This window comes from Erythrolamprus reginae, chromosome 8 (assembly GCF_031021105.1).
Source record: "Erythrolamprus reginae isolate rEryReg1 chromosome 8, rEryReg1.hap1, whole genome shotgun sequence".
Taxonomy (NCBI): Eukaryota; Metazoa; Chordata; class Lepidosauria; order Squamata; family Dipsadidae; genus Erythrolamprus; species Erythrolamprus reginae.
In genome coordinates, this window is record NC_091957.1 from 5,782,046 (window position 1) to 5,915,877 (window position 133,832).

The 133,832-nt window shown below is 42.0% G+C and overlaps 2 protein-coding genes and 1 long non-coding RNA gene across 7 annotated transcripts in view; 2 read left to right on the plus strand and 1 right to left on the minus strand.

The window, feature by feature from the left end:
- Positions 1-1,354: 1,354 nt before the first annotated feature.
- CNTRL (centriolin) lies at positions 1,355-72,462 on the minus strand. Of its 4 annotated transcripts, none has more exons than XM_070758567.1 (44): positions 72,281-72,462; positions 69,765-69,975; positions 68,324-68,448; positions 68,026-68,156; positions 67,375-67,516; positions 65,204-65,390; positions 64,118-64,311; positions 63,482-63,601; positions 61,495-61,717; positions 60,000-60,109; positions 58,412-58,606; positions 52,835-52,988; positions 51,869-52,089; positions 49,869-50,045; positions 48,564-48,686; positions 47,528-47,670; positions 45,735-45,942; positions 44,579-44,758; positions 42,760-42,939; positions 40,946-41,062; positions 38,461-38,599; positions 38,154-38,296; positions 34,541-34,718; positions 32,034-32,329; positions 30,256-30,461; positions 28,536-28,728; positions 27,235-27,365; positions 25,639-25,779; positions 24,497-24,623; positions 22,958-23,122; positions 21,507-21,666; positions 20,164-20,279; positions 18,218-18,435; positions 16,452-16,609; positions 15,732-15,805; positions 14,797-14,985; positions 13,366-13,591; positions 12,233-12,438; positions 10,422-10,562; positions 8,572-8,847; positions 7,252-7,314; positions 5,282-5,467; positions 3,543-3,634; positions 1,355-1,652 (listed from the first exon to the last, which is right to left on the minus strand). In XM_070758567.1, exons 2-43 carry the CDS (start codon positions 69,940-69,942, stop codon positions 3,557-3,559), a joined length of 6,918 nt encoding a protein of 2,305 aa, XP_070614668.1. In that variant the 5' UTR covers positions 69,943-69,975; positions 72,281-72,462; the 3' UTR covers positions 1,355-1,652; positions 3,543-3,556. The 4 variants fall into 4 exon arrangements, with proteins under 4 accessions (XP_070614668.1, XP_070614667.1, XP_070614669.1 ...); XM_070758566.1 differs by lacking the exon at positions 72,281-72,462 and adding an exon at positions 72,020-72,105; XM_070758568.1 differs by lacking the exons at positions 58,412-58,606; positions 60,000-60,109; positions 61,495-61,717; ... (6 more) ...; positions 69,765-69,975; positions 72,281-72,462 and adding an exon at positions 55,458-55,882.
- A 26,981-nt stretch (positions 72,463-99,443) lies between these two features.
- Positions 99,444-102,358, plus strand: LOC139170709 (uncharacterized). Its single transcript, XR_011559657.1, has 3 exons — positions 99,444-99,911; positions 100,109-101,300; positions 101,502-102,358. It is a non-coding gene; the product is annotated as an uncharacterized lncRNA (long non-coding RNA).
- Positions 102,359-113,032: 10,674 nt separating this feature from the next.
- Positions 113,033-133,832, plus strand: part of C5 (complement C5) — a 63,914-nt gene continuing 43,114 nt past the window's right edge. Inside the window, exons 1-15 of one of the 2 annotated variants that reach the window (XM_070758572.1) lie at positions 113,033-113,161; positions 114,698-114,890; positions 116,120-116,288; positions 118,257-118,327; positions 119,728-119,819; positions 120,404-120,486; positions 122,103-122,193; positions 123,652-123,757; positions 124,401-124,527; positions 125,479-125,594; positions 126,984-127,184; positions 129,201-129,404; positions 130,724-130,933; positions 132,551-132,700; positions 133,725-133,832. The exon at positions 133,725-133,832 is cut by the window's right edge and continues 22 nt beyond it. In XM_070758572.1, the coding sequence (XP_070614673.1) occupies positions 113,097-113,161; positions 114,698-114,890; positions 116,120-116,288; positions 118,257-118,327; positions 119,728-119,819; positions 120,404-120,486; positions 122,103-122,193; positions 123,652-123,757; positions 124,401-124,527; positions 125,479-125,594; positions 126,984-127,184; positions 129,201-129,404; positions 130,724-130,933; positions 132,551-132,700; positions 133,725-133,832 (1,986 nt within the window). In that variant the 5' untranslated portion in view covers positions 113,033-113,096. The remainder of the gene's footprint in view (positions 113,162-114,697; positions 114,891-116,119; positions 116,289-118,256; positions 118,328-119,727; positions 119,820-120,403; positions 120,487-122,102; positions 122,194-123,651; positions 123,758-124,400; positions 124,528-125,478; positions 125,595-126,983; positions 127,185-129,200; positions 129,405-130,723; positions 130,934-132,550; positions 132,701-133,724) is intronic. The other variant, XR_011559684.1, reaches the window with a different exon arrangement.

The following is a 133,832-nucleotide window of genomic DNA, read 5'->3' on the forward strand; positions in this document are numbered from 1 at the left end:
TTTGGGGGGCTGCTAGGAAGCCCTCCATGCCGGCGGCAAACAGCCGCCCCGCCCCCAATCTTCGGCTCCTCGCTAGCGCTGTGGGAGTAAAAACACCATCTGCACATGCGCAGATGGTGTTTTTACTCCCGCAGCGCTACTTCGCGAAAACCCGCTCGTTGCGGGGGGTCCTGGAACGGAACCCTCGCAACGAGCGGGGGTCTACTGAATGAATAAATAAATAAATTTCCAGTTGCCTTTTGGAAAAACACCTTTGGGACAACAATGGCTTTGGGATGAATCTCCACAGACTTTGAATTCTTCTATGGTGTGTCATAAAGGCAGGGAATCTGCAGGAATGTTTCTTACATTCAGAATTCGCTCTGATTTCCCTCGCTAAAGAAAGACAACATGATTTAGGATAAAGAGGTTCTCCTGCCACATACTTCCCAGAGACCTGTAAGAGCACACAGAGTTGGCCTCCTCCAGGTCCCGTCAACCAAGCAAAGCAGGTTGGCAGGGCCATGGGGGAGGGCCTTCTCTGTTGTTGCCCCGGCTCTATGGAACCAACTCCCCACCCGCATGTCCGTATTGCTCCCACCCTATTGGCTTTTCATAAGGTCAATAAGACCTGGCTTTGCCGGCAGGCCTGGGGAACGTGAATTTAACAACTATCACGGCCATACTGTATGAATGTTATGTTTGCATGTTGATGGGTTAGTTATTACGGTTTTTAATTAATATTTTATAGCTTAAATTTTATATTTGACTTCTTAGTGTTTTTGAGTCCTTCGGGATGGGGCGGCATAAAAGATTAGATAGATAGATAGATAGATAGATAGATAGATAGATAGATAGATAGATAGATAGATAGATAGATAGATGATAGATAGATAGATAGATAGATAGATAGATAGATAGATAGATAGATAGATAGATCTTTTCAAGAACCATTTTCCACTTACAAATCTGAACCTCCGAAACTGTAACAGGAAAAGGCGGGGAGAAGCCTCTGTGGGGCCTCTCTAGGAATTTCCTGGGAGGAAACGGCCTCCACCCTCCCTGTGGTTTCCCCAATCGCATACATTATTTGCTTTTACATTGATTTCTATGGGAAAAATTGCTGCTTCTTATAAACTTTTCTATTTAAGAACTTGGTCACAGCACGAATTAAGTTCGCAAGTAGAGGTACCACTGTACACTGATGTTATCAACTGTTTGTGCTCTTAGGCAGCTCTCCTACACCCTAAAATTCTATGTTTTAAATGATTTTTTTTTTGCTGTCAGAATAAAGGAGGGAGATTTTTGAGATATTTCAGTATCGGTGCAATCCTCGTAACGGCCATAGAGCACAAACTCTCGAAAAGCCGAACCCTTTTGTACAAAAAAAATTTATTCACAAAATATTTTATCCCATAAAAAGCCGTTTCTGCTATAAACGGTGCTCTAAAAAGAAGCGTAAAAGAGCAAAAGACACACACACCTCTTCTTCCACTCCAAAGGAGTACAAAGCCTTAATGTTGCTTTCGGTATGACAGAATTCTGCTTATAGAGATGCGGAAAACCTGAGGACAGGTGAGGTGGCTCGAAGACCGTCGACTTGTAAATAAATGAGGTAGTCTTCGTGACTTTCACGTCCAATTGGCACAGCCCCGTTTATGCATAGTATTTTCCTATAACAACGACAAAAAAGGTTTAAGTACCAAGCAACAAGTTATATGTCTCCCCTTTATGTAATTCCTCGTGACAACTTGTTTCATTTTATTCCTGAAACATTTGTGCTAGGGAACAAATGTTTTAAATAGGAAAGTGAACACAAGAACAAGGGAGCACAATTTGAGGTTAGTTGGGGGAAAGATCAGAAGCAATGTGAAAGACCTAAATTTATTTTGGCCTTCTGAAATTTGGGCAGGAGAGGTATAAAGGACCTCAGAGGAGGAGAAGGGAGTGGAAATTAGAATAATTCTGGGCCATCAAATAGGAACTGAAAAAGAGTTTGAAAGGGGCCTTGGAGGTCTTCTAGTCCAACCCCCTGCTTAGGCAGGAAACCCTACACTATTTCCGACAAATGGTTATCCAATCTGTTTTTAAAAACTGCCAGTATTGGAGTATTTACAACTTCTGGAGGCAAGCCGCTCGAAAAAGAAAACCCTACGAAAATAGACTAACAATCCTAGGTCTAGAAAGCTTAGAACTACGGCGCCTAAAATACGATTTAAGTACAGTGATCCCTCGATTATCGCGGGGGTTACGTTCCAAGACCTCCCGCGATAATCGATTTTCCGCGGTATAGTGGTGCGGAAGTAAAAACACCATCTGCGCATGCGCGCCCTTTTTTCCATGGCCGCGCATGCGCAGATGGTGGAGCCGGGGAGCGATGAAAGTGCGGAAGCCGAGAAAGATTGCTTTGAATGTCGGCTGTCCCCGCCCCCCCAGCACCCGCCTGCCCGCCGTTCACCCGCCCGCTCGCTCGCCGCTCGCCCGTTCACCCGCCCGCTTGCTCACCGCTCACCCGTTCACCCGCCCGGCCGCTCGAGAGCCGCTCGCCCGTTCACCTGCCCGCCCGGCCACTCGAGAGCCGCTCGAGAGCAAGAGGGGGAGAGATAGAGAAAGAGAGAGAAGGAAAGAAAGAGATGAGAGAGGGAGGAAGAGAGTGTGAGAGAGGAAGAAGCAAGATAGAGAAAGAGAGAGAGAAAGAAAAATGAGAAAGGAAGGAAGAGAGTGAGAGAGAGGAAGAGAGAGAAGAGTGGAAGGAAGAGAGAGAGAAATGATATAAAAAAGGGGAGAAAAAAAGAGAAATGAGAAAATGATTGAAGCAGAGAATGACAGGAAAGAAAGAGAAAGAGACAGAGAAGTGACTCTTGGTGATGACGTATGACGTCATCGGGTGGGAAAAACCGTGGTATAGCAAAAAAACCGTGGAGTATTTTTTAATTAATATTTTTTGAAAAACCGTGGTAAAATCGAGACCGCGAAAATCGAGGGATCACTGTATTGCCCACAAAATCATATGCTGCAACGTCCTACCGGTCAATGACTACTTCAGCTTCAACCACAACAATACAAGAGCACGCAACCGATTCAAACTTAATATTAACCGCTCCAAACTTGACTGTAAAAAATATGACTTTAACAATCGAGTTGTCGAAGCGTGGAACTCATTACCGGACTCAATAGTGTCAACCCCTAACCCCCAACATTTCTCCCTTAGACTCTCCACGATTGACCTCTCCAGGTTTCTAAGAGGTCAGTAAGGGGCGCACATAAGTGCACTAGTGTGCCTTTTGTCCCTATCCAATTGTCTTTCCTTTATCTCATATATCATATGTATTTTCTTCCTTTCATATATCTTCTCTATTTTTACATATTATCTTTATATATATTACTTCATGTCTATTCTCTTCCATATTATTGTGTATTGGACGAATGAATGAATAAATAAAATAAACAAGCTGTTCCATTGGTTAATGGTTCTAACTGTCAGGAAATTTCTCCTTAGTTCTTCCAATCGGTCAACTGATGTTTAAAACTATCCACAGCTTGGTGTGTCTTGCACCTCTCACCTGCTTTGTTGAAGCTACGTCTTGTACTGATAAATCAATTGAGATTGGCCTGACGTCTCTGCAGTCGTCCAAGGTGAAGGGGCTGTGGTGGACTGGGGGGAAAAAAACAACCCAAAACTTTAAACATGAAAAACTAAAAATCGTACTGGCATGATTTTTGGATTTTATGTAAGTCTCAAGGAAGCTGAAGCGCTCTTTAGGTAGAAAATGCTTTAAATTGATTTCAAATGCTTTCATATGCACGTTTTTCCTTTAAAGCAACGTTAATTAAATTTTCCAAAGAGAATATATTCACCGCTTGTAAATTAACCCAGCACACACACACACACCAAACAACCTTTTGGGCATCAGGGACTGTTTCTTCTGTGGACCCAGAGGGGGCCTGGTTTCACCTGATAGCATTTAGCAATTACATTTAGTGCTTTTACAGCCCTCTCCAAGCGGTTGACAGACTCAGCCTCTTGCCCCAAACAATCTGGGTCCTCATTTCACCCACCTTGGAAGGATGGAAGGCTGAGTCAAACTTCAGCCGGTGGTAAGATTTGAACTGCTGAACCACAGCTAGCAGTTAGCTGAAGTAGCCTGCAGTGCTACACTCTAACCCCTGCACCACCTAGGATGCCTGCATCCCACCATGGATGGAGACTGGAATACCGCTGTATTAAATCTATTGTTTAAGGGGGAGGGGGGAAATAGGGATGCTTTAGAAAAAAGGCCTTGGGACATGTCATGAGAAACACTGATCGTGGCTGAACAGGATAAACATTTATGCTACTATTAAAGTCTCCTTCCTCATATGTCCCACTGGCTGGTCAGATCCCTTGGGGTCAGCCTTGTCCAGGTCCTGTCAGCCAAGCAATGTCACCAAATGTCACCTGGTGGGGCTTAGGGAAGGGCCTTCTCTATGGCGGCTCTGGTCCTTTGCAATCAACTCCCACTGGAGATTCGCAGCACCCCCACTCTCCTGGCTTTTTGAAAGGTTTTTAAAGGTTTTAAAATTGCATGTTTGCCGATACTCTGCTCTGACTGATGGTATGATTGTGTTAGAATGTATCAGGTTGATTGATTTTTAAACATAGAAACATAGAAGATTGACGGCAGAAAAAGACCTCGTGGTCCATCTAGTCTGCCCTTATACAGTACTATTTCCTGTATTTTATCTTAGGATGGATCTATGTTTATCCAAGGCAGGTTTAAATTCAGTTACTGTGGATTTACCAATCACGTCTGCTGGAAGCTTGTTACAAGCCTCTACTACTCTTTCAGTCAGATAATATTTTCTCATGTTGCTTCTGATCTTTCCCCCAACTAACCTCAGATTGTGCCCCCTTGTTCTTGCGTTCACTTTCCTGTTAAAAACACTTCCCTCCTGAACTTTACTTAACCCTTGAACATATTTAAATTTTGCGATCATGTCCCCCTCTTTCCCTTCTGTCCTCCAGACTATACAGATGGAGTTCATATAAACATATATCTATTGTAAGATAAAATACAGGAAATAGTATAAGGGCAGACTAGATGGACCATGAGGTCTTTTTCTGCCGTCAGTCTTCTATGTTTCTAAGTTTGCATCTTGTATTGATTTTATTAAGTAAGTCGCCCTGAGTCCCCTGGACAAGGGTGGCCTAGTAAGTAGGTAGGTAGATAGGTAGGTAAGTAAGTAAGTAGGTAAGTAGGTAAGTAAATATCTCTGGATGCAAACGCTAGTGAAGAAAACCACACGGCAGGGCCAAACGTACCTGGTTCTTGGCCTCCGTGTAACCCGAAGAGCTCAATGACGGAAACAAAGAATCCGTAGAACTGCTGCTAACCAGCTCGTCCAGGGCATCGACTTGTCTCCGCAGGCTGTGCAGGGTTCCTTCGGTCTGTTGCTTCCCTTTGATTAATGCCTCCACTTGCTTTGACATGCATTGCCGGAGTTGAGCCTGGGATGGAGATAATGGTCCAGGTGAAATCGTCAGCTGGGAAGATCGGGGCTGCTTGGGACGGAGGTCCGCCGTAGCAGGATCTCTGCCGATCACTCTGGATTAACCCAGACGGGGACCTCTTTAAATTTAAAGCCAGGACTTTATTCTCCAGGACTTTATTCTTACGACCACAAGGGAGCCCAAAATTTCTGTGGTTAAATGAGTTTTGGCCACAGCTGTTAATATTTACTTTATTCCACATTGGAATTCGTCAGTATAAAGCCCCGGCATGCAAAATGCATTCCAAACTTACAAGCAGGACTACAGAGTCATAATTCTTTCTAAATTAACAATATGTCTACTTCAAACATCTCCTTATCTCTGGGTCAGGTTCACGCTACTTAAAACACAGTTTTATCATTTTTTAAAAAAATATTTATTAGATTTGTATGCCGCCCCTCTCCAGAGATTCGGAGCGGCTCATACAATATAAAGACTCACTTCTCCGGAGAAACAGCAAAAGCATCCATTTTGTTCATTTCAGTTTGCAGAAAGCATCCGTCTTTTCCGGTCAATCCCGGATGTGAGGTAATTAATTAATTTACACACTTGGAATAGCATTTCAAAACCTCTTTCCCCCAAGTTCTTCCCTTCTCTTCTCTGATCTTCTAAATTTGGCACTTAATCAAGGACTCTCCTCTACACCCCCATTATCTGAAGAATTATTACTATGCATATTATCGTCCAATGATATTTACTATTATTATTACTATTACTATTAAATTTACTATTACTATTACTATTACTATTAAATTCTCATCACCACTATCCTCCTCCACATCTCTTAAATCAGGGTAATTGATAGCTTCTACATCTTCGTCCTCCTCTGAATCTGACATTTCCAAAGACTGACAGGGAACATTCACAACAATAAGCGAGAAACCCAATTGTTACGTGAATCAAGCTTCCCTATTGACTTGGCTTGTGAGAAGATGCAGCCGTAATAAATATGAGTCCATTGCCAAGTGTCCAAATTTTTAGCACGTGGCCCTGGGGAATGCTGCAATGGTTGAGAGTGTGGAAAAAAAGATTACAAGTCGCTTTTTTCAGTGCCGCTGTAACTTCTAACAGTCACTAAATGAACTGTCACAAGTCAAGGACTGTCTGTATTAGACCATTTGTTCCCCATCCTAAGCAAATACAGTGATACCTTGTCTTATGAACTTAATTGGTTCCGAGACGAGGTTTGTAAGGTGAAAAGTTTGTAAGATGAAAGAATGTTTCCCATAGGAATCAATGGAAAAGAGATTAATGCGTACAAGCCCAAAACTCACCCCTTTTGCCAGCCGAAGCACCCGTTTTTGCACTGCTGGGATTCCCCTGAGGCTCCCCTCCATGAGAAACCCCACCTCCAGACTTCCGGGTTTTTGTGATGCTGCGATTTCGCTGAGGCTCCCCTCGCTGGGAAACCCCACCTCCGGACTTCCGTTGCCAGCAAAGCGCCCATTTTTGCATTGCTGGGATTCCCCTGCAGCATCGCAAAAACACGGATGTCCAGAGGTGGGGTTTCCCATGGAGTGGAGCCTCAGGGGAATCCCAGCAGCGCAAAAATGTGGCACTTCGCTGACAACAGAAGTCCGGAGGCGGGGCATCCCATTGGTGGCGGCTTGGGTTTGTAAGGTGAAAATAGCTTGGAAGAAGAGGCAAAAAAATCTTAAACCCCGGGTTTGTATCTCGAAAAGTTTGTATGACGAGGGGTTTGTAAGACAAGGTATCACTGTACTTCTGAATCGTGTCATTACCTTGAGGCGATCTTCCTGGTGCTGCAGTTTTTCCCGGCGTACCTTTCCACGCCACTGTTCATCCTTAAGAGAGAGAAAATTGGTGAAGAGAAGAATCTCCTTGGCAAGTAACTTGAGGGAAAAGGGAAGGTAACCTCTTGACATCCCTTCACACTCATTCATGGGAGAATGCAAAACTCAACGTTAACTATTGCACATGCAGTAAAAGTAGTGATATGGGATGGTGGTATTTACCTGACATGTCTCTTCTCTGGGTGGTGGAACAAAACAGAAACATACCTTCCACCCAAATAACAACAATAACATGTATTAAAAGGAGGTAACAGTAGTCAATTAAATTTAACATTTAACATATAGGATCCACCCTGGCTGGGCACTGGAAGAAAAAAAATCAGCAATAAATTATCCTCCCCTTTAACAAGCCGCTTTCTTTCTTTCTTTCTTTCTTTCTTTCTTTCTTTCTTTCTTTCTTTCTCCCTCTCTCTAAGAAAAAGCAGTCAACAGGTTGAACTAAACATTACACTACTCTTCAAATCCCTCTGTTAACCACATTACTATACATTGCTCAAAAAAATAAAGGGAACACTTAAACAACACAATATAATTCCAACTCTGTTAACCACATTATTATACATAGCTCAAAAGAATAAAGGGAACATTTAAGCAACACAATATAATTCCAAGTCAATCAAACCTCTATGAAATCAAACTGTCCACTTAGGAACCAACACGGATTGACAATCCATTTCACATGCTGTTGTGCACATTCAACTTTGGACAGAACAAAGTATTCAATGAGAATATTGCATTCATTCAGATCTAGGATGTGTTCTTTGAGTGCTCCCTTTATTTTTTGAGTAGTATATTTAGTGCGCAGAAAGCCCACAAATGGTTTCCACTTTCCAGTCTCTCTTTTCCAGATCTCATATTTTTAAAATTAGAAATAAACCAGGATGGTTATTAACAGCTGAAAATGGGGAGTGGGGGGAAAGGAAGAAAGGTTGACCAACAGCACATGGGAACAAGCTGCTTGGTTGTATGGTTTTTCACAACCTAGACCAGGAGTAGGCAAAGTTGGCTCTTCTATGACACATGGACTTCAACTCCCAGAATTCCTGAGCTGGCATGATTGGCTCAGGAATTCTGGGAGTTGAAGTCCACAAGTCATAGAAGAGCCAACTTTGCCTTGACCTAGACTTTTCATGAATGGAAGATGCAAAAGTTCTTTCTTCAAGTGGACGTCCACGTGAGCTATAGTATTGTGTGCGTGGCCCCAATGTTCTGATCCACGGTGCAACTTTGCTTCTTAACGTAACTTACCGTGATGTGAACTTTGGACAGGTCCAGCTTTTCATCCCAAAACTGCACCCTGCCTTTGTTTTCGGGGAACGGGTAGTTTTCCTTCAGGCTTTCCACGTCGTTCCAAAGCCTTGCCTTCCCTCCCAGGTCAGCTTCCCTATCCTCCAATACCTCTGGAGGAGATTGGCTCAGATCCTTCAAACCGATCCTCATTTTGTCCTTCACTTCCAACCTGACCCGCTTAACGGTGCCCTTCAGCTCTTTCTGCTGTTTCTCCACGTCCTCCTGGTTCTTCACCTAAGACACGAGAAGCAACAGCAGTCATTCCGCACCAATGTCGAACCAATGAGTGTTTTTGCACCTTTATGATTCTGGGGTGGGGGGTGACAGAAAGCCCTGGGGATGACTTCATCTAATCCAGTGTTTCCCCAACTTGAAGATATTTGGACTTCAACTCCCAGAATTCCCCAGCCAGCAAACGCTGGCTGGGGAATTCTGGGAGTTGAAGTCCAGATATCTTCAAGTTGCCAAGGTTGGGAAACACTGATCTAATCAATGCAACTACCGTATTTTTTTGGAGTATGAGATGCACCTTTTCCCTAAGAGAGGCTGAAAATTTGGGGGCACCTTATACTCCTCCAAGGTAGCTTTTTCGAAGCTTTTTTCCCCTAGCCCTAATGAAGTGCTAGGATCTTCCTGGCTCTTTCCAGCTTGCAGGCTTGTTTTCATTGCTGCTCCCTCTGAAAACTTTTCCTAGCAGAAGTAGCAATGAAAATAAGCCTGCAAAGACTTAGGGCTGGAAAAAAAACTTTTTCGGAGGGAGTAGCAATAAAAACAAGCCTGTAAGTCATTAAGAGCCAGGAAGATTTTATTTATTTATTTATTTTGTCCAATACACAATGAGGGTTTTAGTGGATATCTATCTATATACACATAGTAAAATACATGATGAAGGTTATGGAGGAGATACTCATAGTAAAATATATCTAAGAAATAATAGAAAAGAAGGTATAGTAATAGAACATATCAATGAAAGAATAGAAGAAGAGATATAGGAATAGAAGAAAGGTATAGGAGATATAGGAGAGCAATAGGACAGGGGACGGAAGGCACTCTAGTGCACTTGTACTCGCCCTTTACTGACCTCTTATGAATCTGGAGTCTAAGGGTAAAGTGTTGGGGGTTTGGGGATGACACTATGGAGTCTGGTAATGAGTTCCATGCTTCGACAACTCGGTTACTGAAGTCATATTTTTTAAAGTCAAGTTTGGAGCGGTTAATATAAAGTTTAAATCTGTTGTGTGCTCTTGTGTTGTTGTGGATGAAGCTGAAGTAGTCGCCGAGAGGCAGGACGTTGCAGCATATGATCTTGTGGGCAATACTTAGATCATGTTTAAGGCGTCTTAGTTCTAGGCTTTCTAGGCCCAGGATTGAAAGTTTAGTCTCGTAGGGTATTCTGTTTCAAGTGGAGGAGTGAAGGGCTCTTCTGGTGAAGTATCTTTGGACATTTTCAAGAGTGTTAATGTCTGAGATGCGATATGGGTTCCAAACAGATGAGCTGTATTCAAGGATGGGTCTGGCGAAAGTTTTGTAAGCTCTGGTAAGTAGTGTGAGATTGCCAGAGCAGAAGCTACGTAGGATTAGGTTTACCACTCCTGAAGCCTTCTTGGCTATGTTGTTGTATTAGCATCTTGTTAAGGCTGGTGCTAAAGCTACATTCACACCCAAATTTTCAGTCTCTTTTAGGCCGGGAAAAGGTGTGTTTTATACTCCGAAAAATACGGTAATTCCAGATTGTGGGAAGAAGTTCGTTCTCCTGGCCAGCAGGCCAAGAAGGGACAGTCATATTTCTGGGAAACGGGGAGTGTTACCTGTGATTTGAGTTGTGCGTGCTCCTCTTGGATCCGGCCAAGGTCTCTCATCAGCCGCTTGGCTCGTTCGTGATTCTCTCGGGCCACTTGTTCCAACGAGGTTATTTCTCGTTGCAAGCTGTAGTTTTCTTGCTTCTGTTCCTAAAATTGCAACAGCGGGTTGGAGGAGGGTGTGTTTTGTTTTGTTTCATCTGCCTTGGAATTAACAAAACATTCCATGGAGGGGTGGGGTGGGGAGAAGGCTCTATTGTAATCACACACATTGATGGCCATGCCAGATGGGGCAGACCTGAGCTGATCCAAAACATCTGGAGGATACTAGTGTCTGGCCCTGCTTCAGATCCAAAAACTCCATATTGCAAATACAGAAGTGACCTACTGAAGTCCTACTAACATAAGAACCTAAGAAGAGCCCTGCTGAATCGGGCCAAAGCCCATCGAGTCCAGCATTCTGTGTCACACAGTGGCCCACCAATTGTCCATGGGGACCTTGAGCAGAAAGAGAAGACAAAACCCTCCCTTTTTCTTGACCCCTAACAAATGGTACCCAAGAGAATCCTGCCTGCCTCAACCAACACAGAGGTGGCACTTTTATTAAATTATGGGGTTTTAGATATTTTAAGTATTAGATTTGCACTGTACATTGTTCTTTATTATTGTTGTGAGCTGCCCCGAGTCTGCAGAGAGGGGCGGCATACAAATCTAATTAATAATAATAATAATAATAATAATAATAATAATAATAATAATAATAAAACACCAGACATTGTGATCATGGAGAAAAAGAAAGTATGGATCATCGACATCGCAATCCCAGGGGACAGCAGAATTGAGGAGAAGCAGCTAGAGAAATTAGTGAAATACGAAGATCTAAAAATCGAGCTGCAACGACTCTGGCATAAGCCAGTGAAAGTGGTCCCAGTGGTCCTTGGCTCGCTGGGCGCAGTGCCAGAGGATCTCAGCGGACATTTGAAAACCATCGGAACTGACAAAATCTCCATCTGTTAATTGCAAAAGGCCGCTTTACTGGGATCGGCAAACATAATTCGCCGCTACATCACGCAGTCCTAGGTGCTTGGGAAGTGCCTGACTGGTGATGAAATACGAAATCCAGCATAGTGATCTCGTTTGCTGTGTTGTATTGACATAATAATAATAATAATAATAATAATAATCTGTTTCAATAACCACCTGTGATACACTTGGCATCCATGAATGTGTCTAATCCTGCCTTGTAGCTATCCAGGCTGACAGCTGTCATGACCTCTTCTGGAAGTGAATTCCATAAACCAAGGACCTTCTGGGTGATGAAATATTTCCCTTTATTTGTCCTCACTTTCTTGCCTATGAGCTTTAGGGAGTGCCCCCTCGTCCTAGTATTGTGTGATAGAGAAAATATTTTTCTCTATCCACCTTTTCTATCCCATGCATTATTTTATACACTTCGATCAAGTCACCTCTTTCAAGGTTGAAGAGATCAAGTCGTTGCAAACTGGTTTCATAAGGAAGGTGCTCCATTCCCTTGATCATTCTTGTTGCCCTTTTTTGCACCTTTCTCAGTTCCATTATATCCTTCTTGAGGTGCAGTGACCAGAACTGCACACATTACTCCAAATGTGGTATCACCATTGATACTACTGCCATGCGTTCCTTAGATCAGTGATGGCGAACCTAGGACTTTGCTTTTGAGTCTTCATTGGGGATTAATTATTGACAATTAACCGGGCTGAACCGAACAATTTCTTGCCATGACCCCTCCGCACATACACACACCAAAAAATGGAAAAAAGCAATTGAAGACAGTTACGTACTTGAAGGGCTGTTTCAAGCTGGTCCCTTTGAGCCTTGATAGTTTCCCTCAAGGCTGCAATTTGCTTCTCTGCTTTTATGTGGTCTCCTTGCAACCGGTCCTGGAGCAACCTCTCTTCGGCTCTGGAGAGGGTGAGTTCTCGTTGCAGGGATGAAACCTCGCTCACTTTTTCTTGAAGCTTCCGTTCTTTTTCAGACAGCTGATGCCCTGGAATCAGAGAAGTCAGTCTTGGTTACCCAACCAACCTTACCAAGAGCCTCGGATGTGGGGCTCCATGTTGCTTTTCCATCTGCTGAAGGACGTCCCTAAGAGAATGTATGATGATTGTTGGCCGAGCAGGAACAAAAACAGCCAGAGAAAGGATTGAAGCCTAGCAAATGGGCCCCTTATCAGTCAATAGGAGTGCTGATTGGCCACCAGCCTATCAGGCATTTGTTAGAAATAAATATATTTCTGGAGGTAATATTACAATGGAAGCAAATGGCCTGTAACTATGGGAAAGGCTGATGTAAGCCATAATCAGTATGTAATCATAGGTTTGCTAATTGTGCTGCAACCTGATTGGCTGTAACCTATATAATAGAAGTAACACCCCTTCATGTTACAGAGTGGTTTGTGCTGGGTTGTTTGTAGTTAGTAGTTAGTCATTAGTGGTTGCAGTGGTGGATGTAATAAAAGTTATACACTAGTAATGTGGATAACCACATTATAGTGGTTACATGTAAAGGTAAAGAAGCATTTTGATAAGAAAAGTAAAATATATTTTTACAAGAGAGCCTGCTGCAGTGTTTCCTGCCTCCAGGGAGGTGGGGGAAGCTGTTTTCACCCTCCCCAGGCATTGAATTATGGATGTGGGCACTCACGCATATGCGAAAGTGCACACCCACACTCTTTCGGCACGCAAGGGGAAAAAAGGTTCGCCATCACTGGTCTCGTGTATAAGTAATATAATATAAATAGAGTGACTTTAATGCTAATATAATGCTAATATCTGTATATACTATTATTAATTTTATTTTCTTTGATTTTCTTCTGTACTTACTACTGTGCTTTCTTTTTTTAAAAAGTGGAAAATTAATAAAAATAGTTCAAAAGAAAAACCTTCCACATTCCCTACTCTGAAATGCAACTTACAGGCTTTGCGGAGTTTTCCTTCGAGCGCTGAAATGTGGGATTCCCCCTTCTGGAGCTTGCGGATCCGTTCTTCCATCTCTTGGACCTTGGCGACGGCTTGGGTCAGCTGACCCTGCTGCTCTTCCAGTTCTTGCTCCAGCTGCTGCTTCCGACGATCCAGTTTGTCTGCATATTCTGCCAACTTTTTTTCTTCCTGCCGGACGCCTTCTCTGAGCTGTTGAAGGACCTAGTTGGAAAGCAACCAATCCAGAGTTAAGCTAGTTTGGAGTAAGGGTCGGGAACGACCAGCACAAAGCCCTTCATGGCACCGGACCAGATTATCTCAGGGACCGCCTTCTGCTGCACGAATCCCAGCGACCAGTTAGGTCCCACAGAGTGGGTCTTCTCCGAGTCCCATCAACTAAAGAATGTCGCTTGGCGGGACCCAGGGGAAGAGCCTTCTCTGTGGCGGCCCCAGCCCTCTGGAACCAACTCCCCCCAAAGATTAGAATTGCCCCCACCCTCCTTGCCTTTCGTAAGCTGCTTAAAACCCACCTCTGCCGTCAGGCATGGGGGAATTGAGACCCTCTTCCCCCTAGGCCTTTACAATTCTATGCATGGTAAGTATGTATGTATGTTTGGTTTTTTTTTTCCCTTTTATATTAATGGGCTTTTAATTATTTCTAACATCAGACTACTATTGTACACTGCTTTATTGTTGCTGTTAGCCGCCCCGAGTCTCCGGAGAGGGGCGGCATACAAATCCAATAAATGAATGAATGAATGAATGAATGAATAAAATAAATAAATAAATAAATAAATCTGCGAGGGGAACCTTTACCGTACAAATTTAATGAATAATAAACAAACTCTTGAAATTGCTAAACAACTGGACTGAGGGAGTAGCTGTTGTATGGAGAGGCTGCTGCATCACCGTTCTCAGATCAATTACGGCTTCTCCCTTAATGTTTTCTTTCACCTCCTGAATCAACCTTTCCATTCCCCCCCAACTTTGTTCATTAAAAAAAAAAGGAAGAATTCCACCAGCGGATCAGTCAAACACAAAATCTGGAGGACGGAAGGGAAAGGGGGGGGGACATGATCGAAAAAATTAAATATATTAAAGGGTTAAATAAGGTTCAGGAGGGAAGTGAATAGGAAAGTGAACCCGAGAACAAGGGGACACAATCTCAAGTTAGTTGGGAGAAAGATCAGAAGCAACGTGAGAAAATATTATTTGATTGAAAGAGTCATAGATGCTTGGAACAAATTTCTAGGAGACACGGTTGGTCAATCCACAGTAACTGAATTTAAACGTGCCTGGGATAAACATAGATCCATCCTAAGAAAAAATACAGGAAGCAGTACAAGGGCAGACTAGATGGACCAGGAGGTCTTTTTCTGCCATCAATCTCCTATGTTTCTAAGTGAGAAAAAAAAAGATGAACGTACCGTCTCCTGTTTGGCCTGTTTCAACTCCTGTTCCTCCAGCTCCTTGTGGAGTCGGTGTAGCTGGCTTTCCTTTCCCCTTCGGGCTTCTTCGGCCTCCTCGAACTTCCTGGAAGATTCATGGAGGGCATCTTTGAGGACCTTCTGTTCTCGGAGCAGACCCTCCTTTTCCTTGGCAGTCCTGTTCACATCCTGCCGTTCCAGAGCAAACGGTTTGCAAGAGGAAAGATGGAAGAGGCTGGTTAATTGCAGCAGGTCAACCTCTTTGGTGGGGAAATGTCAGAAGCCTACTAAGTAGCCCAATGATGGCAAATCTATGGCATGGGTGCCACAGCTGGCACGCAAGCCGTTGCCCTAGCTCAGCTCCAACATGCATGTGTGTGCCAGCCAGCTGATTTTTGGCTTGCACAGAGACTCTGGGAGGGCGTTTTTGGCCTACAGAGAGCCTCCACGGGGATGGGGGCGGGCGTTTTCATCCTTTCCCGGCTCCAGGGAAGCCTTTGGAGGGCGACATACGAGCCTACTGGGCTCACCAAAAGTTGGGAAACAGGCCATTTCTGGCCTCCAGAGGGGCAGGGGAAGCTATTTTCGCTTTCCCCAGGCATTGAATTATGGGTGTGGGCACTTGCGCATGTGCATTTCGGTACCCAAGGGAAAAAACGTTCTCCATCACTGAAGTAGGCCATTACTACAGATAAATCTGGATGCAGCCAGAAGGAGAAAAACTGCAAATAGACTTTCTTTCCCTCCCTTTCAGTTTCCTGTAGAAAATCATGCCTTTTTGTAAGAGTTTTCAGTCTGATTTTGGCTAATTTTGGTATTATATCCTTGCCCTGACTTTGCATCCTTGGAGGGCTGGGCAGGGGGTAAATGTGATTTCTGGCTGCAATACATTTCCTCATCCGTAACACAAAACAGTAAATCCAAACAAAAGTCACCTGCTCCAACCGCTGAAGGTAATGCCTGGAATTGTTCAGTTCTGTTTTCAACACCTCCAATTCCTCCTTCTTCCCTGAAGGGAAAAATAATTGCAATATTTTGAGGAGAAGAGGTCAATTGCCAAGAAAAAAAAAACCAGAAAGGCGTGGGAGACGATTTAATTTAAAAAGATTGCAATCTTCTGCCGCACGAATCCCAGCGACCGGTTAGGTCCCACAGAGTTGGCCTTCTCCGGGTCCCATCGACTAAGCAATGTCGTTTGGTGGGACCCAGGAGAAGAGCCTTCTCTGTGGCGGCCCTGACCCTCTGGAACCAGCTCCCCCCAGATATCAGTTGCCCCCACCCTCCTTGCCTTTCGCAAGCTCCTTAAAACCCGCCTCTATCGTCAGGCATGGGGGAATTGAAATTTCACTTCCCCCTAGGCTTATAGAATTTATACATGGTATGCTTGTATGTATGAGTGGTTCTTTAAATTGGGGGGTTTTAGATTATTTTTAATATTAGATTTGTTTTCATTGTCTTTTCATTGTTGTTAGCCGCCCCGAGTCTTTGGAGAGGGGCGGCATACAAATCTAATAAAATAGATAGATAGATAGATAGATAGATAGATAGATAGATAGATAGATAGATAGATAGATGGGTGTTTTATCCCGCACAAGACACTCATCTATATGGAAAATGACTGGAATTAAAAAGAGATTGGGAAAAGCTTCCCGTACCATGCAAATGCTTCTGCAGCTCGGCGATATCCTTGTTCAGAACTATTTTCTGGTTGTGAAGCTGATCAACTTCAAGCTGCAGTTTTTGGAAGTCCCAAACGGATTTTTCCTTGCTGGCGAGAACGGCTTTATTGTCATCTTCCGTGGAGGCTAAGCTTCTGCCAGAAGAAAAAAAGACACACATTCACTTCACAAAGGTCTGTCGATAACTGAGACAGCTAGGTGAGATTTTTTCCCTGTTTTACAACTTTTCTCGGCCCGGCGGTTAAAGCGAACCACTGCAATTGTGAAGTCGGTAACAAAGTCGTGAAGCGAATCCGACTTCCCCATTGACCTTGCGGGTCCAAAGGTCACAAAAGGGGATCATGTGACCACCACTCCGCCCCCAACCCCCGGGGGGACGGACACTGCAACCGCCACAAATACAAATCAGTTGCCAGGCAGCTGATATTTTAGCATGCTGCAAGCGGTCATTCAGCGTGAAAAACAGTCACCAGTGTCAGTACTAGGTACTGTACTGATTAGGTTTTAATATATGAACTAACCAGCAATCTATGTTTGGATGAAATAGTATAATATTACTTTAAGGGCTAGGCTGCAATAATGTTACTTTAAGAGCTAGGCTGCAATTATCCATAAAAGGGAGACAGATATGCTACTCTCTGTTGCATTGTATTGAGTTGTATTGCATTTTATTGTTGGTTGTTGGTGTATAAATGCTGATTAGTATTGTTGCTATATTGCTGTGTGCTAAATAGTATATGTACTTCCTATATGCTAATAAGATATTGCTGTGTGCTAATAATTTATTTATTTATTTATTTATTGATTGATTGATTGATTGGATTTGTATGCCGCCCCTCTCCGGAGACTCGGGGCAGCTAACAGCAATAACAAAACAGCATATAATAATAATCCAATACTAAAAACAGTTAAAAGCCCATTATTATAAAAACCAGACATACATACAGACATACCATGCATAAAATTGTAAAGGCCTAGGGGGAAAGAGTATCTCAATTCCCCCATGCCTGGCGGCAGAGGTGGGTTTTAAACAGCTTATGAAAGGCAAGGAGGGTGGGGGCAATTCTAATCTCTGGGGGGAGTTGGTTCCAGAGGGCCAAGGCCACCACAGAGAAGGCTCTTCCCCTGGGTACTGCCAAGCGACATTGTTTAGTTGATGGGACCCAGGGAAGACCCACTCTGTGGGACCTAACTGGTCGCTGGGATTCGTGCAGCAGAATATAATGTATAGCATTGCTGTGTGCTAACAAGAGAATATACTATATTGCTGTATGCTAAATGGTATATATACTTGCTGTGTGCTTATTGTGTGCTTAATATTGCTTTGTGCTTCATAATGGACCATGTATTATATTATGGTGTTATGTAGAATTGTGTGTAATATTAATAGTTGGATATGCATGTAGCTGACTGTATATGCTGGTTAATCTATTATATACCTTGTAAATAATACCTTTACTATATTGGTCTGTGTTATTGGCTGAACAACCACCACTGCCACATATATCCTGTTTGAAGATCAGTATTCTAACATTGGTTAGCCCAGTGTGGAATGCTAACAAGTCACATCCCCCCCCCCAGCACCGTTAACTTCGAACAATCACTAAACAAACCGCCATACATTCGAGGACTACCTGTATTAGTACATTCCTACAAAACGACCTCTTTGGGAGGATTTTATTTTAAATTTAAATTTGCTAAGGTCAGCCGTTGAAGAAAACGCCCTTTCCCCCAATCTTCACCTTTGGCTTTGGGTGAATTTCTCCTCCAGGCTTTCGCAGCTGGATTCCAGCTGTCGCTTCTCGTTGTTTAGAGCCTTGACGCGGTTTTGCAGGTGGTGGAGCTGGGAAGTCAGCTGCTCGGCTTCCCGCTGTGCCTCTTGGAGAAGCTGCCTCTGGTGATCGGCCTCCCCTCGCTGGCGTTGGGACGCTTGCTGGAGATTCTCCAGTTCCAGCTTCTCCTGGAGTTTAAAATAAAAAGTCTGCGTAAGGATGCTGCCCCCAAATTTAACACTCCCCCCCATCACTGCACCCTCATTAGACGGGGGGAGGAGGGAGAGGATGGGATGGATAGTGTTGTGGTTAGCTCTGGCCCAGCTCCAGCCCCAAGGACTGTGGATGTGGAGGAGACATCCACATGCTACAGGCCTGTTTTGCTCCCAGTGGAATCTGATGATGAAGGCTCCTCTGACCAAGAAGACATGAGTGACAGGGAGGAGGAGAGTGTGGCAGACAGCTCCGAAGGAGATCCATTATCTAGCTCCTCCTTGGATTCAGAACAAGAGTTAATGATACAGCCACGCATGCGGAGAGCGATGCATAGGCAACAACAACTGAGAGATTATTATCAAAGAAAATGAGGCCACCTGTGGTCGAGTGGGGCTGTGGTAATTAGTGAGGCTGCTATAAATTGCAGCCTGTGGGTTTGAACATTGTGGAGGATTATCTGATTGTTGTGTTTCGTGACTGCTTTACTGACTTTGACCTTTTGTGTGCTGATTTTCCCCCGCTTTGAAACTAAACCAGAGCAAAGTGTGTTTCACTTTGTGAAAGAAGAAGGACTGTGAATTGCCTCACAGCTGCAAGCTAAGTATCACAGAACTGAGAAGGGACTTGTACAAATTACCAGTTTGTTTGGAGACGAGTGCTCTTTGCTATACAAAAAGAGGGCTTCGTTTATTTGCATTTTCGGTATAAAGAACACTGTTTTGAATTTTCAAACGTGTGTGCGTCTGAAATTGTATCTGTGCATTTTCGGGAGGATTCTACCAGAGAGCTCGACAGAACGGATAGTAGCGGTACCGGTACACCTGAATAACTCCAAGTCTCCACAAGCTGCATTTGCTACCAGTTGGTCTTCGGATACAATTCAAGGTGTTGTTATCACCTTTAAAGCTTTACATGGGGCTTAGGACCAGACTACTTACAGGACTGCCTACTACCTCACAGGTCCCTACGGCCAATAAGGGTCTACAAAGCTGGCCTTCTCCAAGTCCCGTATGCCAAACAATGTCTTACCCAGCAAGTTAACACCCTCAGTGCTACAGTGGGGATAGATCCCTATTTATATGCAATAACTTGCCCTGCCTGTGCTAAGTGGAGGTGCAGCTTTCTCTTTATTTAGAAAAGTGGGATTCATCAATGTTATCTGCAAGAAGCTCAAGGCAGGGGATTCCTAAACTGAGCCACAACGATTTCAGTATTGCCCACAAGATCATATGCTGCAACGTCCTACCAGTCAATGACTACTTCAGCTTCGACCGCAACAACACAAGAGCACGCAACAGATTCAAACTTAATACGAACCGCTCCAAACTTGACTGTAAAAAATATGATTTCAACAATCGAGTTATCGAAGCGTGGAACTCATTACCGGACTCCATAGTGTCATCCCCAAACCCCCAACATTTCTCCCTTAGACTTTCCACGATTGACCTCTCCAGGTTCCTAAGAGGCCAGTAAGGGGCGTACATAAGTGCACTGGTGTGCCTTTCGTCCCCTGTCCAATTGTCTTTCCTTTCTCTCACTTATCATATATATTTTCTTTCTTTCATATATCCTCTCCTCTAAGTTCACTTTACCCTTATATATAAATTACTACATGTCTATTTTTCTTCCTATGTATTTGTGTATTGGACAAATGAATAAATAAATAAAAATAAAATGAAACTACAGTGTGTGTCTTTTACCTCTAGAAGCAACCTTTCAATTTTCTCCAATTCGTTCGCTTTTTGGTTATGATGATATTTCAGGTTTTCGACCTCTTCTTTTCCCAGATGTGCTGTTTCCAGCATGTGCTTCAGTTCTAATGAATGGCATAAAAAGGGCATTCGTGTAAATCTTTTTCGGAGTATAAGATGCACTTCCCACCCCTCAAAAGAGGGCAAAAATTTGGGTGTGTCTTATACACTGAATGCCTCTGCCTCCCAGCAATTTACCTCCTTGCAGCAAACAGCCTGTTTCAGTTTCAGCTTCAGCACAAGCAGCTAATTGTTGGTTGGATCGGCCTCCCAAACATCAGCTGTTTCAGGCTGCAGGGAGGCAGTCAGATTCCCCGCCCCCCTTGTGCTAGTCACACTGTGCTGAAACTGAAAGCGAAATTGAAACAGTCTGTTTGCTGCAAGGGGCCAAAAGCTGGGAGGGAAAGGTAGAGGCAGATTTATTATTATTATTATTATTATTATTATTATTATTATTATTATTTATTGGATTTGTATGCCGCCCCTCTCCGCAGACTCGGGGCGGCTAACAACAGTGTCCAAAGATATTTCACCAGAAGAGCCCTTCACTCCTCCACTTGAAACAGAATACCTTACGAAAATAGACTAACTATCCTGGGTCTTGAAAGCTTAGAACTGCGGCACCTAAAACACGATTTAAGTATTGCCCACAAGATCATATGCTGCAATGTCCTTCCGATCAACGACTACTTCACCTTCAACCGCAACAACACAAGAGCATGCAACAGATTCAAACTTAATATTAACCGCTCCAAACTTGACTGTAAAAAATATGACTTTAGCAATCAAGTTGTCGATGCGTGGAACTCATTACCGGACTCTATAGTGTCAACTCCCAACCCCCAACATTTCTCCCTTAGACTCTCTACGATTGACCTCTCCAGGTTCCTAAGAGGCTAGTAAGGAGCGTACATAAGTGCACTGATGTGCCTAACATCCCCTGCCCAATTATCTTTCCTTTTCTCATATATCTTATATATTCTCTCCCTGTCAACTACTTCTCTTCTTTTTTACTTACTATCCCTATATATACTACTTAATGTCTATTTTCTTCCATATGTATTGTATATTGGACAAAGAATAAATAAATAAAATAAATAAATAAAAAAACAACATGAACAATCCAATTAATAAAAACCTAAAAAACCCTTATTATTTTTTTTTAAAAATTCCTCTTGTTTTCCTCTCCCCCAAAAAGATAAGTGCGTCTTATATTTCAGAGCCTCTTATACGCTGAAAAATATGGTATACAGATATGGCTACAGTGTTGTTGGGGCTTTTTTGAGTCAAACCTGTCTTTTGCGTCTTCATCAGCCCCAGGATGTCCTGTAGCTTTGTTTCTTCGTTTCGGATATTCTGCATTACGAGAGAGAGCTGGGATCTCTTCTCGCTTAGCTGGGCATTGAGTTCTCCCTTCTGAACACTCAGGTCTTCTAGAAAAGCCTTCATTTCCTAGGAAAAGGATGAAGAAAGAATTGAAGGGCTTTTTTTAAAAAAATGGGCAAACAAGCCGCTCCATTGTCTCCAATTGGACTGTTTTTTTTGAGGAAGAAGAAGTTTCACTTCTCTCCCAAGAAGCTTCATCCGTTGTGACAACTGATAAAGATTCTTGGATGAGAAGCAAAACTACTTCTTCCTTCTCCTCAAAAAACAGTCCAGTTGCCTTTTTCTTTTTTTAATGACAACTAATAACCGTCTGGTTTGGTTCTGCAACCCAACAAGACCGACACAGACTTCAGAGGAGAATCAGAACTGCAGAAAAAACAATTGCTGCCAACCTGCCTTCCATTGAGGACCTGTATACTGCACAAGTCAAAAAGAGGGCGGGGAAAATATTGACTGACCCCTCACATCCTGGACACAAACTGTTTCAACTCCTACCCTCAAAACGTTGCTACAGAGCACTGCACACCAAGACAACTAGACACAAGAACAGTTTTTTTCCGAACGCCATCACTCTACTAAACAAATAATTTCCTCAACACTGTCAGACTTTCTACTAAATCTGCACTTCTATTCTACTAGTTTTTCTCATCATTCCTTTCACCCATTTCCTCCCATGTTGACTGTATGACTGTAACTTGTTGCTTATATCCTAAGATTTTTATTAATTTTGCTTCTTCATTGCTTATTTGACCCCTATGACAATCATTAAGTGTTGTACCACATGATTCTTGACAAATGTATATTTTATTTTATGTACGCTGAGAGCATATGCACCAAGACAAATTCCTTGTGTGTCCAATCACACTTGGCCAATAAAAAATCTTTCTTTCTATCTATCTATCTATCTATCTATCTATCTATCTATCTATCTATCTATCTATCTATCTATCTATCTATCTATCTATCTATCTATCACCTATCTGGATTTTTTCATGGCTGGCCTACCAGGGGTCAAAAAGCAAATAAATCAGCAAATCGTGTGCCAGAGGGTATTGCACATTGGCAGTTATGATACAAATTTTGAGCGACAGGGAGCCACAGCAGAGGGATAAAAGAGCCACATGTGGCTCCAGAGCCGCAGGTTGCCGCCCCCCTGCTCCTGGGCAGCAAGCACAATTGATGGTACCTTTAATTTTCTGAATGAGGAGTGATGAATTAAACCAGTTCTCAAAATGGGGGCAGATTAAAACTAACAGAATCACCCGAGCAACAAAACCTGTTTCCAAATAAAACTTTTGAGCAATTGAAAAAGCGAGCCTCTTTTTAAAAAAAACCTGTAACGCAACCGGAAAGAAACCTTTATTAGTTGCCGTTTTTCGGTTATCTCTGCCTCTCCGTTCCCGAGAGCTTCTGCAAAGTTGGCATTTTTCTCAGCAATGCTGTCTTGGAGGAGACGTAGCTCGTTCCTTTTCTGATCAAGCAATCTGTCCACCACGTGTAACTCTTGCTGCTGGGAGGCAGTCTGCCAAAACGAGAAATCGCTCAGTTGTAAAAACAAGCCAAGTCTTTATTGATCACACTTCATGGCAGTCCAAATTCTGTCCTTTATTTTTTTTTAACCTGTCCTTGGTGGCAAAATAGGTAACCACATTCTGTGGGTGCACAGGAGCGCCCTGTTAATTAGTGGCTTTCCAAAATGTAACCAGCTCATTGGCTGAGTTGCTGGTCAGATAGCGATAAAGCCCACATGGCTCTTTCTAAATTGAAATACTTAGAAACATAGAAACATAGAAGATTGGCGGAAGAAGACAACCTCCTGGTCTATCTAGTATTTTATCTTAGGATGGATTTATCCCAGGCATGTTTAAATTCAGTTACTGTAGATTTACAATCCACGTCTGCTGGACGTTTGTTCCAAGGATCTACTATTCTTTCGATTAAATAATATTTTCTCATGTTGCTTCTGATCTTTCCCCCAACTAAACTCAGATTGTGCCCCCCTTGTTCCTGTGTTCACTTTCCTATTAAAAACACTTCCCTCCTGAACCTTATTTAACCCGTTAACATATTTAAATGTTTCAACCATGTCCCCCTCTTTCCCTTCTGTCCTCCAGACTATACAGATTGAGTTCATGAAGTCTTTCCTGATACGTTTTATGCTTAAGACCTTCCACCATTTTTGTAGCCCGTCTTTGGACCCGTTCAATTTTATCAATATCTTTTTGTAGGTGAGGTCTCCAGAACTGAACACGGTATTCCAAATGTGGTCTCACCAATGCTCTATACAGCGGGATCACAATCTCCCTCTTCCTGCTTGTTATACCTCTAGCTATGCAGCCAAGCATTCTACAGTAGTCCCTCACCTATCGCTGGTGTTACGTTCCAGACCTGGCCGCAATAGGTGAAATCCGCGATGGGGAATTTATCGACTGATAGTACTTATTTAAGTATTTATATTGTAATTGTTTGGTAAGTTTTCATTGTTTTAAGTGTTTATAAACCCTTCCCACACAGTATTTATTTTAGATACAGTATTTAAATACAGTATTTACAATTTTAGATTTTTTTTTCTTTCAAAAAACCTGCCGATCGAATTCGGCGGGCTGTTTAAATCTGCCGATCGACTTCCTCAGAAACCCGCGATGAAGTGAAGCCGCAGTAGGTGAAGCGCGGTATAGCGAGGGACTACTGTACTCGCTTTCCTTACCGCCTGACCGCACTGTTCACCCATTTTGAGACTGTCAGAAATACTAGCAATAGTTGCGCCAATATCATTGGTATTTGTGGATAATAAACTTTTCTAGTCTTGGCATCGTTTTCTATATAGCAACAACCTAGAGTTAGCTCAGAACGTTCCCCTTTCTGGAAAATGTGGATCGGGAAGGATTCCACCCACCTGATCTTTTAATCTATCCAGATCGTGCTTTTTGCTCAGGAGGATGTTCTCTGCTTCTTTGAGGATCTGAAGATGGTGGTCTTCATTGCCTTCTGCCACTTGGATGCCTGTTTGCAGCTTCTGAAGACTGGAAAATAATGAAAGCGGGTGTCGGGGTGTCAAATAGCGTCCAACTTTGATTTGAGAAACACTTTGACTCGGACTCTGATTTAATTTTGGATGCTTTTGAAACCCTGACAACAGGAGGAAGAAAGGTTTAAACTGCTGATACAGTTCTACAGAGGAATCACTGAGTCTGTCATCTGCACCTCTATAACTGTCTGGTTTGGTGCTGCAACCCAACAGGACCGACACAGACTTCAGAGGATAATCAGAACTGCAGAAAAAACAATGGCTGCCAACCTGCCTTCCATTGAGGACCTGTATACTGCACGAGTCAAAAAGAGGGCGGGGAAAATATTGACTGACCCCTCACATCCTGGACACAAACTGTTTCAACTCCTACCCTCAAAACGTCGCTACAGAGCACTGCACACCAAGACAACTAGACACAAGAACAGTTTTTTTCCGAACGCCATCACTCTACTAAACAAATAGTTCCCTCAACACTGTCAGACTTTCTACTAAATCTGCACTTCTATTCTACTAGTTTTTCTCATCATTCCTTTCACCCATTTCCTCCCATGTTGACTGTATGACTGTAACTTGTTGCTTATATCCTAAGATTTTTATTAATTTTGCTTCTTCATTGCTTATTTGACCCTTATGACAATCATTAAGTGTTGTACCACATGATTCTTGACAAATGTATATTTTATTTTATGTACGCTGAGAGCATATGCACCAAGACAAATTCCTTGTGTGTCCAATCACACTTGGCCAATAAAAATTCTATTCTATTCTATTCTAAACATAGGATGGCCCAGCTGCCCTTAGGTGAAACGGTTAAAGCAAGCAAGCATATTTGCCAAAATGGTTCATCTGTCCCAAAAGGCACAGAATTATAGATGCCAGTGATGTCATAAAGGGAATTTTCAGAGAAAGGCCCGTTGGAGATTATGGAGAAAAGTAAAAAAAATAGAGGATGAACACCATCTACCCAGGAGGTTTGATGTCCATCAGATGCGCCAGTCTAAAAATACCTTTCGGTCAATATTTCTATCTTCTCGCTCAAGACTTGAAATTCAGAATCTTTTGCTGATACGATTTGGTTGATTTCTTTCAGAATTCCTTCTTGGTCCATCTTGTGTTGTTCCAAATCTTGAACGTTTGCTTGAAGCAACCTGAAAGGCATCATCAAAAATCTCTTGACTGCTCGCCTGTGGAACATCGATTCTTTTTTGGTGTGTGTGTATTTTTTTTAAAATCATAACCTAAACGTAAATGTCGAACCGGCAAATTCTACAATCCACGAAACACATACATACAACCAAATAATGTTTGAGCTTTCCTCTCTTTCGTTTCCTGAATGGACCTTAGGAAAAGATGACATCTTTTTATTCTCCTTTTCGTATTTTTACCCTTCTTTGCACTTCTTCTGCAAACAAACCATTGGTAACCCGGGGGATTTCACATTCTCTTGAGGGCATGAGCAAAATTTTGGATTTTAGAAGATCCGTGTTTGGAAACTGAATTTGCCATTTGATTTAAGGGATGCTGTTTGGATTTTGACAAGATCAGGGAGAGGTTTATAATGAAATGGCTAAACAGGCACTGTGGTCAACACCGTAGTTAAATAATCAAAGTGGGGTAAATACAGAGGAGGGCAGCCAATGATCAAAGCCATTAAATTGATTGCAGGTTAAGAAAGTTGGGTGTGAATATATGTAAAGGTTGCCTGCCACACCAATTCTTCTCCCAGAGCAACTGTTACACGCCCGTAAAAGTAAACAAGGCTGTTAGTTAAATCAGAAGCAATAACTCTTTTATGACAAGAACTCCCAATCTCCTCAGCCACCATCTGGCCCTGTTATGCTGGAGTAAAGAGCCTGATCTTATTTATTTTGTCCAATACACAATGAGGGTTTTAGTGGGTATATATCTATATACACATAGTAAAATACATGATGAAGGTTATAGAGGAGATACTCATAGTAAAATATATCTAAGAAAGAATAGAAAAGAAGATAAAGTAATAGAACATATCAATGAAAGAATAGAAGAAGAGATATAGGAATAGAAGGAAGGTATAGGAGATATAGGAGAGCAATAGGACAGGGGACGGAAGGCACTCTAGTACACTTGTACTCGCCCCTTACTGACCTCTTAGGAATCTGGATAGATCAACCGTAGATAATCCAAGGGTAAAGTGTTGGGGGTTTGGGGATGACACTATGGAGTCCAGGGGGAAAGCATTTTGAAATTCCGTGATATTTCCCTGGCATGTCCCTGTAACTTGCGATCTAGTTAAGGCGCGATCGTAAATGACGTCATACCAAATGGCTAAGCCGTGGAGAAATATCGGTAGCTGAGGAAGCACGTTGTTGCCAGTTATGCTCATTTTTGCTTGACTCTGCCAGGCAGCATGAGCCATTTTTTTTTACATGTTCTTTTTTTATGTTCTTATGATCTTATGTACATGACTTTCAAACATTTTAATATAGTTTGTTTTCCCCCCCTGATTTATTCCGTTTTTTTCACAAGTTCCCTGATAATTCCATGATATTTCCCAAACTGCCGATTTCCCTGATAATTCCCCAATTTCCCTGTTTTCCAGCTTTGATGGACACCCTGTTCACCTGAGTTCCTGATCTGCTTTCACCAGCCTTACAGCCATCTCCTGAGTCCGCTGTTCAAGTTCCTCAGCTTCTTTCTCGGTGCGAGTCAAGTGTTGCTTAGCAGTGTTGTATTTCTGAATAGTCCCTTTGGTCTAGGAGGGGAAATAAAAAGTGTTAAGACTCGTCGAAGAAGAATTCATTAAATTCTTCTATGATTAGTCAGAGAATAATCGTTCTATCGGACTCATTCGAGACAATGATGAATCCGCATACAGATGGGAAGTTGAACAACTATCCTTGTGGTGTGACCAGAACAATTTAGAACTGAACACACTCAAAACCGCAGAAATGGTGGTAGACTTTAAGAGAAACCCTTCCACCCTTCCACCTCTCACAATACTAGACAACACAATATCAACAGTAGAGACCTTCAAATTTCTAGGCTCTCTCATATCTCAAGACCTAAAATGGTCACCTAACATCAAAAACATCATCAAAAAAGCACAACAAAGAATGTTCTTTCTGCGCCAGCTCAGGAAGCTCAAACTGCCCAAGGAGCTGCTGATACAGTTCTACAGAGGAATCATTGAGTCTGTCATCTGCACCTCTATAACTGTCTGGTTTGGTGCTGCAACCCAACAGGACCGACACAGACTTCAGAGGAGAATCAGAACTGCAGAAAAAACAATTGCTGCCAACCTGCCTTCCATTGAGGACCTGTATACTGCACGAGTCAAAAAGAGGGCGGGGAAAATATTTACTGACCCCTCACATCCTGGACACAAATTGTTTCAACTCCTACCCTCAAAACGTCGCTACAGAGCACTGCACACCAAGACAACTAGACACAAGAACAGTTTTTTCCCGAACGCCATCACTCTACTAAACAAATAGTTCCCTCAACACTGTCAGACTTTCTACTAAATCTGCACTTCTATTCTACTAGTTTTTCTCATCATTCCTATCACCCATTTCCTCCCATGTTGACTGTATGACTGTAACCTGTTGCTTGTATCCTAAGATTTTTATTAATATTGCTTCTTCATTGCTTATTTGACCCCTCTGACAATCATTAAGTGTTGTACCACATGATTCTTGACAAATGTATATTTTATTTTATGTACGCTGAGAGCATATGCACCAAGACAAATTCCTTGTGTGTCCAATCACACTTGGCCAATAAAAATTCTATTCTATTCTATTCTATTCTATTCTATTCTATTCTATTCTATGATCCAGCCTTTGGAAGGGCTAAGAAGGTGTAGGGCAAACAACAGCGAGAGATCACTGGCAGGTACTTTAAATCAATATATTAAAATTACCTTCCCTTGAGTATTTTCGAGCTCAATTTCAGCTTCAGCTAGAAGACCGTCCGCCTCTCTGAGTTCTGCCTGTCGTTTCATCAGTGTCTTTTCCACGCATTCAATTTCATCCAGGATGCTCTCATGGCACTGGATCGAATTCTCCAGCTCCAGCTGGGCAGCTGTGCTGTCCCCACGCCCTTCAATCAAGTCTCTAAAAGCAGAGAGAGAAAGGAATGAAGGAAGGAACGGGGACAGGTACCAAAAAAATACCACCGATTATCCCGCTGTCGTCCTTAGCTAAATTGATCCCATCCCTTAAACACCCGTTTTAAGGTAAACCAGAATTCTGAAAGGAAAGTTATTCATTTAATAAATAGAGATTGAGATTGATTGACTGGGTATATATGTGTGTTTGATTGGACAGTTTGCTAAAGGTTTTTATCGTTAGTTTAATGAGGTTTTTATTTATTTATTTATTTATTGGATTTGTATGCCGCCCCTCTCCGTAGACTCGGGGCGGCTAACAACAGTAATAAAAAACAGCATGTAAATCCAATATTAAAACAACTAAAGAACCCTTATTGTAAAACAAAACATACATACAAACAAACATACCATGCATAAATTGTAAAGGCCTAGGGGGAAAGAGTATCTCAGTTCCCCCATGCCTGACGGCAGAGGTGGGTTTTAAGGAGCTTACGAAAGGCGAGGAGGGTGGGGACAATTCTAATCTCCGGGGGGAGTTGGTTTCAGAGGGCCGGGGCCACCACAGAGAAGGCTCTTCCCCTGGGCCCCGCCAAACGACACTGTTTAATTGACGGGACCCGGAGAAGGCCCACTCTGTGGGACCTAACTGGTCACTGGGATCCGTGCAGCAGAAGGCGGTCCCTGAGATAATCTGGTCTGATGCCATGAAGGGCTTTATAGGTCATAACCAACACTTTGAATTGTGACCGGAAACTGATGGGCAACCAATGCAGACTGCAGAGTGTTGGTGTTATGTGGGCATTTTTGGGAAAGCCCATGATTGCTCTCGCAGCTGGATTCTGCACAATCTGAAGTTTCCGAACACTTTTCAAAGGTAGCCCCATGTAGAGAGCATTACAGTAGTCGAGCCTCGAGGTGATGAGGGCATGAGTGACTGTGAGCAGTGACTCCCGGTCCAAATAGGGCCGCAACTGGTGCACCAAGCGAACCTGGGCAAACGCCCCCCTTTTTACTGTTTTCACTATTTAATATTTGACTTTTCGTAACACTGTATTGTATTATTTATTGTTGTAAGCCGCCCTGAGTCCCATGGGATTAGGCGGCATAGAAGTCAATTAAATTACATTAAATTAAATTACCGTATTTTTCAGAGTATAAGACACACCAGAGTTTAAGACACGCCTTAGTTTTGGGGGAGGAAAACAGGGAAAATAATCTGCTTACTAGATTCATCTGGCTAGCATCCTTAGTCTGTTCAGCTTAAGCACATTATTTTATCCTCTGGTTTGGGCTTTAAAAAAAACGTTATTCAGAGAGAGTAACAATGAAATAGCTTACAATAATAATTAATAATAATAATGTATTAGATTATATAATATATGGATAAGAATGTAAAAGCTGGATGTTGACTTACTTGGAAAATATTTGGATTTGGATTTGTGTTAATGTCTGTTTATATGTGGATTTTTTTAATGAATAAAATTCAATCAAAATTACTTTAAAAAAAAGTTTTGCTACAGAGCTGACTCACATGTGTTTACTTCTCTTCTGGGCTGCCCGTTGCAGCTCTGCAACTTGGTATTCCAGCTCTTCTTTCTCCTTCAACAAATCCTGTATGCCCTGGTTCAGTTCTTCCATCTCTTTATTAGGTTCACGGGAAGTTCTGGAGGACCCATCTTTGTGTCGCTGAGACCTCAGTGCCTCTATGGTATCTTCTAGCCTCAAGATATCATTTTCCTGCAAAAGATGGGAGACCAAGTGCCTCATTATAATCATTAGATAGAGAATCTCCCGGTCCAGGCAGGGGATTCAGTATTTGAGTGATGCCAAACGAATAGTCAAGACTATTTTCCAAAGCATCAGAAGGCAAGACAGGAAACAACAGATGGAAAGTAACGAAGGAGAAAAGCAACCTGGAATTAAGGAGAAATTTGCTGTCAGAAATTGTGGGTGCTCTGACACTGGAGGCTTTCAAAAACAGATTGGAGAACCGTAGTAATTGGTTTCTGGACTCGATTCAAAGCATTGGTAATGACCTAGAAAGCCTTACATGGCATCGGACCAGATTATTTGCGGGACCGCCTCCTGCTGCCTGAATCCCAGCGACTGGTTAGGTCCCACAGATTTAGCCTTCTCCAGGCGCTGTCAACTAGACCAGTGATTTTCAACCTTTTTTGAGCCATGGCACATTTTTTACATTTACAAAACCCTGGGGCACATTAAGTGGCGGGGGGGGGGGGGAACGCTAAAAAAAGGTGGACAATTTTTTTTCTCTCTTCCGCCCTTTCGCTCTATTTCTCTCTCCCTCCCTCCCTTTTTCTCTCCCTTCTTTTTTTCTCTCTCCATCCCTCTTTTTCTCTTCCTTCCTTCCTCTTTCTCCCTCTTTCTCTTTCTTTCTCCCTCCCTCTGTCTCTCTCCCACCTTCCCTCCCTCTCTTTCTCTCTCTTTCTTTCTCTCTTTCTCTCTCTATCTTACTTTCTTTCTTTCTCTCTCTCTTTCTTTCTCTCTGTTTTCTTTTTCTTTCTCTTGCTTTCTCTCTCTTTCTTTCTTGCTTTCTTTCTCTTTCTCTCTCTCTCTCTCTTTCTTTCTCTCTCTCTTGTTTTCTTTCTCTCTGAGCTTCGCGGCACACCTGACCATGTCTCACGGCACACTGGTTGAAAAACACTGAACTAGACAATGTCGCTTGGCAGGATCTAGCGGAAGAGCCTTCTCTGTGGGGGGGGGGGCGGCCCTCTGGAATCTACTTGCCCCCACCCTCCTGAGCTCCTCGCCTTCCGTAAGAGTCTTAAGACTCATTTATGTCGCCAGGCTTGGGCTGATTAGACCTTAACCTCTGGCCAACAAATGATTGTATGGTTAAAAAGTGCTAAGCAGAAGGGCGGCATAAAAATTGAATGAATGAATGAATGAATGAATAAATAAATAAATGAATAAGATCACACAGGGTTGGCCTTCTCTGGGTCCCGTCAACTATGCAATGCAGGTTGGTGGGGCTGTGGGGGAGGGCCTTCTCTGTGGCCGCCCCGGCTCTGTGGAACTAACCCCCCCCCCCCCCCAATGTCCGTAATGCTCCCAACCCTGCTGGCCTTCAGAAAGGCTATGAAGACCTGGCTTTGCCGACAGGCACGGGGGGGGGGGGGGGCACGAACTGTACATCTTTCACGGCCAAATCCTATTGAATGATATGCATGTTTTGATTGGATGGCTGAGTTGTGGGTTTTAACTGGGGTTATTGGGCGACATAGAAGTTGAATGAATGAATAAATAATAATGAATTTCCTTTCTAAACCCGATCACGCAGCCTCTTACCAAGTTCCGGTGTTCAGGGATGTTGCAGTGAAGGACTCCCAGGGGAACTAAGGGCACCGAATAGTTAGCAGGAAGAAGACCATAATGCAGCTGGACTCCGGTGGAAGGTGAGCCGTAGACCACCGACATGGGAGGAACCGGGCCTCCATTGGCTTGCGCGGAGGGAGGTTGTAGGCCATACAGCACCGCCCCCGGGGGCACTGGGTTGCCATCCGGCAGCAGGGTATAAATGATGGATCCAGGAGGCGGAATACAAGGAGCAGCATTGGGGAGGGTCTCATTATCACCTTGGTGGCCTTCAAAAAATGATTTTTTAAAATTAAGTATAAACACTGAAATGCGAACATACGTACAGACAAAACAATACATTTACAAAAATACATATCAGTCTCTATAACCTTTCTAGGGTAAAATGTCCTAACATTAAGTTTTCATTTATATACCATTCATATAAACTGTATTTCCTTTATGGTTTTTATCTACTTATTAATAAATATGTATATCTTTTACAATCAAACTTATAAAATCCTATATTCATTTTTTTAACTAAACATTAGAACAGCCCCCACCCTCCTTGTCTTTCGCAAATTACTCAAGACCCACCTTTGTCGCCAGGCATGGGGGAGTTAAGATATTCCTTCCTCTAGGCAATTACAAGTTATGCATGGTATGTTTGTGTGTATGTTTGGTTTTTATAATAAGGGTTTTTAGTTGTTTTATTAAATTGGATTGTTACATGTTGTTTATTATCATTGTTGTTAGCCGCCCCAAGTCTGCAGAGAGGGGCGGCATACAAATCCAATAAATAATAATAATAATAATAATAACAACAATAACAATAATAACATTTATACACGTGCAGAGCTGCCAGACGAAGGGAACAGCTGAGGAACAAGGGTCAACGTGGGAGTTTGTAGGAGAGAAAGGGGAGTGAAATGAGAGAGGGGAGTTTGCAGGAAAAGGGAGTTTGTGTGAGCAGTCATGGGCCCATGTTTCTTCAGCACTCCGCAGACTTCACTGGCTGCCAACTGGTTTCCAGACACAATTCAAAGCGTTGGTTATGACCTATAAAGCCCCACATGGCATTGGACCAGATTACTTGCAGGACCGCCTCTTGCCGTATGAATCTCAGTGTCTGGTTAGGTCCCACAGAGTCATCCTTCTCCAGGTCCCGTCAACTAGACAATTATTATTATTATTATTTTATTATTATTTATTAGATTTGTATGCCGCCCCTCTCCGCAGACTCGGGGCGGCTCACAGCAGTGACAAAATCCATATACATTAACAAATCTAATAATTCAAAATGTAAAATAACACTTGTACATTTAAAAATCTAAAAGTAAAGAACCCCAATAAAAAACATACATACAGTCATATCATGCACAAAAACTACATAGGCAGGGGGAGATGTCTCAGTTCCCCCACGCTTGACGACAGAGGTGGGTTTTAAGAAGTTTACGAAAGGCAAGGAGGGTAGGGGCAGTTCTAATCTCTAGTCACTTGGCAGGACCTAGCGGAAGACCCTTCTCTCTGGGGGGCCCAGCCCTCTGGAATCAGCCCCCTCCAGAGATTCATACCGCCCCCACCCTCCTTGCCTTCTGCAGCAATCTAAAAAACTATTTATGTCACCAGGCTTGGGGTGATAAGGCCAATGAGTATGTGGAATGTTTGTGGTCTGAATCTGAACGAATGATTTTTAATGTTTTAGTCTTTTTAGAATGGTTTTAGATTAGTTATTATATTAATTGGATTTCAGATGTTTCATTGTATATTGTTTTTTTTAATATGTTGTGAGCCACCCCGAGTCCAACGAGAGGGGCGGCATACAAGTCCAATTAATAAATTAGTTCGCTTAATTGGTTCGTGACTCTCAGAGACTCCTTGCCAAGTTTGGGAAGATATCGGCCTAGCAGCTCTCCAAGCCAGAAAAGGTCTGTGACAGTAAATTATTATTATTATTATTATTATTATTATTATTATTATTATTATTAATATTAATTGGATTTGTATGCCGCCCCTCTGCAGACTCGGGGCGGCTAACAACAGTGGTAAAACAACATGAACAATCCAATTAATAAAAACAACTAAAAAAACCTTATTCTAAAAAACCAAACATACACACAAACATACCATGCATAACTTGTAATAGCCTAGGGGGAAAGGATAACTTAACTCCCCCATGCCTGGCGACAAAGGTGGGTCTTAAGTAATTTGCGAAAGACAAGGAGGGTGGGGGCCGTTCTAATCTCTGGGGGGAGTTGGTTCCAGAGGGCCGGGGCCGCCACAGAGAAAGCTCTTCCCCTGGGGCCCGCCAAATGCTTTCTTGAAAGACTTTGCTGGATGTGAATGAGAAGAATTCACAGTAACTTCATAAAAAAGGGATTTTTATCAGGACAAGGAGTCTGCTTTGTGGTTTGGGAACGCCTAGGTTAGAACAGCAAACAGCTACGTGTGTGCAAAATAGGGCCAGGTTTCTCTAGAAAGTAACTTGCAATCTGACTTACCGCTAGAGGACGGCTCCTGCAAGCCAGCTGAGCCGTGTATACAGCACTCTTTTGAAGCAGGATAATGTGCTTTCTTGCTTTCGGTCAGCTTCCTGTCCTGTTTGATGATGGGAGTCGACACCGGACACTGTAAGATAATGCCCGAATCTTTGGTGCTCTGAGACGCAGGAGTAGACACCTTGAAAAAAGAAGATCAACAACAACAAATAACCAACTTGAGAAGATGTAATGAGAGCATTTCAAGCAAAAAATAAGGGAGGAAAAGCTATTATTCGAGATCCTGTGTGTGTGTGTGTGTGGCTTGCAACAGGCAGAAAGACACCCATTGTATAAGAATAGAATAGAATAGAATAGAATAGAATAGACCTATAAAGCCCTTCATGGCATTGGACCAGAATACCTCCGGGACCGCCTTCTGCTGCACGAATCCCAGCGACCAGTTAGGTCCCACAGAGTTGGCCTTCTCTGGGTCCCGTCGACTAAACAATGCCGTTTGGCGGGACCCAGGGGAAGAGCCTTCTCTGTGGCGGCCCCAGCCCTCTGGAACCAACTCTCCCCAGATATCAGAGTTGCCAAAACCCACCTCTGTCGTCAGGCATGGGGGAATTGAGATATTCCCTTCCCCCTAGACTTAAAAAAAAATTATGCATGGTATATCTGTATGTATGATTGGTTTCTTAAATTGGGGTTTCTTTTTAAATTAACTTAAATATTAGATTTGTTTATATTGTTTTATTAGTGTTGTTAGCCACCCCGAGTCTACGGAGAGGGGCGGCATACCAATCTGATTAATAAATAATAAATAAATAAATAAATAATCAGGCATTTTTCTCTTTTTCAATAAATCCCTTTTATTTTTCCTTGTGGCAATTGTGCCTTTGGGAAAGCCCGCCTGACAATACATAACCAGCATGTGTGCAGATTTGATAGATAGATAGATAGATAGATAGATAGATAGAGATAGATAGATAGATAGATAGATAGATAAATAAATAAATAAATAAATAAATAAATAAATAGGAGAGTTGGAAGGTACCTTGGAGGTGTTCTAGTCTAACCCCCCTGCTCAGGCACGAAACCCTCCACTACCTGAGACAAATGGTTATCCATCATCTATTTAAAAACCTCCAGTATTGGAGCATTCACAACATCTGGAGGCAAGCTGTTTCACAGATGAATTGTTCTAACTGTCAGGAAATTTCTCCTCAGTTCTAAGTTGCTTCTCTCCTTGTTTAGTTTCCACCCATTGTTTCTTGTCCTACCCTCAGGTGCTTTGGAAGAAAGGGCTAGAATCAATTTGTGAATGGAAAGCCTCAAAATTACAGCATTCACAAAACATGTCTATAAATGCTGCAATTCTTCTCTTTGGGACATTCGGCTATAACCAGGCTGCAAGGAAAAATACCTGTAAGGAAAATGGGCTCTCTTGAAAAGAAATGGTGGATGATAGAAACTGGCTGGGCTTAGTTTGGGCTTCCACTCAGGAAAATTCAAAATATTTATCTTATTTCGGCTTAGCAAGGTGGGGAGAGGGTTACCAGTAGCCAGCTGCAGGGGGGATGAAAGGAAATAAAAGGATGCTTCCTAACTCCAGATGGGTTTTTATGAAAACAAGGGGCAGCCCTGTAGTTGATAGAAACATAGAAGACTGACGGCAGAAAAAGACCTCATGGTCCATCTAGTCTGCCCTTATACTATTTCCTGTATTTTATCTTACAATGGATATATGTTTATCCCAGGCATGTATAAATTCAGTTACTGTGGATTTACCAACCACGTCTGCTGGAAGTTTGTTCCAAGGATCTACTACTCTTTCAGAGAGAGAGAGAGAGAAGGAAGCTTGGAGTTATGTTGTGTTGTTTAAGTGTTCCCTTTATTTTTTTTTGAGCAGTATATGTTTATCCCAGGCATGTTTAAATTCAGTAACTGTGGATTAACCAACCACGTCTGCTGGAAGTTTGTTCCAAGGATCTACTACTCTTTCAGTAAAATAATATTTTCTCATGTTGCCTTTGATCTTTCCCCCAACTAACTTCAGATTGTGTCCCCTTGTTCTTGTGTTCACTTTCCTATTAAAAACACTTCCCTCCTGAACCTTATTTAACCCTTTAACATATTTAAATGTTTCGATCATGTCCCCCCTTTTCCTTCTCTCCTCCAGACTATACAGATTGAGTTCATTAAGTCTTTCCTGATACGTTTTATACTTAAGACCTTCCACCATTCTTGTAGCCTGTCTTTGGACCCGTTCAATTTTGTCAATATCTTTTTGTAGGTGAAGTCTCCAGAACTGAACACAGTACAGTGGTCCCTCGATCATCGCGAGGGTTCCGTTCCAGGACCCCTCGCGATGATCGATTTGTCGCGAAGTAGCGGTGCGGAAGTAAAAACACCATCTGCGCATGCGCAGATGGTATTTTTATTTCCACCGCAGCAGCGAGGAGCCGAAGATTGGGTTTCCCCGCCGCCTCGCTGCTGCTGCTTGTCCGCGCGCGTGCCGCCCGCCCCCCCCCCCCCCGCGCTGTTGCTGGGGCCGCTTCTCAGCTGAGAAGCGGCCCTGGGGTTTCCCCGCGCGCGCGCGCGCGCCGCCCGCCCCCCCGCGCTGTTGTTGGGGCCGCTTCTCAGCTGAGAAGCGGCCCTGGGGTTTCCCCGCGCGCGCGCGCGCGCCGCCCGCCCCCCCGCGCTGTTGCTGGGGCCGCTTCTCAGCTGAGAAGCGGCCCTGGGGTTTCCCCGCGCGCGCGCGCCGCCCGCCCCCCCCGCGCTGTTGCTGGGGCCGCTTCTCAGCTGAGAAGCGGCCCTGGGGTTTCCCCGCGCGCGCGCACGCCGCCCGCCCCCCCCGCGCTGTTGCTGGGGCCGCTTCTCAGCTGAGAAGCGGCCCTGGGGTTTCCCCGCGCGCACGCGCGCCGCCCGCCCCCCCCCGCGCTGTTGCTGGGGCCGCTTCTCAGCTGAGAAGCGGCCCTGGGGTTTCCCCCGCGCGCAGCGCGCGCCGCCCACCCCCCCCGCGCTGTTGCTGGGGCCGCTTCTCAGCTGAGAAGCGGCCCTGGGGTTTCCCCGCACGCGCGCGCGCGCCGCCCGCCCCCCCACGCTGTTGCTGGGGCCGCTTCTCAGCTGAGAAGCAGCCCTGGGGTTTCCCCCCGCGCGCGCGTGCCGCCCGCCCCCCGCGCTGTTGCTGGGGCCGCTTCTCAGCTGAGAAGCGGCCCTTGGGTTTCCCCGCGCGTGTGCCGCCCACCCGCCCCACGCCGTTGCTCGCGCCTTACCGGGGCAAGAGGGGGAAGACCCAGGGAAGCCTCTGCCCGGCGGGGAAACTCCACCATCTACGCATGCGTGGAAGGGCACGCATGCGCAGATGGTGGAGTTTACTTCCGGGTTGAAAACTCGCGATATAGCGTTTAGCGAAGATCGAGATCGCGAAACTCGAGGGACCACTGTACTCCAAATGTGGTCTCACCAGCGCTCTATATAAGGGGATCACAATCTCACCCTTCGTGCTTGTTATACCTCTAGCTACGCAGCCAAGCATCCTACTTGCTTTTCCTACCGCCCGACCACACTGCTCACCCATTGATTTGATTTAAAGTTTCTTTCGAGGCAAATGGTGCGACCGTTTTCATACCTGGGATGATGATGGCACAAAAAAGAGATGCTGGCTTTGCTGGAGCGGTGTCAGGAAGTTAGCGATGGCATCGTTCTGCTGAGAGATGGTACGTCGGAGCCCTTTGATTTCCCCCAGGATGCTTTCAATTTCAGCCCTGTTGCCTACGAGGGAATTTTAAAAATTCAGCATGTTTTAAAACCATCGGTTGTCTTATTGTTTTAAGCGTGTTAAGTTATTCTGCCGGCACCGCCACCCCTTTCACAAAAAAGTGCAAATTCACCCACCTTTGCTGAAAAGCAAAGAGAGGAAAAAACCCCAAACAAACCGTTTTTCGCCTGTTCTAAGGCACGGCGGAGTCGGTCCGTTTCTGCTCTCTGCCACTTCAGGAACCCGTTCAACTTCTCCCACTCTTCCTTTTGAAAATGCGAAGCGGCTGTCTCGGTATTGTTTTTTTCCAATTCCAACTGCAATGTTGAAAAGCATTTTGGGTGGAGGGCGTTGCGTCAGCGTCCCAAGAGACATCCGAGAAATAAATCAGAATCCAAACCTTCCAGCTGTAACGCTCTCTACACGGGGCTACCTTTGAAAAGTGTTCGGAAACTTCAGGCCGTGCAGAATGCAGCTGCGAGAGCAATCATGGGCTTTCCCAAATACGCCCATGTCACACCAACACTCCGCAATCTGCATTGGTTGCCGATCAGTTTCCGGGCACAATTCAAAGTGTTGGTTATGACCTATAAAGCCCTTCATGGCATCGGACCAGAATACCTCCAGGACCGCCTTCTGCCGCACAAATCCCAGCGACCAGTTAGGTCCCACAGAGTTGGCCTTCTCCGGGTCCCGTCGACTAAACAATGTCGTTTGGTGGGACCCAGGAGAAGAGCCTTCTCTGTGGCGGCCCCGACCCTCTGGAACCAGCTCCCCCCGGAGATTAGAACTGCCCCCACCCTCCTTGCCTTTCGTAAAGTTCTTAAGACCCATCTCTGCCGTCAGGCATGGGGGAACTGACACATCTCCCCCGGGCCTATACAGTTTATACATGGAATGTTTGTGTGTGTGTTTGCTTTTAATAATGGGGTTTTTAGTGTTTTTTAAATTATTAGATTTGCTTTTACACAGTTCTTGTTATTGTTGTGAGCCGCCCCGAGTCTACGGAGAGGGGCGGCATACAAATCTAATTAATAATAATAATAATAATAATAATAATAATAATAATAATAATAAGTTCCAATTTATTAACAGAGCCAGGTGGGAGATGAACTGTAGCCCAACCGATACTAACTTTCCCTACAGTTCTCTATCCAGGTTAAGGTTCATCCCTCGTCCCCCACCCACAAGTTCATCACATGGACCACTCCGGTTTCTACATGGTCCTCCCCTGTACTTCCGGCTGGTGCTGAACAAAGGATGACCTTGAATCTTCTGGAAGAAATTTGTTGCGGCTAGTATCTTTCCCCCTCAAGCAACCACCCCTCTCAAATTCCCACATACTATTTTATTTGTGGGAGACCAAAGTCTCTAACTCAAAGTTATGTTTTCGGCCTGGCATGTTGGTTTTCCCAGGGTGCCCTAAACCAAGTCCTTCATGTCCACTGATCTGACCCATTTTGACATGCTGTCAAAAACCGGTGGAAACGGATTTGAATCCAATGTAAAACCAAGAAGGATCAGTGTCGGAGATCTTGAGTCTTCTCCCTGGGCAGAGGAGATATGATTGATCCAGCCAAACGGTGGCGTGGGATCGTCATAATTCTTCCGCAGATATTTCTGCTGAGGGTTGTCATCAATTTTTCAATTTTAAAGGGCTTCGGGAGACATCAAATTCAACAGCTTATCTCCCCTACCTCATGCATCTTCTACTCCAAACCCTAGCAAAGTCAATGGGTATTTCATGGATTCACTTAAAAAACATGCAATTAACTTAATCACTGCAGTGGTTCACTGTAGCAAGAAAAGTTGTAAAATAGGGCAAAACTCAGCCAACTAATGTCTGTTAGCAACAGAAAAATTTGGGCTCAATTGTGGTAATAATTCGAGGACTACCCATGTCACTCCATAGTGCTTGTACCGTGTTTCCCCGAAAATAAGACACTGTCTTATATTAATTTTTGCTCCAAAAGTTGTGCTACGTCTTATTTTCGGGGGGTGCCTTATATTTCTCAAATAAGACAAATTCACAGGCAGAAAAGCTGACACCCCCAAAGAAAGTGTACCGTACGGTACATTGATTACAGTACGGTGCCTGTCAGTATGGCACCCACACACACAAACGACGGCACATATATGGTACAACCGTATACTCCCGCTATTGCAGCTTCTGGCCACCAGAGGAACTACAGTCTACGCACTGTAGTGGAGACTGTAATGGCGGTGAGACAGCAGCAGATTGTGTCTGCTGTACTGGACGGTACAAAGCGATGGAAGGGGCCAGCAGGGGACGCCACATCATTACGGTACCGCTATGAACAGCTTTGAATGGTACCGTATGTTTTTCCACCGTACCGTATGTAAACTTGACTACGCCTTATTTTCGGTGGGTGCCTTAAATTAGCAAATTCTGCAAAACCTCTGACATGCCTTACTTTCAGGGTACGTCTTATTTTCGGGGAAACAGGGTAGGTTTACTAGGTCAGCCTATTGTCCCCCCCTAACAATCTTCATTTTACCGACCTCAGAAAGATGGAAGGCTGAGTCAACTCTAATCTCCGTTTCGATCGAATTTCAGACTGTGGGCAGAGTTTGCCTGCAATACTGCACTTAGCCACCGGGGCTCGAATACGAAAAGGAGCATGTTTGCAAAGATAACATACCTGCGCCTCCTTTTCTTTGAGAAGCTTCTGCAAAAGTCCAATTTCTGTCTCTGCTTTGGCCAGATCCTTAGCCGCTTGAGCGGCCTGCATGCAGAAGTTTTCTGCCTCCTGAAGCTCCTTCGGTTGGGAGGAAAAAGGGGTGAAAAAAAAGGCCATGTCAGTTTGGAGTAGCGTTTTACAGATGAAATTGTGCACTTAACTAATTTACAAAAGAGCAGCTGCAGAGCCTTTTGATGCTCTCTCAGTCTTCAATGCTGCCATTCTTTGGAATCTCTCTCTCTACCTCTTGCTGGATTCACCAGCATTAATATAAATAAAATTTATATACACTGCTCAAAAATATAAAGGGAACACTCAGATAACACATCCTAGATCTGAATGAAAGAAATATTCTAATTGAATATTTCTGTTCTGTTCTGTACAAAGTTGAATGTGCTGAAAACAAAATGAAATTGATTGTCAATCCGTGTTGCTTCCTAAGTGGACAGTTTGATTTCACAGAAGTTTGATTTGCTTGGAGTTATATTGTCTTTTTTAAGTGTTCTATCTATCTATCTATCTATCTATCTATCTATCTATCTATCTATCTATCTATCTATCTATTGCAAATTGATTAATTTTAAAGAATGCAAGGCTATCTTTATTTATTGTGAAACCTATACTCCTTTAGATTTCAGACATACACTGCTCAAAAAATATAGGGAACACTCCAAGAACACATCCTAGATCTGAATGTATGAAATATTCTCATTGAATACCTTGTTCTGTAGAAAGGTGAATGTGCTGAAAACAAAATGAAATTGATTGTCAATCAGTGTTGCTTCGTAAGTGGACAGTTTGATTTCACAGAAGTTTGATTTGCTTGGAGTTATATTGTCTTTTTAAAGTGATTGATTGATTGATTGATTTATGGCAAATTGATTAATTTTAAAGAATGCAAGGCTATCTTTATTTATTGTGAAACCTATACTCCTTTAGATTTCGGACATACACCGCTCAAAAAAATAGAGGGAACACTCCAAGAACACATCCTAGATCTGAATGAATGAAATATTCTCCTTGAATACTTTGTTCTGTAGAAAGGTGAACGTGCACCACAGCATGTGAAATTGATTGTCAATCAGTGTTGCTTCCTAAGTGGACGGTTTGATTTCACAGAAGTTTGATTTACTTGGAGTTATATTCTGTTGTTTAAGTGTTCCCTTTTTTTTTTTTTTGCGCAGTATATAATGATAGAATATAATTATAAAGTTTGCTTAGCTATAGATGTCAAACACAGGTTTCCTTTCTGTAAACTATTTATCTATTTGGTTTTTTTTATTTGTTTTTTTAAATGCTGCCTTTCTCCTTAGACTTAGGGCGGCTTACAACATGTTAGCAATAGCACTTTTTTAACAGAGCCAGCCTATTGCCCCCACAATCCGGGTCCTCATTTTACCCACCTCGGAAGGATGGAAGGCTGAGTCAACCTTGAGCTGGGGATGAGATTTGAACCGTTGACCTACAGATCTAGCGGTCAGCTTTAGTGGCCTGCAGTACTGCACTCTACCCACTGTGCCACCTCAGCTCATATAAATATAATAATATAAATAAATATAAATATAAAAGTTTATATATAATGAAAGAATATAATGATAAAGTTTGCTTAGCTACAGATAATAATAATAATAATAATAATAATAATAATAATAATAATAATAATATATTAGATTTGTATGCCACCCCTCTACGAAGACTCAAACAGTTTTCCTTTCCGTAAATTATGTGGATTTGGTTGTCACAATTTTGAGCAGGGGTTTTCTGCAGCACCGTACCTCGGAGCGTTCCCGATTAATTTTGAATACAGTCCCATGAAGCGACTGGAGTTGGTCTTTGGCTGCGCAGAGTTGTGCCGTGGCGTGTTTATCGGAAGCAGAAATCGCTTCTTTCAATGCCTTCAGCTCTTTGCTGAGGCTGTGGAACTGCAGCTGGGCCCTCGCGTCTTCCGCTTTTTTCTGGAAAGACCCACAAAAGTTTTGACCCACAACAGATTTAAGCAAAGCAAAACCAAGTGCTGAAAGCTACAATAAAATAATCAGGATTCACCTTTTGGGGTGAGGGTGCAGAAGAGCAATTAAAACGAAGGGCTTGGAGACAATTTGGGCTTGGTTGCAGGAATTGGGTTTGGCCAGTTAAAAGAAAAGAAGAGGGGGGGGGAGAGAGACATGATAGCAGTATTACAGTATTTAAGGGGCTGCCACAAAGATTTCCCAAAGCACCAGAAGGCAAGACAGGAAACAATGGAGGGAAACTAGTCAAGGAGAGAAGCAACCTGGAACTAAGGAGAAATTTCCTGAAAGAACAATCAATCAGTGGAATGACTTGCATCCAGAAGTTGTGGGTGCTCTATCACTGGAAGCTTTCAAGAAGAGATTGGATAGCCATTGTCTGAAATAATAGTCCTCCAAGGTTTCTTCCTGCTCTATTCTATTCTACAGTGATACCTTGTCTTACAAACTTAATTGGTTCTAGGAGGAGGTTCTTAAGGTGAAAAATTTGTAAGACGAAACAATGTTTCCCATAAGAATCAATGGAAAAGCGATTAATGCGTGAAAGCCCAAAACTCACCCCTTTTGCCAGCCGAAGTGCCAGTTTTTGTGCTGCTGGGATTCCCCTGAGGCTCCCCTCCATGGGAAACCCCACCTCCGGACTTCCGTTGCCAGCAAAGTGCTCATTTTTGCGATGCTGGGATTCCCCTGCTGGGATTCCCCTGCAGCATCACAAAAACATGGAAGTCCAGAGGTGGGGTTTCCCATGGAGGGGAGCCTCAGGGGAATCCCAGCAGCGCAAAAACGGGTGCTTCGCTGGCAACGGAAGTCTGGAGGCGGGGCATCCCAGCGGCGGTGGTGGGTTTGTAAGGTGAAAATAGTTTGTAAGAAGAGGCAAAAAAATCTTAAACCCCGGGTTTGTATCTCAAAAAGTTTGTATGACGAGGGGTTTGTAAGACGAGGTATCACTGTATTTTCTATTCTATCCTATATGCTACTTTCTTTTCTATTCTATTCTCTCCTCTCTCGTCTTCTTTCTTCTATTCTATTATTTCATTTCTATTCTATTTTCTATTACTTTGTCTATTCTATAACTTCATTTCTCTTCTATTCTACGTCGCTACAGAGCACTGCATACCAAGACAACTAGACACAAGAACAGTTTTTTTCCAAACGCCATCACTCTGCTAAACAAATAATTCCCTCAACACTGTCAGACTTTCTACTAAATCTGCACTTCTATTCTACTAGTTTTTCTCATCATTCCTATCACCCATTTCCTCCCATGTTGACTGTATGACTGTAACCTGTTGCTTATATCCTAAGATTTTTATTAATATTGCTTCTTCATTGCTTATTTGACCCCTATGACAATCATTAAGTGTTGTATCACATGATTCTTGACAAATGTATATTTTATTTTATGTACGCTGAGAGCATATGCACCAAGACAAATTCCTCGTGTGTCCAATCACGCTTGGCCAATAAAATTCTATTCTATTCTATTCTATTCTATTCTCTATCCTATCTTTCCAACTGAATGCATCTACACTAAAAAAACAGCTAGATATTTCTGTAGAACTTTTGTACAAGTGGAGATACCCACTATATTCTCCAAGTCTTCCAGCTCAGCAAGGATTTGTTCTTTCTCCTCGTCAGCTTCTTGAAGCTGTTGATCGGTGAGGCCTTGAATTTCCTCCATGCTCTTCAGCTTTTCAACGAGATGTTGGATTTCACTCTCTAGCTGCTGAACACGAGCCTCGTTCTGCCTCCTCTCGGATTTAATCTAGATGAAATGCAAGAAACAAAGGGCGAATGGTACGAAGGACGGGATTGAGAGAAATACACCAACAAAGGAAAGCCAGTGAATGATATTGACAAGATACCTTGTCAGTATCAGGCATTGCCACTGATGAAGGGGGGAAAAAAGGCTGGATTTTTATTTTAGTTTAAACGGTGGGGATGAGAAGAAGTGGGAAGGAAGAGGCTGAAAATCTTATTTTATTAAAAGAAAGATGAAATGAAAGATATAAACCCAGTTCCTTCCCGCTTACTTACAATTTTTCCTGCTGTGTGAATAATTGTAATAGTTGTCATTTTTTAAAAATTATAACTCAATAGCTGTTTTTATAGTGGAGCTCTGATCTTAAACAATACTCTTAGAAACATAGAAACATAGAAGATTGACAGCAGAAAAAGACCTCCTGGTCCATCTAGTCTGCCCTTGTACTATTTCCTGTATTTTATCTTAGGATGGATCTATGTTTATCCCAGGCATGTTTAAATTCAGTTACTGTGGATTTACCAACCACGTCTGCTGGAAGTTTGTTCCAAGGATCTACTACTCTTTCAGTAAAATATTATTTTCTCATGTTGCTTTTGATCTTTCCCCCAACTAGGGTCTTAGGGTCTCAAGACCAGGGGTTGGAGACCAGGTAGTTAAAGAGCAAGGAAATAGGAAAGCAAAAATAATGAGACAGACAGAGAGAGTTCTTTTTAATTCATTAGATGCAGATAAGGATTAAGGATCAAAGCCAAATATTTTCTGCAGAATATTAGTTGCAGAATTGAGGGAAAAGTGTCCCATAGAGACAACGTTTTATTTATAAAAGATTTCTGTCAAAATGTTGAGTGACCTTTCCTCCCACTTGTTATAATTTGCTGTCTATAATTGTCTGTCTGTCTGTCTGTCTGTCTGTCTGTCTGTCTGTCTGTCTGTCTGTCTGTCTCTCTCTCTCTATCTATCTATCTATCTATCTTACTTTGGCTTCGGCAGCTCTGTTGCAGGCCAGTTTATACTTTTCTTGGGTTTCTTCCAGCTCCGCTCGCTGAGTTGCCATCTCTTTCTGGAGCCCTCTCTCCCTGGCCTGGGCGGATTCATTTTCTTGCTTCGAACAAGCTAAGATCTCGGCAAACTGTTTCTGCAGCTCTGCAAGACTCTTCCCTAATATGTCCTTCGAGTTATGGCACCTGTTGTATGGTAGAAGAAGCGATTTTTTTTTTTAAAAAAGGAGAGATTATGGAGATTTAAACAATAAAGTAAAATAAATAAAGAACTTCCTATCAGGGAAAGTGAGGATAAAGAAGAAGTGGAAGGCGAAAAGGGAAACCCGCCACATTTGTGTGGCGGAGATGTGATTTCCCCAGGAAAAACCCTTCACAAATTTTGCAAACTAAACACCCTAATTGTTCAAAAGGTCACCTCTCCTCATGTGTAAGCACAACTAAGAGCTTCACCGGACTGCCAAGGATCAGAATTACCTAAGCCTTTCCAGATGTATCTTATATATTCATTTTATTTATTTAGATTTCTATGCCACCCTTCTCAACTGACTCAGGGCGGGGCTTACAACTTCCATTCCCATTGTCAAATCCACCATCTTCAGCTTGGTGCCATCAAAGGACTAGGGGGGAGGGATGGGGGACGATGACAAATGGACAATAAAAAATAATCGCGACTATTTCAGCTTCAACCACAACAACACAAGAGCACACAACAGATTTAAACTTGACTGTAAAAAATATGACTTCAGTAACCGAGTTGTCGAAGCGTGGAACTCATTACCGGAGTCCATAGTGTCATCCCCAAACCCCCAACACTTTACCCTTAGATTATCTACAGTTGACCTATCCAGATTCCTAAGAGGTCAGTAAGGGGCAGGTACAAGTGCACTAGAGTGCCTTCCGTCCCCTGTCCTATTGCTCTCCTATATCTCCTATACCTTTCTTCTATTCCTATATCTCTTCTTCTATTCTTTCATTGATATGTTCTATTACTATATCTTCTCTTCTCTTCTTTCTTAGATATATTTTACTATGAGTATCTCCTCTATAACCTTCATCATGTATTTTACTATATGTGTGTGTGTGTGTGTGTGTATATATGTTTTCGTAGATTTTCACGGGTACAGGTCTGACGGTCTTCGTATATTCGGGTTTCTTCCCGTGTAGGATTTGGAAATTTCTGGCGACGTTTCGATGAGGTCCCACTCATCATCTTCAGGCTGGTGTTTCTGTCCTTGTTCTAAGGCGAACAAAGACAGAAACACCAGCCTGAAGTAGGATAGCACTATTTCAGCCTTGTTCTGGCCTCATCAGCTAGCCATACCCTTACTGGGATTTGATCCGGCAGCTTCCGCCTTGTAAGGCAGAGAATTAACCTCTAGGCCACCAGATCTGATCCCTTCAGCTTTGTACCCCTCATTATGTATTGGACAAAATAAATAAATAAATAAATAAATAAACAAACAAACAAACAAACAATAAAACTGTATACATTGGTATAGGTTATGTGGGAATTTGGGAAGGGGGGATGACAGCTGAAGAAAAACAGATCAATGTGGAACCGGTTCCCGGGGAGGCATCTTCAAGGCTATTTGCCCAGAGCGTGGAAAATTAGCAGCCCAAATAACTCAACATTCCCAAAACACTCTGAGGACATCAGACTGGCTGGGTTTGGACCCGTCATGGGGGAAGGGAAGGGACGGAAGGAAATAATGTTGTACTGATGCACAGGAAAATCAAATTCTTCAGGACTCTTCCCATTTTACCGCACCTGATTTCTGTCCCAGTCCGCAACTTTTGTTTGAGTTCATTCACACGAGCAGACACTTCCTCGGGATGAAGTAAGCTATCGGCTGTGTGATTCAGTTGCTCCTGCGTGTCTTTTAGCTGCTGCCTCAAGAAGTGGTTGTCTTTCTGATAGAGAGAGACAGACAGACAGACAGAGACAGAGAGATGGCTTTGAAAGATCACCACGCACCACCAACACTCCGCAGTCTGCATTGGTTGCCGATCAGTTTCCGGTCACAATTCAAAGTGTTGGTTATGACCTGTAAAGCCCTTCATGGCACCGGACCAGATTATCTCAGGGACCACCTTCTGCCGCACGAATCCCAGCGACCAGTTAGGTCCCACAGAGTGGGCCTTCTCTGGGTCCCGTCAACTAAACAATGTCGCTTGGCGGGACCCAGGGGAAGAGCCTTCTCTGTGGCGGCCCCGGCCCTCTGGAACCAACTCCCCCCAGAGATTAGAATTGCCCCCACCCTCCTTGCCTTTCGTAAACTACTTAAAACCCACCTCTGCCACCAGGCATGGGGGAATTAAGATTTCTTCTCCCCCTAGGCCGTTACAATGGTATGCATGGTATGTTTGCATGTGTGTTTGATTTTCTATATTAAGGGGTTTTAATTTGCTTTTAGTATTGGATTATTATTGTATATTGTCTATGATTGCTGTTAGCCGCCCCAAATTTTTGGAGAGGGGCGGCATATAAATCCAATAAAACTAAACTAAACTAAAAAGTTAGAATTTATTTATTTTCACTTCGGTGGTAGAATAAAACCTACAGACGCCTGATCAGAACATTAACAGTGCTGCACGTTTACAAACAAGATTCTTTTTTGGTTATTCAACTGCTTTGTTGCTACTAGAACAAATAATAATTTCTCTCTTTGCTCGTTTTTAAGAGACATGAATGAACAAAAAGACAGATATGCAACTGGTTTCCACTGAACATTCATCGGGCTAATATTAATTCTTTGAAGGAAAAGGAGTAGAGCTACGAATGCAATGCGGGGAAAATATTCTACCTGCAGCAGTTTGAGTTGGGAGAGCAGCTGGTTGTTTTCCTGTTCCCTCTCTTCACAAAATTGTGCTCTGCCCAAGGCATTCTCCAGGGCCTGCCTCTCCTTGGCAAGCTGAGACTGTTCCACCTGTAACCCCCAATCAGAAAAAAAAGAGGTAGAAAGCAAATATTTCAAAGAAAACTGAAGCAACCTGTCCCCCAAATTTAAAGGCCCTCAAGATGAAGTTCTCAACCTCTATCAGGATGGAATTTGAAAATGCCTTTGTTGAAATAAATCTGTCCAGAACATCTTTGACACCACAGGGGTCCTCAAATTTGGCAATTTTTAAGACTTGTGGACTTCATCTTTAAGACTTGTGGACTTGAAGTCCACAAGTCTTAAAGTTGCCAAGTTTGATGACCTTAAAACAACACTGCTTGGGGGAGATCTTTCCCAGCAACAATTCTAAAGTTGGTGAGTCACTAACTTTGATTTCAGACAACAAGGTGAGGGGATCTTTACTTCTATCTACCCTGTTTCCTCCAAAATAAGGCATCTCCTGATACAGTGATGGGCTCCTACGAGCACGGTCATGTATGCAGAACCAGTAGAAAAATTTTGGGCAGGTATGCAGAACTGGTAGAAAAAATTTGATTTTTTTTTCTTTTTTCCCCCTCTGGGCTATGGATATGTTTTTCCTACCACAGTAAATGAGGTTGAATGTGTATAATTTTAGAAGAGCTGTGCGCGCGTGTGTATATACACATCAGTTTAAACAGTAGATAATATATACTTTTGTGTGCCTGTGTGTAATATATGTGTACACATATGGCATATATACATAGGATTTTGGATGTTCAGTAATAGTACATAAGTGCACTAGTGTGCCTTTCGTACCCTGTCCAATTGTCTTTCCTTTATCTCATATATCATATATATTTTCTTCCTTTCATATATCTTCTCCTCTATTTTTACATATTATCTTTATATATATTACTTCATGTCTACACTCTCACCCTAGCCCAAACCCCTGACATGAGTGATGTCAAGTTGGCCACCTTTAAGCCAGTCACATGCCCTTTAATCCACCCCCAGTCACATGATCAACAAGCCACTCCCCCTGGTTACATGGCCAGCAAGCCACACCCACAAAATAACCCACGTCCACATTGCGGTAGTAAAACTTTTTGCAGCCCTTTACTGCCCTGATAATAAGCCCAGTTGGGCTTTTGAGTGCATGGCAATAAGGCCAAGTGCTTATTTCAGGGTTAAAATATATATATATAAGACAGGGTCATATTTTTTGAGAAACACAGTATGTTTGCCTACCTGAATAACCTGCTTTAACTTCTCGAGCTCTCCCTTCTGCTGGCTGGCTTCAGCGTCTCGAGCCTTCAGCTCAGCTTCCAACTCAGCCTCATAAGCGCTGATCTCTCCTTGCGCTTCCTGCAAGGCCTCGTTGAGTTCACGTTGCTGCTGGAGAGCCCGTTCCAGGTCTGCACTTTCCTGAAATCAAAAGGTACTTTTGGATTCTTCCTGCCAACCTGTCCGCAATATGGCACGATTTAGATCTGACCGGCACGATTTCCTTTGTGCTCTCTGAGCTTGCTTTTCCTTGCAGATATTTCACTACCTGTTCTGCCTGACTGGGCTCAGGCAATTAGTAACAGCCCAGGTGCTACTCTGATCACTGATAATAGTCCTTTAATTGAGCCCTCCTTTGCATAGCTCTTCAGCTACGCATGTCTATGAATTGGTCTGCAGAGGAATCCAAGGAAAACAGACTGTCTGAGTGACTGCATGCCAAATCCCCTGGGCTATCTGCTGAGACCTGCGTGCTGTCTACCAACTCCTCTGAACCAGTGGCCTCATCCTCATGGCTGTCTGCCACGTCTTCCTGGCTATCAGCCAGGCTTTCGTACTCACTTTGTGCCGCATCTCTCCCATCTGTGGGAGCAACGGCTGGCCCAAGCCCAAACACAACACTACCCAAACTAGGTAATGCTATTGGTGCCAGCCTAGAGTTGCACCAGGAAGCCCTCATTTCAATTTTAAGCTACAAATATTATCCTTTACTGGTGAGATTTTCAGTCACGAGAGAGAAAGAAAGGGATCTGATCAAAACACATTTCTGGCAAATTAGCTGTAACCTTAGAGGTTATATAGTTTGTTTGTTTGTTTGATTTATATGCCGCCCCTCTCTGAGGACTCGGGGCGGCTTACAACATATAAAAACAATGCAACATCATAATCCAATTAATTTAAAACAGTTAATCTACAACCTCAATAATATCAAAATTCAGTCAATGCTGTTCACACAACAAACGTACACTACATTCGTTTGGCCAGGGGGCTAGGGCCTAATGGCCCCAAGCCTGGTGGCATAAATGAGTCTTAAGACTCTTGCGGAAGGCGAGGAGGGTGGGGGAAGTGCGGATCTCTAGGGGGAGCTGATTCCAGAGGGCCGGGCCCCCCATAGAGAAGGCTCTTCCCTTAGGCCCCATCAAACGACATTGTCTAGAGAAGGCCGCCTCTGTGGGACCTAACTGATCACTGGGACTCTTATGGCAGAAGGCGGTCCCGCAAGTAATCTGGTCCAATGCCACATAGGGCTTTATAAATCATAACCAACACTTTGAATTGTGTTTGGAAACTAATTGGCAACCAATGCCGTCCACAGAGTGTTGGAGAAACATGGGCATATCTAGGAAGGCCCATGATTGCTGTCGTTTGGCGGGACCCAGGAGAAGAGCCTTCTCTGTGGCGGCCCCGACCCTCTGGAACCAGCTCCCCCCAGATATCAGAGCTGCCCCCGCCCTCCTTGCCTTTCGCAAGCTCCTTAAAACCCACCTCTGTCGTCAGGCATGGGGGAATTGAAATTTCCCTTCCCCCTAGGCTTATAGAATTTATACATGGTATGCTTGTATGTATGAGTGGCTCTTTAAATTGGGGTTTTTTAGATTATTTTTAATATTAGATTTGTTTACATTGTCTTTTTATATTGTTGTTAGGCGCCCCGAGTCTTCGGAGAGGGGCGGCATACAAATCTAATAAATAAATAAAAAAATTCTGCATGATTTGTAGTTTCCAAACACTCTTCAAAGGTAGCCCTGTTTAGAGAGCACTGCAGTAGTCGAACCTCGAGTTGTATCATATTGTATTTTGCTTAAATTTTGAATATATGTCCTTTTTTTTGTTTTTAAATGTAAACAAGTCAATAAAAACTATTTTTAAAAAGCAAAACAACACAACACGTTTCCAAAACTGGTAAGGGTAATTGTAACCTTGAATGGCCAGGGCATAAAGACAGTTGTGTCTTCATAACTCACTTTTCTCAAGTTTTCGGCATCGATGGCAACTATTTCCAGCTGGTTCCTCTCTTCCTCTACCTCTTCCAGCCTTTTCAGCAAAGCTTCCTTCTCTTTCCGCAGGTCTTTGCACTCGTCGGTAGCCTGCTTTGTCTGACTCTTAACGTTCTGGAGGTATTCCTGTAATCCTAGGATCACGTCTTCCAAGTCTTTCTTCAGGGCTTCGTTAGCTGCAATCTGGCCTGCAAACAGATATTAAGGACAATTCCGAAGCTACCTCAGATGATTCTTGCAAACAAAACCTTTCTTAAGGCTTTCAAACGCCTGCACCCTGCACATCTGAAGCACACGTAGAAACATAAAAGATTGACGGCAGAAAAAGACCTCCTGGTCCATCTAGTCTGCCCTTATAGTATTTCCTGTATTTTATCTTAGGATGGATATACAGAATATTTATCCCAGGCATGTTTCAATTCAGTTACTGTAGATTTACCAACCACGTCTGCTGGAAGTTTGTTCCAAGCATCTACTATTCTTTTGGTAAAGTAAGATTTTCTCACGTTGTTTCTGATCTTTCTCCCAATTAACTTCAGATTGTGCCCCCTTGTACTTGTGTTCACTTTTCTATTAAAAACACTTCTCTCTTGAACCTTATTTAACCCTTTAACATATTTAAATGTTTTGACTGTGTCCTCCCTTTCCCTTCTGTCCTCCAAATTATACAGATTAAGTTCATTAAGTCTTTTCTGATAAGTTTTATGCTTAAGACCTTCCACCATTTTTGTAGCCCGTCTTTGGACCGTTCAATTTTGTCAATATCTTCTTGTAGGTGAGGTCTCCAAACTGGACACAGTATTCCAAATGTGGCCTCACTAGCGCTCTATACAGCGGGATCACAATCTCCCTCTGCCTGCTTGTTATACCTCACATGGCCAGCTTGCCATAAAGGTTTTGGACAGAAGAGATGATTGCAAAGGAGAAGGTTACCATCAGTGAGCTGTTGCTCCAAATCCCGGATTTCTTCAGTTTCATTTGCGATCCTGGACAGCACATTATCCAGGCGGCTTTCCAGTTGCTTATAATGCCTCCTCATCATGTCGAGTTGCTGCTCTTTGCTAGCTTTCTGGGCCTTCATATGAGCCTAGGGACAGAATGGACAGATGTTGACACATTGCAAAGAGTACACATGTTGAGGCCCTGGAAAGAGTGCAGAGAAGAGCAACAAAGATAATTAGGGGACCAGAGACTAAAAACATATAAAGAACGCTTGCAGAAATTGGGTATGTATAAGTTTAATAAAAAGGACAAGATGTGACACGATAGCAGTGTTCCACATTTGAAGGTCTGCCACAGAGAAAAGGGGGTTAACCTCCAAAGCACCTGAGGACAGGACAAGAAGCAATGGATGGAAACTCATCAAGGAGAGTAGCAGCCTAGGACAAAGCAGAAATTTTCTGACAGTGAGAACAATTAATTAATGGAATGGCTTGCCTCCATAGAAACATAGAAGACTGACGGCAGAAAAAGACCTCCTGGTCCATCTAGTCTGCCCTTATACTATTTCCTGTATTTTATCTTACAATGGATATATGTTTATCCTAGGCATGTTTAAATTCAGTTACTGTGGATTTACCAACCACGTCTGCTGGAAGTTTGTTCCAAGGATCTACTACTCTTTCAGTGAAATAATATTTTCTCACGTTGCTTTTGATCTTTCCCCCAACTAACTTCAGATTGTGTCCCCTTGTTCTTGTGTTCACTTTCCTATTAAAACCACTTCCCTCCTGAACCTTATTTAACCCTTTCACATATTTAAATGTTTTGATAATGTCCCCCCTTTCCCTTCTGTCCTCCAGACTATACAGATTGAGTTCATTAAGTCTTTCCTGATACGTTTTATGCTTAAGACCTTCCACCATTCTTGTAGCCCGTCTTTGGACCCATTCAATTTTGTCAATATCTTTTTGTAGGTCAGGTCTCCAGAACTGAACACAGTATTCCAAATGTGGTCTCACCAGCACTCTATATAAGGGGATCACAATCTCCCTCTTCCTGCTTGTTATACCTCTAGCTGTGCATCACCGGAGGCTTTCAAGAAGCGACTAGACAGCCATTTGTCTGAAATGATGTAGGTGGCAGGAGGTTGGACTAGAAGACCTTCCGAGCTTGCTCCCAACTCTTATTGTTCTATGTTTTATGACAGCTTAAAGCAACGCCAAGAAAATAAAAACCAAACCCCCGCAATAGCTAACATAAATATTATATGCAATAACTGGTGGGGTTTTTTTTTCAAAGATCACAAAACCCATTCTAACCTGAATTATGGGTGTTTCCCATATAACAACACCTCCTGGCAGCGCAGCCTAGCTAAACTGTCCTGAGAGCAGGTTTTATTATAATAAAAGAGTTGGAAGGGACCTTGGAGGTCTTCTAGTCCAATCCCCTGCTTAGGCAGGAAACCCTACACTACTTCAGGCAACTTCTGGAGGCAAGCTGTTCTACTGATTAATTGTCCTAACTATCAGGAAATTTCTCCTTAGTTCTAAGTTACTTCGCTCCTTGTTTAGTTTCCACCCATTGCTTCTAGGTCTTGTTATTACAGTGCCCAGTTTGCGCTGACTTAGAAAATAGCTTGTAGGTAAATTCTGCATGCTTGATTCCCACAAACTGGGGTTCCAGGCTACCGATTTCTATATCAATAGCAAACGAAAAGAAAAAGAAAAAAAGATTGTTTGGACTGTCAACTTCCAAAATAAAAGCAATGGTTAAAAAAAACCCCAACAATGAGGAATCTCAATACTTCGTCAAACGGTCCCTTTACAAACTTTGACCCTCCAGCAAAAATGCAATTTAAAAATTTAAAAATGCAATTTAATTAATTTCATCTGCACCTCTATAACTGTCTGGTTTGGTGCTGCAACCCAACAGGACCGACACAGACTTCAGAGAAGAATCAGAACTGCAGAAAAAACAATTGCTGCCAACCTGCCTTCCATTGAGGACCTGTATACTGCACGAGTCAAAAAGAGGGTGGGGAAAATATTTACTGACCCCTCACATCCTGGACACAAACTGTTTCAACTCCTACCCTCAAAACGTCGCTACAGAGCACTGCACACCAAGACAACTAGACACAAGAACAGTTTTTTTCCGAACGCCATCACTCTACTAAACAAATAATTCCCTCAACACTGTCATACTTTCTACTAAATCTGCACTTCTATTCTACTAGTTTTTCTCATCATTCCTATCACCCTTTTCCTCCCATGTTGACTGTATGACTGTAACTTGTTGCTTATATCCTAAGATTTTTATTAATATTGCTTCTTCATTGCTTATTTGACCCCTATGACAATCATTAAGTGTTGTACCACATGATTCTTGACAAATGTATATTTTATTTTATGTACGCTGAGAGCATATGCACCAAGACAAATTCCTTGTGTGTCCAATCACACTTGGCCAATAAAAATTCTATTCTTCTATTCTATTCTATTAAAAATGCAAATCTAAGAATGCAATCATTTCCAGTTACACTCTTCCAGATTCCCTGAAGCCAAAGGAAAAAAAAGTGGAAGCACGTTTCATGTGAGCAAAATCCCGCACTCACCAAGCATCTCAGCCATTGTTGACACACCCACAATCACGCTCGATCCTTCTTCCTTTTGCTTTCCTCTTATCTACTGCTGAATGCTGTCAACTCCCCTCCAAGGTTCCTGCAGCTGCTGAGCCTTTCGATACGGGGGGGAGTGAGGGGGGGAGGAGAAGACTTACACTGCTTTCCTTGTCTCGCCTCCTTTTCCCCCTCTCCGCTCAGCGTGTGCAATTCATTGTGGGGAGAAAAATGCAGCAACGGGACATAGCTCCCCTAATCTCTTTTCTCGCCCGGTGCATCGTCCTCTTAGTTTGACAGTTGCAACTCGGGGCGAGGAAGTGGTTTTGAAAGAAGCCAGCTCCAGAGACCGTGCGAGATTCTTTATGACGCTTTGCACAGCGGGAACGTGCGTGCCAATCCCTGCTTGTCTCGGCTAATTGGGCTCTGCCCTGTTTGCTTTAAATCACAACACAGGAAGCTGCCATCGGCAGCCAATCGGCTGGAGGAGTGGCAGGAGGCACTTCTGCTCTCCGAGAGAGGCTGGCCGCTGCAGGAAACAGCTTCCTTTTGTTTCGAAAGCATGGGGGTGGGGGACGTCAGTTTTAGAAGGCTGACATTTTGGCAGGGTTTCCTGTTGTGAGCTTTGTGGCCTGGTGCACAAAAATTAGTCTGGGACAAGATATGCAGTGGTACCTCATCTTACGAACACCTCTTCTAACGAACTTTTCAAGATACGAACCCGGTGTTTAAGATTTTTTTGCCTCTTCTTCCAAACTATTTTCACCTTACGAACCTAAGCAGCTGCTGCTGGGATGAAGGGGTTTCTTTTCCCCCCCTTTTTTGAAGAAAGAAAAGGGAGGGGCAGCTTGGAGGGGTAAAGATTTTGCATGCTTGCAAAGGCACTGAAACAGTGTCTTTTTAAGAAAGAAAAGGGAGGGGCAGCTTGGAGGAGTAAAGATTTTGCATGCTTGCAAAGGCACTGAAAGGGTGTCTTTTTAAGAAAGAAAAGGGAGGGGCGCCCCCCTTGCCTTTCTTCCTTCCCACTCACCCTTTAGCCTAGCCTTGCTTCTTCCACCCGCCCCCTTTAGCTGCTCCTCCCTGCCCTCTGTTCGCCTCCCTTCTAAAGTTTGGGATTTTCCTGAAGGATTTGCACGCATTATTTGCTTTTACATTGATTCCTATGGGAAACATTGTTTCATCTTACGAACTCTGCAACCAATTAAGTTCGTATGATGAGGTACCACTGTATTCACCCCACACGGGATGGAAAAGCTGGATAGGGCTGGTTTGCAAACGGTCAACGCTAACTTCATTTCCGATATTCTGCAATTGCCAAAATATTTTATTTTAAAAAATGGCTTATTGAAAGTTGGCTTTGCTAAAAGAACTCTGGGTAGGTCGAACTGCATCTTAACTTCCCGCAGACCAATTGGACTTTCGGCAATATGACAATAAGCCGAGGTGTCTGGCTGATGTGGTTGGCAAAAACTCAACCAGCTGAATTTCTTTGACAGAACAGATTATTATTATTATAATTATTATTTATTAGATTTGTATGCCGCCCCTCTCCGAAGACTCCTAGTTAAAAAGCTTAACGAAAAAGCTTAACCCAAAAAAAGCTTAAAAAGAAAAGAAATAAGTTGTCAAACTTGAACAATGGGAGCTATCTAACAAAATAAAATTCAATGGTGAAAAAAGTAAGGTTCTACATTTAGGCAAGAAAAACAAAATGCACAGGTACAGTATATGTGGCACATTGCTCAACATTAGTAACTGAGAGGGATCTTGGAGTCCTAGTGGACAGCCATTTAAATAGGAGCCAGCAGTGTGCAGCAGCTGCCAAAAAAGCCAACACAGTTCTAGGCTGCATCAACAGAGGGATAGAATCAAGATCACATGAAGGGTTAACGCCTTGGTAAGGCCACACCTGGAATACTGCATTCAATTTTGGTTGCCACGATGCAAAAAGGATGTTAAGACTCTAGAAGAAATACAGAGAAGAGCGATAAAAATGATTGGGGAACTGGACTAAAACATATGAAAAACGTTTGCAAGAACTGGGTATGTCTAGTTTAATGAAAAGGAGGACCATAGGAGACATGATAGCATCTTCCAGTATCTCAAGGGCTACCACAAAGAAGAGGGAGTCAAACTATTCTCCAAAGCAAAAGTGTTGGTTATGACCTATAAAGCCCTTCATGGCACCGGACCAGATTATCTCAGGGACCGCCTTCTGCTGCACAAATCCCAGCGACCAGTTAGGTCCCACAGAGTGGATCTTCTCCGGGTCCCGTCAACTAAACAATGTCGCCTGGCGGGACCCAGGGGAAGAGTCTTCTCTGTGGCGGCCCCGGCCCTCTGGAACCAACTCCCCCCAGAGATTAGAACTGCCCCCACCCTCCTTGCCTTTCGTAAGCAATTTAAAACCCACCTCTGCCGCCAGGCATGGGGGAATTGAGATCCTCTTTCCCCCTAGGCCTTTACAATTCTATGCATGGTATGTATGTATGTATGTTTGGTTTTTATATTAATGGATTTTTAATCATTTCTAATATCAGATTACTATTGTACACTGTTTTATTGTTGCTTTTAGCCGCCCCGAGTCTCCGGAGAGGGGCAGCATACAAATCCAATAAATAAATAAATAAACAAACAAACAAACAAATAAATAAATAAAACAAGAAGCAATGGGTGGAAACTAAACAAGGAGAGAAGTAACTTAGAACTAAGGAGAAATTTCCTAACAGTCAGAACAGTTAATCAGTGGAACAGCTTGCCTCCAGAAGTTGTGAATGTTCCAATACTGGAAGTTTTTAAGCAGATGTTGGATAACCATTTGTCTCAGATAGTGGAGGGTTTCCTACCTAAGCAGGGGGTTAGACTAGAAGACCTCCAAGGTCCCTTCCAACTCTGTTGTTATTGTTATTAGAAAGCAACCCGTTTTAAAACAGGACGATACACACACTTACATGTCTTGGGTCTTTAGGATCCAGAGAATCTAGGAAAGTCTCCAAGCCTTCTAGCTCCTTTTCCTTTTCCGCCATTTCTTGTCGCTGTTTCTGCATCTGTCTCTCTAGTTCCAGAGCCTCCTCTTGTAACTGATGCAGGAGATGAATCTTGTTGCTCAGCTGCTGCCGAAAACAATCCTTTTCTGCTTCAGATACCTGGTGAGGAAAATGTAGAGTATTAACCAAAGAAACCTGGGGAAGAAATGAGCACGCAAGAGTATCTCAAGTTAGAAGGCTTGGTATAAAAACGTGGCATCTATTGCCGTTCAGAAATTGGGGTTCCCATTCCTGCTTGGACGTCAACTCTCCTTGTATTAATGCAGTGTTTCTCAAATAGTGGGGTGGGGCCCCCCTGTTCTTTCTTTGCCAGAGGGAGTAGGGGTCTTTTGCACCAAACAATAGCACACAGCACAGAGTAAGAGATATGAAGTGCATATAACAAACCTATAAGAGACATCATGGAAAAATATTTAACAGGGATGAAAAGAAAGTTTATATGTTTTTTAGTATTAGATTTGTTTCACTACTATATTGTTTTTATTACTGTTGTGAGCCACCCAGAGTTTTCGGAGAGGGGCGGTATACAAATCTAATAAATAATAATAATATTAATATTAATAATAATAATAATAATAATAATAATAATAATATTTATTTATTTATTTATTGGATTTGTATGCTGCCCCTCTCCGGAGACTCGGAGCGGCTAACAGCAATAATAAAACAGTGTACAATAGTAATCTAATACTAAAATAATAATAATAATAATAATAATAATAATAATAACAACAACAACAATAATAAGAGACAGACAGAGATGATGTGACAAATGTAAGCCTCCCGAAAGATAAAATGAGAAAATATGACGAAGTGTATGTAGCGCTTGCCTTCACTGTGACTATGGTGGGGGACGAGAAAGACCGGTATGTTTATTATGTCTAAAAATGTTGGCAGTGGACAGCATGAAGCCAAATAAATTAAGGCGTCATTTAAATACATTACACCCCAATCACGCTGATAAACCGCTTGAGTTTTTTCAGCGAAAACATGCTGAGTATTGCAAACAATCATCCCGGTGGAGTTGGGGTGGGCGGGAAATGTTTACTTCTTCCTACAGGGAGCGCAACAGAAAATAATTGAGAAACACTGCATTAATGGAAATAAATTCCAGATATAAGTAAACAGGATTGTGGCTTCGAGGGGCTTTCTGGGTCAGTCTCTTGTCTTTTTATGCTCAGCAACATTGCTATAAAGGATGAAAATGGAAGATAAAATGCTAAGTCTTGTTCCCATTTCAGATTAAGGATTGTTTTTGCTGCAAAAAAAAAAAAAATCAAATCCCCACTTTTCCAGTTTAAGAACCTTAAACTGAAATGTTCGAAATGTATCCTCTAGGCACAAAAAGACTAAGGTTATGTCTCGCATTAAACCATTTTTTAATCTTTGGTGTATTGGGTTCAATGCAACACATGAATGGCAAAGCGGAAAATGGTTAGCACGTTGAGTGGACATAGCTAGATTGGTCACCACGCTCCTCATTTGTTCAGACCTTTTTCTGGCCGACCGCATCTTGGATTTGTTTAAGCTCCTCAGTGACTTTTAAGACCTGCTGCTCTGCCTTGGTGACTTCATTGTGCAGCGTGGCCAATTTTTCCTGGGCTGGAAAAAAAAAATGCAGATTCAGTTGAAAGGGACTAGAAGCCAGCGAGGTGAAAGGCATTTCTCTTCTGCTAGAAAAGCAAAAAAGCAGCCAGAATCATAAGCTTGCACAATACTGGAAAAACAATACCATACCAACAGATGAAAATGGGATAAAAAGAGTTTTAGATTGTGTGGAAATTGATAGATTGATGAAAGAGATAAAAAAATAAAGATGAGTACTAAATAGTGGGGGAAATGGTATAAATGGTAAGTGTTGTGGTCAGCTCTGGCCCTGCTCCTGCCCCAAGGACTGTGGATGTGGGGGAGACATCCACATGCTGCAGGTCTGTTTTGCCCCCGGTGGAATCTGCTGATGAAGGCTCCTCTGACCAAGAAGACAGGAGCGACAGGGAGGAGGAGAGTGGAGCAGACAGCTCAGAAGGAGATCCATTATCTAGCTCCTCCTTGGATTCAGAACAAGAGTTAATGATACAGCCACGCATGCAGAGAGCGATGCATAGGCAGCAACAACTGAGAGATTATTATCAAAGAAAATGAGGCCACCTGTGGTTGGGTGGGGCTGTGGTCATTAGTGAGGCTGCTATAAATAGCAGCCTGTGGGTTTGGCCATTGTGGAGGATTATCTGATCGTTGTGTTTTGTGCCTGCCTTGCTGACTTCGACCTTGGTGTGCTGATTTTTCCCCGCTTTGAAACTAAACCAGAGCAAAGTGTGTTTCACTTTGTGAAAGAAGAAGGACTGTGAATTGCCTCACAGCTGCAAGCTAAGTATCACAGAACTGATAAGGGACTTGTACCAATTACCAGTTTGTTTGGAGACGAGTGCTCTTTGCTATCCCAAAAGAGGGCTTGGTTTAAGTGAATTTTCATGATAAAGAACATTGTTTTGAATTTTCAAACGTGTGTGTGTATCTGAAATTTGTACCTGTGAATTTTTGGGAGGATTCTACTAGAGAGCCCGACAGAACAGTAAGAAGATAGGAAAAACATATTTTTTAAAAAAGAAAAGCAAATGATTTTTAATGTTTAAATAATAATTGCTGCCGAAGCTTTTAAATTCTCTTTCCCTTCATACACTGGCTGCTAAGGATCAGAGATAAATTTAAAAAGAAAGTTCAAAATAATTTCATAATATCATTTTAAATCTGAATAATACCCACTGAAGCTATTTCAGTACATCTTCCTGGAAATCTACCACCCTGGCTAAACCTGTGAGATGAATTGCTGTCTATTTCAGCTATTCATCTCTATGATCGCAAGGGACTTGATTCATTTATTGATAGGTCAACATCAACCAAACGTTCCTGAGGGGGCTACCCCAACAGCCAGAGGCCTAAGCTCGCTGCTCATGATTTCAAGTTAGGACAAGGAAAGCTGTTGATACCTTCTTTAATCTTCCTCTCTTTCTCCTCAAGCTGTTCATCGAGGGACTGGAGAAGATTTTGTTTAAGCTGCTGGGCTTCTCGATGTCCCTCCTTCTCCAGGTTTCCCATCTGCACCGTCTGAGCCTTTCCGGGGATATAACCTTCCATAGCAAACATGTTCCTTTTGTACCTGGCCTTGCCGATGTAAGGACTTTCGTTCGGTATGTTGTCAAATTCAAGATTCTAAAACAGGAGAAATAATAATGCAGGAGTCCAGGGATGTTAGAAGACCATCTGCAAAGCCAGGTGAGAGATATGGCCCATTCTTAGTGGGGCTTTGAGACATGCACCTCAGGAGGTCACTGTTAGGACTCTGTCCATAACTCTTGGTTGGCAATATATTGGCTGTAGGTGTTACAGACTGCCACAAGAGGGAGCTAAAGTTTATAGCTTATTTCTCTGTGACCCTTTCTGATTCTCTTTGTCTGGCTACTCACTCTCTGCTCTGTAACTCTCTGCAATCTCTCTTTATTGTAGTCATGCATTATAGCCAAAATGTGTTTAGGTTTGATAGCTTTACTTGCCGATTATGACAAAGACAACTATCTGAACTTCTTGGTTTTCTTGAAGACATTTCATTACCCAACTAGGTAACATCATTAATGCCATCATTATCAGAGGATGAAGTACTTGGAGTCTCTAATGATCATCTCTAATGATTTAAGTGCCAGAGCCAACTATAACAACATTGCCAAAAAAGCCTTAAGTGTTCTTAACCTAATCTTGTGTAGCTTCTTCTCTGGTAATATTGTACTTTCAACTTGAGCATACAAAACATTTGCTAGACCAACTCTTGAATACAGCTCATCTGTCTGGAGCCTGCACTACATATCGGACATTAATACAGTTGAGAAATATTTCGCAAGAAGAGTCCTCCATTCCTCTGTTTGCAACAGAATACCTTATGCCACCAGACTTGAAATTTTGGGCTTAGACATTTTAGAACTATGCTGCCTTAGGTCTGACCTCAGGGTAGCGCATAAAATTATCTGCTACAATGTTCTACCTGTCAATGACTACTTCAGCTTCAACTGCAACAATACTGAGCTCACAACAGATACAAACTTAATAGATACAAATGCAAGAGATACAAATTTAACCTGATTGCAAAAAAAATCGACTTCAGCAAGAATGGTCAATGCCTGGAACACATTACCTGACTCTGTAGTTTCTTCCGCAAACCCCCAAAACATTAACCTTAGACTGTCTACCATTAACCTCATCCTATTCTTAAGAGATCCATAACGGGCGTGAACAAGCGCAAGAACCATCTCATGTGTACAAGTTTATACTTTTACTGTAATCTTATATATGCTTGAAAAAATGAATGAATGAATGAATGAAAATAAAAATCATCTCAGCACACACTTATTGTGTTTATGCCCTTCTTCTCTGGTCATCCCACTAAGAACTGGCACCGGACCAGATTATCTCAGGGACCGCCTTCTGCTGCACGAATCCCAGCGACAAGTTAGGTCCCACAGAGTGGGTCTTCTCTAGGTCCCATCAACTAAACAATGTTGCTTGGTGGGACCCAGGGGAAGAGCCTTCTCTGTGGTGGCCCCGGCCCTCTAGAACCAACTCTCCCCAGGGATTAGAATTGCCCCCACCCTCCTTGCCTTTCGTAAGCTGCTTAAAACCCACCTCTGCCGCCAGGCATGGGGGAATTGAGATACTCTTTTCCCCTAGGCCTTTACAATTTTATGCATGGTATGTCTGTTTGTATGTTTGGTTTTTATAATAATGGGTTTTTAACTGTTTTTAGTATTGGATTATTATTATATGCTGTTTTATTGTTGCTGTTAGCTGCCCCGAGTCTCCGGAGAGGGGCGGCATACAAATCCAATAAATAAATAAATAAATAAACTGGGCTACCAAAAATTGGGCTCCCATTTTAGCCAAAATCTTAGACTGCCAAACATCAGACCACCGCTTTCCAAGAATTACCTCCACTGGATAATAGCCCAACGGTTCGAACTTGGCATCGATTTTATAGAAAGCCAACTCTTGTTCCAGCTCATACTGCTTCTGGCAAGCTCGAGTCAGTTCCACGGTTTTCTGCTTCAGCTAACGGAAAATGCAGAGGGGGGGGTAAAGCAACGTCAGTTTCAGGAAGGTGTGGATATGTACAAGCAGTAAGTCATGGTCATTAGAACTGGGGTAGGCAAAGTTGGCTCTTCTATGACTTGTGGACTTCAACTCCCAGAATTCCTCAGCCAATCATGCTAGCTCAGGAATTCTGGGAGTTGAAGTCCACATGTCATAGAAGAGCCAACTTTGCCTACCCCTGGATTAGAAGATCCATGATGTGTGCTGAACAATCCAATGGGTTCGTTCACACATTTGGCAAAGCCAAAACCAAACAGATCACACATGATGGCTTAGTGTAACACATGTCCTGAGCCACAAGGGTACACAGAAGTTGTGATACAAGCAAGCATCTGGGTATATTTGATGTAGGGATACAGAACCTGTACAGCTGTGTACAGTGCTGTTTTGCTTTTCATGATTAAAAATAGTGGTGCAATCCATAACTTTAGAATAGGATCTATGACTGTCTAACACCCATATCCATTGCTTTACCAACTCATTTTTGGTGTCCAGTTCGGCCCCCAGGTCTTTATGGGTCTGTTTCTGCTGCTCTTGCTTCTGTTTTAAGGATTTGTTCTGCTCCTCTTGTTGCTGGACTTGCTCTAGCAAATCAGACTGTTGGTTCTGCAGGCATTCTATCTCCTTGGTCATCTGTTCCAGGTTACGTTCCAAGTGTTCTACCTCTTCTGCAAAAGACAAGCAAATGTTCTGGCCTGGGCATTCCCAAACTACGAAGCAGGCTCCTTGTGCCGACAAAACCTCCCCTTTTTTATTAAGATACTATGCATTTCTTTCATTCACATCCAACAAAGTCTTTCAAGAGAGAATTTAAAGTCACAGGCCTTATCTGGATTGGAGAGCTGCCAGGCCAATATCTTCAAGACTTCTCTGAGAGTCACAAACAATTAAGTGACCTAATTATCCCCTGCAAACTCCCCTTCCATTTTGCTCTTCTTTTATTCCCTATGGGAGGGGTCATTCATCATCCACCTGTGGCCTTACTCCAAAGTCGGCCCTTGTTCCTTAGCTGTTCCCGCCATCCGGCAACTCTGTGCAGGCGCACACTGGGAACAGCCTCCAGCTATTCCTCTGCCTCACTGATGTCTGACTCCAAAGGCAGCTGATAACTGCCAGACTGCCCTGGCCCCATCTCTGCCTCCGATGCAGAGCACTCATCAAAGCCTGTTTTTCGCAAAACTAGGGTGCGCAGATGGTTTGGGAGGCCTGCAGAGTGCTTCTGGGGGCTAGGCGAAGGCAAAAATGTCAATTTTTGTGAAAAATGGGTGAAAAGGGGGCAGATTTTTGAAAAAATGGGGGCAATTTTGCCTTCCCCCAGTTCCCAGAAGTACTCTGCAGGTCTCCCAAACCCTCTGCACGCCCCGTTTTTCACAAAAATGGGCCTGTTTTTCACCTATTTTTGCAAAAAATTGGGTATGCAGAGGGTTTAGGAGACTTGCAGAGTGTTCCTGGGGGCCAGGGAAGATAAAAAACATTCCCCCCCCCCTCAGTTACCTCTTCGAAATCTTGGTGCATCTTATACACCGGTGCATCTTGTGGTCTGAAAAATAGGGTACTTACCTAAATTAAATCTTTCAAGGGCTTCTTCCCTGTCACTATTCGTCACCGGCTGGCCCTCAAGATCCCCCAATGACCTCAGATGGAAGATGGTATAGAGACGGTAGTGAGGAAGGTTCACCACTGGGTTGTCGGCCAGGAATAGAGAAGTCAAATCTTTAAGAGGCTTCAGTTTGGCTACCTCGTGGAGCTGAAAGGAAATAATAGAAATTAATAATTAATAAAATAAAATAAATAAAATAATAACATAACATAAACTAAAATAATACAGTGAATAAATGAATAATAAAGAGGCACAAGAATTAAATGTTGAGGCATAAGTCGGGGTTAATTTTCTACTAGAGACCATGAAATGATAAGCTAAGTGGTTCTTTTATACTAAAACTGAATAGAAATTAATGTAACCAGTTAAGATGTTCTACCAATCATGATGCTTCGTGTTAACTCAATTTCTGGAGTTTAAAAAGATCTATTGGAAGGAAGTCTGTATGAATGCTACACAAAGACAAACTGAGCCGAATAGTAAAGTTGGGAAACCTTTTTTAAAAAACACAGCTTTTTCTATTATAATACTTTCATAGAGCTGTACAAATATACAGCGAGAGAACCAAAAATAGAAGCCAAGGAAGAGCATTTTAAGAATACACAAAATGCTTGTTTGTGTGGGAAAGTACATTTTCTTTTCTTTTTTTTAGCTTTAGGGGAGGTTTATCCCAAATTATGTGATCCAATCCTTGTTTTCCAGCAAAAAGCAAACAACACTGTTCAAAAAACTAAAGGGAACACTTAAACAACACAATGTAACTCCAAGTAAATCAAACTTCTGTGAAATCAAACTGCCCACTTAGGAAGCAACACTGACAATCAATTTCACATGTTGTCAGCACATTCAACTTTGCACAGAACAAAGTATTCAAGGAGAATATTTCATTCATTCAGATCTAGGATGTGTTATTTGAGTGTTCCCTTTATTTTTTTTTGAGCAGTGTATATATTTATAGTGAGTTTCTGCAATCATAGGATTCTGCAATTGGTTATCCTATGACTCTGGAAGCTGGTTCGTTTGGCTACAGCAATAACACTTAGACACATATACCGCTTTATTGTGTTTTTTCAGCCCTCTCTAAGTGGTTTACAAAGTCAGCACATTGCTCCCAACAATCTGGTTCCTCATTTTACCAACCTTGGAAGGATGGAAGTCTGAGTCAACCTTGAGCCCATCAAGACTGAACTCCGGGCAGTGGGCAGAGTCAGACTGCAATCCTGCATTTTAACCACTGCACTACCAGGAAGGGAGGGAGGGATAGCAATAACACTTAGACTTATATACCGCAGCTAGAATATCGCTAGCGCAAATGTGGAAAAATTACAGATCCCATCAGAAAGCCTAATTATTGACAAAATATATAGGTGTGTAGAGATGGATGAAATCACAAATTCAATTAAGGGAACTAAAATTAAAGAATCAAAACGATCATGGTACAAATGGCATGAATGGATTCAAAAGAAAAATTAAAAATGTTACAATATAAAGTATCAGTATATATAGAAAGAATAACAAATACCTTACGAATGTCAATAGAAACGAAAAGCAAACATTTTCCCTCTTTCCTTTTATTTCAAAGATGTATTATACCAATGATATATATAATTGAATGTATATTATTAAATTAAAGATATAAAGAAATGAATGATATATACAAAAGGTAACAGAGATGGAATAAGATCTGTAAAACTTAAACAAAACATGTGAGAAATATTTTTGAAAACAACAAAGAGATTTTTTTTTTATAAAAGACTTATATACTGCTGCGTAGTGCTTTTACAGCCCTTTCTAAACAGTTTACAAAGTCAGCATATTTCCCCCAGCAATCTAGGTCCTCATTTTACCAACTTTGAAAGGATGGAAGGCTGAACCAATCTTGAGCCGGTCAGGATCGAACTCGTGGCTGTAGACGAAGTTAACCTGCAATACTGCATTCTAACCACTGCGCCATCAAGGCTCCTTATTAACAGTCAGTAAAGGTATCGCTAATATTCCAAGAAAGCACAACTGTTTTCATAGGCGACTATATTGCCAGATGATGGGAAAGATTTAAACAATCACAACAATAGATACAATGGTACACAATCCTCTATTATTAAACATTATTGTAGGATGGAAAATCACTTACGGATGAGATTTTATTTTTTCTTAAATTCAGGATGCGAAGGGACCGGAGTTTTTTCCCCAGCCATATAGGGAGGTGTTCAATCTCATTCCCAGCCAGATTCAACTTCTGAAGACTATGTAATTGTTCAATGCCTTCTATTTTACTGGAGAGGGAAATAGATGGGTTGACAATCCGGTATATTAAGGTGAGGAATAGGTTCAGGTTTTAACATGAACGTTAGTTTTTACACAAAAGAAGAGCTGTGATAAAAATTTCCGACTGCACAGGCCAGGGTGAGAAGAACAGAACAACACCTCAGTTAAATAGAAAGCTAAGAAATTACAAGAATACAAAGGCATCTAAACTTACAGGAAGTTTGCTGGTATTTATTGGTTTGTTGTTACTTATTAGATTCGTCCGTGTATTTCTTAGACTACCTTTGTGTACTTGTATCCCTTTACAACAGAAGTGCTAAGGTAGTGAAAGCTGAAATTGAGTGGGTTTATCGGGAGTTCGTTTAAGAAGAATGCGAAAATTTATCCTCCACATTTTGCAACACATTAGTCTCTGGCTGATGCAAGTTTAAAAAATGGGAACAGTCTTATCTGTTGTTTTTTTTAAAAAAAAGTCAAGAAAAGCATTGCAATTATTCACTCTTTTTTTCTTGCTCACCTTATTTTATTGAAAGAGAGGTTGAGGTCCAATAACTTCAAAAGTTTATCCAATTTTTCAACCTTTTCGATCATATTATGGCTGAGGTTTAAGACTTCCAGTTTACTACATTTCTCCAGATTTTCTATGTACTAAAGGAAATAAAAATATGCTGTTAGATTCATCTACTCAGCTCTGCAATCATAACTATAAAGCACTAGAAAGCCTTTCTTTACATCAGGCTTATTTGTACAATTCCCATAATTTCTTATTTGCCTGTAGTTGATGGTTGTTAAAGTACAAAGCACCAGACACAAACCTTAAATTTCTTTCCTCCATCTTTACCCAGAGAAAGATTCAGGGTGGTTATGTGTGCCAGATTTTCTTGCTTGGCAAGCTTCTTAATAAGGGGCTCTGTTATGTAGCGGATACCTGGACCGCCATCTGAAATCAATAGCAAGGTGTTAGAGGTAGTAAGAAACATAGAAACATAGAAGATTGACGGCAGGAAAAAGACCTCATGGACTTCATCTAGTCTGCCCTTATGCTATTTCCTGTATTTTATTTTAGGATGGATATATGTTTATCCCAGGCATATTTAAATTCAGTTACTGTGGATTTACCAACCATGTCTGCTGGAATTTTGTTCCAAGCATCTATTACTCTTTCTGTAAAATAATAATTTCTCACATTGCTTCTGATCTTTAGCCCAACTAATCTCAGATTGTGTCCCCTTGTTCTTGTGTTCACTTTCCTATTAAAAACACTTCCCTCCTGAACCTTATTTAACCCTTTAGCATATTTAAATGTTTCGATCATGTCCCCCCTTTCCCTTCTGTCCTCCAGACTATACAGATTGAGTTCATGAAGTCTTTCCTGATACGTTTTATGCTTAAGACCTTCCACCATTCTTGTAGCCCGTCTTTGGATCCGTTCAATTTTATCAATATCTTTTTGTAGGTGAGGTCTCTAGAACTGGACACAGTATTCCAAATGTGGTCTCACCAGCGCTCCATACAGCGGGATCACAATCTCCCTCTTCCTGCTTGTTATACCTCTAGCTATGCAGCCAAGCATTCTACTTGCTTTTCCTATTGCCTGACTTTTCACCCCTTTTGAGACTGTCAGAAATCACCACCCCTAAGTCTAACACAGAACTGCCAATAAAATACTCGATAAAAGGCTATACACTCTAGCAAGTGTATAGAAACAGAACAAGGAACAATCTAAACATTATCAAAGCCATAGAGGTGAATTCTGGGAGTTGAAGGCCACACATCTTGAAATGGCTGAGGTAGAGAAACACTATATTAGACATATAAGCTGCTTCCATTAACATTCTTGGTGCCACACAAGATATTTTAAAATCAAACATTTAATAAACAATAGCAGGATAAAAGCACTACCCTCCCGACTTTTGATCATGTGACCACAGGGATGCTGCAACAGTCGTAGATGTGAAAAACGATCATAAGTCACTTTTTTCCAGTGCTGGTGCAACTTTGAACAAACACTAAGTGAACGTTTGTGAGTCGAGGACTATTTATAGCACCGATGCATGTTGGAGCTGAGCTAGGGCAACGGTTCAGGTGCCAGCAGATATGGCTCCCCGTGCCACCTGTGCTATAGGTTCGTCATCACTGATCTATCGTGCATATTTTACAAAAAATATAAAAGAGCCAGTGTTTAGATCTCCTAAGCAAAGTCCCCGAAGGAAAGCTGTAACATTTTATATAATCCAATCCTGATTTTTACGATACCTGTATCGCCTTCTCGATCTACCTCTCGTTGATATCTTTGACCAGTTGGCTGGCGGGTCGGCACAGTTCCGTCTGTGTCCAACGGAGACGATGACCTGCTACGGACCCTTGCAGACTTTGGACTCCAAGAGCGGGATGGAGACATCGGGGATGTTTTCTGTGGCTGGCCTCTCCTCATTGCACAGGTCTCTGCATGTCATACGGCAAAAAGCTGAAAAGAAAGAGACCCATGCTTTCCAAGTGGCACAACCAACTTAGCAGCTTGCTTCGCCGTAAAACCCGTGAAGTCAGCAACTTTAAATCCGACTCTCCTCCAAAATATTATCCTGCCCTGCACAAATTTTTCGTAATAAGGGAAATCAATTTGAAGCCACGTTCCCAAGGCGGTCTAGTTTTACGGCTCCATCTTTGCTTACTCATTACACGCCTCTTTTCCGGAAGCTGTGGTTCCCCCTTCAACGCATAAACACTTTAGCAGATGTTACAGTTAAAAAACTATAAAGCTTTTACAGTTCCAAAGTAGCAGGATCTTCTTCACAAATTGCTTCCGTTTCCTACCTTGAGATCTCTGATTACAAGCCTGGATTGCAGATAACGACTCCCTTATCTGTATCGGCAAAATAGGAACTCCTTTTTTTTTTTTTAAGGTAAAGTCAGAGATCACACAGTTTTATCTTTAGAAGGGAAAAAAGCTGAATTGAAAGTAAAATGCTACTGTATAAAAAGATTGCTTGCCTCATACCCCTCCTATCTTTCTTTTTGTATCCCCATCCCCTTTCCCCATTCTTAATAAATTAATAAAGTATATTTTAAAAAAGAAAAGAAAGTAAAAGCTAAGCTTGTGTTCGGAAGGCGTATAACTATTTCTGCATAAACCGCTTTCTACTTAAATGAACACTTATGAAAGCAGTGCCTCAAATTTATTTTTATTTTTTAAAAATATGCCATTGATGGTTTTTATGTTCTTTCCTTTGGGCATGTTTCCACTGGTATACAAAAGAGCCAGTCACTGTTGGAAACTAGCTTAAACTAAAATCAGAAAGAAAAAAAACCCCCACCACACATCATTTGCTCTTTCATCTTCAACCAAGTTTGCTGTTAACACATTTTTGTCTACATGCATAGGTTGTCCTCGACTTACAACCACAACTGAGCCCAGAATTAATGTTGCTAAGTGGGACATTTATTGAGTTTTGCTTCACTTTACAACTTCTTACAACAGTTGTTAAGTGAATCAGAATTTAAACAGAATCCCTAGGAATCAAAGCAAAACATGCCAGTCCCAGATGTTTTTCCTCCCTTTAAAAAAATACCTGGAAAAAATAATAATTTTAATATTTGTGCAACAAAATAAACCCAAGGATTGTTTGGAAAGATTGTAACAGGGTGAAGATACAAAGAAAACAACAGGGGGAAAAAGGGTTAAATGTTAGGTGGGAAGGATTGGCCAACCAGAAACTTGAAAATGTAGTACAAAATACAAATATAAAAAATATTTTTTAAAAATTTATGGTTATGTGCAGAGTGCAGGAAACGCTTTGACTACAGCTCCCATTAGCCAACATTGGGTTGGGGGGGGGGGGCTGATGGGGATTGCTTCAATAATAATAATAATAATAATAATAATAATAATAATAATAATAATAACAACAACAACAACAACAACAACAGTTGGAAGGGACCTTGGAGGTCTTCTAGTCCAACCCCCTATTTAGGCAGGAAACCATACACAACTTCAGACAAATGGTTATCCGACATCTTCTTAAAAACTTCCAGTGTTGGAGCATTCACAACTTCTGGAGGCAAGCTGTTCCACTGATTAATTGTTCTGTCAGGAATTTTCTCCTTAGTTCTAAATTCCTTCACTCCTTGTTTAGTTTCCGCCCATTGCTTCTTGTCCTACTCTCCAGTGCTTTGGAGAATAATTTGACTTCCTCTGCTTTGTGGCAGCCCCTGAGATATTGGAACACTGCTATCATTTAACAGACTGGCTTATGGGAACTGTAGTCCAAAGCATCTCCCCCACACTCTTCAATATAGCCCTAATAGTTCTATTTTTTTCCCCATTTATTAAATTTTCAGATTTGTTTTTAAAACCATGAGCGTTTTAAAGCAGGGAGGAAAGCTCTCCTTTGCAAGAAGGGACTATATCCCTATCAATACCCTCCAACCCGGGGATGGCTGATGGGATTTGTAATCCAAATCACACACACACACACACACACACACACACACTCAATATAAGCCCAACTCACCCTCTCTCAATCCTAAATAGCACCGGTGCAAAAACAATGTTTTAAAAACCAGGCTTCCAAACTCTATTTCCGGCCTCTCAGGGAGAGGAAGGCTGGCTGGCTGCCAGAGGGATGGGATTTGTAGTCCAAAGGGTTCCGGGGTGGGGGGTGAAAGAGTCCTCAGATGGGACGGGGGGGGAGTAGACGGCATTACACTTATACACATACACACACACACACACACACACATAGCGTCGCAGCAGCCTCCAAAATCTGCCTCACCTGCGCGGCCGCGGCCCACCTGGCCGGGACGAGCCGCCTGGCGCGCGGCGCGTTGCTTCCCGCCGTCTCCATGGCAACCACTGCGGGAAGCCGGCCCGGGCCCTGAACGCGAGGTGTTTGCGGGGGAGGGGGTGCGATGAGGAGGAACAGCCCTCTCTCGCGCGCGCTCCCGGGTCGCGCGTGCGCACCAGCTGGAGCTCGCGCGCTTTCCCGCCCGAAAGCCCCCCCTGAGGCCCGCCCTCGCGGAGCCGTCTCCGCGCCTTCCTTTCCCGCCATTGGCTGCTCTGAAAACCCGCCCCTTGGATTGGCCGGGAGGCCTCTCCTCTCCCCGAGGGGCGGGGGGCCTTTAAAAAAGCCGGCGGGCTCCCTCACAGCTGTGCGCTAATTCGATTTGATTGCACTCGCCGAAGCAGCAGCAGCGAACTCTCGTTGCTGCCGCGTCTCTTCGTTCCTCGAAAGGGACGACGCTGCGGGGCGCCGGGGAGCCCCCCAAAATATCTCCACGGCGCCCCCGCAGCCAAAGTCCTCGAGCTCGAGGCCGGGCAGGACCTTTTGAGCTTTTGAGGTAATTCTAGCTGAGACTTTTGGTATGTTGTGTAGGATACGGAGGGGAGCGCGAGTTCTTTAGCTAATTAATAGTTTATTATTTTCAGGGAGTAAGTATAGCTCCTGTGGTGGTTTTAACCACGGTGTGTATTCTTTGGGGTAAAAACGCCAGGCTTGAGGTTATATCTCCACAGTAGTGTTGTTTAAAAAACTCCAACATTTTATTTATTCACTAAAAATAGCTATTTCGGCCTTACCGGTGGGGTTTCCGTCAGGAAATAACGCAACCCATCGAAGTAATTCTAAAGGCTTAAAATACTGGTACAGTCTGAGGTAATAGCCTGCCCTGTTTAAAAAGGACCAAAAGGCCACAGATGGTGTTAAAATGAGTTTTTGAGGTAAAATTGCCTCAGGAACTGACCTTGAAAGTCAACTCTTGGGACCTGAGGAAATTTTAGCCCAAGGCTCAAGTCCTTTACAAAAAAAAGCAAAACTTGTAGTGAGGACTAGTTAATTCAAGCAAAAGTGAACTAATTACTTCAGGTCTAGGAGTTTATCTTACTTTCTTCAATAGTCAATGAAGACTCAGGTAATCTCAGCAAGGTCATTTTAAAAGGACAGAAACATGGGTGAATAAGAATTAAAAAGAGCTTTGAAATAAAGACTAAAGCAGTGATATCTAAACTAAAAAGTACTGCAAATAAGTGGGGAAAGTTAATAAAAATTAGTTCTAAGGAGCTGATTTCCCTGAGGAATGAGGCTGAGATAATTTTAGCCAGGTGCAGTTAAAAAGGGCTAGACAACCACAGGTGAACAAGCAATAAAATTAGCTTAAAAGGCAAAATTGTTTCAGTGCCTGCAGTTGCCCTGGGTTTCTTGAGTAGTTAACTCTTGGGACCTAAGGAAATTTTAAGCCAAAACTCCTTAAAAAAAGTAAAACACGGAGAGGACTAGTTACTTCAATTAACTAAAGGCACAAATCAACAAATTGCTGCAGGTCCAGAAGTTGACTTTACTTTTTTGAAATAAAGTCAACCGTTGAGGACTGAGGTAGGCAAATGGATAGGCAAAGTTGGCTCTTCTATGACGTGGTCTTCAACTCCCAGAATTCCTGAACTAGCATGGTTGGCTCAGGAATTCTGGGAGCTGAAGTCCACAAGTCCTAGAAGAGCCAGCTTTGCCTACCCGTGCCCTAGGCCAGGGGTAGGCAAAGTTGGCTCTTCTATGACATGTGGTCTTCAACTTCCATAATTCCTGAGCTAGCATGGTTGGCTCAGGAATTCTGGAAGTTGATGTCCACAAGTCCTAGAAGAGCTAGCTTTGCCTACTCGTGCCCTAGGCCAAGGGTAGGCAAAGTTGGCTCTTCTATGACATGTGGTCTTCAACTCCCAGAATTCCTGAGCTAGCATGGTTGGCTCAGGAATTCTGGAAGTTGATGTCCACAAATCCTAGAAGAGCTAGCTTTGCCTACTCGTGCCCTAGGCCAAGGGTAGGCAAAGTTGGCTCTTCTATGACATGTGGTCTTCAACTCCCAGAATTCCTGAGCTAGCATGGTTGGCTCAGGAATTCTGGAAGTTGATGTCCACAAATCCTAGAAGAGCTAGCTTTGCCTACTCGTGCCCTAGGCCAAGGGTAGGCAAAGTTGGCTCTTCTATGACATGTGGTCTTCAACTCCCAGAATTCCTGAGCTAGCATGGTTGGCTCAGGAATTCTGGAAGTTGATGTCCACAAGTCCTAGAAGAGCTAGCTTTGCCTACTTGTGCCCTAGGCCAAGGGTAGGCAAAGTTGGCTCTTCTATGACATGTGGTCTTCAACTCCCAGAATTCCTGAGCTAGCATGGTTGGCTCAGGAATTCTGGGAGTTGATGTCCACAAGTCCTAGAAGAGCTAGCTTTGCCTACCCATGCCCTAGGCCAAGGGTAGGCAAAGTTGGCTCTTCTATGACGTGTGGTCTTCAACTCCCAGAATTCCTGAGCTAGCATTGTTGGCTCAGGAATTCTGGGAGTTGATGTCCACAAGTCCTAGAAGAGCTAGCTTTGCCTACCCGTGCCCTAGGCCAAGGGTAGGCAAAGTTGGCTCTTCTATGACATGTGGTCTTCAACTCCCAGAATTCCTGAGCTAGCATGGTTGGCTCAGGAATTCTGGGAGTTGATGTCCACAAGTCCTAGAAGAGCTAGCTTTGCCTACTCGTGCCCTAGGCCAAGGGTAGGCAAAGTTGGCTCTTCTATGACATGTGGTCTTCAACTCCCAGAATTCCTGAGCTAGCATGGTTGGCTCAGGAATTCTGGGAGTTGATGTCCACAAGTCCTAGAAGAGCTAGCTTTGCCTACTCGTGCCCTAGGCCAAGGGTAGGCAAAGTTGGCTCTTCTATGACATGTGGTCTTCAACTCCCAGAATTCCTGAGCTAGCATTGTTGGCTCAGGAATTCTGGGAGTTGATGTCCACAAGTCTTAGAAGAGCTAGCTTTGCCTACTCGTGCCCTAGGCCAAGGGTAGGCAAAGTTGGCTCTTCTATGACATGTGGTCTTCAACTCCCAGAATTCCTGAGCTAGCATGGTTGGCTCAGGAATTCTGGGAGTTGATGTCCACAAGTCCTAGAAGAGCTAGCTTTGCCTACTCGTGCCCTAGGCCAAAGGTAGGCAAAGTTGGCTCTTCTATGACATGTGGTCTTCAACTCCCAGAATTCCTGAGCTAGCATGGTTGGCTCAGGAATTCTGGAAGTTGATGTCCACAAATCCTAGAAGAGCTAGCTTTGCCTACTCGTGCCCTAGGCCAAGGGTAGGCAAAGTTGGCTCTTCTATGACATGTGGTCTTCAAATCCCAGAATTCCTGAGCTAGCATGGTTGGCTCAGGAATTCTGGAAGTTGATGTCCACAAATCCTAGAAGAGCTAGCTTTGCCTACTCGTGCCCTAGGCCAAGGGTAGGCAAAGTTGGCTCTTCTATGACATGTGGTCTTCAACTCCCAGAATTCCTGAGCTAGCATTGTTGGCTCAGGAATTCTGGGAGTTGATGTCCACAAGTCTTAGAAGAGCTAGCTTTGCCTACTCGTGCCCTAGGCCAAGGGTAGGCAAAGTTGGCTCTTCTATGACATGTGGTCTTCAACTCCCAGAATTCCTGAGCTAGCATGGTTGGCTCAGGAATTCTGGGAGTTGATGTCCACAAGTCCTAGAAGAGCTAGCTTTGCCTACTCGTGCCCTAGGCCAAGGGTAGGCAAAGTTGGCTCTTCTATGACATGTGGTCTTCAACTCCCAGAATTCCTGAGCTAGCATGGTTGGCTCAGGAATTCTGGGAGTTGATGTCCACAAGTCCTAGAAGAGCTAGCTTTGCCTACTCGTGCCCTAGGCCAAGGGTAGGCAAAGTTGGCTCTTCTATGACATGTGGTCTTCAACTCCCAGAATTCCTGAGCTAGCATTGTTGGCTCAGGAATTCTGGGAGTTGATGTCCACAAGTCTTAGAAGAGCTAGCTTTGCCTACTCGTGCCCTAGGCCAAGGGTAGGCAAAGTTGGCTCTTCTATGACATGTGGTCTTCAACTCCCAGAATTCCTGAGCTAGCATGGTTGGCTCAGGAATTCTGGGAGTTGATGTCCACAAGTCCTAGAAGAGCTAGCTTTGCCTACTCGTGCCCTAGGCCAAAGGTAGGCAAAGTTGGCTCTTCTATGACATGTGGTCTTCAACTCCCAGAATTCCTGAGCTAGCATGGTTGGCTCAGGAATTCTGGAAGTTGATGTCCACAAATCCTAGAAGAGCTAGCTTTGCCTACTCGTGCCCTAGGCCAAGGGTAGGCAAAGTTGGCTCTTCTATGACATGTGGTCTTCAAATCCCAGAATTCCTGAGCTAGCATGGTTGGCTCAGGAATTCTGGAAGTTGATGTCCACAAATCCTAGAAGAGCTAGCTTTGCCTACTCGTGCCCTAGGCCAAGGGTAGGCAAAGTTGGCTCTTCTATGACATGTGGTCTTCAACTCCCAGAATTCCTGAGCTAGCATGGTTGGCTCAGGAATTCTGGAAGTTGATGTCCACAAGTCCTAGAAGAGCTAGCTTTGCCTACTTGTGCCCTAGGCCAAGGGTAGGCAAAGTTGGCTCTTCTATGACATGTGGTCTTCAACTCCCAGAATTCCTGAGCTAGCATGGTTGGCTCAGGAATTCTGGGAGTTGATGTCCACAAGTCCTAGAAGAGCTAGCTTTGCCAACACGTGCCCTAGGCCAAGGGTAGGCAAAGTTGGCTCTTCTATGACATGTGGTCTTCAACTCCCAGAATTCCTGAGCTAGCATGGTTGGCTCAGGAATTCTGGGAGTTGATGTCCACAAGTCCTAGAAGAGCTAGCTTTGCCTACTCGTGCCCTAGGCCAAGGGTAGGCAAAGTTGGCTCTTCTATGACATGTGGTCTTCAACTCCCAGAATTCCTGAGCTAGCATGGTTGGCTCAGGAATTCTGGAAGTTGATGTCCACAAGTCCTAGAAGAGCTAGCTTTGCCTACTTGTGCCCTAGGCCAAGGGTAGGCAAAGTTGGCTCTTCTATGACATGTGGTCTTCAACTCCCAGAATTCCTGAGCTAGCATGGTTGGCTCAGGAATTCTGGGAGTTGATGTCCACAAGTCCTAGAAGAGCTAGCTTTGCCTACTCGTGCCCTAGGCCAAGGGTAGGCAAAGTTGGCTCTTCTATGACATGTGGTCTTCAACTCCCAGAATTCCTGAGCTAGCATGGTTGGCTCAGGAATTCTGGGAGTTGATGTCCACAAGTCCTAGAAGAGCTAGCTTTGCCTACTCGTGCCCTAGGCCAAGGGTAGGCAAAGTTGGCTCTTCTATGACATGTGGTCTTCAACTCCCAGAATTCCTGAGCTAGCATGGTTGGCTCAGGAATTCTGGGAGTTGATGTCCACAAGTCCTAGAAGAGCTAGCTTTGCCTACTCGTGCCCTAGGCCAAGGGTAGGCAAAGTTGGCTCTTCTATGACATGTGGTCTTCAACTCCCAGAATTCCTGAGCTAGCATTGTTGGCTCAGGAATTCTGGGAGTTGCAGTCCACAAGTCCTAGAAGAGCCAACTTTGCCTACCCATGCGGGCCTAGTCGAGTAAGAGTTAAAATGACTTTGAGAGGTAATATAACCTCAAGAGATAACAGTGCTCTGAAGAATATAGTGAATTCTCAGTGCCTGAGATAATTTTAACCAAGACTCAAGTCCTTAAAAGAAGCAAAACCTGTAACAGGACTAGCTATTTCAAGTAACTAACAGTTAAACTTAACTAAAATTCAAGTCCAGAAGCTGACTTTACTTTCTTGGAGGAAGGTAAACTCTCAGGGCACAAGGCAATTTTAGGCATGCTTCCTATTTCCACCAGGGTAAGAGAAGCTGCTGAGGACTAGAGTCCTTTACAGTAGGAAACAGTAAAACAGAGGTGGTCTGAAGTATTCTCAAGGACACAGTGTTTCAATTCATTCTATCAGGCTTTATTTCACTTGTAGGATAAAGCATGTAGAAGCCTCTTTGTAAAATTACTTGATTGGCTTTCTAATCTCTGAACAGCAGTTGATCATTTGGTGACATTGGTGGTTTTTTTTATCTCAAAGGCATGAATCCATAGACGAAGAAGAAGACATCAACAGTAAGACAAATGGTTTCATTCACTATACAGTATATCATGAAAGTGAAGCTTGGCAGGTACTGTTTGCAACATGTCGCTGTGGCTCCGCGTTAAAATGAAGCATCCTTGATGGCTCCGCGTTAAAATGAAGCATCCTTGATGGCTCCGCGTTAAAATGAGGCATCCTTGATGCTGTCTGACCTTGGTGGTTTCCTTTTCATTAGGAAACTAGGGAACAACATCAGTGCTGGATGGGAGTTCAGTTTGCTCTCAATTTATGTTTAGTGGTGGCTTCTTTCAGTGTTGGTGGAAATTGTCTTGGAGGATCTTTGTTGTGCTATTTGTAGTTAGCTTTTTTGGAAGTTTCTTGATTAGGGCATTCTTCTTGATTGTTCGTCAATTGTTCATTAAGTGTTTCTTTTCTTTTATGTACTTTATTGGCCAATAAAGAATTATTTCTATTCTATTCCATTTGTGTGTCTGTCTGTCTGTCTGTCTGTCAGCTTCTATCTATCATCAACCCATCCATTCATCCATCATCTATCTATCTATCATCTATCTATCTATCTATCTATCTATCTATCTATCTATCTATCTATCTATCTATCTATCTATCTATCTATCTGGTGTTAAAACCTCAACAGCCCTTTTTATTGCTAGATGTGGCCATTGATGTAAAAAATATCTTACAGTTTTCTAATGACTTAATTTTATCTATGGCAACGGTTTTTAGAACCTGAAAGTAAACCTCAACAGCTCTTTTGTAGTGGTAATAGAATTCATATCTTTCTTGCCTGGAATAAATTTAGTCATGGCAATGGTTCTTATAACCAGAAAGGAAATCTCAATGGCCTTTTCTAATGGTGTGTATACTAGAAACAAGGGCTTTCTTTAATGCTAGTCATAGCTGTTGATCAGTTATAGAATTTAGAGATTTCTGCCTGGCATAACTAGCCATGGTGGCGGTGCTTAGAATCGGAAAGGAAAACCCAAAGACCTTTTTTAAATGATAGGGATGGCTATTGATAGATTACAGATTTTATAAATTTCTGCCTGGCATAATTCAGCCATGGCGATGGTTCTTAGAACCAGAAAGGAAACTTAGACAGCTTTTTAAAATATTTGGTATGGCTGTAGATCAATTACACACTTTATAGATTTCTGCCTGGCATAATTCAGCCATGGTGATGGTTCTTAGAACAAGAAAGAAACATCAGTGGCCTTTTGTAATGCTAGATGTGGCCATTGATCTATAGCAGATATTATAGTTTCCGAGATATAGGAGAGGAACAAGTGCAGTCTCGCTGCCAAGTGTTCCTCGAAAGAGACAGTGCTTGCTGGGCCCAACTCAGGAAGGAAGAAAAGTGAAAGAAGAAAAAAGAAGACAGAAAGAAGATATCAAGGAGATGTCTGCAGCTCAAGCCCTGTTAGCCTTTGGCTGTGATGTGGCCTTCTACCCTGTGAGGTAAGTTCAGTTGTGACTTGTCTTCTCTAAAGTTTTAGGATAATGGAGGGAGGTGGATGGTCTTTCTTTACTTGATAGTCCGTTCTTCCTAGGTAAGTAAGGGTTAGGCTTAGAGTTGAGAATAATAATCACAGTGGGTTATTATTATTATAGTGGACAGAAATTGAAATAATGTTTTTGTTGTTTTATCTCAAAGGCACATGTGACAGCATCATAGAAGACAGAAGATTCACTTCTCATCCTGCAGTATGATAATGACAATGGCCTATGTTAATGCTAGGTTGGCTGTTGATTGATTACACATTTGGTACATTTCTGCCTGGCATAATTTAGCCCTGGCAAGGGTTCTTAGAACCAGAATGAAAAGTTCAGTGGCCCCTTTTAATGCTGGGTGTGGCCAGTAATTGATAATAGATTTTATACCTATTTTGCCTGGCATAATTTAGCCCTGGCAATGGTTTTTAGAACCAGAAAGGAAACCCTTTCTGGCCCTTCTTAATGCCAAGTGTTGATTGATTACAGATTTTATAAATTTCTGCCTGGCATAATTTAGCCCTGGCAATGGTTCTTAGAACCAGAAAGAAAGCTTCAATGGCCCTCCTTAATGGTAGGTGTGGCTGTGGATTGATTACAGAATTTATAGATTTCTGCCTGGCATAATTCAGCCATGGTGATGGTTCTTAGAACCAGAAGGAAAACCCTGGCATGACACGGAAAGAAATGAAAATGAAAGAAGAAAAAAGAAGACAGAAAGAAGAGATCAAGGAAATGTCTGCAGCTCAAGCCCTGTTAGCCTTTGGCTGTGATGTGGCCTTCTACCCTGTTAGGTAAGTTCGGTTATGACTTGTCTTCCCCAGAGTTGTGGGATAATGGAGGGAGGTGGATGGTCTTTCACTACTTGATAGTCCGTTCTTCCCAGGTAAGTAAGGGTTAGGCTTAAGGTTGAGGTAATAATAATCACAGTGGATTATTATTATTATTATATTGGACAGAAATTGAAATAATGTTTTTGTTGTTTTATCTCAAAGGCACATGTGACTGCATCATAGAAGACAGAAGATTCACTTCTCATCCTGCAGTATGATAATGTCAATGGCCTATGTTAATGCTAGGTTGGCTGTTGATTGATTACAGATTTTATAAATTTCTGCCTGGCATAATTCAGCCCTGGCAAAGGTTCTTAGAACCAGAAAGAAAGCTTCAATGGCCCCTTTTAATGCTGGGTGTGGCCAGTAATTGATAATATATTTTATACCTATTTTGCCTGGCATAATTTAGCCCTGGCAATGGTTCTTAGAACCAGAAAGAAAGCTTCAATGGCCCTCCTTAATGGTAGGTGTGGCTGTTGATTGATTACAGAATTTATAGATTTCTGCCTGGCATAATTCAGCCATGGCACTGGTTCTTAGAACCAGAAGGAAAACCCTGGCATGACACGGAAAGAAATGAAAATGAAAGAAGAAAAAAGAAGACAGAAAGAAGAGATCAAGGAAATGTCTGCAGCTCAAGCCCTGTTAGCCTTTGGCTGTGATGTGGCCTTCTACCCTGTTAGGTAAGTTCGGTTGGTACTTGTCTACCCCAGAGTTGTGGGATAATGGAGGGAGGTACATGGTCTTTCACTACTTGATAGTCTGTTCTTCCTAGGTAACTAAGGGTTAGGCTTACGGTTGAGGTAATAATAATCACAGTGGATTATTATTATTATAGTGGACAGAAATTGAAATAATGTTTTTGTTGTTTTATCTCAAAGGCACATGTGACAGCATCATAGAAGACAGAAGATTCACTTCTCATCCTGCAGTATGATAATGTCAATGGCCTATGTTAATGCTAGGTTGGCTGTTGATTGATTACACATTTGGTATATTTCTGCCTGGCATAATTTAGCCCTGGCAAGGGTTCTTAGAACCAGAAAGAAAGCTTCAATGGCCCTCCTTAATGGTAGGTGTGGCTGTGGATTGATTACAGATTTTATAGATTTCTGCCTGGCATAATTCAGCCATGGTGATGGTTCTTAGAACCAGAAGGAAAATCCTGGCATGACACGGAAAGAAATGAAAATGAAAGAAGAAAAAAGAAGACAGAAAGAAGGGATCAAGGAAATGTCTGCAGCTCAAGCCCTGTTAGCCTTTGGCTGTGATGTGGCCTTCTACCCTGTTAGGTAAGTTCGGTTGTGACTTTTCTTCTCCCAAATTTTGGGATAATGGAGGGAGGTGGATGGTCTTTCACTACTTGATTGTCCGTTCTTCCTAGGTAAGTAAGGGTTAGGCTTAAGGTTGAGGTAATAATAATCACAGTGGATTATTATTATTATAGTGGACAGAAATTGAAATAATGTTTTTGTTGTTTTATCTCAAAGGCACATGTGACAGCATCATAGAAGACAGAAGATTCACTTCTCATGCTGCAGTATGATAATGTCAATGGCCTATGTTAATGCTAAGTTGGCTGTTGATTGATTACACATTTGGTATATTTCTGCCTGGCATAATTTAGCCCTGGCAAGGGTTCTTAGAACCAGAATGAAAAGTTCAGTGGCCCCTTTTAATGCTGGGTGTGGCCAGTAATTGATAATAGATTTTATATCTATTTTGCCTGGCATAATTTAGCCCTGGCAATGGTTTTTAGAACCAGAAAGGACACCTCAATTGCCCTTCTTAATGCCAAGTGTTGATTGATTACAGATTTTTATACATTTCTGCCTGGCATAATTTAGCCCTGGCAATGGTTCTTAGAACCAGAAAGAAAGCTTCAATGGCCCTCCTTAATGGTAGGTGTGGCTGTGGATTGATTACAGAATTTATAGATTTCTGCCTGGCATAATTCAGCCATGGTGATGGTTCTTAGAACCAACCCTGGCATGACACGGAAAGAAATGAAAATGAAAGAAGAAAAAAGAAGACAGAAAGAAGAGCTCAAGGAAATGTCTGCAGCTCAAGCCCTGTTAGCCTTTGGCTGTGATGTGGCCTTCTACCCTGTTAGGTAAGTTCGGTTGTGACTTGTCTTCTTCCAAATTTTGGGATAATGGAGGGAGGTGGATGGTCTTTCACTACTTGATAGTCCGTTCTTCCTAGGTAAGTAAGGGTTAGGCTTAAGGTTGAGGTGATAATAATTATAGTGGATTATTATTATTACAATGGACGGAAATTGAAATAATGTTTTTGTTGTTTTATCTCAAAGGCACATGTGACAGCATCATAGAAGACAGAAGATTCACTTCTCATCCTGCAGTATGATAATGTCAATGGCCTATGTTAATGCTAGGTTGGCTGTTGATTGATTACACATTTGGTAGATTTCTGCCTGGCATAATTCAGCCCTGGCAAAGGTTCTTAGAACCAGAATGAAAAGTTCAGTGGCCCCTTTTAATGCTGGGTGTGGCCAGTAATTGATAATAGATTTTATCCCTTTTTTGCCTGGCATAATTTAGCCCTGGCAATGGTTTTTAGAACCAGAAAGGACACCTCAATTGCCCTTCTTAATGCCAAGTGTTGATTGATTACAGATTTTATAAATTTCTGCCTGGCATAATTTAGCCCTGGCAATGGTTCTTAGAACCAGAAAGAAAGCTTCAATGGCCCTCCTTAATGGTAGGTGTGGCTGCCGATTGATTACAGAATTTATAGATTTCTGCCTGGCATAATTCAGCCATGGTGATGGTTCTTAGAACCAGAAGGAAAACCCTGGCATGACACGGAAAGAAATGAAAATGAAAGAAGAAAAAAGAAGACAGAAAGAAGGGATCAAGGAAATGTCTGCAGCTCAAGCCCTGTTAGCCTTTGGCTGTGATGTGGCCTTCTACCCTGTTAGGTAAGTTCGGTTGTGACTTGTCTTCTCCCAAATTTTGGATATAATGGAGGGAGGTGGATGGTCTTTCACTACTTGATAGTCCGTTCTTCCTAGGTAAGTAAGGGTTAGGGTGAAGGTTTAGGTAATAATAATTATAGTGGATTATTATTATTACAATGGACGGAAATTGAAATAATGTTTTTGTTGTTTTATCTCAAAGGCACATGTGACAGCATCATAGAAGACAGAAGATTCACTTCTCATCCTGCAGTATGATAATGTCAATGGCCTATGTTAATGCTAGGTTGGCTGTTGATTGATTACACATTTGGTAGATTTCTGCCTGGCATAATTTAGCCCTGGCAAGGGTTCTTAGAACCAGAATGAAAAGTTCAGTGGCCCCTTTTAATGCTGGGTGTGGCCAGTAATTGATAATAGATTTTATCCCTTTTTTGCCTGGCATAATTTAGCCCTGGCCATGGTTTTTAGAACCAGAAAGGAAACCTCAATTTCCATTCTTAATGCCAAGTGTTGATTGATTACAGATTTTATAAATTTCTGCCTGGCATAATTTAGCCCTGGCAATGGTTCTTAGAACCAGAAAGAAAGCTTCAATGGCCCTCCTTAATGGTAGGTGTGGCTGTGGATTGATTACAGAATTTATAGATTTCTGCCTGGCATAATTCAGCCATGGTGATGGTTCTTAGAACCAGAAGGAAAACCCTGGCATGACACGGAAAGAAATGAAAATGAAAGAAGAAAAAAGAAGACAGAAAGAAGAGCTCAAGGAAATGTCTGCAGCTCAAGCCCTGTTAGCCTTTGGCTGTGATGTGGCCTTCTACCCTGTTAGGTAAGTTCGGTTGTGACTTGTCTTCTTCCAAATTTTGGGATAATGGAAGGAGGTGGATGGTCTTTCACTACTTGATAGTCCGTTCTTCCTAGGTAAGTAAGGGTTAGGCTTAAGGTTGAGGTAATAATAATTATAGTGGATTATTATTATTACAATGGACGGAAATTGAAATAATGTTGTTTTTGTTTTATCTCAAAGGCACATGTGACAGCATCATAGAAGACAGAAGATTCACTTCTCATCCTGCAGTATGATAATGTCAATGGCCTATGTTAATGCTAGGTTGGCTGTTGATTGATTACACATTTGGTAGATTTCTGCCTGGCATAATTTAGCCCTGGCAAGGGTTCTTAGAACCAGAATGAAAAGTTCAGTGGCCACTTTTAATGCTGGGTGTGGCCAGTAATTGATAATAGATTTTATAGCTATTTTGCCTGGCATAATATAGCCCTGGCAATGGTTCTTAGAACCAGAAAGAAAGCTTCAATGGCCCTCCTTAATGGTAGGTGTGGCTGTTGATTGATTACAGAATTTATAGATTTCTGCCTCGCATAATTCAGCCATGGCACTGGTTCTTAGAACCAGAAGGAAAACCCTGGCATGACACGGAAAGAAATGAAAATGAAAGAAGAAAAAAGAAGACAGAAAGAAGAGCTCAAGGAAATGTCTGCAGCTCAAGCCCTGTTAGCCTTTGGCTGTGATGTGGCCTTCTACCCTGTTAGGTAAGTTCGCTTGTGACTTGTCTTCTCCAGAGTTGTGGGATAATGGAGGGAGCTGGATGGTCTTTCACTACTTGATAGTCCGTTCTTCCTAGGTAAGTAAGGGTTAGGCTTAAGGTTGAGGTAATAATAATTATAGTGGATTATTATTATTACAATGGACGGAAATTGAAATAATGTTTTTGTTGTTTTATCTCAAAGGCACATGTGACAGCATCATAGAAGACAGTAGATTCACTTCTCATCCTGCAGTATGATGTCAATGGCCTATGTTAATGCTAGGTTGGCTGTTGATTGATTACACATTTGGTAGATTTCTGCCTGGCATAATTCAGCCCTGGCAAAGGTTCTTAGAACCAGAATGAAAAGTTCAGTGACCCCTTTTAATGCTGGGTGTGGCCAGTAATTGATAATAGATTTTATCCCTTTTTTGCCTGGCATAATTTAGCCCTGGCCATGGTTTTTAGAACCAGAAAGGAAACCTCAATTTCCCTTCTTAATGCCAAGTGTTGATTGATTACAGATTTTATACATTTCTGCCTGGCATAATTTAGCCCTGGCAATGGTTCTTAGAACCAGAAAGAAAGCTTCAATGGCCCTCCTTAATGGTAGGTGTGGCTGTGGATTGATTACAGATTTTATAGATTTCTGCCTGGCATAATTCAGCCATGGTGATGGTTCTTAGAACCAGAAGGAAAACCCTGGCATGACACGGAAAGAAATGAAAATGAAAGAAGAAAAAAGAAGACAGAAAGAAGGGATCAAGGAAATGTCTGCAGCTCAAGCCCTGTTAGCCTTTGGCTGTGATGTGGCCTTCTACCCTGTTAGGTAAGTTCGGTTGTGACTTGTCTTCTCCCAAATTTTGGGATAATGGAGGGAGGTGGATGGTCTTTCACTACTTGATAGTCCGTTCTTCCTAGGTAAGTAAGGGTTAGGCTTAAGGTTGAGGTAATAATAATTATAGTGGATTATTATTATTACAATGGACGGAAATTGAAATAATTTTTTTGTTGTTTTATCTCAAAGGCACATGTGACAGCATCATAGAAGACAGTAGATTCACTTCTCATCCTGCAGTATGATGTCAATGGCCTATGTTAATGCTAGGTTGGCTGTTGATTGATTACACATTTGGTAGATTTCTGCCTGGCATAATTCAGCCCTGGCAAAGGTTCTTAGAACCAGAATGAAAAGTTCAGTGGCCCCTTTTAATGCTGGGTGTGGCCAGTAATTGATAATAGATTTTATCCCTTTTTTGCCTGGCATAATTTAGCCCTGGCCATGGTTTTTAGAACCAGAAAGGAAACCTCAATTTCCCTTCTTAATGCCAAGTGTTGATTGATTACAGATTTTATACATTTCTGCCTGGCATAATTTAGCCCTGGCAATGGTTCTTAGAACCAGAAAGAAAGCTTCAATGGCCCTCCTTAATGGTAGGTGTGGCTGTGGATTGATTACAGATTTTATAGATTTCTGCCTGGCATAATTCAGCCATGGTGATGGTTCTTAGAACCAGAAGGAAAACCCTGGCATGACACGGAAAGAAATGAAAATGAAAGAAGAAAAAAGAAGACAGAAAGAAGGGATCAAGGAAATGTCTGCAGCTCAAGCCCTGTTAGCCTTTGGCTGTGATGTGGCCTTCTACCCTGTTAGGTAAGTTCGGTTGTGACTTTTCTTCTCCCAAATTTTGGGATAATGGAGGGAGGTGGATGGTCTTTCACTACTTGATTGTCCGTTCTTCCTAGGTAAGTAAGGGTTAGGCTTAAGGTTGAGGTAATAATAATTATAGTGGATTATTATTATTACAATGGACGGAAATTGAAATAATTTTTTTGTTGTTTTATCTCAAAGGCACATGTGACAGCATCATAGAAGACAGAAGATTCACTTCTCATCCTGCAGTATGATAATGTCAATGGCCTATGTTAATGCTAGGTTGGCTGTTGATTGATTACACATTTGGTAGATTTCTGCCTGGCATAATTTAGCCCTGGCAAGGGTTCTTAGAACCAGAATGAAAAGTTCAGTGGCCCCTTTTAATGCTGGGTGTGGCCAGTAATTGATAATAGATTTTATAGCTATTTTGCCTGGCATAATATAGCCCTGGCAATGGTTCTTAGAACCAGAAAGAAAGCTTCAATGGCCCTCCTTAATGGTAGGTGTGGCTGTTGATTGATTACAGAATTTATACATTTCTGCCTGGCATAATTCAGCCATGGCACTGGTTCTTAGAACCAGAAGGAAAACCCTGGCATGACACGGAAAGAAATGAAAATGAAAGAAGAAAAAAGAAGACAGAAAGAAGAGCTCAAGGAAATGTCTGCAGCTCAAGCCCTGTTAGCCTTTGGCTGTGATGTGGCCTTCTACCCTGTTAGGTAAGTTCGCTTGTGACTTGTCTTCTCCAGAGTTGTGGGATAATGGAGGGAGGTGGATGGTCTTTCACTACTTGATAGTCTGTTCTTCCTAGGTAAGTAAGGGTTAGGCTTAAGGTTGAGGTAATAATAATCACAGTGGATTATTATTATTATAGTGGACAGAAATTGAAATAATGTTTTTGTTGTTTTATCTCAAAGGCACATGTGACAGCATCATAGAAGACAGAAGATTCACTTCTCATCCGGCAGTATGATAATGTCAATGGCCTATGTTAATGCTAGGTTGGCTGTTGATTGATTACACATTTGGTAGATTTCTGCCTGGCATAATTTAGCCCTGGCAAGGGTTCTTAGAACCAGAATGAAAAGTTCAGTGGCCCCTTTTAATGCTGGGTGTGGCCAGTAATTGATAATAGATTTTATACCTATTTTGCCTGGCATAATTTAGCCCTGGCAATGGTTTTTAGAACCAGAAAGGACACCTCAATTGCCCTTCTTAATGCCAAGTGTTGATTGATTACAGATTTTATAAATTTCTGCCTGGCATAATTTAGCCCTGGCAATGGTTCTTAGAACCAGAAAGAAAGCTTCAATGGCCCTCCTTAATGGTAGGTGTGGCTGTGGATTGATTACAGAATTTATAGATTTCTGCCTGGCATAATTCAGCCATGGTGATGGTTCTTAGAACCAGAAGGAAAACCCTGGCATGACACGGAAAGAAATGAAAATGAAAGAAGAAAAAAGAAGACAGAAAGAAGAGCTCAAGGAAATGTCTGCAGCTCAAGCCCTGTTAGCCTTTGGCTGTGATGTGGCCTTCTACCCTGTTAGGTAAGTTCGGTTGTGACTTGTCTTCTTCCAAATTTTGGGATAATGGAGGGAAGTGGATGGTCTTTCACTACTTGATAGTCCGTTCTTCCTAGGTAAGTAAGGGTTAGGCTTAAGGTTGAGGTAATAATAATCACAGTGGATTATTATTATTACAATGGACGGAAATTGAAATAATGTTTTTGTTGTTTTATCTCAAAGGCACATGTGACAGCATCATAGAAGACAGAAGATTCACTTCTCATCCTGCAGTATGATGTCAATGGCCTATGTTAATGCTAGGTTGGCTGTTGATTGATTGCACATTTGGTAGATTTCTGCCTGGCATAATTCAGCCCTGGCAAAGGTTCTTAGAACCAGAATGAAAAGTTCAGTGGCCCCTTTTAATGCTGGGTGTGGCCAGTAATTGATAATAGATTTTATCCCTTTTTTGCCTGGCATAATTTAGCCCTGGCAATGGTTTTTAGAACCAGAAAGGACACCTCAATTGCCCTTCTTAATGTCAAGTGTTGATTGATTACAGATTTTATAAATTTCTGCCTGGCATAATTTAGCCCTGGCAATGGTTCTTAGAACCAGAAAGAAAGCTTCAATGGCCCTCCTTAATGGTAGGTGTGGCTGTGGATTGATTACAGAATTTATAGATTTCTGCCTGGCATAATTCAGCCATGGTGATGGTTCTTAGAACCAGAAGGAAAACCCTGGCATGACACGGAAAGAAATGAAAATGAAAGAAGAAAAAAGAAGACAGAAAGAAGAGCTCAAGGAAATGTCTGCAGCTCAAGCCCTGTTAGCCTTTGGCTGTGATGTGGCCTTCTACCCTGTTAGGTAAGTTCGGTTGTGACTTGTCTTCTTCCAAATTTTGGGATAATGGAGGGAGGTGGATGGTCTTTCACTACTTGATAGTCCGTTCTTCCTAGGTAAGTAAGGGTTAGGCTTAAGGTTGAGGTAATAATAATTATAGTGGTTTATTATTATTACAATGGACGGAAATTGAAATAATGTTTTTGTTGTTTTATCTCAAAGGCACATGTGACAGCATCATAGAAGACAGAAGATTCACTTCTCATCCTGCAGTATGATGTCAATGGCCTATGTTAATGCTAGGTTGGCTGTTGATTGATTACACATTTGGTAGATTTCTGCCTGGCATAATTCAGCCCTGGCAAAGGTTCTTAGAACCAGAATGAAAAGTTCAGTGGCCCCTTTTAATGCTGGGTGTGGCCAGTAATTGATAATAGATTTTATCCCTTTTTTGCCTGGCATAATTTAGCCCTGGCCATGGTTTTTAGAACCAGAAAGGAAACCTCAATTTCCCTTCTTAATGCCAAGTGTTGATTGATTACAGATTTTATAAATTTCTGCCTGGCATAATTTAGCCCTGGCAATGGTTCTTAGAACCAGAAAGAAAGCTTCAATGGCCCTCCTTAATGGTAGGTGTGGCTGTGGATTGATTACAGATTTTATAGATTTCTGCCTGGCATAATTCAGCCATGGTGATGGTTCTTAGAACCAGAAGGAAAATCCTGGCATGACACGGAAAGAAATGAAAATGAAAGAAGAAAAAAGAAGACAGAAAGAAGGGATCAAGGAAATGTCTGCAGCTCAAGCCCTGTTAGCCTTTGGCTGTGATGTGGCCTTCTACCCTGTTAGGTAAGTTCGGTTGTGACTTGTCTTCTCCCAAATTTTGGGATAATGGAGGGAGGTGGATGGTCTTTCACTACTTGATAGTCCGTTCTTCCTAGGTAAGTAAGGGTTAGGCTTAAGGTTGAGGTAATAATAATCACAGTGGATTATTATTATTATAGTGGACAGAAATTGAAATAATGTTTTTGTTGTTTTATCTCAAAGGCACATGTGACAGCATCATAGAAGACAGAAGATTCACTTCTCATCCTGCAGTATGATAATGTCAATGGCCTATGTTAATGCTAGGTTGGCTGTTGATTGATTACACATTTGGTAGATTTCTGCCTGGCATAATTTAGCCCTGGCAAGGGTTCTTAGAAGCAGAATGAAAAGTTCAGTGGCCCCTTTTAATGCTGGGTGTGGTCAGTAATTGATAATAGATTTTATACCTATTTTGCCTGGCATAATTTAGCCCTGGCAATGGTTTTTAGAACCAGAATGTAAACCCTTTCTGGCCCTTCATAATGCCAAGTGTTGATTGATTACAGATTTTATAAATTTCTGCCTGGCATAATTTAGCCCTGGCAATGGTTCTTAGAACCAGAAAGAAAGCTTCAATGGCCCTCCTTAATGGTAGGTGTGGCTGCCGATTGATTACAGAATTTATAGATTTCTGCCTGGCATAATTCAGCCATGGTGATGGTTCTTAGAACCAGAAGGAAAACCCTGGCATGACACGGAAAGAAATGAAAATGAAAGAAGAAAAAAGAAGACAGAAAGAAGAGATCAAGGAAATGTCTGCAGCTCAAGCCCTGTTAGCCTTTGGCTGTGATGTGGCCTTCTACCCTGTTAGGTAAGTTCGGTTGGTACTTGTCTACCCCAGAGTTGTGGGATAATGGAGGGAGGTACATGGTCTTTCACTACTTGATAGTCTGTTCTTCCTAGGTAACTAAGGGTTAGGCTTACGGTTGAGGTAATAATAATCACAGTGGATTATTATTATTATAGTGGACAGAAATTGAAATAATGTTTTTGTTGTTTTATCTCAAAGGCACATGTGACAGCATCATAGAAGACAGAAGATTCACTTCTCATCCTGCAGTATGATAATGTCAATGGCCTATGTTAATGCTAGGTTGGCTGTTGATTGATTACACATTTGGTAGATTTCTGCCTGGCATAATTTAGCCCTGGCAAGGGTTCTTAGAACCAGAATGAAAAGTTCAGTGGCCCCTTTTAATGCTGGGTGTGGCCAGTAATTGATAATAGATTTTATCCCTTTTTTGCCTGGCATAATTTAGCCCTGGCCATGGTTTTTAGAACCAGAAAGGACACCTCAATTGCCCTTCTTAATGCCAAGTGTTGATTGATTACAGATTTTATAAATTTCTGCCTGGCATAATTTAGCCCTGGCAATGGTTCTTAGAACCAGAAAGAAAGCTTCAATGGCCCTCCTTAATGGTAGGTGTGGCTGTGGATTGATTACAGAATTTATAGATTTCTGCCTGGCATAATTCAGCCATGGTGATGGTTCTTAGAACCAGAAGGAAAACCCTGGCATGACATGGAAAGAAATGAAAATGAAAGAAGAAAAAAGAAGACAGAAAGAAGGGATCAAGGAAATGTCTGCAGCTCAAGCCCTGTTAGCCTTTGGCTGTGATGTGGCCTTCTACCCTGTTAGGTAAGTTCGGTTATGACTTGTCTTCTTCCAAATTTTGGGATAATGGAGGGAGGTGGATGGTCTTTCACTACTTGATAGTCCGTTCTTCCCAGGTAAGTAATGGTTAGGCTTAAGGTTGAGGTAATAATAATCACAGTGGATTATTATTATTATAGTGGACAGAAATTGAAATAATGTTTTTGTTGTTTTATCTCAGGCACATGTGACAGCATCATAGAAGACAGAAGATTCACTTCTCATCCTGCAGTATGATAATGTCAATGGCCTATGTTAATGCTAGGTTGGCTGTTGATTGATTACACATTTGGTAGATTTCTGCCTGGCATAATTTAGCCCTGGCAAGGGTTCTTAGAACCAGAATGAAAAGTTCAGTGGCCAATTTTAATGCTGGGTGTGGCCAGTAATTGATAATAGATTTTATCCCTTTTTTGCCTGGCATAATTTAGCCCTGGCCATGGTTTTTAGAACCAGAAAGGAAACCTCAATTTCCCTTCTTAATGCCAAGTGTTGATTGATTACAGATTTTATAAATTTCTGCCTGGCATAATTTAGCCCTGGCAATGGTTCTTAGAACCAGAATGAAAAGTTCATTGGCCCCTTTTAATGCTGGGTGTGGCCAGTAATTGATAACAGATTTTATACCTATTTTGCCTGGCATAATTTAGCCCTGGCAATGGTTTTTAGAACCAGAAAGAAAGCTTCAATGGCCCTCCTTAATGGTAGGTGTGGCTGTGGATTGATTACAGAATTTATAGATTTCTGCCTGGCATAATTCAGCCATGGTGATGGTTCTTAGAACCAGAAGGAAAACCCTGGCATGACACGGAAAGAAATGAAAATGAAAGAAGAAAAAAGAAGACAGAAAGAAGAGCTCAAGGAAATGTCTGCAGCTCAAGCCCTCTTAGCCTTTGGCTGTGATGTGGCCTTCTACCCTGTTAGGTAAGTTCGGTTGTGACTTGTCTTCTTCCAAATTTTGGGATAATGGAGGGAGGTGGATGGTCTTTCACTACTTGATAGTCCGTTCTTCCTAGGTAAGTAAGGGTTAGGCTTAAGGTTGAGGTAATAATAATTATAGTGGATTATTATTATTACAATGGACGGAAATTGAAATAATGTTTTTGTTGTTTTATCTCAAAGGCACATGTGACAGCATCATAGAAGACAGAAGATTCACTTCTCATCGTGCAGTATGATAACGTCAATGGCCTATGTTAATGCTAGGTTGGCTGTTGATTGATTACACATTTGGTAGATTTCTGCCTGGCATAATTTAGCCCTGGCAAGGGTTCTTAGAACCAGAATGAAAAGTTCATTGGCCCCTTTTAATGCTGGGTGTGGCCAGTAATTGATAATAGATTTTATACCTATTTTGCCTGGCATAATTTAGCCCTGGCAATGGTTTTTAGAACCAGAAAGGACACCTCAATTGCCCTTCTTAATGCCAAGTGTTGATTGATTACAGATTTTATAAATTTCTGCCTGGCATAATTTAGCCCTGGCAATGGTTCTTAGAACCAGAAAGAAAGCTTCAATGGCCCTCCTTAATGCTATGTGTGGCTGTTGATTGATTACAGATTTTATAGATTTCTGCCTGGCATAATTCAGCCATGGTGATGGTTCTTAGAACCAGAAGGAAAACCCTGGCATGACACGGAAAGAAATGAAAATGAAAGAAGAAAAAAGAAGACAGAAAGAAGAGATCAAGGAAATGTCTGCAGCTCAAGCCCTGTTAGCCTTTGGCTGTGATGTGACCTTTTACCCTGTTAGGTAAGTGCGGTTGTGACTTTTCTTCTCCCAAATTTTGGGATAATGGAGGGAGGTGGATGGTCTTTCACTACTTGATAGTCCGTTCTTCCTAGGTAAGTAAGGGTTAGGCTTAAGGTTGAGGTAATAATAATCATAGTGGATTATTATTATTACAATGGAGGGAAATTGAAATAATGTTTTTGTTGTTTTATCTCAAAGGCACATGTGACAGCATCATAGAAGACAGAAGATTCACTTCTCATCCTGCAGTATGATAATGTCAACGGCCTATGTTAATGCTAGGTTGGCTGTTGATTGATTACACATTTGGTAGATTTCTGCCTGGCATAATTTAGCCCTGGCAAGGGTTCTTAGAACCAGAATGAAAAGTTCAGTGGCCCCTTTTAATGCTGGGTGTGGCCAGTAATTGATAATAGATTTTATACCTATTTTGCCTGGCATAATTTAGCCCTGGCAATGGTTTTTAGAACCAGAAAGGACACCTCAATTGCCCTTCTTAATGCCAAGTGTTGATTGATTACAGATTTATAAATTTCTGCCTGGCATAATTTAGCCCTGGCAATGGTTCTTAGAACCAGAAAGAAAGCTTCAATGGCCCTCCTTAATGGTAGGTGTGGCTGTGGATTGATTACAGAATTTATAGATTTCTGCCTGGCATAATTCAGCCATGGTGATGGTTCTTAGAACCAGAAGGAAAACCCTGGCATGACACGGAAAGAAATGAAAATGAAAGAAGAAAAAGAAGACAGAAAGAAGAGCTCAAGGAAATGTCTGCAGCTCAAGCCCTGTTAGCCTTTGGCTGTGATGTGGCCTTCTACCCTGTTAGGTAAGTTCGGTTGTGACTTGTCTTCTCCCAAATTTTGGGATAATGGAGGGAGGTGGATGGTCTTTCACTACTTGATAGTCCGTTCTTCCTAGGTAAGTAAGGGTTAGGCTTAAGGTTGAGGTAATAATAATTATAGTGGATTATTATTATTACAATGGACGGAAATTGAAATAATGTTTTTGTTGTTTTATCTCAAAGGCACATGTGACAGCATCATAGAAGACAGAAGATTCACTTCTCATCCTGCAGTATGATGTCAATGGCCTATGTTAATGCTAGGTTGGCTGTTGATTGATTACACATTTGGTAGATTTCTGCCTGGCATAATTCAGCCCTGGCAAAGGTTCTTAGAACCAGAATGAAAAATTCAGTGGCCCCTTTTAATGCTGGGTGTGGCCAGTAATTGATAATAGATTTTATCCCTTTTTTGCCTGGCATAATTTAGCCCTGGCAATGGTTTTTAGAACCAGAAAGGACACCTCAATTGCCCTTCTTAATGCCAAGTGTTGATTGATTACAGATTTTATAAATTTCTGCCTGGCATAATTTAGCCCTGGCAATGGTTCTTAGAACCAGAAAGAAAGCTTCAATGGCCCTCCTTAATGGTAGGTGTGGCTGTGGATTGATTACAGAATTTATAGATTTCTGCCTGGCATAATTCAGCCATGGTGATGGTTCTTAGAACCAGAAGGAAAACCCTGGCATGACACGGAAAGAAATGAAAATGAAAGAAGAAAAAGAAGACAGAAAGAAGAGCTCAAGGAAATGTCTGCAGCTCAAGCCCTGTTAGCCTTTGGCTGTGATGTGGCCTTCTACCCTGTTAGGTAAGTTCGGTTTTGACTTGTCTTCTCCCAAATTTTGGGATAATGGAGGGAGGTGGATGGTCTTTCACTACTTGATAGTCCGTTCTTCCTAGGTAAGTAAGGGTTAGGCTTAAGGTTGAGGTAATAATAATCATAGTGGATTATTATTATTATAGTGGACAGAAATTGAAATAATGTTGTTGTTTTTTTATCTCAAAGGCACATGTGACAGCATCATAGAAGACAGAAGATTCACTTCTCATCCTGCAGTATGATAATGTCAACGGCCTATGTTAATGCTAGGTTGGCTGTTGATTGATTACACATTTGGTAGATTTCTGCCTGGCATAATTTAGCCCTGGGAAGGGTTCTTAGAACCAGAATGAAAAGTTCAGTGGCCCCTTTTAATGCTGGGTGTGGCCAGTAATTGATAATAGATTTTATACCTATTTTGCCTGGCATAATTTAGCCCTGGCCATGGTTTTTAGAACCAGAAAGGACACCTCAATTGCCCTTCTTAATGCCAAGTGTTGATTGATTACAGATTTTATAAATTTCTGCCTGGCATAATTTAGCCCTGGCAATGGTTCTTAGAACCAGAAAGAAAGCTTCAATGGCCCTCCTTAATGCTATGTGTGGCTGTTGATTGATTACAGATTTTATAGATTTCTGCCTGGCATAATTCAGCCATGGTGATGGTTCTTAGAACCAGAAGGAAAACCCTGGCATGACACGGAAAGAAATGAAAATGAAAGAAGAAAAAAGAAGACAGAAAGAAGAGATCAAGGAAATGTCTGCAGCTCAAGCCCTGTTAGCCTTTGGCTGTGATGTGGCCTTTTACCCTGTTAGGTAAGTGCGGTTGTGACTTTTCTTCTCCCAAATTTTGGGATAATGGAGGGAGGTGGATGGTCTTTCACTACTTGATAGTCCGTTCTTCCTAGGTAAGTAAGGGTTAGGCTTAAGGTTGAGGTAATAATAATTATAGTGGATTATTATTATTACAATGGACGGAAATTGAAATAATGTTTTTGTTGTTTTATCTCAAAGGCACATGTGACAGCATCATAGAAGACAGAAGATTCACTTCTCATCCTGCAGTATGATGTCAATGGCCTATGTTAATGCTAGATTGGCTGTTGATTGATTACACATTTGGTAGATTTCTGCCTGGCATAATTCAGCCCTGGCAAAGGTTCTTAGAACCAGAATGAAAAATTCAGTGGCCCCTTTTAATGCTGGGTGTGGCCAGTAATTGATAATAGATTTTATCCCTTTTTTGCCTGGCATAATTTAGCCCTGGCAATGGTTTTTAGAACCAGAAAGGACACCTCAATTGCCCTTCTTAATGCCAAGTGTTGATTGATTACAGATTTTATAAATTTCTGCCTGGCATAATTTAGCCCTGGCAATGGTTCTTAGAACCAGAAAGAAAGCTTCAATGGCCCTCCTTAATGGTAGGTGTGGCTGTGGATTGATTACAGAATTTATAGATTTCTGCCTGGCATAATTCAGCCATGGTGATGGTTCTTAGAACCAGAAGGAAAACCCTGGCATGACACGGAAAGAAATGAAAATGAAAGAAGAAAAAGAAGACAGAAAGAAGAGCTCAAGGAAATGTCTGCAGCTCAAGCCCTGTTAGCCTTTGGCTGTGATGTGGCCTTCTACCCTGTTAGGTAAGTTCGGTTGTGACTTGTCTTCTCCCAAATTTTGGGATAATGGAGGGAGGTGGATGGTCTTTCACTACTTGATAGTCCGTTCTTCCTAGGTAAGTAAGGGTTAGGCTTAAGGTTGAGGTAATAATAATCATAGTGGATTATTATTATTATAGTGGACAGAAATTGAAATAATGTTTTTGTTGTTTTATCTCAAAGGCACATGTGACAGCATCATAGAAGACAGAAGATTCACTTCTCATCCTGCAGTATGATAATGTCAACGGCCTATGTTAATGCTAGGTTGGCTGTTGATTGATTACACATTTGGTAGATTTCTGCCTGGCATAATTTAGCCCTGGCAAGGGTTCTTAGAACCAGAATGAAAAGTTCAGTGGCCCCTTTTAATGCTGGGTGTGGCCAGTAATTGATAATAGATTTTATACCTATTTTGCCTGGCATAATTTAGCCCTGGCAATGGTTCTTAGAACCAGAAAGAAAGCTTCAATGACCCTCCTTAATGGTAGGTGTGGCTGTTGATTGATTACAGAATTTATAGATTTCTGCCTGGCATAATTCAGCCATGGTGATGGTTCTTAGAACCAGAAGGAAAACCCTGGCATGACACGGAAAGAAATGAAAATGAAAGAAGAAAAAGAAGACAGAAAGAAGAGATCAAGGAAATGTCTGCAGCTCAAGCCCTGTTAGCCTTTGGCTGTGATGTGGCCTTCTACCCTGTTAGGTAAGTTCGGTTGTGACTTGTCTTCTCCCAAATTTTGGGATAATGGAGGGAGGTGGATGGTCTTTCACTACTTGATAGTCCGTTCTTCCTAGGTAAGTAAGGGTTAGGCTTAAGGTTGAGGTAATAATAATCATAGTGGATTATTATTATTATAGTGGACAGAAATTGAAATAATGTTTTTGTTGTTTTATCTCAAAGGCACATGTGACAGCATCATAGAAGACAGAAGATTCACTTCTCATCCTGCAGTATGATAATGTCAACGGCCTATGTTAATGCTAGGTTGGCTGTTGATTGATTACACATTTGGTAGATTTCTGCCTGGCATAATTTAGCCCTGGCAAGGGTTCTTAGAACCAGAATGAAAAGTTCAGTGGCCCCTTTTAATGCTGGGTGTGGCCAGTAATTGATAATAGATTTTATACCTATTTTGCCTGGCATAATTTAGCCCTGGCAATGGTTCTTAGAACCAGAAAGAAAGCTTCAATGACCCTCCTTAATGGTAGGTGTGGCTGTTGATTGATTACAGAATTTATAGATTTCTGCCTGGCATAATTCAGCCATGGTGATGGTTCTTAGAACCAGAAGGAAAACCCTGGCATGACACGGAAAGAAATGAAAATGAAAGAAGAAAAAGAAGACAGAAAGAAGAGATCAAGGAAATGTCTGCAGCTCAAGCCCTGTTAGCCTTTGGCTGTGATGTGGCCTTCTACCCTGTTAGGTAAGTTCGGTTGTGACTTGTCTTCCCCAGAGTTGTGGGATAATGGAGGGAGGTAGATGGTCTTTCACTACTTGATAGTCTGTTCTTCCTAGGTAAGTAAGGGTTAGGCTTACGTTTGAGGTCATAATAATCACAGTGGATTATTATTATTATAGTGGACAGAAATTGAAATAATGTTTTTGTTGTTTTATCTCAAAGGCACATGTGACAGCATCATAGAAGACAGAAGATTCACTTCTCATCCTGCAGTATGATGTCAATGGCCTATGTTAATGCTAGGTTGGCTGTTGATTGATTACACATTTGGTAGATTTCTGCCTGGCATAATTTAGCCCTGGCAAGGGTTCTTAGAACCAGAATGAAAAGTTCAGTGGCCCCTTTTAATGCTGGGTGTGGCCAGTAATTGATAATAGATTTTATAGCTATTTTGCCTGGCATAATATAGCCCTGGCAATGGTTCTTAGAACCAGAAAGAAAGCTTCAATGGCCCTCCTTAATGGTAGGTGTGGCTGTTGATTGATTACAGAATTTATAGATTTCTGCCTGGCATAATTCAGCCATGGCACTGGTTCTTAGAACCAGAAGGAAAACCCTGGCATGACACGGAAAGAAATGAAAATGAAAGAAGAAAAAAGAAGACAGAAAGAAGAGCTCAAGGAAATGTCTGCAGCTCAAGCTCTGTTAGCCTTTGGCTGTGATGTGGCCTTCTACCCTGTTAGGTAAGTTCGGTTGTGACTTGTCTTCTCCCAAATTTTGGGATAATGGAGGGAGGTGGATGGTCTTTCACTACTTGATAGTCCGTTCTTCCTAGGTAAGTAAGGGTTAGGGTTAAGGTTGAGGTAATAATAATCATAGTGGATTATTATTATTACAATGGACGGAAATTGAAATAATGTTTTTGTTGTTTTATCTCAAAGGCACATGTGACAGCATCATAGAAGACAGAAGATTCATTTCTCATCCTGCAGTATGATAATGTCAATGGTCTATGTTAATGCTAGGTTGGCTGTTGATGGATTACACATTTGATAGATTTCTGCCTGGCATAATTTAGCCCTGGCAAGGGTTCTTAGAACCAGAATGAAAAGTTCAGTGGCCCCTTTTAATGCTGGGTTTGGCCAGTAATTGATAATATATTTTATACCTATTTTGCCTGGCATAATTTAGCCCTGGCAATGGTTTTTAGAACCAGAAAGGAAACTTCAATTGCCCTTCTTAATGCGAAGTGTTGATTGATTACAGATTTTATAAATTTCTGCCTGGCATAATTTAGCCCTGGCAATCGTTTTTAGAACCAGAAAGAAAGCTTTAATGGCCCTTCTTAATACTAAGTGTTGAGTGATTACAGATTTTATAAATTTCTGCCTGGCATAATTCAGCCATGGTGATGGTTCTTAGAACCAGAAAGAAAACCTCAGTGGCCTTTTGTAATGCTAGATGTGGCCATTGATCTGTAGAATATATTATAGTTTCCAAGATATAGGAGAGGAACAAGTGCAGTCTGGCTGCCAAGTGTTCCTAGAAAGAGACAGTGCTTGATGGGCCCAACTCAGGAAGGAAGAAAAGTGAAAGAAGAAAAAAGAAGAAAGAAAGAAGAGATCAAGGAGATGTCTGCAACTCAAGCCCTGTTAATCTTTGGCTGTGATGTGGCCTTCTAACCTGTGAGGTAAGCTCAGTTGTGACTTGTGTTCTCCAAAGTTTTGGGATAATAAAGGGAGGTGGATGGTCTTTCACTACCTGGTGGCCCGTTCTTCCTAGGTAAGTTAAGGCTTAGGGATAGAATTGAGGTAATAGTAATCACAGTGGATTGTGGTTTCTTAGGAGGGCAGTTGAAATAATGTATTTGTTGTTTTTTCTCAAAAGGCATGTACAGCAGCATCGTAGAAGACAGAGGATTCATTTGTCAGCCTGCAGTGTTGAGGGTAAAAATGGAAGCAATGGAAAGCAAGATTGAATATAATCTTTGTGAAAAAGGCAACTTTACCAAGTAAATCAAATCTGTAGATACTAGATTTTATACCTTTCTGGCCTGGCATAAATTTAGCCATGGTGGTGGTTCTTATAACTGGAAAGGAAACCTCAGCGGCCCGTATTAATGCCAGGTGTGGCTGTTGATCAATTATAGATTTTTGCCTGCCATAATTTTAGCATGGCAACGGTTTTTAGATGTTACGTGTGGCCATTGATCAATTATAGAGTTTATAGATTTCTGCCTGGAATTATTTAGCCCTTGCGATGATTCTGAGAACTAGAAAGGATAACATAACGGATGTTTTTAATGCTAGGTATGGCCAGTGATTGATAATACATTTTATCCTGGTTTTGCTTGGGATAATTTAGCCCTGGCAATGATTCTTAGAACCATAAAGGTAACCTCAATGGCCCTTTTTAATGCTAGGTTTGACAGGTGATAATATATTTTACACCTTTTTTGCCTGGCATAATTTTAGCCCTGGCACTGGTTTTTGGAAACTGAAATGAAAATATGATGGCCATTTTTAATGCTAGGTATGGCTGGTGATTGATAATAGATTTCATACCTTTCTTGCCTGGCCTAAATTTAGCCATGGCGATGGTACTTAGAACCAGAAAGAAAACCTCAATGGTACTGTTTAATGCTAGGTATGGCTGTTGATCTATTATAGATTTTATAGTTTTCTGCTTGGTATAACTTTAATTAAAACACTGGTTCTTAGAACCAGAAAACCTCAATGGCCAATTTTAATGTTTGGTATGGCCAATGATAAATACTAGATTTGAGAGTGTTCTTGCCTGGTGTAATTTTTGCCATGATGATGGTTTTTAGAACCCAAAGAAAACCTTTGTAATGCTAGGTGTGGCTGTTGATCCACAAAAGGTTTTATAGTTTCTAGCTTTAGAGACTGGGGGGCAGAACAGTTGCACTCTTGCTGCCAAATGTTCTTCAAAAGAGACAATGCTTGCTGGGCATGACTCAGGAAGAAAGGAATGTGAAAGAAGAAGAAAGAAGAGATCAAGAAAATGTCTGCAGGTCAAGCCCTGCTAGCTTTTGGCTGTGTATGTGACCTTCTACACTGTAAGTTCGGTTGTGACTTGTCTTCTTCAAAGTTTTGGGAGAATGGAGGGAGGTGGATGGTCTTTCAATACTTGATGGTCCATTATTCCTAGGTAAGTAAGGATAACACCTGCCCCTGAGGTAAAAGTAATCACAGTGGTTTGTGCATTCTTAGTATGGCAATTAAAGTAATGTTGTGTTGGGGTTTTTTAAATGTCCAAGGCACACAGTACAGCAACTTAGAAGACAGAAGATTCATTTGTCAGCCTGCAATGCTGAGGGTGAAGATGAAAGAAGCAATGGAACACAAGAATTACCAGCATCTTTGTCAAGAATGATACTTCAAGTAGATAGAACGTGAACTGTATAAGAATTTCTGAAACTGTAAGTCACTTCCACACACACATCATGCCAGACATCATGGACATTTCAATATTGAATAAGATTTTAATACTGTCTGTGGCTGTTGATCGATAGTGGCATTTCCAGTTTTCTTGCCTGCATAGTTTTACCCATTGCGGTGTTTTTTTAAAAAAGCAGAGGTCAATTACCCTTTTTAAAGCTGTGTGTTTCATGATTAATATAAGGTTTTATAGTTTTCTTACCTCCTTACTTTTAGACCTGGCAATGGTCCTTAAAACCAAGAATGCCCCTGCCCCTTTTTAATGCTAGGTGTGGGCAGTGGTTTATTAATTTTATTCATTAATCAGATTTGTATGCCGCCCCTCTTCGCAGACTCGGGGCGGCTCACAGCAATAATAGTACAATGTAAACAAATCTAATATTTAAGTTTAAGTTAATTTAAAACCCCAATTTAAAAACCAATCATACATACTAGCATACCATGCATAAATTTTATAAGCCTAGGGGGAGGGAAAGTATCAATTCCCCCATGCCTGACGACAGAGGTGGGTTTTAAGGAGCTTATGAAAGGCTAGGAGGGGTTATTAAACTAGGTTATTAAACTAGTAATTGTTTACTTATTATTTATTTATTGGATTTCTATGCCGCCCCTCTCCTAAGATGCAGGGCGGCTTACAACACATAAAAAACAGTAAATTGCAATAGCATTAATCCAATTAAATTATAAATTAAATCAAAAATTAAATTAGTACTCTGTTATGGTGTAATGTTAGCCATAGCTGTGGATGTTAAAATTTGATAGTGCCCCAAAACTATTTCATACCAACACAGTAACACAGAAATGATAGGGATGACCCATTTGTATAGGTTTTTCCAGTCCCTTAGCACACCCTCTGTGAGACTCACACTGGAAGTCTCTCTGGAGCTCCATTGGGTGACCCTTTCAGTCCCTGAGCAGGCAGTGAGGGTGAATCACACTGGAGGAGTCCAGAGCGCCCAGAGAGAAGGCTCTCCCAGTCCCTGAGCATCCCCAATGACTCTCAAACTGGAAGGGAATCCTTTTGGATCACCTCCCACATGGCCAATGACAACTATTGGCAGTGCAGTCTGTGAAACAAGTGAGTCAAAGGAGATGCACTACTGATTCCATCTGTGCTTAAAGTAGACACCCACGCATGATGGTGGAAATGCCATGGCGCCTCCTGCTGGAGGAGGTCTTCCAGTCCCTGAGCGGGCGGTGAGGGTGAATCACACTGGAAGGGCCCAGAACGCTCAGAGAGAAGGCTCTCCCAGTCCCTGAGGATCCCCAATGAATCTCAAACTGGAATGGAATCCTTCTGCATCACCTCCTACATGGCCAATGACAACTGTCGGCAGTGCAGTCTGTGAAACAAGTGAGTCAAAGGAGATGCACGGCGCCTCTTGGTGGGGGAGGTCTTCCAGTCCCTGAGCAGGCGGCGAGGGCGAATCACACTGGAGGAGTCTAGAGCGCCCAGAGAGAAGGCTCTCCCAGTCCCTGAGGATCCCCAGTGCGTCTCAAACTGGAAATTTCAGGCATGAGCACAGATGAGTTGATGGGGGCATTTCTCTGGGGAAAGGCTGCATTGTTTCTGAGGCCATTGTGACTCACACCAGACACCCACGCGTGATAGTGGAAATGCTACGGCGCCTCCAATTTCAGAAGGTCTTCCAGTCCCTGAGCGGGCGGTGAGGGTGAATCACACTGGAAGGGTCCAGAGCGCCCAGAGAGAAGGCTCTCCCAGTCCCTGAGGATCCCCAGTGCATCTCAAACTGGAACGGAATCCTTTTGGATCACCTCTCACATGGCCAGTGATGACCATTCGCAGCGCAGTCCGTGAAACGAGTCAAAGGAGATGCACTATTCCTGATTCCATCTGTGCTCAAAACGATGGTGGAAATGCCACAGTGCCTCCTGGTGGGAGGAGGTCTTCCAGTCCCTGAGCGGGTGGCGAGGGCAAATCACACTGGAGGAGTCTAGAGCGCCCAGAGAGAAGGCTCCCCCAGTCCCTGAGGATCCCCAGTGCGTCTCAAACTGGAAATTTCAGGCATGAGCACAGATGAGTTGACGGGGGCATTTCTCTGGGGAAAGGCTGCATTGTTTCTGAGGCCATTGTGACTCACACCAGACACCCACGCGTGATAGTGGAAAGGCCACGGCGCCTCCGATTTCAGAAGGTCTTCCAGTCCCTGAGCGGGCGGTGAGGGTGAATCACACTGGAGGAGTCTAGAGCGCCCAGAGAGAAGGCTCTCCCAGTCCCTGAGGATCCCCAATGAATCTCAGACTGGAACGGAATCCTTTTGGATCACCTCTCACATGGCCAGTGATGAGCATTCGCAGCGCACTCTATGAAACGAGTCAAAGGAGATGCACTATTCCTGATTCCATCTGTGCTCAAAACGATGGTGGAAATGCCACGGTGCCTCCTGGTGGGAAGAGGTCTTCCAGTCCCTGAGCGGGCGGCGAGGGCAAATCACACTGGAGGAGTCTAGAGCGCCCAGAGAGAAGGCTCTCCCAGTCCCTGAGGATCCCCAATGACTCTCAAACTGGAATCCTTTTGGCTCACCAGTCCTCCTCCTCCACATTCGTAGCCTGCCTATGTCTGTGCATGAGCACAGATGAGTTGATGGGGGCGTTTCTCCGGAGAAAGACTGCACTGTTTCCAAGGCCATCCATATTCATAACAGACACCCATGCATGTTGGTGGAAATGCCACGGCGCCTCCTGGTGGGAGGAGACCTTCCAGTCCCTGAGCGGGCGGTGAGGGTGAATCACACTGGAAGGGCCCAGAGCGCCCAGAGAGAAGGCTCTCCCAGTCCCTGAGGATCCCCAAATGAATCTCAAACTGGAATCCTTTTGGCTCACCAGTCCTCTTGCCTACATTCACGCACGAGCACAGATGAGTTGATGGGGGCGTTTCTCAGGGCGAAGGCTGCACTGTTTCCGAGGCTATTGTGACTCACACCAGACACCCACGCCTTCTGGTGGAGGAGGTTTTTCAGTTCCTGAGTAGATCCTCTGTAAGACTCACACTGGATGTCTCTCTGGAGTTCCATTGGGTGACCTTTTCAGTCCCTGAGCAGGCGGTGAGGGCGAATCACACTGGAAGAGCCCCGAGCACCCAGGTAGAAGACTCTCCCAGTCCCTGAGGATCCCCACTAAGCTTCAAACTGGAGTGGAATCCTTTTGGCTCACCAGCCCTCCTTCCCCTTCTTAGGAATAATGTTAGTGGCAGCCAGATGTTACAGTAGAACCAAAAGTAAATCTGGTGGCGCACTTTAATATGAGCCATTGCCATTTCAATAAATTAATATCTCCTCTTTTGCTAGGGTGAACTAGAAAATCAATGTGCCACCCTTTTTTAATTCTAGATGTGGCCATTGAAATCCCGAGTAGATTTCTTGCCTGAGTCAATTTAGGCACGATGTTGGTTCTTAGAACCAGAAAACAACGGCCCTTTTTAATGTTAAGTGTGCCGGTGATTTATAATAGATTTTATAGTTTTCTGCCTAATGTAAATTTAGCCGTGGCAGTTGTTCTTAGAACCAGAAAAAAAGCCTCAACATCTCTTTTTAATGTTAGGAGTGGCCAGTGATAGATAAACAGTAGTGATAGATAAAAAGTTGCTAGTTTTCTTCCTTGGAATAATTTTAGCCTGGGCTGTTGTTGGAAATATATGTTACGTTTCTGACAGGTAAATGTTAATCGGAGAGGGGCGGCATACAAATCCAATAAATTATTATTATTATTATTATTATTATTATTATTATTATTATTAATTATGACACACACTAGGTGGCACTCACCTCAAGAATTTTAATTTGTCACACACATTTGTCATCTTTTTATTCCTGAAATATCTCTAAATGGCATATTGGTAATAACCTGACATGTATTTTTTGAAATACTCATGAGTTTTACTCTTAATTTACTGTTAAGTTGCTGTAATACTAATGATAGACAAGATATGTTATCTGTTGCCTATTTTTAATGTATCCTTTCATATCACCATCTGTTCAACAAGAGATACCTGTTGTGATATTCAAGTGTTTGAACACTGAAGTTGTGTTTTCTTTCTTCGGAGAGAAATATTTCAAGGACATCTGTGGTTTCTTTTACACTTCACCTTTTTATTAAAAAATCTCATTTTAAACAGGTGAACAATTTAACTTACGATGGTATTTTATTGTTGCTTTGTAATGTTTATGATTATGTGACTTTTTGTCATCCTTAAAATATTGAATGATATTTTTATGTATTTTATCTCATTATGATTTGTACAACTGTTACGGTTGGAAGATGTGATGCTTATTGTGCTAAAGAAACAAAGTGTTTGAAACTATTTTCGCGTCTTCCTTGATTATATTTGTGATCCTGCAATCAGGATCTTGGATCTGTTGCTGAAGTCACAAAGAACCATCTTTTCTGTGAATTTGGGATTTTGGTGTTATACCAAAATAAACCTCCAATGAAATTATTTTTGCACTTTTTATAAAATTATTTTTGATCTCTCTCATCAAGGGGGTTGGACTAGAAGACCTCCAAAGTCCCTCCCAACTCTGTTTATTCTACTTTATTCTTTATTCCAATATTCTGTTATGTTCTTCATTCTAATATTTATTCTATTCTATTCTACCTATCTCTATCTTATTTCTTTTTTATCTCTATTTTATATCATTTATCCAGTAACCATTTCTGCTGTACCTTAGTGGGGGGGGTTGTCATTGACTTAACCTGGATACAGGAGGGCAGCAATCCCTGTTTTGCATCCTCTGTTTCCTATTAGAAATGAAATTTTATCTCCTGGAACTAACATTTCTATTCCTGACAGCCTCTTCTGTGGCTGCTTTCAGTTTTCATCAAAGGAAAGAAACATACGAATGAAAATACGGTAAGTCTCTTGAATAAAAATAAGCCACTTTGGGGCTTCTTTGTAAAATGTTACAGCATGCACACAGGCCACAGGAAGGCAAAGTTTACTGCTTTTACATAATAAACACAGTTTTATGGTTGCTTATCATGTACTTTGGTGTATTTTGAGCGCCCCTAGAAAAAAACACAGAGTTGTAGGAATTGTCTAAGGTGGTATAGGTTCTCCTGCTTGAGCAGGGGGCTGGACTAGAAGACCTCCAAGGTCCTTTCCAGCTCTTATTATATTCTAAATTCTAAATGAATCATAACAACTCACTAGAATTCTTCACCAGGTGTTATGGCGAAAGCTGTCCACCAGAGGGCAGAATTTCCTTTTTTTTCCCAGCTGGGTTTGGGCCAAATCAAAGTCCTGCTACAGGATTTCCCCACTTGCTATCCAAAGTCTTCCTGAAACACCACAACTCCTTATTTTGAGTGGGAGGCTGCCCAGGCTTGAACCAGGGGAGCCAGTCAAAGGGGCCATTTCCCCTGAATCCCAAATTAGTCACAAAACAACAGCTAAAATCTCTTGAGGTTTTTAAGAAGCATTTCTCTTTTCTGTACAACATTTTTTTCTCCCTTTAAACAATGGAAGCAGGTACAGGATGCAATTCCGCTTAGCTGCAGATATTCACTTCACAACCATGGGGGAAGCAGGTTGTAAAATCGAATGTGGCTCACTTAACACCTGCCTTGCTTAGCAATGGAAATACTGTAGTGGTTTCCAATTCTGGTCGTTAAGTCGAGGACTATATAAGTTAAGGAAATGTCCTTTGGAACAATGCTTAATAATAAAAAGGAGTAGAGGTGACATGATAACACTGTGCCAATACCTGAGGGGCTGTCACAAAGAAGAAGGGAATCAACTTAATTTTCAAAACTTCGGAGGACACAACGGATGTAGGTGCTCCATCAACGAAGTTGTGGTTGCTCCACCCACAGAGGTTTTTAAGAAGAGATTGGACAACCGTTTGTCTCAAATGGTATAGTTTCTTCTGCTTGAGCAGGGGGGTTGGACTAGAAGACCTCCAAGCTCCCTTCCAGCTCTATTCTGATGGAGTGAGTGAGTGAGTGATGCAAAGGACATATTTCTCACAAGAAAAAAATATTATTATTATTATTATTATTATTATTATTATTATTATTATTTATTAGATTTGTATGCCGGTTCACAACAATAACAAAGACAATGTAAGAACAAATCTAATAATTTAAAAAACACTAAAATCCCCATTATTAAAAGCAAGCATACACACAAACATACCATGTATAAACTGTATAGGCCCGGGGGAGATGTCTCAGTTCCCCCATGCCTGACGGCAGAGATGGGTCTTAAGAACTTTACGAAAGGGTGGGGGCAGTTCTGATCTCCGGGGGAAGCTGGTTCCGGGGCTGCCACAGAGAAGGCTCTTCTCCTGAGTCCCGCCAAACGACATTGTTTAGTCGACGGGACCCGGAGAAGGCCAACTCTGTGGGACCTAACCGGTCGCTGGGATTCGTGCGGCAGAAGGCGGTCCCGGAGATATTCTGGGGAAAGAGGCTAATATAATTCCTGCATGGAGGAAAACCATAAAATCCATTTCTAAACAAGCATAACATACAGGATTATATTGGTTAATGATTTCCTTTTCCAGTAAAGGGTATAATATTTGCTTCAATTTGCAAAATGTTGGTTTCTGTTTCAAGGTTCAGCAGGGTATTGCTCTTAATATGCAAATAAAGCAGCAATATCTACAGAAACCCATTTCCACATATCAAATAAACCTCCTCCCTGCATAAATGGACCAATCCACCAGATTAAAAGAGATCGAGCTGACCCTCGCTGTCGTGAATGTGATGAACCATTTGCGCCAGATTTCAGACATAACGCCACTCGCATTCAGGAATGGCACAATATTGATGCCTGTCAAATTCTTAGCCAAAATAGCAAAATTTTGGGGATTGATTTGCACGACACAGACAAAGCTTCAAGGGACTTACAGGTTTAGGTCTCTCATCTTCAATCTCAGTCCTCGACTTACAACAGTTCATTTAGTGACAGTTCAAAGTTACAACAGCATAAAAAAAATAGCCACATATGGCCATTTTCACACTTGACTTTTGCAGCATCCCCATGGTCACCTGATCAAAATTCAGACCATTGGTAACTGACCTCTATTTATGAGGGTTGCACTGTCCCGGGATTAAGTAATCTGCTTTTGTGACTTTCTGACAAGCAGAGTCGATGGGAAAACCGGATTCACTCAACTAAAAACTGCAATGATTCACACAACAACTGCGTCAAGAAAAGTGGTAAAATGAAGCAAAAAAAAAAAAAATCCACTTAAGAAATGTCTCGCTCAGCAGCATGGATTTGGCCTTCAATTGTGGTCATATGCCCTGTATATATCATCTGCGTCTGAAGATGATTCAGATTATGGATTTTTGACCCGCAAAATTTATTATTTGTGTTGTGAAAGATCTCTATATCTTTATTCATTGGAAAAACTTCAGGGTTGGGTGTTGTTGTTTTTTTGCCACTCACTTCTTGGGTGCCTTTTCTGTTGGGGTACACTATCCTAGAACGTTTTTATTTATTCATTAATCAGATTTGTATGTCGCCCCTCTCCGCAGACTCGGGGCGGCTCACAGCAATAATAATACAATGTAAACAAATCTATTATTTAAGTTAATTTAAAAACCCCAATTTAGAAACCAATCATACATACTAGCATACCATGCATAAATTTTATAAGCCTAGGGGGAGGGAAAGTGTCAATTCCCCCATGCCTGACGACAGAGGTGGGTTTTAAGGAGCTTACGAAAGGCTAGGAGGGTGGGGCCAACTCTGATATCTGGGGGGAGTTGGTTCCAAAGGGCCGGGGCCGCCACAGAGAAGGCTCTTCCCCTGGGTCCCACCAAACGACATTGTTTAGTTGATGGGACCCGGAGAAGGCCAACTCTGTGGGACCTAACTGGTCGCTGGGATTCGTGCGGCAGAAGGCGGTCTCGGAGATATTCTTGTCCGGTGCCATAAAGGGCTTTATAGGTCATAACCAACACTTTGAATTGTGACCGGAAACTGATCGGCAACCAATGCAGACTGCGGAGTGTTGGTGTGACATGGGCGTATTTAGGAAAGCCCATGATAGCTCTCGCAGCTGTTTTGTTGCGGTCACCCTATTGTTCCTATGGCACCAAGAAAACAACTTTTTCTACCTGTATACAAAATCACCCTATCAGGGCAATGGGCCACGAAGTAAACAAGTTCAAAATTACACCTGAGAAAAATGTGTCTTTCGTGACCGTATCAGATTGATGAGGGTTAATGTTTTATTATACATCCCAAACCTGAAAATTATCTGATCCAGTTAGAACTTTGGATTCACACACACACAGCTAATCTACTCTAGATCAGGGGTCACCAACCTTTCAGACCTCAGGGACCACCATAATTTTAAGTCCCATGGATCACTAATATGTTTATTTATTTATTTTCTTAAAAAAGATAAATGGTATTTAGTGCAATATAAAAAGTGCAAATAATTTTTCTGCAGGCCACCAAAATTTTCACTGGTTGGTGACCGCTGCTCTAAATGAGATGGTCTAATCTAATAAATTCTAATCTAATAAATACAGTTTAATAAATAAAGATTAAAAAATAAATTTGGACTTGCAAAACAGATAATTATGTGTTTGCCAAATTTTGTTAAATGCTGACTTAACAAAATTTGGCAGCTCTCAGCCTTTGAATCAGCTGAGCCCTAGAAGAAAAGTAATATGTGACAATGTGTGATTCTATTGTATTCATTTTCAAAAATTGAAAATGAACACTGGGGAAAATGAAGGAAGCCTAAACTGTTAATAATCAAACACGTGTGTGGGTGTGGGTGTTTGCACATATTTATAGATGTGTGCACTGTGCAATCATTGTACACACTTTTGTGTTTAGTTTTTAGTTTTAATTGTTTCTGCCGCCCATTAATTTTTTTTTACTTTTTACTTCTCTGTGTATTTTAAGATAGGTTTTTTTTTTATTTTTTAATGATTTTTTATTGAATACAAACATTAAAAAAGAAAATTTAAAACATCAAAATGCAAACTCACCCGGTTCTTATCTAGAAAAGTTTGTAAGTAGAGGCGTTTATAGATAGAGGTACCACTGTATTTTGTTATAGCTGTGTAACTTATAGTATTGCAATTTTGATATTGTATGTATTTTTTGAGATTTTCAATAAAATTTATTTAAAAATTTAAAATAAATAATGTTTATTTTAAATGTAACTGTGACCTAACTCTTGCCCTTTTCAAGCTTAGTTTTATTTTTAGCAGCTGTCAAATTGCAAAGCTCCAGCTTTTTTTTTTTAAAGGAAGAAGAAATGGAAACAGAAAAAAAATTCCCCAGGCAACATATTGAGTTACTGTCAACATCAAAATGTTGAACAAAGTGATTTATATTTGAGCTGTTCACTTAACAGGTCAGATTACATAGCTTCACAATATGGATCACACATAGTTGAAGTCACGCATTTAGCTTTGTGTGCAGTTTCTTGGCTTACTCTAATAGATAATTGGAGATTATTGATTTATGGTTCACTGGTAAAGGCACCAATGTAAACAGGAAGACAATAAAAGAACATATGGCTTTAAAAACCCTTCACTCACAGAGAAAGTGACTCCACCAGTTCAGGCCAAAAGGTGGGGAGTAAATTAATTTCTGACCTTTAAAGCCCTACATGGCATTGGACCAGAGTACCTCCGGAACCGCCTGCTACCGCATGAATCCCAGCGACCGATAAGGTCCCACAGAGTTGGCCTTCTCTGGGTCCCGTTGACTAAACAATGTTGTTTGGCGGGCCTCAGGGGAAGAGCCTACTCTGTGGAGGCCCTGGCCCTCTGGAATCAACTCCCCCGGAGAGTAGAACTGCCCCCACCCTCCTTGTCTTTCGTAAATTACTCAAGACCCACCTATATCGCCAGGCATGGGGGAACTGAGAAACCTCCCCCAGGCTTTTATATTTTATGTTTGGTATGTATGTGTTGTTTGGTTTTAAATGATGGGGTTTTATATGTTTTTTTCTCTTTTAATATTAGATTTGTTCCACTGTAACATTGTTTTTATTATTGTCGTGAGCCGCCCCGAGTCTTCGGAGAGGGGCGGCATACAAATCTAATAAATTATTATTATTATTATTATTATTATTATTATTATTATTATTAATTATAATTCCTCCGCTTTTCTAGTTTCAAAAATGCCTTTTGCCCCCCAAAAAGACAACTGGGCTTTTTTGATTTTTTCCCCCTTAGAAAAACATTTTGCTTCTCATCCAAGAAGCTTCTTCTGTTCTAACTTGAGTTAGCAAAACATTTTCAAAGGGGATAAAAAAGTCCAGATGCATTTGGAAAAGCACCTTTGGGACAACAGAGTGGTCAACAACTACATAGAAGATTGACGGCAGAAAAAGACCTCATGCTCCATCTAGTCTGCCCTTATACTATTTCCTGTATTTTATCTTAGGATGGATCTATGTTTATTCAAGCATCTACTACTCTTTCAGTAAAATAATATTTTCTCACGTTGCACAATTCTGTACAATGATCTTATTCTTTCTTTCCTGTTTTTGGACCAATCCTCTGACATTTACTCTCTAACTTTCTAACATAAACTGACTCCCTGTCTTTTTCAATTATATCTTCCTTGGTAGGTATACCCCCCCCCCCCCCCCCAATATTGTGCGAAAACTATTCTCGCTGCTGTCGTAATATGCAGAACTGGATACAATCTAATGTCTACTGTCCTAATGTTTCCTTTTCCTTTTATTCATTTCATGTATTCAAATGTATGTACATACTTGCATGTATTATCTAATACAAGATTGACTAAATAAATAAATAAATAAATAAAAATTTAAAAATAAAATAAAAATCTCAAGAAATCCCTGATTATAATGTTTTTAAATTTTTCTACACCATGAAATAAAAACAATATACAATTAGAAACACTAAAACAATGCTTATAATCAAATATATATCAACATTATCAATGAATAAACCTCTAAATAAATGTTAGAGGTTAAAGTTAAATAAACCTCCACATTACATTAAGACAGTATAAACAATATCAAAATCTCTTTTATGCAAATCTCAATTCAAACCAATCCCTGCCAATCATTCTAACTAAAAAGGTTTTTCCTGATTACGTAAACCTTTTGAGTTTGAGTTACAAATTCAAGGGAGGTGGAGGTTGAAGGGTATCTTGCCTTAGGCAGTAAAAGTATTTTATTTTTGTATATATATATTTAAATTTAGACACCACCCATCTCAGTATCCAAGTGATTCTGGGCGGCTTGCGATGATGCAACCAATAATGTAATTAGTTCCCTTTCATTATTTTGAATAGAAAAGGGTGGTTTTTTTCAATAAGGAACTAAATATCCTCTGTTGATTTAATGAATGATTAACTTCTAGATCAATTTGCTCACAATTTTCATCCAGGGGAGCTAGACAAGGACATTCAGAGCTGGGGTTGCCCAGTCTATGCAGACATGATTTATCTAGGCATTTTCTTAATTTTGATGCTCTACGGAAGAGGTTTGGCTCAGGACCAAACGTAAGTAGTTACTGAGTTGCTGCAAAGGGATGTCGGGGATTAGACCAAGTTTAATTGTTGGGAAGGGTTAATTTTTTAAAAAAGGACTTAACTTGAGGATTAACTTGCACAATTAGAGCCAATTGGATGCAAGCACAATAAAAAAAATCTTATTTCTATCCATTGTGGCTTTATGCTTTATGGTTTTGAGTTTTGAAACCTCTTGTAACCGTTTTCTCAGTCCGATAAGATGTTGAGAAACACTGGGTGTCAACTTTGCGAGGCTAACAAATGGCCAAATTTTCTCACTAAGTTAGCCAACATTCGCTAGTTTGTTTGGTTTTTTTAAAATAGAGAGAACTTGTTCTATTTTAGAAGCTGTCTGAAACTGCAAAGCTGAAATTGTGAGGAACGTGTACAGAATAAAACGGAAGGGATCCTAGAGGTCTTCTAGTCCAACTGCCTATTCAAGCATAGAGTCCAGTAATGGGGGGGCAGTGGGGGTAGTAAGTTTATGCACTATTGAATAGTTAATATTTTTTTTAATTGTCCTTCCTTCTCTAGTACCTTAGTATGATCCTTAATTACTTTTAAAATAGGAAATAATTAAATAGTGTGTTTTTACCCATAAATGCTTGAATCATTGATAGTCATGTAACCGGGTAGGAGTGGCTTGCTGGCCATGTGACAGGTGGGAGTGGCTTGACAATCATGTGACTGGGGGTGGCTTAAAGGTCATGTGACTGGGTGAGAGCGGCTTACCAACCAAGACTCTTTTTCAGTTGATGAAGTCCCATTATTTTAGTAGCCACAAAAAAGACAAATGATAGGCAGCCAGTGATGGGCTTCTACAGATACGGCCAGGTACGCAGAACCAGTAGAAACATTTTGATTTTTTTTCTTTTTTTTCCTTCTGGGCTTTAGGTATGTTTTTCCTATCGCAGTAAATGAGGTTGAATGTGTATAATTTTAGAAGAGCTGTGCGTGCACGTGTGTACACTTTCTATAGTAGATAATGTATATTTTTGTGTGCCTGTGTGTAATATGTATGCACCCATATGGCATATATACATAGAATTAAATAGTATATTTTGGATGTTCAGTAATAGTAAATAGAGAGGGAAAATGTACCTCTTTGAGGCGAGGAGAGGCCAGGCAACCTACCCTAACCCAAACCCTTGAAGTGAGTGACGTCACGTTGGCCACCTGACATGACCTTTAAGCCACCTCCTCAATCACATGATCATCAAGTCACTCCCACCTGGTCACATGGCTGGCAAACCACACCCACAAAATAAGTCACGCCCACAGGCTGGTAGTAAAAATATCCAGTCCTTCACTGCCCCCAAGGTAAACTAAGCTCAAGAGATGTCTTCTGTAAGACATGTGTTGTTGTTAGTTGCAAAGTCATGTCCGAGCCATCGCGACCTCATGGACAACATTCCTTCAGGCCTTCCTGTTCTCTACTATCCTCTGGAGTCCATTTAAGCTCATTTAAGCTAACTCTTTAAGACTTATTGGATAGAAACAATGATGCTGGTGGTCTTTCTGTTTCAGATATGTCATTTCAGCCCCTAAATTTTTCCGGGTTGGAGCCTCTGAGCAAGTGGTAATTCAAGCCTATGGATACACTCAAGAATTCTCAGCCACAATCTCTATTAAAAGCTATCCGGATAAAACAATTACCTATGCCTTTGGTACCACCCAACTGACTCCAAACAATCATTTCCAAGGCTCTGTCATCTTAACGGTACGCAATAAAAGCACAGCTGATGTGCTTTCTGTTGTTTGGTGCAGTCCTGCTTGTGTTTATTTTGTTTTGTTTTATTTATTTATATATTTTCTCAAACAATTATGGGATGGTCGTTTGTCTAAACTTAACGTTAGAAAAAGTAATGATAAAAAGTAATGATAAAAGACAATAGGACAGTAGGAGACGGTAGGCACAATGGTGCGCTTATGCACGCCCCTTACAGACCTCTTAGGAAGGGGGAGAGGTCAAAGAACTTTGTATACTAATAACAAAAGATTTAAGTGCCAAAGCCCATTGCAACAATATAGCCAAGAAGGCTTCAAGAGTTGTAAACCTAATCCTACGTAGCTTCTGCTCTGGCAATCTCACACTACTTACCAGAGCTTACAAAACTTTTGCCAGACCCATCCTCAAATACAGCTCATCTGTTTGGAAGCCATATCACATCTCAGACATTAACACCCTTGAAAATGTCCAAAGATACTTCACCAGAAGAGCCCTTCACTCCTCCACTCGAAATAGAATACCCTATGAGACTAGACTTTCAATCCTGGGCCTAGAAAGTTTAGAACTAAGACGCCTTAAACAAGATCTAAGTATTGCCCACAAGATCATATACTGCAACGTCCTGCCTGTCGGCGACTACTTCAGCTTCAACCACAACAACACAAGAGCACACAACAGATTTAAACTTAATATTAACTGCTCCAAACTTGACTGTAAAAATTATGACTTCAGTAACCGAGTTGTCGAAGCGTGGAACTCATTACCGGACTCCATAGTGTCATCCCCAAACCCCCAACACTTTACCCTTAGATTATCTACGGTTGACCTATCCAGATTCCTAAGAGGTCAGTAAGGGGCGAGTACAAGTGCACTAGAGTGCCTTCCATCCCCTGTTCTATTGCTCTCCTATATCTCCTATACCTTTCTTCTATTCCTATATCTCTTCTTCTATTCTTTCATTGATATGTTCTATTACTTTATCTTCTTTTCTATTATTTCTTAGATATATTTTACTATGAGTATCTCCTCTATAACCTTCATCATGTATTTTACTATGTGTATATTGATATATACCCACTAAAACTCTCATTGTGTATTGGACAAAATAAATAAATAAATAAAATAAAATCTAAGGTTAAAGGTTTTGGGGTTAGGAGTAGAAACCCCAGAGCTAGGCAGCATTTCTTAGCATTTCATTAGCATTCCCATCCCAAATCTAGGTTCACCCAAAGGATTTAAAGGCCAATGATCCCCAGACACGGGTGGAGTCTGTATATCTGGAAGCCACTTCAGCCCATTTTACAAGACAGAAGAAAATGCTGCTTACGTACGACAACGGCTTTTTATTCATCCAGACTGACAAACCTATTTACACTCCAGATCAGCCAGGTAAACTTCTTTTCTTTCGCCTTACTTTTAAAGAGCTTGATTAAAGCAATGATTTTCAACCGTTTTTGAGCCGCGGCACATTTTTTACATTTTAAAATTCTGGGGCACACCACCAACCAAAATGATACAAAATGACACCCTAAGACACTCTCCTCTCTTTTTCCATCCCTGCCTCCTCCCCACCCTTGTGTGCGTGTGTGTATACACACTCTTGAACCATTTCCAAAAACAGGTGAGGGCTGGGGGGGGGGGGGTTCTCGCTTATTCTTTGGGTGCTTTAAATATGCTTTAAATCAAGAGTCACCTCTCTCTTTTGTTTCTCTCTCTTTCCTCTCATTCTCTGTCTCAATCATTTTCTCATTTCTCTTTTTTTCCTCCCCTTTTTGCTCATTTCTCTCCCTCGCCTTCTCTCTCTCTCTCACTCTCTCTGACACTTGCTTTTTCTCTCTTTCTTTTCTCTCTCTCTCTTGCTTTCTCTCTCACTCTCTTGCTTTCTTTTTCTTTCTCTCTCTCTCTCTTGCTTTCTTTCTCTCTCTCTGCAAAAAGTTGCAAGACTGGAACCTGAGCTTCCTTCTTCGCGGCACACCTGACCATGTCTCGCGGCACACTGGTTGAAAAACACTGGATTAAAGAGTTCTAGATTCTCTCCATTCAACAAAGACCAAAACCCACAAGCTGATTCAGAATGGGAAGCCGAGAACTTTTATAATCCCTCTCATCATCATCTTTTAACAACACCATAATCCCTTGCAGGGTGGAGTCTGAGCAACTGAATGAGTGTTTTACTGGCCTATTGCCCTTCCCTGTTGCCAATGCGGAGTTTTGTTCAGCAGAAATATTTTCAGTGTGCCCAGAGAGAGAAAATATCTGCCTCTACCTAGGACCAAACTCATAGCCACAATGAAGTTGCGATGGCACTAGAAAAAGAGCCCCTTTTGCAACCTTCTGACAAGGAAAGTTAGAAACATAGAAACATAGAAGACTGACGGCAGAAAAAGACCTCATGGTCCATCTAGTCTGCCCTTATACTATTTCCTGTATTTTATCTTACAATGGATCTATGTTTATCCCAGGCATGTTTAAATTCAGTTACTGTGGATTTACCAACCACGTCTGCTGGAAGTTTGTTCCAAGGATCTACTACTCTTTCAGTTAAATAATATTTTCTCACGTTGCTTTTGATCTTTCCCCCAACTAACTTCAGATTGTGTCCCCTTGTTCTTGTGTCCCCTTGTTCACTTTCCTATTAAAAACACTTCCCTCCTGAACCTTATTTAACCCTTTAACATATTTAAATGTTTCGATCATGTCCCCCCTTTTCCTTCTGTCCTCCAGACTATACAGATTGAGTTCATGAAGTCTTTCCTGATAAGCTTGATGCTTAAGAACTTCCACCATTCTTGTAGCCCGTCTTTGGACCTGTTCAATTTTGTCAATATCTTTTTGTAGGTGAGGTCTCCAGAACTGAACACAGTATTCCAAATGTGGTCTCACCAGCGCTCTATATAAGTTAAGGGGGAAACCAAATTCAGCCGTGTTATTAAGTTAAGAACGGCAGGGAATCACTTAACACCTGTAGGAAGAAAGGTCGCAAAATGAGACAAACTACATTTAACCACTGTCTCGTTTATCAATAGCTGTTTTGGGCTCAATTGTGGTCGAAGGTCGATGACGACTTGTACTTTAAGGCAAATACGTCTCTCTCAATCCTCTTTTTTACAGAAGAGGCATATCTGTTTTTTCTTCGCTCCTGAAACCCGTTTGATGAGAATGCCCGAATTTATTTATATGCCGCTCATTCCAAAGTGTATTTGACATATCTGTAGACTTCAGGAATTGCCTTTTATTGTACTTGTGGGTTGAGGGTGATAATTTTACACGGCTGGAATGAACAACCAGAATTGTACAGCTGACACTTTTGTTTGCAGCTGATTTAAAGTTAAATGTCATTTTGAATTGTCTTTACAGTCAAAGTCCGAGTCTATTCCCTGAATGAAGAACTGAGGCCAGCTCGGCGTGCAGCTGTCTTAACTTTTGTGGTTAGTCTATCTTAATCCATCCCAGCGTGCCTTTATTTGCATTTAAGCCTAAACCCAAATTACTGACATGGAGACATGATTTCTCGAACAATGTTTTGTCCAGGTTGGAAATATCCCTCGGGAATGAGCAGCTTCTGATTGGAAGCTCTGATATTCTTGGACTCGCAGTTTATTTTTTATAGCAAAATTCTCATGTGTACAATTGCAACGATTGACTTGCCCCAAAGATAGCTAACTAGTAACCGGTTAATATACAGATAAATGATGCCAAGTAAGCAGGTGAGCTTCCTTCTTCTCGGCACACCTGACCATGTCTCGCGGCACAGTAGTGTGCCACGGCGCACTGGTTGAAAAACACTGGTCTAAGGGACTAACAGGAGTCTCCTCCAGCACCATAGGAAACAGACTAAAGATCATTAAATGTAATTTGATGAAGCTTATGAATTTGGGCATCCATGGAATTTTTAAAAAGGCATTCTACATCCCAACAGAAATGAATAATTTGTTAACTCTGAACGAAGCTCCACAAATGGAGAGGGGCAGCATACAAATCTAATTTTTTATTATTATTATTATTATTATTATTATTATTATTATTATTATTATTATGTCAGTACAACACAGCAAACGAGATGACTATGCTGGATTTCGTATTTCATCACTAGTCGGGCGCTTCCCAAGCACCTAGGACTGCATGATGTAGCGGCGAATTATGTTTGCCGATCCCATAAAGTGGCCTTTTGCAATTGACAGATGGAGATTTTGTCAATTCAAATGGTTTTCAAATGTCCGCTGAGATCCTTTGGCTCTGTGCCCAGCGTGCCAAGTACCACTGGGACCACTTTCACTGGCTTATGCCAGAGTCGTTGCAACTCGATTTTTAGATCTTTGTATTTCACTAATTTCTCTAGATGCTTCTCCTCAATTCTGCTGTCCCTGGGATTGCGATGTCGATGATCCACACTTTCTTTTTCTCCACGATCACAATGTCTGGTGTGTTATGCTTCAGAATTCGGTCAGTCTGAAGTCGGAAGTCCCACAGTAGTTTTGCTTGCTCATTTTCGACCACTTTTTCAGGCTTATGATCCCACCAGTTCTTTGCCACTGGTAAATGGTAGTTCCGGCACAGGTTCCAGTGGATCATCTGTGCCACAGCATCATGTCTATGCTTGTAGTCAGTCTGTGCGATCTTTTTGCAGCAGCTGAGTATGTGATCGATTGTTTCATTTGTTTCTTTACAGAGTCTGCACTTTGGGTCGTCTGTTGATTTTTCAATTCTATTATTATTATTATTATTATTATTATAATTATTATTATTATTATTATTATTATTATTATTATTATTATTATATGTTTTGTGGGTTTTTTTTTCCAAAAGTGCTCTTTTGTCTCTCACAAAGGACCCAGGTGGCATAGAAGTGGACATCATACACGAAGAAGATGCTACTGGTATCGTCTCGTTTCCCGAATTCAGAATCCCTCCATATCCTAAGTAAATCTATTTACATTTTCAATAGCATACCTTGAATTAGATATTAGCTAGCAAGTGAAACGCACAAATGCAGCAGTGAAATACTGCGGGAACCAATTTGTGGGTAGCCTTAGTGGCGCAGTGGTTAGAATGCAGTACTGCAAACTACTTCTGCTGGCTGTAGTTCACTAGTTCAAATCTCACCAGGTTCAAGGTTGACTCAGCCTTCCATCCTTCCAAGGTGGGTAAAATGAGAACCCAGATTGTTGGAGGTGATATTCTGACTCTATAAACTGCTTACAGAGGGCTGTAAATCACTGTGAAGTGGTATATAAGTCTAAGTGCTATTGCTATTTAGATTCCTGCATTCAATTAAGAAAACAAACAGCAGGAGAAATTGATGCATTTAAAATCCAGACTGCCATGCATTTAAATGGCCACATGATGGCAGCAAAACATTAGATTTTATATTCCAATACCTCATCTACCTATTTTGGAACAGAAATATCAGATACTGTACTGTATACTGAAAAGAAAACACTATTTAAAGATCTACAATTATTTAACTGCATTATGGGATGTCTTGTTTTTTTAATTTTTTTTAGGTTTGGAATTTGGACCATTAAAGCCAAGTACAATAAAGAATTCACAACCTCTGCTGTAGCAAAGTTTCAAGTGAAAGAATATGGTAATCTTGATGATTTTACTGGGCTATTGTTACACATATTCATGCCATAATGAGTATCATTAGACATATAGAGAAAATTTGTGGGTGGCTTATAAATGAAGTGGTGAATGTGCCTAATGTTTCTTCCTTCTATTTTGACCATAACAACCTTGCGAGGTAGGCCAGGCAAAAAAAGTGGCTGTGGTGAAGGAATTATTATTATTATTATTATTATTATTATTATTATTATTATTATTATTATTATTAATTGGATTTCTATGCCGCTCCTTTCCGAGGACTCAGGGCGGCTCACAACATACAAAATATACAATACATAATGTAATTCAATTAACTAATTTATTTATTTATTCAATTTTTATGCCGCCCTTCTCCTTAGACTCAGGGCGGCTTACAACATGTTAGCAATAGCACTTTTTAACAGAGCTAGGCTATTGCCCCCACAATCTGGGTCCTCATTTTACCCACCTCGGAAGGGCTCAAGGCTGAGTCAACCTTGAGCCGGTGATGAGGTTTGAACCGCTGACCTGCAGATCTACAGTCAGCTTCAGTGGCCTGCAGTACAGCACTCTACCTGCTGCACCACCCCAGCTCTAATTAAAAATCTACCCCCCCAAAAAACCCCATTAAAAATACAATCATTCTATTCACTCCACATTCTCTCAACACATTCATTGGGCAGGGGGGAAAGATCTAAGGGCCCCAGGCCTGGCATAAGTGAGTCTTCAGACTCTTACGGAAGGCAAGGAGGGTGGGGGCCGTACGAATCTCTGGGGGGAGCTGATTCCAGAGGGCTGGAGCCCCCACAGATAAGGCTCTCCCCTAGGTGCCGCCAAACGACATTGTCTGGTTGACGGAACCTGGAGGAGGCCGACTCTATGGGACTTGGGAAAAAACTTGTAGTTAAATAATATGACCTTCAGCTGATGTTGCTTGGAAGCACCAGAAGCTAAATTCTTCCTGTAAAATGTCAAATCTTTACCATTTCCGGTCACAATTCAAAGTGTTGGTTATGACCTTTAAAGCCCTTCATGGCATTGGACCAGAATATCTCCGAGACCGCCTTCTGCCGCACGAATCTCAGCAACTGATTAGGTCCCACAGAGTCGGCCTTCTCTGGGTACCGTCAACTAAACAATGTCGGTTGGCGGGCCCCAGGGGAAGAGCCTTCTCTGTGGCGGCCCTGACTCTCTGGAACCAGCTCCCCCCAGAGATTAGAACTGCCCCTACTCTCCTTGCCTTTGGTAAGCTCCTTAAAACCCACCTTTGTCGTCAGGCATGGGGGAACTGAGACATCTCTCCTGGGCATATACAATTTATGCATGGTATGCTTGTATGTATGTTTGCTTAGTAAATGGGTTTTTTAAAATATTTTAAATTATAATTATTAGATTTGTCATGAACTGTTTTATTTTGTTGTGAGCCGCCCCGAGTCTGTGGAGAGGGGCGGCATACAAATCTAAATAATAAATAAATAAATAAATTTTAACCAAGTGAGAAGCATTTTCCATCATAGACATTTCTCATGGCCCTACAGAAGATCTCTTCAGTAGAAAACGTTTTTAAAAAAAATATTTGTCATTGAACTGTTGGGAAATTTCTTTTCTTTTACCTTTCAGCCCTGCCAAGATTTTCAGTTGAAATAATTCCAGAAAACAGCTTTATTAGCTCCAAGCATTTTGAAAGATTCAAGATTACTATCAGTGCTCGGTAAGATCAGATTGTCAATTTAATGAGTTTCTAGAAAGAGTGCAGAGAAGAGCAAACACGATGATTAAAGGGACTAGGCCAGTGATGGTGAACCTATGGCACGGGTGCCACAGGTGGCACGCGGAGCCATATCCCCTGGCAGGTGAGCCATTGCCCTAGCTCAGCTCCAACATGCATGTGTCTGCTAGCTAGCTGATTTTTGGCTCACGCAGAGGCTCTGGGAGGGCGTTTTTTACTTCCAGAGAGCCTCTGGAGATGTGGGAGGGCGATTTTAACCTTCCCTGGATCCCATGGAAGCCTTTGGAGTTTGGGGAGGGGGAAACACGAGCCTCCTGGGCCCACCAGAAGTTGGGAACAGGCCTTTTCGGGCCACCAGAGGACCTTTGAGGGGCGGGGGAAAGTTGTTTTTGCCCTCCCCAGGCATTGAATTATGGGTGTGATAGTGTGCATGCACGCTCTTTCAGCACCCAAAGAAAAGAAGGTTTGCCATCACTGGACTAGAGGATAAAACATAGAAAGAACTATTGCAGGAACTGGGCCTAGCTAGCCTAGTGAAGAGAAGGACCAGGGGAGACATGATAGCAGTGTTCAAATATTTGAGGGGCTGCCACAAAGAAGAGGGGGTCAAACTATTTTCCAAAGCACCTGAAGGCCGGTCAAAAAGCAATGGATGGAAACTTATTAAGGAGAGATTCAATCTAGAAATAAGGAGACGTTTTCTGACCGTGAGAACAATCAACCAATGATTGTTATTGTTAGTATGTCTGGGTGCAGCTAGGCTGCGAGACCTTCGACATACGCAGAGCAGAGTTTATGGTAAGAGTGTGGATGTGTGAGACAGCCAGTAATGACACAGACTTAGTATGCTAAACAAGTATTATTTACATATATACATATTTATAAGCACAAAGCAGAAATAAACAAAATCCGCACATAGCAGCACAAAGCAGAATATACTGCCCCCACAAGGTAAAGGCAAAGAATGAATGAACTCTCCAGCATCACCATTGGGAGAGAGTGCTGGCGCCCTCTTATGGCAAACCCACCAAAGTCCTTAAAGGTATATTGCATCTATAAGGTACAAATGACAATTGGTAGTTTACATCAGTGTTTCCCAACCTTGGCAACTTGAAGATATCTGGACTTCAACTCCCAGAATTCCCCAGCCAGCGAATGCTGGGAGTTGAAGTCCAGATATCTTCAAGTTGCCAAGGTTGGGAAACACTGATTTACATACATGGCAACCCTAAATACTAGTGAGTACCATGTACTAACAGTTATCACAAGTTGTGGGAGCTTCACCACTGGAAGTTTTCAAGAAGAGACTGGACAGCCATGTGTCCAAAATGGTGTAGGTTCTCCTGCTTTGGCGCGGGAGGGGAGGGGGGGTTGGACTAGATGACCTACAAGGCCCCTTCTAACTCTGATGGGTGTGTTGCTTTGATCTCTGCCTTCAAGGTATTTTTACAAGAAGAAACTGAGCGACGCCGAAGTTTACATCCGCTTTGGAATCGTTCAAGAATCCGAAAAGAAGATGTTACCCAAATCATTGCGTCAGGTTCACGTAAGTGATAGAGTGAGACCACCCCCCGATGATGCTGATGCTGGAGAGCATCTTTTCCCTGTTCTAGATTCAGGGTTCTAGGTTTATTTTGCCAGCAGGGTCAACATCTAGGTTTCCACTTTGAATGTCACAGTCATAAGGCAACATTTAACTCTAAAACCCACGTGATTCATTCCACAGAGAAGGAGATCCTGCTTGTTGGCAGAGTTATATCACTTTACATTTGAACTGTTTATAAGCAATATGGACCAGGTTGTTTTTTTTAAAAATGCTGGAAAAGGCCCCAATTAAGTCTGTTTTCAGACTGGCCCCTTCTCACAGGGTGCTTTTAAGGTTTTATATGCGCATAAATGTGAGCACGAAGGTTGTTTGTTATCTCTGTTTAGGAAAACTTCTCTTCTTCGGAAGTAGATATGGTTTCATCTGCAGTCCACAAGCCCAAACGTTTTGCCCAGTTCAGCTTACAGGATTTACAGGAATAAAGGAAGAAACCCACTAAACTCTCTACCTGTTGTATCCAAAAGCACTGGGTTCAAGATTTATTTATTTATTTTATTAGATTTGTATGCCGTCCCTCTCCATAGACTCGGGGTGGCTAAGACCCAACGAGGGTCTAATTTCTTGCCCTGCTCCTAATCTTTAGATGGATGATGGCGTCGCGGTGCTTTATTTTAATAGCAGAATAGCAATCCGTGAATTGGGATACACAGAGCTCTCAGATATTGATGGGGCCACCCTCTATATCGCAGCTTCGGTGCTGGAAACCAGAGGTAATTTGTCTGTCTGTCTGTCTATTATCTATCTATCTATCTATCTATCTATCTATCTATCTATCTATCTATCTATCTATCTATTCTGTTTCCCCCCCAAATAAGACATCCCCAGATAATAAGCATCCCCAATTGTACTTTTGAGTGTATGGGAATAAGGTCAAACAGGGTTAAAAAAAACAAGACAGAGTCTTATTATCAGGGAAACACAGTATCTATCCATCCATCTATGTATCCATCCGTCCATCCATCCTTCTATCTATCTCTATCTTCTTTCCTTCTTTCCTTTCCTCCCTCCCTCTTTTTTCTTTCTTTCTTTCTTTCTCTATTCCTTCCATCCATCCACCCATCATTTCTCTCTCAATCATCTCTGTTTCCTTGTGTCTGCCTGCCTGCCTTTCTGTCTATCCATCCATCCATCCATCCATCCTTCTATCTCTATCTTCTTTCCTTCCTTCCCTCTTTCTTTCTTTCTTTCTCTATTCCTTCCATCCATCCACCCATCATTTCTCTCTCAATCATCTCTTTTTGCTTGTGTCTGCCTACCTGCTTATCCATCCATCCATCCATCCATCTATCACATTAGCAGTACTTAGACTTATATACCGCTTCACAGTGCTTTACAGAGCGGTTTAGAGAGAGCATATTTCCCCCAACAATCTGGGTTCTCATTTTACCCACCTTGGAAGGATGGAAGGCTGAGTCAACCTTGAGCCTACTGAGATTCAAAAGTACTGCATTCTAACCACTGCGCCGCTGAAGCTCTATCTTTGGTTCAGGATTGGACTTTAATATCACATTGTTCCCCCCCCCCCCAAGACTTTTTGCATTCTTATCAGAGTCCTTCAGACCTGGATGATAAATACGGCTCGGTAAATAAAGGAGATTTGCCTAGTTGAAGTAAAGCCAATAGCTCTTTAACTGAAAACATCCAATCTCTCCTTTTGACAGATGGCCACAGCGAGGATGCGGAACTGACCAGCATAAAATACACTTTGTCCCCTTACAAGTTGGATTTGATTGCCACGCCTCTTTTTGTGAAACCCGGGCTTCCTTATTTTATTAAGGTCAGTCAAATTGAATGCAATAATTGAAGAATCATCCATTTGGCATATTGACCCAACCTTATTTAGATAGCACAACTTTAACTATAAACTTGTGAGTCTTTGTACTTTGAAGGTGAAGGTGAGATAGCCTATTGCTAGGGATAATAAGGAAATGGTTTCTATTATTATTATTATGAGCAGCGTGGGTAAAGATTAGATAATTGTTAGAATGTCTAGGTAATAAACCTTCAACAAACTTTAAGTAGAGTTAATGTAGCCATGAGGGTTAGTCAGCCAATGAATCAGACTTAGTACAAAACAGAACAATATTATTATATACAAATAGGCAAATAAGCAATAGTTGTTACACAGTCCAAATACCATACACATATAATCCTAATAATGGTTTACAAACCAGGTTAACGCACACAGCAAAATATGCACAAAGCAAATACAAATATCTCTAGTATAAACTTCCCCAAGAGGAACAGCGCTATCTCCCTCTTATGGCCAACCAGCAAATGTTTCTTAAAGGTATAGTCATAAACCTACATTGTTAGCATATGTATTGCAACACCTAACATATATACATGCTGTTCTGCCTGACTGGGCTCGGGCAATTAGTAACAGTCCGAGGAAAAGAAATTAAACACACAAGTGCTGTTCTAATCAGCAAACTTGTATTAAACAAACAAAAAAGGGTTAACCAAAACAGTCCTTGTTATCAGGAATAAACTATAGTGCAAGGCATAAATCAGCCCAAATACAAAACACAGGAAAAAGCAAACAAAAACAACCTGCATGGAGCAGAAACGTTTCAGGAGTCCTTTGAATCTTAGAGCAAATAGCAAGTCCCAGAGGTTTCACCTCCCACGTGCCTGAAAAAGCTGGGTTGAAATCCAAAGGCACGGAACAGAAACTTCAGAGCAGGAACCACAAAGTAACACAGATAAACAGCCACAGTTTGCCTCGTGCCTCTGTTCCCTTTTATACCTTTAGCCCTCATTAAGGGAACCACACCCAGCCCTCAGTATAAGAACCACACCCAGCCCAGGTGCTACTCTGATCCCTGATAATAGTCCTTTAATTGAGCCCTCCTTTGCATAGCTCTTCGGCTATGCATGTCTATGAATTGGTCTGCAGAGGAATCCAAGGAAGACAGACTGTCTGAGTGACTGCATGCCAAGTCTCCTGGGCTGTCTGCTGAGTCCTGCGTGCTGTCTGCCAACTCCTCTGAACCAGTGGCCTCATCCTCATGGCTGTCTGCCACGTCTTCCTGGCTATCAGCCAGGCTTTTGCACTCACTTTGTGCTGCATCTCTCCCATCTGTGGGAGCAACGGCTGGCCCAAGCCCAGACACAACACATGCAGTATACTAACAATAATAAACAACCGTTTTTGTGTAAACAGGTGCGGGTGAGGGATATGTTGGACATATCAGTTGGCGACGTTCCTGTGGTTCTCCAAGCCACTGCTTTGAACGATCAACTGGAGGAGACCAGATTAGTTGAAGAAGGCTCAGATTCTGGGTCTGGCATAACAAGCTCAAGAGATGGAACAGCTATCTTTTCAATTAACATTCCTTCGAACACCAAAGCATTGGAGTTCAAGGTGAGTGAAATTATTTCCTTTCCCTGATCTAGATCCATATGGGTCTCAAAACCTGTTAGAATTTTTTAAAATTTTTACATAGTACCAGAGAGCAACCCAAAAAGTACCGTCACCATGTGTTTTACTGCTTAACTATTTTAACTGTAACAGAAAACAAAAGAGCACAGAGTATAGACCAGTGATGGTGAACCTTTTTTTCCTCGGGTGCCGAAAGAGTATGAGTGTGCACTATTGTGCATGCGCAAGTGCCCACACCCATAATTCAATGCCTGGGGAGGGCAAAAACAGCTTCCCCGCCCCCTGGAAGCTCTCTGGAGGCTGGAAACGGCCTGTTTCCCAGCTTCTGGTGGGCCCAGTCGGCTCATGTTTTACCCTCCGAAGGCTCCGAAGGCTTCCCTGGAACTAGGGGAGGGTAAAAACAACTCCCCAATCCCACCAGAGGCTCTCCGGAAGCCAAAAATGCTCTCCCAGAGCCTCTGTACGAGCCAGAAATCAGCTGACCGGCACACACATGCACTTTGGAGCTGAGCTAGGAAAATGGCTCACATGCCAGCAGATATTGCTCCATGTCCCACCTGTGGCACTTGTGCCAAAGGTTCGCCATCACTGGTAGTGACCCTAGATCCAAACTGGTAAACACTGCCATCTATTGGCTGAGTAGTTGCTGCATAGAAATACGAGGGTCACCCAGAAAGTAATGCACCACATTTTTTCTTCAACAATTATATATTGAACACAATGAAACGTACACACAAGAGACAATGATGTTTCTTCTACACTCCCTATTTTTCCATGTAATCTCTGTCCCGTTCTATGGCTTTCCTCCAGCGAGACACATGGGCGTGTATGCCCTGGCAATACCGCTCCTTTTTCTGGTCACAAAGCCATTTCTGCATTCTAATGGCCTCACCCTCTGTGCCCAGCGACTAACCATGCTTCTGTTAACTGCAGATTCTCCATAAACTGTACACAAACGTTTGTGAATGTTCCCAACAGTTTCTTTCTCCACAGTGAGAAATTCAATGATGATACACTGTTTGTAAAGTACATCTCTTACAGATGCATTTTGAAACAATGCTGTAGCTACACTATATGTCTCAAGAAATGCAAAATTTACACACGCACTCCTGACAATTCAAATAATGTATATGTAAAGTTTCACATTCGTACCATTACTGTAGGCTGAGAAAAAAAAATGTGGTGCATTGCTTTCTGGACGACCCTCATTCATACATAGAAACATAGAAGTCTGACGGCAGAAAAAGACTTCATGGTCCATCTAGTCTGCCCTTATACTATTTTCTGTATTTTATCTTAGGATGGATATATGTTTATCCCAGGCATGTTTAAATTCAGTTACTGTGGATTTATCTACCACGTCTGCTGGAAGTTTGTTCCAAGGATCTACTACTCTTTCAGTAAAATAATATTTTCTCATGTTGCTTTTGATCTTTCCCCCAACTAACTTCAGATTGTGTCCCCTTGTTCTTGGGTTCACTTTCCTATTAAAAACACTTCCCTCCTGAACCTTATTTACCCCTTTAACATATTTAAATGTTTCGATCCTGTCCCCCCTTTCCCTTCTGTCCTCCAGACTATACAGATGGAGTTCATGAAGTCTTTCCTGATTCGTTTTATGCTTAAGACCTTCCACCATCCTTGTAGCCCGTCTTTGGACCCGTTCAATTTTGTCAATATCTTTTTGTAGGTGAGGTCTCCAGAACTGAACACAGTATTCCAAATGTGGTCTCACCAGCACTCTATATAGTGGGATCATAATCTCTCTCTTCCTGCTTGTTATACCTCTAGCTATGCTGCCAAGCATCCTACTTGCTTTCCAAGTATACTACCAATGAATCCCAACAAAACCAAAGGTGTATTGAGGTTCTTGAGAAGAAATTGGACCGCCCTTTGTCCACAACAGAGGGTTGAATTAGAAGACTTCCAAAGGCCCTTCCAACTCTGTTATTCTACATTCATGATCTCTGTTGTATTTTGTTTTTGTTTTTTTCTTAGATAACAACTGCAGATACTTCTTTACCAGAAGAGAATCAAGCCAGTGAAACCTATGAGGCCAAATCCTATGTTTCTCTCAGTGGAAGCTATTTATATATCAGCTGGGCTTCGGACCACAGAGTGCTCCAGGTTGGCGAGACCTTGCAAATCAAAGTACACCCAGCAAGCCATTACATTGAAAAAATACTACACTACAGCTACCTGGTACGCCTTGTAAACATAATTTAACTTTCCCTAAGGGGGCTAAATGGAGAAAAATTGAAATACATGCATGTTGTTAAACAATGGTGGTAATTTTTACTACCGGTTCTGTGGGCGTGGCTTTGTGGGTGTGGCGAGGCTTTGTGGGTGTGGTAGGTGAAGGATACTGCAAAATCTCCATTCCCTCCCTACTTCAGGAGGAAAGATATTGCAAAATCCCCATTCCTGGGGGAAGATAAGCATCATTTATACCTTGCTGCTTATATACATTTGGTCGATTCAGAATTTACGTGTAGAAAGACATCCTACTTCTGTCTGTATTAATTTTAAACTTGTCTTATCCAATTTTGTTCTATTGTAATTACATACAAAACTTTGATTCTCCATTCTATAAATCCTAGTTACTTTCCGCTCCAACCATTGATACAATTTGTTCTCATATCTCGTAGTATTCTGTCCTGATTTTGTTTTTCAATTCCAACATCAATCTATAATTTTGGCAAAATTAGAATTTATTTATTTATTTTATTTATTTATTTTATTTGTCCAATACACAATAAAGGTTTTAGTGGGTATATATCTATATACACATAGTAAGATACATGATGAAGGTTATAGAGGAGATACTCATAGTAAAATATATCTAAGAAATAATAGAAAAGAAGATATAGTAATAGAACATATCAATGAAAGAATAGAAGAAGAGATATAGGAATAGAAGAAAGATATAGGAGATATAGGAGAGCAATAGGACTCGCCCCTTACTGACCTCTTAGGAATCTGGACAGGTCAACCGTAGATAATCTATTCTAAGGATAAAGTGTTGGGGGTTTGGGGATGACATTATGGAGTCCGGTAATGAGTTCCACGCTTCGACAACTCGGTTACTGAAGTCATATTTTTTACAGTCAAGTTTGGAACGGTTAATATTAAGTTTAAATCTGTTGTGTGCTGTGTGTTGTGTGTTGTGTTGTGTGTTGAATTTCCTTGATCACTTCATCTTCTAGAAGGATTTTCCTATTTTTCCAAATTGGGGCAAAGACCATTCTTGCTGCTGTTGGTAGTATGTATTATTAGGTAGATTACCCCTTTGCTATATTTCTCATTTATAATTCCCAATAAGAATAATTCTGATTTAAATTCTATTTTCTGCCCAGTTAACTCTGATTCCTGATTATATTTCCAACATTTTGACGGCAAATTTCTAAATGTTTTTGCCAACGAAATAATCAACATTAATTGTCTTCTAGTCTTACAATCCTTCTTTTTCCTTAGGTCTCCCTGAGCTCTGGAATGTCACCATCTTCCTTCCTTTCCTTTAGATCTTATCCAAAGGGAAAATAATCAAATACGGGACTGAGAATAAAATCAAAGGCTTGTCCTATCAAGCTCTGTCCATTCATATAACCAAAGAAATGGTCCCTTCAGCCCGCCTTCTGGTCTACTACATAGTCACTGGAGAAGGAACCGCGGAGCTGGTTGCTGATTCGGTCTGGTTAAACATCCAGCAGAAATGTGGCAACGACCTTGAGGTGAGCGAAACCCCATCTTTGGGTATATAGAGCCAGGGTGCTGCAGTGGCTAGGGTACAGTACTGCAGGCTACTTCAGCTAGCTGCTAGCTGTGGTTCAGCAGTTCAAATCTCACCACCGGCTCAAGGTTGACTCAGCCTTCCATTCTTCCGAGGTGGGTCAAATGAGATTATTTATTTAGATTATTTATTTATTTATTTATTGGATTTATATGCAGCCCCACTCTGAGGACTAGGAGTAGCTTACAACATAAAAAAAGGAAACAGTGAAATGCAATAGCTAAATCCAATTAGTTAAAACTAGATAAACTAGTCTAAAATTCCCAATTTTGTTTTTTAAAAAAACCAATCATACCCATTCAGAAAACAAAATTACACATACCATTTTTGGCCAGGGGGCTGAGATCTAATGGCCCCAGGCCTGGAGGCATAAATGAGTCTTAAGACTCTTGCGGAAGGCAAGGAGGGTTGGGGCCATATGAATCTCTGGGGGCAGCTGATTCCAGAGGGCCGGGGCCCCCACAGAGAAGGCTCTTCTCCTAGGCCCTGCCAAGAGACATTGTCTAGTTGACAGGACCTGGAGAAGGCCGACTCTGTGGGACCTGACCAGTCGCTGGGACTCATATGGGAGATAATGATGATGATGATGATGATGATGATGATTATTATTATTATTATTATTATTATTATTATCATTATCATGCTCTGAAATGATATAAGATGTAAAATACCATACATCTGCTCTTTTTTAATCTTTGTATTGCAATAAAAAATATTTTTAAAAAATATCATTATCATTATTATTGTCAGTACAACACAGCAAACAAGATCACTATGCTGGATTTCGTATTTCATCACCAGTCGGGCGCTTCCAAAGCACCTAGGACTGCATGATGTAGCGGCGAATTATGTTCAATTGACAGATGGAGATTTTGTCAATTCCGATGGTTTTCAAATGTCCACTGAGATCCTTTGGCACTGCGCCCAGCGTGCCAAGAACCACTGGGACTACTTTCACTGGCTTATGCCAGACTTGTTGCAGCTCGATTTTCAGATCTTCATATTTCGCAAATTTCTCTAGTTGCTCCTCCTCAATTCTGCTGTCCCCGGAGATTGCGATGTCGATGATCCATACTTTCTTTTTCTCCACAATCAGGATGTCTGGTGTATTATGTTTCTAAATTCAGTCAGTCTGAAGTCAGAAGTCCTACAGTAGTTTTGCTTGCTCATTTTTGATTATTATTATTATTATTGTTGTTATTGTTGTTATTATTTGGATTTATATTTTGCCCCTTTGTTGGGGGCAATATGCTGATTCTGTAAGCCACTTAGAGAGGGCTACCAAAGCACTATGAAGCGGTACATAAGTCTAAATGCTATTGCTAAATGCTATATGTATCCCACCAAACTCCAGGATCTTTAATTGTTTTAGTATTTTAATTGTTTTAGTACTAGTTTTAGTATTGGATTTACATGATGTTTGTGCTATTGTTGTTAGCCACCCTGAGTCTACGGAGAGGGGCGGCATACAAATCCAATAAATAATAAATAATAATAATAATAATCTTCTGAAGAATGTCCCTTTCCCTTGCCACCTTTGGCCTTCTCGCCCTTGCAGGTCCGCATCTCGAGAAACGGAAGAGTTTACCAGCCTGGAGAAGCCGTGTCACTTTCTATGACCTCCGAGTTTGACTCTCTGGTGGCTCTTTCCGCCATGGACAAAGCAATTTACGGAGTGACGGGAAGCAAGCAGAAATCTATGGAAAAAGTTACGTCAGGTTGAGAGGAAAACACTGGCCATTCTCCGCATCTCTTGATAGAGGTCCAATCGACTTCTGTTTTGGTTTAGTGGCAGTAAATCAGGGGTGGGTTCCGGTTTTCTTCACTGCCGGTTCCCTTAGGGCTGTGCAGCGGGGACGTGTGCAAGTTGCACCCACACATGCGCAGTACTTTAAAAAATCTGTGCATGTGCAGAAGCAACAAACAAAGCATTGCCAGGCAGGGGTTGTTAATTACCACCGCTATTGGTCCATTGCGCACACAGCGTGTGAAGGAAGCAAAATCTTGCAAAAGGACGAACACAACTGTATAGGCCCGGGGGAGATGTCTCAGTTCCCCCATGCCTGACGGCAGAGATCGGTCTTAAGAACTTTACGAAAGGCAAGGAGGGTGGGGGCAGTTCTAATCTCCCGGGGGAGCTGGTTCCAAAGGGTCGGGGCCGCCACAGAGAAGGCTCTTCTCCTGGGTCCTGCCAAACGACATTGTTTAGTTGACGGGACCCGAAGAAGGCCAACTCTGTGGGACCTAACCGGTCGCTGGGATTCGTGCGGCAGAAGGCGGTCCCGGAGGTATTCTGGTCCGTGCATGCACGGAGGCAAAAAATTGCTGAAATCTCTCTCACACGCGCACCCCCTCGCGGGATCTTGCTTCCTGCGCATGCACAGAAGCAAAATTTCATGTGCGCACATGCCCAGAGATGCAGAGTTGTACCCGCATCTCCATTTTCATTACCAGTGCGCAGTATGGTGCATACCAAGTAGCAACCTGATACTGGGCGTTGCCATAAGAACCGGATCAGGAGCATGGCAGGTTTGGGTCGCTGCTGGTTCTCGCAACGCAGGACACCAAATTACTACCGGTTCTATAGATCTGGCCCAAATCTGGAAGAACCCACTGCACCGTATAGTAAACGCACCGTATAGTATAAAGAGCCCACCGCATTGTACAGTCTGTAGGCTGGAGAAACGGAAGGGATGGAAACTCACCTTCCAACGTGTCTTTCTCCTCCGCAGGCTCTCCTTCAACTGGAAAAAAGTGACCTGGGCTGTGGGGCCGGAGGAGGAGAGAACAACGTGGATGTGTTTCGGATGGCCGGCCTCACCTTTCTCACCAACGCCAAT

Excerpts from the sequence above, each read along its gene's own strand:
- CNTRL (XM_070758567.1), bottom strand. The coding sequence starts at position 69,942 with ATGAGGAGAGGCCAGCCACAGAAAACATCCCCGATGTCTCCATCCCGC. Across the intron at positions 52,090-52,834 it reads GGAGCAACAGCTCACTGATG|GCCAGATTGCAGCTAACGAA; the intron begins GTAACCTTCTCC and ends ATCTGTTTGCAG. Across the intron at positions 15,806-16,451 it reads GCTGCAGAAGCATTTGCATG|GGAAGAAGGAGGAATTGGAG; the intron begins GTACGGGAAGCT and ends TTTTCCCTTCAG.